This window comes from Haliotis rufescens, unplaced genomic scaffold (genome assembly GCF_023055435.1).
Source record: "Haliotis rufescens isolate VD_foot unplaced genomic scaffold, xgHalRufe1.0.p SCAF_6, whole genome shotgun sequence".
Lineage (NCBI taxonomy): Eukaryota > Metazoa > Mollusca > Gastropoda > Lepetellida > Haliotidae > Haliotis > Haliotis rufescens.
This window is the reverse complement of record NW_025964334.1, coordinates 2,807,957-2,927,360: the sequence shown is the minus strand read 5'-3', so window position 1 is coordinate 2,927,360 and position 119,404 is coordinate 2,807,957. Positions and strand designations below refer to the sequence as shown.

At 43.3% G+C, this 119,404-nt stretch overlaps 4 protein-coding genes across 5 annotated transcripts; 1 reads left to right on the top strand and 3 right to left on the bottom strand.

Annotated features, from left to right (window-relative positions):
- Positions 1–5,988: 5,988 nt before the first annotated feature.
- On the bottom strand, positions 5,989–8,759 carry LOC124149775 (histidine-rich protein PFHRP-II-like). The gene is made up of 2 exons (XM_046521547.2): positions 8,709–8,759; positions 5,989–7,338 (listed from the first exon to the last, which is right to left on the bottom strand). The coding sequence occupies exons 1-2, from the start codon at positions 8,757–8,759 to the stop codon at positions 5,989–5,991; spliced, it is 1,401 nt and encodes a 466-aa protein (XP_046377503.2).
- Positions 8,760–34,186: 25,427 nt separating this feature from the next.
- LOC124149762 (acetylcholine receptor subunit alpha-L1-like) lies at positions 34,187–40,229 on the bottom strand. Its single transcript, XM_046521536.2, has 4 exons — positions 40,072–40,229; positions 39,189–39,322; positions 35,319–35,473; positions 34,187–34,793 (listed from the first exon to the last, which is right to left on the bottom strand). The coding sequence occupies exons 1-4, from the start codon at positions 40,115–40,117 to the stop codon at positions 34,430–34,432; spliced, it is 699 nt and encodes a 232-aa protein (XP_046377492.2). The 5' UTR covers positions 40,118–40,229; the 3' UTR covers positions 34,187–34,429.
- Positions 40,230–42,886: 2,657 nt separating this feature from the next.
- Positions 42,887–57,242, bottom strand: LOC124149801 (para-nitrobenzyl esterase-like). Of its 2 annotated transcripts, none has more exons than XM_046521588.2 (5): positions 57,034–57,242; positions 48,174–48,975; positions 46,491–46,809; positions 45,787–45,858; positions 42,887–43,092 (listed from the first exon to the last, which is right to left on the bottom strand). In XM_046521588.2, the coding sequence occupies exons 2-5, from the start codon at positions 48,957–48,959 to the stop codon at positions 43,025–43,027; spliced, it is 1,245 nt and encodes a 414-aa protein (XP_046377544.2). In that variant the 5' UTR covers positions 48,960–48,975; positions 57,034–57,242; the 3' UTR covers positions 42,887–43,024. The 2 variants fall into 2 exon arrangements, with proteins under 2 accessions (XP_046377544.2, XP_046377543.2); XM_046521587.2 differs by lacking the exon at positions 57,034–57,242 and adding an exon at positions 56,472–56,626.
- Positions 57,243–71,577: 14,335 nt separating this feature from the next.
- LOC125374671 (mucin-2-like) lies at positions 71,578–77,094 on the top strand. The gene is made up of 5 exons (XM_048385878.1): positions 71,578–71,694; positions 72,421–72,810; positions 72,951–74,282; positions 74,425–75,484; positions 75,578–77,094. Exons 1-5 carry the CDS (start codon positions 71,578–71,580, stop codon positions 77,092–77,094), a joined length of 4,416 nt encoding a protein of 1,471 aa, XP_048241835.1.
- The last annotated feature ends 42,310 nt before the right edge of the window (positions 77,095–119,404 follow it).

Below are 119,404 nucleotides of genomic sequence, written 5' to 3'. Positions count from 1 at the left end.
GGACAGTCTCGCTGACTTGATTGATGCATGTCATCATATCCCAATTGCTCATGGTGTCAATCACTGGATTGTCTGGTCCAGACTCGATAATTTACAGACCGCCGTCACATGGCTGGACTATTGTTGTGTGCGGCGTCAAACAACAAACAAACAGACAAACAAATAATTGACCAGACAATCCAGTAATCAATATTATGAGCATCGTCGGGGTACGATGAGACTCAATCAACCAACTGCAAGCCTCATCACCCGATTCAATCTCACCGAGCCTCATCACCAGATTCACTTAGACCCTCTTACGACCAGTATAGGTTGTTGGAACCAATTCGTGCCCGAATCCGCATAAATACACGTAGTTTGAATCGTATATCATGATTTATCGCCATCTCAGATATATATATATATATATATAGGATTACATTACGTGTGTAATGCTAGTTTAAACTAGTATCGTTTACGTACATCCTGTACATTGTATAATTACATGCACGTGTATAATTTAAGACAGAACGTGTTGTAACGAAGTGATTTCCAACCCAGCAAACGGTACGTACACAACAATATTATGAAATTAGAAAATGACAACAAAAGATCAATGAATAATCAACAAATTACATTCAAACATACAGTTTCAGGTTTATAATATACTCAGTATCTCGAGAATTAATGTTAGTGCTGATGTTGCTTGTCTTGAAAGAGGCCTGTTTCTGAGCTTGATCCGAGAATTGTTTAACCTTGGCAGAAATTCGATGTTTACAAATAGGTATCCAAACTGCAGGTAGATTAAAAGTAAGTCAAATAGAAAAGGAATCGAATCGCCCTCTTGTCGCTCTGTGGATGAAGCCAGCCTTCTAGACACTGTCCCATGCAGAAACTTCTCGGATGATCAAGTCAGCCATGACTATGTAAACAACAACGGCAGATAACTCTAATTCTATTACAAAACCATCCCGGACAGCTAAACTCGCTGCTGTCGACGGCACTTGATATTTTCCGCTTGCATCTCAAGACTCGCTGCCACTGACAACTACATGAACCTCAAACTCACAGCAGTCCCTAGCGCAACCAGCTACACCTACACTTAACATCACCCGAATATAACAACACCCACACATAACATCACCTGAATATAACATCACCCACACATAACATCACCTGAATATAACAACACCCACACATATCATCACTCGAATATAACAACATAACAACACCCACACATAACATCACTCGAATATAACAACACCCACACATATCATCACTCGAATATAACAACACCCACACATAACATCACTCGAATATAACATCACCCACACATAACATCACCTGAATATAACAACGACCACACATACCATCGCCCGAATAAAACAACACCCACACATAACATCACCCGAATATAACATCACACACACATTTCTGATGATGGTTTGAATTCCGAAACTGACAGCTTGGCTTTATACTTATTCACGACAGCTCCCACATTGGGCTCACTTTCATATGTTCAATATTTGAATAATTGTCTGAACCTGCTTAACGGTTCTGCACAATTGTCTCCTCCCTGACACAATCACTCTTCCACTTACTGTTCTATCTTAGCATCCTCGGAAATCCTAGAAATTTCAAGATCGTAAGTTGAAATGTCAAGTTGAAATCTCAAAATTTCAACTACTTATTATCTTGAAATTTCAAAATCATTACATTGAAATTTCAGCTTAGTATGTAATTTGGAATTCCAGCTTTATATCTTTAACTTTCAAAAAATAACATCTTGAACTTAGTATCTTGAAGTTTCCAGAAAGAAAAAAAAATAATCCCAAAACAAATAGCCCTTAAAGGCTTCCGTAATATTGGCATATTTCCTCCTCATACGCAATACTTAGGTTTCTCCTGGGGCACAGGTCAAGAAAAGACATATCACAGAGTTCTCTGTTTTGCCATTCAGGCTTAAATCGGCTTATGTTTTCACCAAGGTAACCCGGCATCTGGTTAAGTATTGGCGTTACAAAGGATATACAATTGTTACTTTTCTTGAGGATGGTATTTTGTCCAGTGTTTCTATGGCTAATACTACAATTTTTGGAAATACTGTCATGCAAGGCCTCCAAATACTGTCATGCAAGGCCTCCAAATACTGTCAAGCAAGGCTTCCAAATACTGTCATGCAAGGCCTCCAAATACTGTCATGCAAGGCCTCCTCATACTGTCAAGCAAGGCCTCCAAATACTGTCATGCAAGGCCTCCAAATACTGTCATGCAAGGCCATTAAATACTGTCATACAAGGCCTCCACATACTGTCAAGCAAGGCCTCCAAATACTGTCATGCAAGGCCTCTAAAAGTCCGGTTTTGTCCCAAAAGGCGAGCAATCCCCGCGGACTCTATGTCAGGTTATGGAACGGCTAGGCGTAATAAGTGAGTGAGTGAGTGAGTATGGTTTTACGCCGCTTTTGGCGAAACCGCATTATCGGTGGTTCGAGAAGGGAGCTAACTCCGTTTGCCTAATCGAATGTTCGAGGTGGGCCCACATTCGAAACTAAACGCACTTGTTGTTGAGAATATATACTACGTAAACAAACCCGCATAACGAACTCATAATTTGTCTATTTAAAATAAGTATTATGACTTATAATTGGATTAAAATGTACAAATAAGATGGTAATACAGCAGAACTCACTTCTACGAACATCGCCAAACTAGGTCGTGGGGTTATTAATATTCATGAGTTATTCCTTTTATGGAACAAGTTCTCGGAAACGTCTGAGGCTTGTATCATGTCCGAGATCAATTCAAGTGTAGACATATGTTCAGGCTTATATCGCCACCAATACTTATGATTAGATTGATGTGTTATACTGGAAAAGGTAGAATGAGTGGTATTGCCTCTGTAATTTTAATTTGAAGTAGATTTATGTTTCTTGCTTGGTAGCTATTTTTGTAAAACTAGTGTGGTCAGCTATGACGCAGTTATTCAAACTTCAAAGACTTTTGTGCCTTTTATGGAATTAATGTCACACGAAATGATTTATAAAGATATTTCCCATCAATATTACAAAATATGAATAATATAAAATGTCACATAATGACAAACGTGAGCCCAATAGCCTAAATGACTTCGTCAACCTTAAGAAACCCAGCGATTTAAAAATGTGGGCCCACCTGTTTCGATCACTATGAGACGGGAACAATGTGGGCCCACATTTTAGAAAATGGTTATAAGTAAGCAAAGCTAATGAAGCTAGCGATTTTTTTAATGTGGTCCCTCCTTTTGCAATCACTATGACGGAAGAACGTCTACCCACTAGGCGATATACAAATGTGGGCCCACTTGTTTCGATCACCATATATGACGGGAACAATGTGGGCCCACATTTGAGAAAATGATTATCAATATTTAAGTAGAATTTCGCGATTAATAAATGTGGTCCCTCCTGTTGCAATCAATATGACGGAAGAACGTCTGCCAACATTTAGGGATTGATTATCAGAACTAACGAAACAACCTAACGAAGCTAGGCGAAATACAAATGTGGGCCCACTTGTTTCGATCACCATAGATGACGGGAAAAATGTGGGCCCACATTTTGGAAAATGGTTATCACCACTAAACCAATCTTAGAAGATGTACTGATGGAAACATAAATATATAATGCATTCAAACATTTAATTACCTTACGTTTTAATAAGCTGGGCATTTAATAGCTGGACCAACAACGTGCAGCGTGGGTGACGCCATTTCTCGCAAATACGAAAACAACGGAGATAGCTCCCGTTTGAAATTAGAGTGACCTCCCTTTTCCAATATGAACCACTGATAATGCGGTTTCGCCCCGCTTTTAGCAATATTCCAGCAATATCACGGCGGGGGACACCAGAAATGGGCTTCACACATTGTACCCATGTCGGGAATCGAACCCGGGTCTTCGGCGTTACGAGCGAACGCTTTAACCACTAGGCTACCCGACCGCCCCCGTAATAAGTGAGGCGAGGCGTATGACATCAATTCCTCGTAGGAGGGCGGATATGTTACATTAGAGAATCATCTCGTTATTGAAAGGTATATGGTTTGTCCCGGTTAGAAAAGTGACTTCAGTCGTGGGACAGATGATAAGCATATGTCTGGTTGTAGGATCCGTCGCTCAGTTCATGACCAGGGTGCCGTTGTACGAAACCGCTTAGCCCTACGACTGTCGTACGTCTGTGGTAAGGTGTGAGAGTTACGATCACCTTAGCGCTAAGATCGCTTTGTGCAACGGCACCCAGGTCGTTGTCTATGCAGACGTTGAGTATAACAGCATGGAACGAGTCTGTCGTGTTGCCACAGTACAGCATACATCAACTCGAGTTTTGATTACATGAGATATACAGATATACAGAGAGTACATTGTGTGATCAGTCCATAGTAACGAGAGTGGCATACAGTGACGCCACTAGGGTAGTGTGTACAGTTTGGCGAGGAGCAGTCTCATGGGCAGTGGTCGGTGGAGCAAGCTTCGTTGAGTTCTACACACAGGGAAGGCACTGTACAAACAATTGTAAAGTATAAAACCAAAATGAATATAATTTGAGAACTGCTGAGTTGCTTAATATTAAGCATGGTGTTTTTATGTTTACATGATTGTATTTATAGAAAGGTCGCAGATGAATGTATACAGAGATGGAACTGGGTTAGTTATTGGTAGAACAGGGAAAAAGATGTGTCTTGTGAAGAGTATGGAATGTTTCTTGAAAGGTCTGGTGTGAACGAAGAAACGAATTCTGATTTTTGAAAATAATTTATGCAAGACCAAGGATGACGATATATTTAGAGCTTAGAAAAAGAAATGTCCTGTACTCGATTAGGGAGTTATTTATTAAAGTTTTGTACCTGCTATCAAGCCATAAAGATACGTTGTGAAATGTATCGGTATCCATAGTTAAAATCTCTAACAGTCTAGTTGTGAGAGCAAGAATTTGGGATATACTCTGATGAGTTTGCGCTGACGAGTCATTAAAAGACGTGATTTGGCGTCGATACATATATACGTTTGAAATGTGAAGCATTTAGTTTTTATTCATCTTAATGACGCTGTGGTGATGATGATGCTGATGTAGGTGATGCTGACGATGTTGATGATGATGTGGATGAGTGTTCATGCGCCGTACAGTATCCCAGTATGTTGTAGTTGTGTATTTTGTTGAGTTTCTTGTGCGGAGAACATATCCCTATCGTTACCACTCGCTCCTTTCCGTAACTTTCCCCTATCGACCAATGTTATATACTATGCAAAAAAAGTAGGGGATATCTTGTTTTGAAGTTGAACTACAGGAAAATACAACAATGGTTGGCAATGAAAGTAGGTGATTCATGTGGCAAGAACATTCAGCCATATCCAGATATTAATGGACGAAGGACACTCGTGCATGTTTTCGCATTAATGTCATGATTTACAACAGTCTCTGAAACACGTGCCATTTCCTCTAGGCCACAACCACATGTTAAACTGCAGAAATTGACATACGCAATAAAGTTGAAGCGTCAGTAAAATAACAACTCATCACCGTGTATGTATACATTAATTAACGGAACTATTTTTGAAATCAACATGGAGGAACAGATGGAAACTTTCTCGGACTTCCACATCGGAGATTTCGATGATATATTGAGCGACTGGGACGACGACACATTTTCTGAGATAATTCCAGACATTGAAGATAAATGAAATTTACCCTTTTCAATCAGTAAATAATCATAATCATGATCGATGTAATTTGGTTGGGCTTGACCAAAGGACAAAAAGAAACAAAAAAACAAACAAAGACCCTAAGGCGATAGTTTGTTTGTTTGTTTTCAGTATTACATCCAATACCAATGTTTACTTGTTTGGACAAGTGATGTGATATTTTGAAAACAGAACTGGTTTCAGCTGTAATAAGCCCCAATCCGCGTACACATTTGTTATTACATGATCAAGTATTAATATTTCTGACATTCATTTTCCTGAAGCCAATTCTGTCAGCCTTCATTCTTCAACTTCAGGATTTGGAAAGTTCGAAATGGTGGACGTGTCTCATTTGTCTTTGCGTACATGGTGGTACTGTGGTAGGCGTGGTGGTACTGTGGTGGACGTGGTGGTACTGTGAGGCGTGGTGGTACTGTGAGGCATGGTGGTACCGCGAGACGTGGTGGTACTGTGGTAGACGTGGTGGTACTGGGAGACGTGGTGGTACTGTGAGACGTGGTGGTTGTGTGAGGCGTGGTGGTGCTGTGAGACGTGGTGGTACTGTTAGGCGTGGTGGTGCTGTGAGGCGTGGTGGTACTGTGAGACGTGATGGTACTGTGAGACGTGGTGGTACTGTGAGACGTGGTGGTTGTGTGAGGCGTGGTGGTGCTGTGAGACGTGGTGGTACTGTCAGGCACGGTGGTACTGTGAGGCGTGGTGGTGCTGTGAGGCATGGTGGTACTGTGAGACGTGGTGGTACTGTGAGACGTGGTGGTACTGTGAGACGTGGTGGTACTGTGAGGAGTGATGGTACTGTGAGGCACGGTGGTACTGTGAGGCGTGGTGGTACTGTGAGACGTGGCGGTACTGTGAGGCGTGGTGGTACTGTGAGGCGTGGTGGTACTGTGAGGCACGGCGGTACTGTGAGGCGTGGTGGTACTGTGAGACGTGGTGGTACTGTGAGACGTGGTGGTACTGTGAGGCGTGGTGGTACTGTGAGGCATGGTGGTACTGTGAGACGTGGTGGTACTGCGAGACGTGGTGGTACTGTGAGTCGTTGTGGTACTGTTAGGCGTGGTGGTACTGTCAGGCACGGTGGTACTGTGAGGCGTGGTGGTGCTGTGAGGCATGGTGGTACTGTGGTAGACGTGGTGGTACTGTAAGACGTGGTGGTACTGTGAGACGTGATGGTACTGTGAGACATGGTGGTACTGTGAGACGTGGTGGTACTGTGAGACATGGTGGTAATGTGAGACGTGGTGGTACTGTGAGACGTGGTGGTACCGCGAGACGTGGTGGTACTGTGAGACGTGGTGGTACTGTGAGGCGTGGTGGTACTGTGAGACGTGGTGGTACTGTGAGGCATGGTGGTACTGCGAGACGTGGTGGTACTGTGAGGCGTGGTGGTACTGTGAGACGTGGTGGTACTGTGAGACGTGGTGGTACTGTGAGACGTGGTGGTACTGTGAGACGTGGTGGTAGTGTGAGGAGTGGTGGTACTGTGAGACATGGTGGTACTGTGAGACGTGGTGGTACTGCGAGACGTGGTGGTACTGCGAGGCGTGGTGGTACTGCGAGACGTGGTTGTTGTCTGAGGCGTGGTTGTTGTGTGAGACGTGGTGGTACTGCGAGGCGTGGTGGTACTGTGAGAACTTTTCGGAGAATGTGAAGACGCCCCAACACTGCAGCCTTCTGCATAACCCAGATTGTCAGAAGGGCTGTATTCCTGGTTGCAAACCCGGGTACTCTCCCGATGTCAGTCGACAGATTGGGAGGAACTAAACCTAAGGCACCGAGAACAATAGGGAGTCGGACAACTTGGTACTTGGGATGCAAGCGTGACATTTCGAAAGCGAGGTCTGCATATTTGCCACGTTTTTCCTCAAGCTTGTCAATCACATTACTGTCGAAAGGGACAGAAAATTCGATGATATAAACGATTTCATTGGATTTTTCAAAAAGAACACGATCAGGTTTGTTGGCCTGTATACGGGCCTATTCAAAAGGATTTTGTATTTATCATTTTCCATGACGCCCTCTTAATATTCCGGGTCGTACCATGGATGGGCCTCGGTGTCAAAACCACAAGCATGGCGAAGACGGTAATAACATGAACATAGCCACCCAATCATGTCGCTTAAGATACTGTGACTGTGCCAAAGCTGGGCATCCACTGACAAAGTGTTGGACAGTCTCATTAAATTCATTGCATAATCTACATTTCATATTTATAGTTTGATGCAAAATCACACATTGGCGGTTTCAATTGGAAGTGACTGGTCCTGAGCAGCAAACAGCAAGCCTTCTGTTTCACCTTACAGGCCAGACGACTTCACCCAAGTGAAGGACTCTGCAGGATTGCTGATCTTCTCAACACACTGCACATAAACTCGATCAGTGGTCTGGGCCGACTTGATATGTCACTAAGTTTGGTTGACACTCATTTCTGTACCGTCCAGCAGTACAGAACCATCAACAAAATCAACACCGACATTGAGATTATGTCCCACATCCTTGGCTCCTTTTAGAAACTGTGGAATGCCTTGTTTTCATCATGAGTCCTGACATGCTTCGAAAGAGGATCATCAGACAAATAAATGTGTGCATAAGTGCACAATACAATTCTGCCATGAAAATCCTCCACATTAATCAAACCACGCCCTCCCAGCATAATTGGTAAATATAAGCGATTGAGGGAAGAGCGAGGGGGGTGGGATCTACTGTCTGACATGATTCTTCGTGTGAGGCTGTCAATACCCTGAATTTCTTGTTTCGTCAAATCAACAACACCAAAAGAATACGAAAGGACGGGCACAGCATTGGTGTTTGTGGCTTTGACTATATTGCGAGCGTTCAGCTCTGAACTTTAGTCTACATTTGTACTCTGCCCAAAGTGTGCCCTTGATATGGGCATTCTGGAGTTTGTCCCTTGCCTGCATCCCCAAAGTATGTGTAGGCCTGACCTTCCAAAAACTCCTTCTCCAAGTAAACTGACTGATCCTCTTTCTTTTACCTTGCCAGGTGAAGAATGAAGAATGTTGCATTTGTTGAGTCCAAAGGACATGCCGAAATCATGAGAAAAAGACTCGACAAGCAGAATCTATTTTTTGAGTGTAGATCCTTCATTGGCAATAGGTTCAAGGTCATCCATGTAAAGGAGGTGAGTAAGGGGTGTTGGGGATCTGTGCTGAGGAGGTCCAGGGTGATAACCTTCCTCTTTGCTGAGCAAAAAGCTTAAAGGATTTAATTACAAACAGAAAAGCAAAGAACTGAAAGAATCGCCCCGAAATATTCCTCTTCTAATAGAAATGGGTTCCGAAGTCACCACCTGCCCATGCGAATACATCTCAAGTTTAGTTGACCAGCAACTCATTGAAGACTTTAGTAAAACAAGTAGCCGCTCGGGGAGGTCTATACATTCCAGTGACTTCAAAATCCTCTCGTGAAGTACAGAATCATAAGCTTTTCTGTAGTCTGTAGTCATTGAGAGGTTACGGTGGTAAGTTTTAGCCTCTTCAAGAATCATTTTCTGAACCAGCAATTGATCCTTACAACCCCAACATCCCTTTCTGGCTCCTTTCTGCTCCATGTAGATAATGTCATTCGGAGCGCAGTACGATGACATGAGATCTGTAAGACACCCTGTAAATCGTTTGTACTGTGTGTTCAAACAAGTAATTGGGCAGAGGTTTTTAGGGTCAGTCAGGTCACCTTTCTTCTTCTTCTTGTTCTTCTTATAATTATTATACAGATACCTTCACCCAAAACCCTCAAATTGTCTCAGGCCGATTCCAATGGGCGTAAAAAACAAAATAGCGGTGAACATTATATGAATGGATCACTGAAAATCAGTGGTGGCATCAGGCAGCCACTCACACAATTTACATAAAAAGTGAGTGTTTGTTACCTAATACAGCAATACTGCTGTCATACGACGGTGGCTTGTAAACAATCGTGTTTGGACCAGACAATCAAGTGATCAGTTTCCGTCTGCATAAAGCATCACCTCGTCAGCCATGGGTGCATCATGTGCAGGTTGACTCCATGTTAAAGCCAGCTGATGATGTTCCAGATGTTCCCGGTCAGAACACAGCCGCTGATACCTCCGTGAGTGCTCTTGTACCAACGTTGTAAGTTTGTTTTGTTTGTTTGTTGTTTAACGCCGCACTCAGCAATATTCCAGCTATATGACGGCAGTCGGTAAAATATCAGTCTGAACCAGACAATCCAGGGATTTACATCATGAACATCGATCCACGCAATTGGGATACGATGACATGCATCAACCAAGTCAGCGAGCCTGACCACCCGATCCCGTTAGACGCCTCTTACGACGACAAGCAACATATCGGCTATGGCCACAGTACGTTTGTTCTCACTTACAAAGTTCGTTAACTGGTTCGTGTGCTGTTTATCACGGGCAGGTTCATTGCCCTTTTCGTGGAGACATAGTCTAGAGGAGACGTCACAGAATGAGGACAACTCTGTTATCACGTTGTATGGTGTACTGTCGATAAGATATCGATAAGAAGCGAAACGTAGTGTGGCAGTCCTTAACATCCCAAGGCCTCGAGTTCTGTCAATAGTCTTCTTAGGCGCCGCGATTCGCTGTGTATAGTTGCGTCCCTTGGGCAGGGTTCGAATCCCGGTTCGCCCCGATTATGTTTCTAGGTTTGTCAGCGTTCGTGGGTTTCACCAAAGTGGTATCACCTGCATCGAGTGTGTGAGTTTGATTTATGCTGCGTTTAGCAATATCACGACGAGAGACACCAGAAATGGGCTTCACACAATGTACCAATACAGGGAATCAAACCCGCAGCGCTTTCGCGTGACGCCCACTTTTACCACTAAGCTACCCACCCCCCCATCCATCTTTCTTCTGAGCGAAGAGGGCGGTCGGGTAGCATAGCAGTTAAAGCGTTCGCTCATCAGGGAGAAGACTCAGTTCGATTCCCGACATTGGTACAATGAGTGAAGCCCATTTCTGGTGTTCCCCGCCGTGATTTTGTTGGAATATTGCTAACAGCGGCGTAAAACCATACTCACTCACTCAGAACGAAATTTCAGTGAACGTTGTTTAACGCTACAGTCAGGAAGATGTCACCTACCTGTGTCGCAGCTGCAGGTATATATTTGAGAATGGACCAAGCAAACTAGTGACTGAAAACATGAGCTACTATTAACATAGCCGGGGTGCGGTGATTGAAAGTTAGAAATAAGTTGTGCTAGGTTTATTGCTAGTCAGGTTGTGTATTGAATTCACAGTTCAGTGTATTCTGGTTATGATTATTTTATATGATAGAGTTTTATAAAGCAGTTTCTTTAATTGATAAATAGCTAATTTATCCTAGGCTATTATCATCTTAACTTGAACATTAACTAAGTAAAACTAAACACTAAATAAACTCAAGTAATTCTATACCTCATATCACATTAAGGTAATTGTGTTAATTGTGTATAAGAATATATGCATATGTGTGAAAGTGCATTATTTAAGTAATTTGATAAATCCTTGTTTCAAATACCTATTTTACTTTCGTGTTGTGTATAGTTATAGTGTAAATAGTATCTGCAATAGTTAATACTTTGTCAATGCCGATGTAACTGGCACTATCTTAGAAGCCTTGGTGACACGGCACAGGTTTCACCAATCTGGTATGTATTGTTTATGTGTTATTCATGAATGTATAAATGTGTGTATCTATATATATACTGACGTCATATATCTTTGTAATTATCGTGCAGTATTGTACTTGTCTAGTGTTATGACAGTAGACAGGGTTTATGTTTATTTTAAATTGATTATAGCATCATAAGCATATATGTTACTGTATCATTGTGCAGGTTACTTACTACATGAGTAACATAGGTTTCTCGCTATTTCTCGCTATTTTAAGTTCATATAATTGAATGTCCATTAGATTTAAGGTCACTATGTATATTATAACAATGTCAATGTTCTATGTCTTTTGTGAAGTATGTCTTATTATTTATACATCGTTTCAGGCCGCATTTCCTCGCCTTTCACATTTCTCTTCTAAGAGAATAAACAGCCATCAGCTCACAACCTGTAGCCGTTTGTTGTGTTTACCACCCCGACAACTAGGTGCTACTACACTGGAGCCCCCAGGGAGGATTTGATGGGACCATGAGGAAACTGATGTACACATGAGATCAACCACGGCTTTATGTGACGTCACACTTGAGGATCGATCCGCCATTATGACGTCATGTGATCTGCCATTATGACGTCATGTGATCTGCGCAGTGTGTTGACACAAGACCAGTAGATATGTGATTACACGTGACTTGAGTATTGATGAGACATTGAACATTATTATTATTGTAATCATATATACTCTTAGTCAACGTTGAGTATTTGTGAATTGATCATGATCATGACTCTCTACGCTTGTGATAATTGTGACACTTAGTGTGTATCCAGTTGTGAAAGTAATTGACAATTTATTTTCATAAACTTTTTACACGCAGCCAAGTTGAACTGATAACTGCGAGTGTGTGAAATTGTGTAATCACAGAAGGAAACTTCTTGATATTGCCTCGCTTGTCTCTCTTGTGAATAGCATGTCGTATTTCTTTTTTTGTATATCGTAGTGATGGCACTGCTATGCTGTACTTGTCATGTGACATATTTGACAAGTTGTCTTCAGAAATGACTTCTCACTTACATGTTTTGCCATGCAATGAATTATATCATGATTCATGCTACATTTGTGTTGGATGTGTATGATTAAAATCTGTCCTATAATCTGTGTATTTATGCATATGTTGTTTGCTATATACATGTATTATTCTATGGCCATTTTCAGGAGCGCTCCGACCATACCTATTATTCATGCCAGTCTTATGCTTCATGTATTTTTGTTTAGTATCTAAGCACTGTATGATTGGTCTGTGTGTGTTTGTGGCTAGGAAGTTAGTAAAATCAACCCCTTAACTAACATAAACCATATAGCTCTTACTTAAATCCTAAATAGAGTGATAGGTTAATTGTGAGGTTAGCTCACTACATGTAGTTCATTAGCAGTTGTTGTCTTGCTAGTTTGCTACATTCAGGGAATTGTTGCTTGCTTTTCTAGTGTTGTCTTTGGTGTTGGTTTGCAATTGGTGTTCACTTAGTTTTTGTACTGGGTTACATTCAGTGTTCTACATCGTGCAGCTAAGGTTCACTGTCTTTGCTTAATCATGTAGGATCAGTTGCTTATACGTGGTCCACTATCTGCGCGCGCCATAGTACACTCTACACTGATGCACATTGCATTCTAATACTTAGATAGTATTACGTGACGTGCTAAGTCATCATTAGCATGTACTGAAGACAAGCTTTAGTAAGTAGCTTGTGTGGTACCTGTTCACTACATATCTTCTGCATACTTAGGTTACATAGCAATTCCATTGACCTTGCCAATTACTTCTTATAATACACACGTAATGGGTATATTACCGTAGTAATCCTACACTGTGTGACACTGTAAAACTGTGTAGTTTCATTTCTGTGTGATTACATCGCACACCAGTATCACACAGTCTCAATTTCTTTTGGTTGGTTTATTTAAGTCTCTTTCAGCCTTTTGTTGTTGTTTTTTTACTTTGCATTTTCGGCTACACGTCACAACGGCAGAAGGAGGACTTTCTGAGGACGAGGTGAAGAAATTACTTTATTCTTTTCAAAAACTAAAACTTCACCCGAAAGCTGACACACCAGAAGACTTGCTGAAGTGGATGTCCAAAGTCGGTCAGGTAAAGCAGGAACATGTCAAGCACAAGCAGGTTCAGAGGGTTCTTTCGTGCCTACTACTGTCACCCTGGCCCATACTCCACAGCTTCCATTCTTTCAATACTTTTCTGGTGACAGGAAAGGGGATGCCGATTTCGATCAATTGAGACACGAGTATACTTGTATGTCTACTCGTTACTCTTCAAAGATCGTTGCAGAAGCTGTTCGGCGGTCGTTACGTGGTAGGCCTGCTTGAGTGGCTATGCATGTAGACAAGGATGTCCCATCATCTCCAAGCTTGCTAGCGTGTTTGGTAATGTTCACTCGGAACACAACATTATGTCAAAGTTTTACACAGCCAAGCAAGGGGATGAAGAAAGTGTAGCAGAGTGGTCATGCCGACTAGAGGATATTTTGAGCCAAGGAGTCACACTTGGAAAAGTACAGCCTGGACAAACAGAACATTTACTTAGGACTACCTTGTGGACTGGACTTAGATCACAACTTAGGGACCTCAAGTCACAAGTTTGATCAAGGGGGCTCATTTGAAGACTTCCATCGTTACCACAGGCAGGTGGAAGCCATAAAGGAGAGGAACCCAGTGTCTAAAAAGAAGCCTGATGCCACAAGTAAGGCCACATTCACTCATGATTCAGAGCTTAAAGAGATCCGGGGAATCCTGAAGTCCATGTCAACAGAGATTGCTGCTCTCAAGAAACAGAATAAGGTTGCCAAGGAATCAGACTCCACACAGGCAAACACAGGCGCAGCAAGGTATAACCAAGGTCAAGGTCAGCAATGGCAGATGTCCCCTCGACAGTGCAGACAGAGAAAATCCGCAGTTTGGACGTGGTGGCCAACTTAGATTTCAAGGACCATAGACCTTTTCTGATATTCCGGTTTGTTACCGGTGCAGACAACCTGGACACATTAGGAGGGGATGTAGAGCCAGGATAGTCGATGGTCCTTTAAACTTCAATCGGCCTATGGGGAGGGGCGGACCATGGCATGTCAGCACTCAACAGCAGTTGGTTGCAGAGTTAGTTGGTAAGCCTACTGAGACTAATATCACGGTCAATAGTGTTAGTTCCAGGGCTTTACTTGACACAGGAGCGACCATTTCTTCTATTTCCGAGTCTTACTACCAACAGAATTTCAGTGAGATTCCTATTGAACCACTTAAACACATCCTTAACATCGAGTGTGCCGATGGAGAGTTTTAACAGTATAGTGGGTACATATCTTAAGTCCAATGTTTACTTCTTGTGGTTACTGACACTTGTAACAACCAGACTGTTCCAAATACTCTAGGTACCAACGTTCTCTCTGTCGCCATGCTCCAGTGCAAGGAGGAGTTGGGGAAAAGATATTCCTTCAGAAAGCAGACCTCCATACTCCTTGGCATTTGGCCCTTCGTTCTATGTCCCTTCAGGAGAGAGCACTTGTCAAGAACAACTACTCCATTGGACGAATTAGAAGTTCAGAGTCAGGTCGTAAGATCATTCCAGTTAATTCTGAACCCAAGTGATGGCAGAAAGTTCCTCGGTTTCACCGGATATTACCGCAAGTTTCTTAAGGACTTTGCCAAGATCGCTAAGCCTCTGTCATCACTGATGCCCCATGGTAAATCTGGAAAGTCTGGGAAGAAGGTAATGGAACAGCCTTGAACTTTTTGGAGCTGAACAGGAACACGCCTTTGAGAAACTGAAGACACTGCTAGCTTCACCACCCATCCTTGGATATCCAAACTAATGAACACCATTTGAGCTCCACACCGATGGTAGCGGTCAAGGACTTGGTGCAGTATTATATCAGGAACAGGATGGTGTGAAGAGAGTCATTATCTATGCCAGTAGAGCAAGCACCAATTCAGAAGCGAACTATTCAGCTCATCGTTTGGAATTCCTGGCACTCAAGTGGGCGGTTTGTGAGAAATTCCATGACTACCTGTATGGAGCAAAGTTTACAGTTCTCACAGACAACAACCCCTTGACATACGTGCTCACCAGTGCAAAGTTGGATGCCACAGGTCACAGGTGGTTGGCAGCCCTTGCAGCATATGACTTTGATGTTCAGTACCGGCCGGGATTGAAGAATAAAACGCAGACACCTTGTCAAGGCTTCCGGGACTTAGTAGCAACGCCCCTACGGAACAACTTTCCGTGGAATCTGTGAAAGCCATTTGTGGAGTTCCACACACTCAGTCTTACGTAGAGTCTTTGTGCCTTTCTGCAGCTGCAGTTGATGAGGAATTGCACCAAGAAGGGAAAGATCTGCAAGGAATGACAGACCGGGATTGGCGTATGACACAGGCTGCTGATGCAACACTGTACCCATGGATCCAGGCAGTAAGAGCCAAGAGGAAACCCAGGAGACAAGACTATCCGCAAACCCCAGCTGACACATGATTACATCGATGCTTTGACAACCCCACTCCCCAGAACGGGATTCTATATCACCAGATCAAGTCTGAAGCATGATGAATTACAAGGCTTGCACAATGAGATTGGACACCCAGGACGTGACCGAACGCTATCACTCCTACGTGACAGGTTCTATTGGCCAGGGATGCAAGCTGACACAGAAGACTGGATCAGGAATTACAACAGATGTTTAAAAAAAAAGACACCAACAAAAGCACGTGCTCCTCTCCTTAGTATCATCAGTACCCAACCTTTGGAATTAGTCTGTATGGACTTCCTTACTCTGGAGACTTCAAAGGCAGGATACCAACATCTGCTTGTGATAACTGACCACTTCACACGATGCGCCCAGGCAATACCCATATCTAAGTCAAGGACTACACCGTACCATCCAATGGGGAATGGCATGACAAAAAGGTTTAACCGGACACTACTTGACATGCTTGGTACTCTACAGCCAGAAGAAGGATTGGAAATCCCATGTGAGATCATTAGTCCATGCCTACAATGCTACCAGGCACGAGTCGACTGGCTACACTCCTTTCTACTTGATGTATGGAAGAGAGCCTCGCCTACCTTGCATTTGAAATTGAAACCACCAGGGACAAGCACACTGTAACATCTTATGCTGGAGCCCTTAGACAGCGAGTGGAACAGTCCTACAAGATTGCTTCTAAAGCATCAAGAACAGCCCAAGGTCAACAGAAAGCAGGCTATGACTTGAAGATCAGAGGTGCTATTGTGCAACCCGGAGAGAGAGAGAGTCCTTGTCAAGATTCTAGCCTTTGAAGGCAAGCACAAGCTTTTGGACAAATGGGTGGAGGACTCTTACATCGTTATTTCTCAGCAAAACATGGGCATTTCAGTGTTTGTTGTGCAGAAGGAAAACGGAAAAGGCAGAACACGTACACTGCACAGGAATCACCTCCTTCCTATAGGATCTTTGCCAAGGACAGATGAGCCAGACCAGCCAGCCAGACCAGCCAGGCCAATTCCAACTCCTAGATCACGTCGCAGGAAAGGACAAACATAGCCTGCCAAGGAGACAACAGAAGTGTCGGACCAGGATGAAGTCAAGTATGTTAGTACAGAGAGCTTGACTGTTGGAGTACCTATAGTGACTGATGACATCATAATCATCAGTGAAGAATCTATGGAAGATGGCGCTACCTCACAGTCTGAAGGTGACGACCTGAGACTGGAGGGGTAGACAGTGCAACTGATGGTGACGGCCATACACTGCAGGACAGAGATCCCCCCAGTACAGAAGCTGATGCTGGAGATGTAAGAACTGAAGAACTGGATCAGAAACCAGACTTACCAAGAGGAACTCCCATCTCTTTGACACCTGATGTCCGACCAGAATCAAAGCCACCACCACGAACCTCTACTTGACAGAGAAGACCACCGGAATGGCAGCGCTCAGGGGACTATGCTATGCACCAGACAATTGCAGAGGATTGGAGACGAAAGGCTAAACTCCTTGAGCAACTGGCGGAGGTTGGAGTCTTTGAGCAACTTGGTGGAGCCATGTCACAGATGATAGTATCCGTACTGGATAAATTGGGCAAATGACGAGGAGTTCATTTGTGTGGAGGGGGAAGTATGTGGCAGAGTGATATTTACACATACAAGTTAGGTTTTAATTCTATTTTAGCCATAGTGTTATACACATTCTATTTCAGATTCGAATTAAGTACATAGTTTATTTACTATGTCTTACTTTTGCCATATAATTTTATTTCAACTTAAACATTAATACCATAGCTTATCTGCTATATTCAGTCTAGTATTTATCCAGTCTTGACTAACCGTACCACTGCATGCTTTTCACCCACAACACAAAATATCCCACCCGCGCTTAGACTACTCTCCTGTTCTCTGTGGTCACTCACAGCTGACCACAGGTATACCTTCGTTTTCTAGTGATCTGAGACAGATGCCAGATTACACTTGACGTGTGTACATCATAGTCATTTTGTGTATATTTTGAATGGATCTTGTGTTCAGAATTTTATTCATGGATCCAATGGATGTGTTAATTTCGTGGATTTGAAGGTTAGTTGTAGTATATTTCTTGTGTGATGCTGTATATGTATTTGTGTATTTCTAATTCTTAAAGTTAGAAATAGGTTGTGCTAGGTTTATTGCTAGTCAGGTTGTGTATTGAATTCACAGTTACAGTGCCTTCCTACATCACCGTCGTCAACACTTCACGGCTTGTCTCCATTACGTTCCTACATCACCATCGTCAACACTTCACGGCTTGTCTACAGTACGTTCCTACATCACCATCGTCGACACTTCACGGCTTGTCTACAGTACGTTCCTACATTACCATCGTCAACACTTCACGGCTTGTCTACAGTGCCTTCCTACATCACCGTCGTCAACACTTCACGGCTTGTCTACAGTACGTTCCTACATCACCATCGTCAACACTTCACGGCTTGTCTACAGTGCCTTCCTACATCACCGTCGTCAACACTTCACGGCTTGTCTCCATTACGTTCCTACATCACCATCGTCAACACTTCACGGCTTGTCTACAGTACATTCCTACATCACCGTCGTCAACACTTCACGGCTTGTCTACAGTACGTTCCTACATCACCATCGTCAACACTTCACGGCTTGTCTACAGTGCCTTCCTACATCACCGTCGTCAACACTTCACGGCTTGTCTACAGTACGTTCCTACATCACCATCGTCAACACTTCACGGCTTGTCTACAGTGCCTTCCTACATCACCGTCGTCAACACTTCACGGCTTGTCTCCATTACGTTCCTACATCACCATCGTCAACACTTCACGGCTTGTCTACAGTACGTTCCTACATCACCGTCGTCAACACTTCACGGCTTGTCTACAGTACGTTCCTACATCACCGTCGTCAACACTTCACGGCTTGTCTCCATTACGTTCCTACATCACCATCGTCAACACTTCACGGCTTGTCTACAGTACGTTCCTACATCACCATCGTCAACACTTCACGGCTTGTCTACAGTACCTTCCTACACTACTGCCTAAAAGTTCATTCCCCTAACACGCGTTGAGAACGCGTGTAACACGCATGTGACACGGGTGCTCAACGGGTTGCACACGGGGTGAGCACCCGTTGGACACGGGTGTGCAACGGGTGTGCATCGCGTGTGCAACCCGTTGCACACGCGTGTAACACGGGACCGGGTTCCAGTTGAAGTTGACAAATTTATCAAATGAATAGTGAGATAAAACAAAACAGTGAGATGTGAAATTTGAGTTAATGAGCGGCCGTGTTCACCAGACCGTAAATACAAGGTCGGCCCATCTTAATTAGTGTTCGGTTGCTAGACTTTTATGGCATGAACCATTCCAATAGGGTCCAGTCTAGCCATTGTGGCTAGCCGACAGTAGAACAGTAGTGAATTTAGATGCGAGTTTATTGCTAAGGGAACCCCCGTGTTGACACGATTGTCGCGGGTTGGTAAATGTTCGCCATTAATCAAATAATTGTTTGTGGATTGCGAACATATTCATTTGCCCACACGAGTCATTCCATTTGATTGCAAATATAACGTTTTTCGTTCGCCAAATTTATGCTTTAGACAGTTCAATTATGACATAGCCGTCACCACTACTAATGTCTCATTATTTCACGTAGGAATATGTCCCATTTCCCCACACCCCACTTTCTGTGTTGTATTTTGAAAAATAAATAAAAGAAGGTTTTGTGTGGGACACTTTTATATTAATTATAAGAGGATGTTGTAAATGAATATGAACAGCCATGCTGTCTGACAGTTGATAAAATTTGAGATCTTCACAATCACCGGGTGTGACCATGTAGACAGAATCTCGTTAGGGTTTGTGATTTTTACATTTGCCCAATGACCATAATGAGTATTGCTGGGGATACCAAACGTAACAGTTTATTATTAGAGGTTGTGAGTACCTATACCACGTAGATAGGATATCTTTAGAATTTTAATCCTTCTTTGAGAGGCATTTAGAAGTTGGAGTACTACGTTAGGATAAGATTTATGGGTGACTTTAATCCTTTCTTTCTCTGTGGGTAATCCTTTCACGTTGATTTGAGGAAGTCACTCAACCAGGTCATGACAGGTCGTGAGTTTACTTACTAACTACTGTGAGCGTTTTTGGCAAGACATCTTTTCTTGTATAAACATAGAAACGATGCTCACTCACTCACTGTTAATCTTCTGCAGTTTGCTGGCAAAGTGGGGATAAACCTCAGTGTCAAAGACGATCAAACTTAGTTCGAATCCTTGTTTATATGTGACATCTCCCAAATGGGGACATTTTCATAAACTTGGCAAGTGATGATGAATTTTAATATTAATATTATTATAGTTTATGAAATTGTTAATAAAACTTTAATAAAATTGTGCTTCACTCTCACGAAAAATATATTGTCTGTGAGTAAATTTATTTGTCACGTTACATCGGCATTTTTCAGTGATATTGGGACTACATGAAACATGGCTGGTTTTACATTTCTGATACAGGTGCTTGACTGACTGAGTAGTTCATGATCAATAAGATATGTTTAAATCAGTCAAGTTTGCAACAATAGATGAATAAGTTGATACATTTGGACCGCAGTTACCGATTAACAACTTAAGACATAGAGACAGGGAGGAGATATATAACCAAACCTATGATCCTGTTGAGACAGTTGACAGTTAGAACGTTGGATTAAATGACAGTAACTAATTTGAACATTCCCCAGTTATATCATAAAATACATCATAACTCATAACAGACCGAGAGACAGCTTCCAGACATATACTAGTATTGAAGGGACAATCGCTTTTGACAGTTTAAAAATAAACTCACCTTAAGGTGCTTGGCAAGTCAAAACTGACCTCCCTGAATATGTTTTTTAGGTTTGACAGCAACTATGCTTGTGGATTTCAGAGATAGACATGATTGGTTAGCTAGATGTTATTACAATAAGCGAAAATGTCTTAAAAGTCCACAGTTGGTTTAATAGTACAAAAAGTGTGTTATAGATCTATCAACGTTTTCTTTTATTGAACATAATATTTGCACTATATTGCTGTAAGCTGTAAATAATCTAGCCTCCCCATGTACGTAACTTACATATATTTATGTATGGCCAGAACAGCAAATAGAGTTCTGGTAGATAGGTACCTCGGAGATTTAACGTGCGCTTTCCGACTTAAGCCTATCTCGCACACGGGGAAGCACTTGTACTATTAGGGTAAAAAAGCGTAATGATTAAATAAAGAAGTGCAAACCCCCCCACCCCCCACCCAGCCACCCAAAATTTATTTTTTTTAAATTAAGTCTAGTCCTTGTAGTAGTCTTCTCATCCTGGGGGTCGGGATTCTGGTAGAGACTCTTGGCAAGGAGGGCGGCGGTATTGGCGACGAAGTGGTTTGAGGTCGGTACGCCACTACTCTGGAAGAAGTGGTACAAGTCTGTGTAGTTTGTGATGTCGTACTCGATGTCCTGTCCACCCTTCTTGTGCACCATGACGAAAGGGACTCCTTGTTTGGCGTAGAGATATTCCTTTGGGGTGTTGATCTGGTCAACCTTGAGATCCGGCCGGGGCCTGTAGTGGTTGATCGGAATGTCTGATTTTTCCACTAGTAAATAAAGTTCTTTGGTATGACCTCTTTTATCCCTGCTGACGTTATCCTAATGTTCAATTTCAGTCTGCCTCACCAAGCGTAAGAAAGCATTGTACATGTTCTGATAAACCACACTGATGCAATTAAGCAAATGAATATTTGCTGTTGGCAAATATCTATTTTCTATATATATTTGTAGATATGAAGCATTCTAGTTAATTGTGGATGCACTGGGCAGACAGAATTGTGTTTATTTCCAGGCCATCCTGATCGTCGTTTACTACTATAAGGTGTATGGTTGGAGACAAGATCAAAGGCGCCGCACAGCATTTATTAGATAACAGACGGGGTCATCCGTTTCGCTTTGAACAACCACCCCACCTGTCTGTAGGAGTTATATAATCGGTGCGCAAATAATTGTGTCAAGGACAGTTGTGTCACAGGTCCCGTACTGTACACAACCCTCCGCGCCTACCAAGCTCGGTTTGCTCACCAGCTTAAACTGCACGGCTGTCAATCACCCAGGCCCCTGGGACTGACAAATATGAACTTGGAAATGGAGATGGCGGACTTATGTCCAGAAATTACAATTGTTGAGAGTTCGCCCAACTCTCAAGAGAACCAGCCCAGTTCTCGAAAGGGTCAGCCCAACCCAAATGAAGGGAATCCCTTCACTCTGGTCACGAGAAAAACTGCCAAAAAAACAGCCAACTTGACTTATAGTCAAGCCGCGCTAAATGTCCCTGACCGTTTTCAGGATAGATTCACGTTCTCAGGAACTAAAAACAAAGAAAATATTGATTATAGTGCCCTATGGGCTCAAGGCATGTTTAAACGCAAACAGCCTCAATCTAGCCCACCTAAGGCTAAAATGGTACAGAAACGACAAAAAATGGTCTCATCAGAATCAAAGACACAACAAAATAGAAGACCACAAACCAAATGGGAAAAAGTAGTCTTTAGCGCAGACTTCTCCCAAGATCTTAATAAGATCCTAACAGCTCAAGATATTGCCAAAGAGCTGAAGCACAAAAATATTATTCGAATAAATAAGTGTGGAAGAGGGTATGTTGTTGTCGGGGACAACCTCACAGAGTCAATTGATATGCCCAAAAGCATAAACGGGATCAAACTAAAATGGGATACCCCAAAGTGGCTTAGCAATGTCAGATGTGCGGTACATCTAGACAAAAAAATTAATGACGACGAGCTTTATCAAATTGTCTGTCAAGCCCAAAAGAAAGTCACTCAACCTACAATCCTGTCGGCATTCAGGATCAAATCAATGGGCACAAACAACACACGAGTAGTAATACTCACATTACTTGGACAGTCAGTCCCCGGCCACCTTAATCTAGGTGGCAAGGACATAGAAACCATGCCATACAGGAAAAGGCCAACCCAGTGCACAAACTGTATGCTCTATGGACATACAAAAACATCATGTAACCAGCCACCCAAGTGCAAAAACTGTTCCCGAGTTTCTTGCAAAGAAAACTGCAACACATGGTGCACAAACTGCAGGAAAGAGGGTCACTCATCCTTGGCGCCGAAATGTCCTAAACGCTTGCTCATCAGCAAACGTATAAATAAAATACCTACTCAGCAATCTGAATCCAAATCTATTCAACCCACTGAGGTCGAAAAAACCCAAGCGACTACTGATCACTCTACTGAGCAAACAATGGAATCTGTGAGCACTGAGCAAACAATCGAAACTGTGAGCACTGATCCGCCTACTCACAGGCACAAAGCCACTGCAAAACGCAAGGGAAAAAAGACCCAAGCTTCCCAATCAAACCCCATGCCTTCTAATCCTCAAACTGAGGAACACAGCAAACGAATCAGTCAGGCAAAGAAAACACCAGCTCATGGTACACAAAAGGCTCAGAACACAAACAAAGTTGTAGAGTTCATTGCCACGGCATTGATCCAAATTACAAGCAGAAAAATGAGTGTCAAAGCCAAAGCCACCTGCATCCTCAAACTGGCTTCCAAAATAATGAAATACAAAGGAACAAAGAAACAGTTCCTAAATAGGGTATGCCCTAAAACTCAATAAGCGCTCATCTATAAATTATAATGGACTTGCTTTTACTACAGTGGAACGCAAATGGCCTTAAGAGCCACGGCAATGAACTGACTGCACTCGTCAAAAAAAAGGTGATCAAGCCTCATGTCATTCTAATACAGGAGACTAAACTCAGTGAAAAAGCCAAATTCACACTACCTGGGTATACCCAATATAGAAAAGACAGAAAAAGACTTATGCCAGGCAATAAGGGAGGAGGACTAATCACCCTTGTCCACGACAGCTGTACCTCCAAAAAAATTGAAGCAAATGTAGGGAACCTTGAAACCCAAGTAATCTCCCTAAAACTGGCAAATGGCAACGAATTACGCATAGCTAACATATATCACAGGGTTACCCATGAAACGAACATGGAAGAGCTAACAAGACTAGCTCAAATAGTAGGCAAAAATGGGATAATCCTTGGTGACTTTAATGCCCACAGCCCTCTTTGGGAAGACAGGAATGATTCATGCAAATATGGCAAAATGGTAGAGAAATGGGTTGAGGACGACAATCTCATAACTCTGAACAACGGCAGTCACACGCGTTATGACCAAGTCCACAACACGTGGAGTTCAATTGATCTCACAATTGCCACCAAAAACCTCGCCTCACATTGCCAATGGCAAGTCCATGACGACACTTGGGGAAGCGATCACCTTCCTATACTCACCTACATAGGTAGCCCACCACAATTAGAGGAACAGCCCAATCCTCAGCCCACATGGGACTATGCAAAGGCTGACTGGCCTAAATTCAGGAAGGAATGTGTATCATTCAAGTCCTCAGAAATTGCCTCGGATGATCCTGATCTTTTTTGCCAAAATCTCACCTCAGCAATTATTGCCGCAGCTGAAAAATCAATTCCAAAAAAAGACCACAAAACTGGCAAAACGCCGGTACCATGGTGGAACAGGGAAATAGCAAAAGCTAGGAGAGTGAGAAAGAAAGCCCTAAATAGGTCAAAAAGGGATAAATCAGCCTTTGCCCAAGTCCGAGCAGCCAGGACGAAAGTAAGACAACTCATAGACGATTCTAAAAAAGAGTCATGGCAGACCTTCTGCAAATCCCTTAATGAGAAAACAAATGCTAAAACAGTCTGGAGCAAAATACACGCAATCAGGGGTAAGCGTAAACCCACAAAAATTCCCAAGTTAGCCAACGCCCATACAGTCAAAGAAAAGGCCAACATTCTAGCTGAGCACTTCTCATCTGTCAGCAGCAACACAAATTGCAGCGAAGAATTCAAACAGGCAAAAATGCTTATGCCTAAGATCTCAAAACGGCCGCAAAGCAAGCATCTGGTATACAATATACCATTTACTGTGACAGAGTTTGATGATGCGATACAACATAGAAAAGGCACAGCACCTGGTCTTGACACAACCAGCTACGAGATATTGAAAAACCTACCTGATCAAACCAAAGGCTTACTCACTGAGTTGTATAACACGATATGGTCCAAAGGAGAAGTCCCAAAAGCATGGAAACATGCTGCGGTTATCCCGCTGCTAAAGCAAGGGAAAGACGAAGCCCTACCAAACTCTTATCGACCGATCTCACTCACCTCAAACATGTGCAAAGCCATGGAAGCCATGGTTACAAAAAGGCTCATGCATCATCTTGAAACTGGCAACCACATAAAACCTGACCAAAGTGGCTTCAGGAAGGGACACTCGTGTCTAGATCATATTCTAAGACTGGAAAATGAAATAAAAAAAGCCCAATTAAACAGACAATACCTAGCCGCAGTATTTCTGGACTTCAGCAAAGCCTTCGACATGGTATGGCATGACGGACTCCTCTCAAAACTATCACAAAATGGAGTTGAAGGGAACATGGCAAACTTCATAGACAGCTTCCTGCAAGACAGGTCGCTTTCAGTTAAAATAGGGAACAATCGATCGGATCCTATGGCACTGGACAATGGCACGCCACAAGGCAGCATTATAAGCCCAACCCTGTTTAATATCATGATCAATGATCTTTTTGACCATGTCAACTCTCCTACCCAAACTTCTAAGTTCGCTGATGACGGAGCAATATGGGTAAAGCACAGAGATATCTCACAAATCAGAAAAAAACTCCAGTCAGCCCTGGACGGAGTAGATCAATGGTGCAATAAATGGGGATTCACCCTTTCAAGTGAAAAAACTGTTGGAGTTCTATTCAAACGCCGGGGGAAAGATGCTATGATACCCCGTGTCTCCATAAAAGGCAAACCTATCAAATTCGAAAAATCTGCAATATTTCTTGGAGTTATCCTTGATCAACACCTCACTTGGCGCAAGCATATCGAATATGTGGAAAACAGATGTCAAAAAGACCTGAACGTATTACGGGCAATTTCAGGCACATCTTGGGGCACATCAAGGGACACTCAGCTGGACCTCTACAAAGCTCTTATCAGATCAAAAATTGACTATGGTTGTGAGGCTTTTCACTCAGCATCAAATACTGTCTTGAGGCGACTAGACAGAATACAATACAAAGCCCTAATACTGGCCACAGGCGCAGCGACAGGCACCTCACTAGAAGCACTACAAGTAGAAACGGGAGAACTCCCATTGAAACTAAGACGAGAGCAGGCAATATTATCGTTCTGGGGACGAACATCAAACCCTTTGGTTAAAAAGATATGGCAAGACAAAAACGCTCGAGATGAGGCCCTAGCTCGAAAAAATCCCTCACTAAAGCCATCTGGGATATTAGTACGTGAACTCATTCGAAGTCACAATTGCGATGACATTCAGCCTCCAGAAAGTCACTACAAAGGGTTACACCCTCCCTGGACTTTACAAACTCCCAAAGTTGACACTGCTTTAACATCAGAAGTCACTAAAAGAGAAAACCCAACCCTACTACGTTCAGTAGCTATCACTAAAATTCAAACTACCTGGGACAGCTGGGCCCATATATACACTGATGGATCCAAGAATCCTATCAACAACAGTGCTGGTTACGGGATCCATATCCACAGCTCCAAACCCCAAGCACATTCAGTTCGCTTGCCCGATGGTCAGTCAGTATTCACGGCTGAATTGGAGGCAATTCATCATGCACTCAAACTCATACCGGAACTCCCGGAAGCAAAGGCAGTCGTCCTATCAGACTCGCTAAGTGCACTTCAGGCCATCAGTGGAAGAAACTCAAACTCCAGGCCAAACACAGTCAACAATATTCTATACGAATATACAAAACTATCGGACCAAGGGCAACAGGTGGAGCTGTGTTGGATCCCCTCTCACATAGATATTCATGGAAATGAAAAAGCAGACTCACTGGCGAAGCTAGCTCTAGACAAAGCGGATATACAGCCTATTCCCTTTAGTAAACTAGAGATAAAAAGCAAAATCAAAGCCTCCATAGCAAAAAGATGGCAAACCCAATGGGACGCAAGTAAGATCGGCAGATGGCTATACAAAATTCAACCCAAGGTCCAACAAAAGCCAAACTCATACTCAAATGAAAGGAAAATTGAAACTGCTATCTCACGCCTCAGACTTGGTCACAAAAAGCACTATGACAAGGTTTGTTCATCTTGCAATCAGGCTGAAACCATTGACCACCTGTTACTAGAATGTCAAGACCATGCCCCGGCCCGGGCTAGGTTAAAACAAGAATTGCAGTTAGATCCGCTATCTGTCATAGATCTCCTAAAGCCAAGAGATGCAATAGCGAAGGCCAAACTAACTCTATTTCTGAGAGATGGACAGCTGCTCGAACGTATATAAACAGAGCAGCCAAGGATAAAAATGAAATCATATCAATATAAGAAAATAGAAATCATATCAATGCAAAAACAGAAATTATGTGAACACCGAACTCACAATAGATATGTGAACCCTTCTCACACAAAGGAGTCCCAAAGAGGGACAGGTCAGCCGAAATTGCCTAGGCAGAAGGCGACCTCTTAAACACCTAATGCAACAACATTGTGTCAAGTCCACTGCCGGGCTGATGCGGTTTCAGTGTCAGCGATGAACATGAATGCTCAAATTATAGACTTGTAGCACTCACAAGTTGCTTAGCCAAAATATTTGAAAAGTGTATATTCAATTCTCTGATAACAGCAAATATAACCTTAGAAAAAGATTCAACATACAAACAATCAAATGTAGAACACAGTCCTATGCTTATTATCATTTCTTCTGGATATGATCAACCTGCGGAACCCTCTATCCGATGAAGTAACTAATGCTCGCTCATTAAAAGAAATCAAATCCTTAATTAATCGTTCTGATGCAATTATTAATAATTTTGACTTCAAATATTTTCATAGATCATGCCAAATTGTCCACTGTCGCCTTAGGCTCGGCTGCAGTGACTTAAACGCTGATAAGTTTAGACGACATGTATCAGACATACCAGACTGCACTTGTGGATATCACCTTGAAGATGCAATTCACTTTTTCTATAACTGTTAAAAAATACGATAATATCAGAAACACTGTGTATTTCTACACACATGGGTATGGTCTAAAAATGATATTACATGGCAGTAGTTAAGCAGTTCTACAAACATGACTCTTCTTAAATCAGTTCATGACATCATTGTCAAAAGCAAAAGGTTTGAGTAGCTTAATTTTATGCATGTAGTAAAGGAAAACTGCATTACCTTATTTCACAGACACCACTTGCTTCAGTGTATTGGCTTCGTGTATTTCATTTGTGCATTTTGTATGTTTATGTTCATCACTCTCTTATATATATCCAGCTGTTGTTAAGTTGTTACCTGGAGAGGTATTACATAAGCAAGTTTTGCTTGTTTACCGATCCAGATTTCTTTTGAAATTAAAATACGTTTAAGCCAACACAGCTAACCGTAAAACACATGATTGTAAACTATTCAAAAAGGGGCACTAATCTCTGGCTTCTTCTCGGGTGTCGGACTCAAACTCATTTATTCTTAGAATAACATGACATACAATTATCTACAATTTTTATTATGTACAATTTAATAAAAATAGGATACGTGGATACTAATACAATTTACCAATTGTATTGTACACATTGTTAAGGAATTTAGATAGGCCTTTTAGATTTCTTACACTGTTAGTGGTCATAATTTTCTTAAATGTTTGGAAACTTAAGATATTGCTTATTTAAGAGTTCATATCGCCGTTGGTGAAAAGCTTCACATCGGAATATATAATGCAATTCATCTCCCACAGCTATAGAATCACAGTGGACACTGGTTGTCTTCCCTGGGAATGTTCAGCCATCGACCAGTTTCAACTGGTACTCCTTGGTTAGAAAGTTCTGACTTTTAGTATTGGGAGAAATATTGATTTTGAGAGCAGTAGATATTTCGCAAATGAAGGTTGATTCTTCAGGTAACACGACCTTTGGATTTCCGCTTAGGCTTACTAGCTGCCGTGAGTCAATTTGCTCGTTAACGCAACCGAGCGTGACAAGAGACTGGGCTACCAGTCTGCAAGGACAGCTAAATAAACTTACGTATTTTTGAAAACTGATTGGTTACCCCTGATCTATGAAGATTTCAACAAAGGGCGCATGGTAATTAATTTCTTCAGCCTAAACAAACAGACAAATAACGGCGAAAGCTCATCGGATGTCGTCTTTTGGAAATACCCCTGATTGTTACAGTTTGATAATAAAAAAGTATCCCTGAGTGAAAGCATTTGCGGATTTCGGATTGCGTGGATGATACAATTACTACTCCCTTGTTGTCATCCACATTTTCTGGTATAACCCTACACTTCTGTATTTGTCGTAATTCACTTGCTGCTCAGTTAATGAATTTATAACATGTATACTTAGTTGTAGCACCACTCAGATTACCCGATAAAGGTTCAAATTTGGTCTTTCTTGTACCTATTTAATCTAAATCCAGGTTTGAAGTGAGGTGGAATGTGAGTTATGCACGTCGCAGCCCAGCAAGTGATGTATGATCAGTTGCTTTACTTTTTTTGTAAATCAACTGATCATTCCCAGACATCAAAGGATCAACAGGAAATACGTTGATTGATTAATTACTGTTATCTTGCACAGTGGATATGTCAAAAGTAAGTGTTTACATGTGAAGGTAGGGTTACTAAACCTAGGGAATACTCATATCATGGCGTGAAGTACAGATGTAAAAACAACATACTTTGTTCAAAGGGTAACCGATAATACACTGACTGGTTGTTCATTGTTATCTAACTCAATGTATGTTTTTAAGAACCGTGGACATTATAAAAATAGTTGTCACGTGGGCTTTCTCAGCTAACTTGGCACCTATGTGAAACAATTGAAACAAAATAAGTGATCAGTTAAGAAACAAACACGGGTTATACTATTCGATACATTTAAATAACGTTTAAAAACGATATATTTAAATATTTTAATATATTTCATATATATTCCAAATATTGTTTCCAAATAATTATTATTAAAGTATTTGATTCTCACATAGACATTTTACATCGAATAAGTATTTTTGTACAGTTGCAGACGCAATGGATATTGTTCCTGTATGTTGATATTCCCGGATACATTATAACTTTGGTAGGTTGTTATAATGATATTTGCATTTTGTTTTCATTCATTCGCTGCAGCTTTGAACAGAATCATTCTTGTTCCTTTCCGTTTGGTTGGGAAGTTTTTTCGGTGCGCGATAGACGGTGTTTTCACAAGTATTTTCTTTTGTAAGCGTGTATTTGTTACAGTCAATGTGTAAAATATGATTCACTCAGGCAATTTATTAAATATCTAAATATTTCAGTCATTTTACAAATTGACTGAATAATCCATTCATTTATTTAACCGACTGACTAAAAATGATAACGACAACCAAGAGAGCTTAAACACATCACAATATATTAATTATGCTAAGAAAAGAAGCCAAACAATACAGAACTGTACTTGGTGATGATATTAAGCATAAACAAATATTTGGAATTCGTTATCATATTAATAAAGATGGATATATTTTTCAGTTAATTTGTAAAATAAACTGAATATTTAGGCGTTTAATACATTTCCTTAGTGAAGTCTGTTTACATTTTGAATGTAAACATATACACACGGTAAAATAAGCAATGTTCAGTGAAATATTTACTCTGTGTTGCAAGTCAAAATAGTGTACACGAAGATCGCACAATTACCAAGCAAGTGACTTATCAAAACTGCATCACCATTACCGATGCTCCCCACAAATATACCTACATTTCCAAAACTGTATTCCATACGTCCTTCTACTTTCAATTAAAATTCGCTTACGAATGGCGAGCACAGGTCGCGAACAAGTCTAGATTTCTGCTATATCATCCGGGTACTCACTGGGTAAATACAGTAATGCACAGGTAACAACTACTCCCGCAGAATTGCTTTAGATCAGTGCTCCTTTAATTTGTACGTTGAAATACTATATATTGTGAATGCCAAAATGATGTATCAAGGATCAAGTAGAAGATACATTGACCGTTGCGCTGGAAGTTTATTCAACAGACCGTGAAAATAACACTGCTGTATCTTATTATTTATTTCAGATGACGCAGGCAAAGCTCACTTCTCCTGGCGGCCATTATCAAACGGCCAGCTAAAACACAACCCCGCGCTTGCGTCTACAGGTCTCTTCCTGTAGTACGGTAATTAATATTCTCTCCCTCAAGTGTATCCTCAATGATATAACCCACCCTCATTAATAACATGCTGCTCTTTTCCAGCCTCACGGCTATGGAGCTGTGATAAAGAGTCCAAGTCATCATAAAGTAATTAGGGTCCAATAAAAACAATGCGCCGCCAAACCTCATACATATTATCACTGAAAGTCGTACTACAGACGGTTAATGTCAAATCACAATAAAAGCATTTCAATTGCAATAACATGTTCCAGGACCATGTATTCTCTTAACACCATCGGATTTAGAAGCAATGGTCGTATAAAACAAAACAGATCTATTTAATCGCAACAGTATTCATGTTATTCCCACAAAATCACATAAAGAAAGGAGACATTAGGAAATACATGTGTATTATCATTTTTCGTCAGGATGACACAATTTTCTCTCCTTGTTACCACCTCCAGGTTCAGCTTAACACGGGTCCTCCTTTGGTCAAAAGTTTGTTCCCCCTCTAATGAGTGTGTCACGCGTTGCACACGAGTGGCGGACGGGGTGCACACGGGTCTCACACGCGTGACCAACCCGATGCACACTGGTTGCGTAACGCGTTGCCCATGCGTGTAAGGGGAATGAACTTCTAGGCAGTAGTGTACATCACCGTCGTCAACAATTCACGGCTTGTCTACAGTGCCTTCCTACATCACCGTCGTCAACACTTCACGGCTTGTCTCCATTACGTTCCTACATCACCATCGGCAACACTTCACGGCTTGTCTACAGTACGTTCCTACATCACCATCGTCAACACTTCACGGCTTGTCTACAGTACGTTCCTACATCACCATCGTCAACACTTCACGGCTTGTCTACAGTACGTTCCTACATCACCATCGTCAACACTTCACGGCTTGTCTACAGTACCTTCCTACATCACCATCGTCAACACTTCACGGCTTGTCTACAGTGCCTTCCTACATCATCGTCGTCAACACTTCACGGCTTGTCTACAGTACGTTCCTACATCACCATCGTCAACACTTCACGGCTTGTCTACAGTACATTCCTACATCACCATCGTCAACACTTCACGGCTTGTCTACAGTACCTTCCTACATTACCATCGTCAACACTTCACGGCTTGTCTACAGTACATTCCTACATCACCATCGTCAACACTTCACGGCTTGTCTACAGTTCATTCCTACATCACCATCGTCAACACTTCACGGTTTGTCAATAGTACCTTCCTACATGACCATCGTCAACACTTCACGGCTTGTCTACAGTACGTTCCTACATCACCGTCGTCAACACTTCACGGCTTGTCAATAGTACATTCCTACATCACCATCGTCAACACTTCACGGCTTGTATACAGTACGTTCCTACATTACCATCGTCAACACTTCACGGCTTGTCTACAGTGCCTTCCTACATCACCATCGTCAACACTTCACGGCTTGTCTACAGTACCTTCCTACATTACCATCGTCAACACTTCACGGCTTGTCTACAGTGCCTTCCTACATCACCATCGTCAACACTTCACGGCTTGTCTACAGTACATTCCTACATCACCATCGTCAACACTTCACGGCTTGTCTACAGTACATTCCTACATGACCATCGTCAAAACTTCACGGCTTGTCTACAGTACCTTCCTACATCACCATGGTCAACACTTCACGGCTTGTGAACAGTACCTTCCTTCATTACCATCGTCAACACTTCACGGCTTGTGAACAGTACGTTCCTACATCACAATCGTCAACATTTATGGCTTGTCAACAGCACGTTCGTACATCACCGTGGTCAACACTTCACGGCTTGTATACAGTACGTTCCTACATCACCGTCCTCAACACTTCACGGCTTGTCTACCGTTCGTTCCTAACATCAACAAGGTCAACACTTCACGGTTTGGATACATTTTGTTCCTACATCACTATCGTCAACATTTCACGGCTTGTTTAGAGTAAATTCCTAAAATTACTATCATCAACACTTCATGGTTTGTATACATTACGTTCCTACACTACCATCCTCAACACTTTACGGCTTGTCTACAGCACGTTCCTAAACCGTTTAAGAACAGCAGGTCCACGAGCAGGACGTTGTGTTCGACACGTCATATTGAGTCAAAAACATCATCAACAACGACCGCATTGGTGTCGTGAACACATTATGGTCTCATCCGTCGAGGGGATGGAAGAGCACGGGTCTACAGACGTCGGGGAGAACGTCACGCCAGAATCTGCGTATAGGAAGTGGACAGGTTTGTCGGGGTAGCGTTATGATGTGGGCGTCTATCTCTCATCATGACAGGACAGGTTTGGTCCATATCCCGGGAAATCTTACAGCTCAGCGATACATCAACTAAATTTTCCTACAACACATCCTCGACGGCATAAAGCACGGATCACAAGAGCTGCACAGTCTACACAACAACAACGTTGAGGTTCTCCCTTGGCCCTCCAGATCCCCGGATTTGAACCCGATAGAGCACATGTGGGTGAAATGGATAGACGGCTACGCCGACGTCAACCACAACCCCAGACGTTGCAGGCCGAGTGGGCTACCATTCCCCAGGATGTGATTCGCATACTCGTCACTTCCATGGGCAGGAGATGTCAGGCCGCTCGCGATTCCAACGGGGGACATACGCGTTATTGATGGTAGCTGACCTTCACCTTGGACTTTTCCTATGTACCGATAACTAAGATGACTACATTCACCAAGTGTTCTCTCTACGACATTTTGGCTCAATACCGTGTATAGTTCCTCGTATAAATGTATTTTACTACCTCACACAAACCTCGCTTTGCGTTTCATTTCTTGAAGAGTATATTTTTAGTTTTGGTCTTTTATGAAAGACATACTTCTGGTTGTATGTGATGTTGTAGGTGTTCAGTTGACGCTCAGTAGTGTATGCCCCCCGTTGGAATCGTAGGATCTACACCGAAACGCCGCACTAATTGTAATAAAGAAGTGGTTCATCCATAGAAATTGTCTTTCTTCATCACACCAACTTTTAAATGCCACTAAAAGAAGCTCAGTAGTGTGGACAATCAGACACGATATCCATGCAAATGACTTTATTATTGTTTCTTTAATCTGCTGATTGTACACTATTATTAATAACTTACTTATTCATGTAAGTGGGAATTACGTTAATCGTAATATAACATCAAAGTCCAGTCAGATTCACCTTGTTAAACCTTATTCTCCTATAAACTCCAAAAACGGTTCGAGTACGTATAATTTGAAATGGTATCAGGTTTCTAATCTGATTCATGTCTTCTTTATAAACTACTACAACCTTTTCAATGAAACAAACTCCAGCCCAACAGACCATGTCTTTTAGCTTTCAATGTCACTGAAGCAGTGATAGCAGGGTATGGGTCGGGGCAGCATTCGTAATAGTAAACACGTTTTTGCATCGAATGCTCGATAATGTCCCACTGGTCATCGTGGTAGTACTCCGAGACGTCGATCTCCGGGCCTTTGTTCTGAATGTCCAAAACGTTGCCACTATACGTCCACGATCCAATCTTCAGGCTACACGTCACAGTGCCGTCGGTGGTGTAGTTCGATACGTCACATCGTGTCTTGATGATGGTTGGGGGTATGTAGTACACAAGTCCGCTATGGTGTACAACCGCGGGCACATCAGTGACGACTGTATGTCTGAAACAAACCAGAAGAACCCACTCATCATAGTTGTATTGGGCAAGGTTTTATTACTGTGAACAAATATTGGTTTGCCGGATCCAGATCCAGAAACTTACATCCTGCAATAACCAGAAATGTTCAATTTCATGCTAGAAGGAACATAATTATATACGTTTTTCATTAATCGGGTTGATAGGGTAATATAGTGGTAAAAGTATTCGCGTCCGCCTCCTTGGTCTAGTGGTAGAGCGTCCGCCCGGAGAGAAGAAGGTCCTGGGTTCCCCGGGCGCGTCATACGAAATGACGCTAACAGATGTTACTTGTTGTTACCCTGTCTGGCGCTCGGCATTAAGGGGCTAAAACAAGCGCTGGTCGACTCGTAGTCAGTATACTGTGTCTGAGTTGGGTATTCACGTCGCACACACACGTCGCATGCACGTCGCTATATAAGTGCAAATATCTTGGACACGACGTTAAACCCCATTTCACCTCACCTTTATTAAGTATTCGCTGGGGTTTTTTCTCGATTAAAGTACTCACCCCCGGTAGGGTACAATGTCAGGGGTCCATATATTGGAATGAGGAAGGTTCATCAGGGTAATTCCCTTGTAGTCCGAGGTGTCCCATGCCAGCCTGCTGTCCTCCCACTCATAGTGGACCCACGTGTCCAGCACAGCGTCCCCTGTCCTCAGATTCTGAAGACAAGGACGGAAGTAGAGAATAACCTACACCAAGGATGTAATATTCTGAATGATGTATGTTAGGATCCTGGCAAGCCTAATGGACGCAACTCACAATGAATTGTAGCGCCCTAGACGACCGTGCCCCCTTATCCAAAGAGTTGTTGAATTTCTTAATTTGTTTCACTGGACACATTTATTCTTATTTGAATTGAAACTCGGTTTGTTAAAATCAGGACCTGTTTTATCCAGCATACAACACGACCCAATCCGCCCTTGCAGCTTGTGTAGACATTCAGAGTATTATAGAAACACAGACTTGACCTCTGTGTTGCAAGTTTAGTTTCGATGTTTTTACAGGAGAATAACGATTGCTGCGGCAGTGTACTTGGTCATCAGGAGAACCTACAGAACTGCTAACCCTCGAGAACTTGTAATTACAAGTGTTCATGTGCGTGTGTCCTTGTATGTATCTGTGTGCGTGTGTGTACCAGCGTGTGCGTCCTTGTATGTATCTGTGTGCGTGTGTGCGTGTGTGTACCAGCGTGTGCGTCCTTGTATGTATCTGTGTGCGTGTGTGCGCGTGTGTACCAGCATGTGTCCTTGTATGTATCTGTGTGCGTGTGTGTACCAGCGTGTGTGTCCTTGTATGTATCTGTGTGCGTGTGTGTACCAGCATGTGTGTCCTTGTATGTATCTGTGTGCGTGTGTGCGTGTGTGTACCAGCGTGTGCGTCCTTGTATGTATCTGTGTGCGTGTGTGTACCAGCGTGTGTGTCCTTGTATGTATCTGTGTGCGTGTGTGCGCGTGTGTACCAGCCTGTGTGTCCTTGTATGTATCTGTGTGCGTGTGTGTGTACCAGCGTGTGTGTCCTTGTATGTATCTGTGTGCGTGTGTGTACCAGCGTGTGTGTCCTTGTATGTATCTGTGTGCGTGTGTGCGTGTGTGTACCAGCATGTGTGTCCTTGTATGTATCTGTGTGCGTGTGTGTACCAGCATGTGTGTCCTTGTATGTATCTGTGTGCGTGTGTGTACCAGCGTGTGCGTCCTTGTATGTATCTGTGTGCGTGTGTGCGTGTGTGTACCAGCATTTGTGTGCTTGTATGTATCTGTGTGCGTGTGTGCGTGTGTGTACCAGCGTGTGTGTCCTTGTATGTATCTGTGTGCGCGTGTGTACCAGTATGTGTGTCCTTGTATGTATCTGTGTGCGCGTGTGTACCAGCATGTGTGTCCTTGTATGTATCTGTGTGCGCGTGTGTACCAGCATTTGTGTCCTTGTATGTATCTGTGTGCGTGTGTGCGTGTGTGTACCAGCGTGTGTGTCCTTGTATGTATCTGTGTGCGTGTGTGTACCAGCGTGTGTGTCCTTGTATGTATCTCTGTGCGCGTGTGTACCAGTATGTGTGTCCTTGTATGTATCTGTGTGCGCGTGTGTACCAGCATGTGTGTCGTTGTATGTATCTGTGTGCGTGTGTGTACCAGCATGTGTGTCCTTGTATGTATCTGTGTGCGTGTGTGTACCAGCGTGTGTTTCCTTGTATGTATCTGTGTGCGTGTGTGCGTGTGTGTACCAGCATGTGTGTCCTTGTATGTATCTGTGTGCGTGTGTGTACCAGCATGTGTGTCCTTGTATGTATCTGTGTGCGTGTGTGTACCAGCGTGTGTGTCCTTGTATGTATCTGTGTGCGTGTGTGCGTGTGTGTACCAGCGTGTGTGTCCTTGTATGTATCTGCGTGCGTGTGTGTACCAGCGTGTGTGTCCTTGTATGTATCTGTGTGCGTGTGTGCGTGTGTGTGCCAGCGTGTGTGTCCTTGTATGTATCTGTGTGCGTGTGTGTACCAGTGTGTGCGTCCAAGTATGTATCTGTGTGCGTGCGTGTACCAGCATGTGTGTCCTTGTATGTATCTGTGTGCGTGTGTGTACCAGCGTGTGCGTCCTTGTATGTATCTGTGTGCGTGTGTGTACCAGCGTGTGCGTCCTTGTATGTATCTGTGTGCGTGTGTGCGTGTGTGTACCAGCATGTGTGTCCTTGTATGTATCTGTGTGCGTGTGTGTACCAGCGTGTGTGTCCTTGTATGTATCTGTGTGCGTGTGTGTACCAGCGTGTGTGTCCTTGTATGTATCTGTGTGTGTGTGTGTGCGCGTGTGTACCAGCGTGTGTGTCCTTGTATGTATCTGTGTGCGTGTGTGTACCAGCGTGTGCGTCCTTGTATGTATCTGTGTGTGTGTGTTCGTGTGTGTACCAGCGTGTGTGTCCTTGTATGTATCTGTGTGCGTGTGTGTACCAGCGTGTGTGTCCTTGTATGTATCTGTGTGCGTGTGTGTACCAGCGTGTGTGTCCTTGTATGTATCTGTGTGGGTGTGTGAGTGTGTGTACCATCGTGTGTGTCCTTGCATGTATCTGTGTGGGTGTGTGCGTGGGTGTCCTTGTATGTATCTGTGTGCGTGTGTGCGTGTGTGTACCAGCGTGTGTGTCCTTGTATGTATCTGTGTGGGTGGGTGCGTGGGTGTCCTTGTATGTATCTGTGTGGGTGTGTGAGTGTGTGTACCATCGTGTGTGTCCTTGCATGTATCTGTGTGGGTGTGTGCGTGGGTGTCCTTGTATGTATCTGTGTGCGTGTGTGCGTGTGTGTACCAGCGTGTGTGTCCTTGTATGTATCTGTGTGGGTGGGTGCGTGTGTGTCCTTGTATGTATCTGTGTGGGTGTGTGCGTGTGTGTACCAGCGTGTGTGTCCTTGTATGTATCTGTGTGTGTGTGTGTGCGTGTGTGTACCAGCATCAGTGTCCTTGTATGTATCTGTGTGTGTGTGTGCGTGTGCGTGTGTGTACCAGCGTGTGTGTTCTTGTATGTATCTGTGTGCGTGTGTGCGTGTGTGTACCAGCGTGTGCGTCCTTGTATGTATCTGTGTGGGTGTGTGCATGTGTGTACTAGCGTGTGTGTCCTTGTATGTATCTGTGTGGGTGTGTGCTTGTGTGTACCAGCGTGTGTGTCCTTGTATGCATCTGTGTGCGTGTGTGTACCAGCGTGTGCGTCCTTGTATGTATCTGTGTGCGTGTGTGTACCAGCATGTGTGTCCTTGTATGTATCTGTGTGCGTGTGTGTACCAGCGTGTGTGTACCAGCGCGTGTGTCCTTGTATGTATCTCTGTGCGTGTGTGCGTGTGCGTACCAACGTGTGCGTCCTTGTATGTATCTGTGTGTTTGTGTGCGTGCGTGTACCAGAGCGTGCGCTAACAAGTGTTCATACGTCTCTGCTTGTGTGTGCATGTGTGTGTATGTGCGTGTAAATGCTATGTGTACTGTACGTGTATGGGCGTGTAAATGTTATGTGTACTGTACGTGTATATGCGTGTAAATGCTATGTGTACTGCACGTGTATGTGCGTGTAAATGCTATGTGTACTGTACGTGTATGTGCGTGTAAATGCTATGTGTACTGTACGTGTATGTGCGTGTAAATGCTATGTGTACTGTACGTGTATGTGCGTGTAAATGCTATGTGTACTGTACGTGTATGTGCGTGTAAATGCTATGTGTACTGTACGTGTATGTGCGTGTAAATGTTATGTGTACTGTACGTGTATGGGCGTGTAAATGCTATGTGTACTGTACGTGTATGGGCGTGTAAATGCTATGTGTGCTGTACGTGTATGTGCGTGTAAATGCTATGTGTACTGTACGTGTATGTGCGTGTAAATGCTATGTGTACTGTACGTGTATGGGCGACTCACCAGCGAGGTTAACTTCAGCAGGGTCAAGTTTATTGTCACGTTCAGTGTTTCGTCCTTGCCGTCGACAGGGATGGTGTGTTGTGCCTCTCGTGACATCAACTCTTTGTACAGAGGATCGTACCGCTGACATTGGACTGTAACACATATGTTAGATCATCAGGTTTTGGAGAATAGTTGAGTGGTCAAATTACACAACGTCATGAAGTAGTACCTCGCGGATTGATAATAAACATACTTTATATCTGTACTTGGAATTGCTGAATAGTAACAGGTTTATGTAACAATCAACAAAAAGGCTTTCGTTTGAACACTTTTCTTTCTATCTCGCCCTTGAATTACGTCATTTCCAAAACAATACTAACTTTTCACAACTTTTTGTGCAATCTTACACAATTGACAATTGGAAACAATCTTCGTAAAGAAAACATCCGTCTTATGAAATATCATTGTACTAAATAATCCTAGTTTTGTCATGTCCAGATTCGATTATTTACAGGACGCTGTCGTATGTGTTGCTGGAATACTGAGGAGTGCTGCTTGCTTACAACAAACAATATATATAACGAACTCGCAATGCCCCGCGCTGAATGTTGGAGTTGACACTGAACAGAGAGTGAGTGCTGTTTTATCAATAGTCCACCAATACCATGACTGGGGGCACCAGAAATCGACTTCGCACATAGACACCGTTACTACTCTATAACAACTATAACAGAACTACTATATATAGCTATATACTATATTCCAGCGAACTATGTCGCTGTGTTCTATTCAAATTTGAGTCTGGACTTGACAAACCAGTGACCGAAAAAATGAGCATCCTAATGCAGCCAATATATTGAACAGACCAACGACCTGATGCATTTGCTTCTTGTGATCTTACCTGCTGCTAGACACGCCACAAACAGCACAGCCGTTCCTAACGCCATGTTGCCTTGCTTGGATAACTACTCCAGACTGATGCAGGTAGTTGATGATACGAGACAAAGTCACGTTATCGTTATAACAGCAGACAACGTGCCAAAGTACTAAAGTCCGGTGTCTAGTGATGGTAATAGCCTTGTTAACAACCTATCACGTCCCTGGATCGCAGTGGTTATCGGATAACTGTGTCACAACGATCGCGTGGTGGAGAGTGTGTTGTCAAAGCTACTTCAAAATTTAGCTTCTTGGTATGTTGATAGCCCTTGCATTGTCAAAGCTGGGGCATCCATTGCTTCAGCTTCCAAGGCATGTAAGTGACGTACAACAATTTTAAAAGGGGATCTCTTTCTTATGACGGACTGCTTACAAAGTGCATGACCCTGTGACCCCCAGTAACCCTGTAGCTGACCTTTCCAGCGAAAAGATCTTTGCACTTGTACGATACTCTAAATAGCTCTAATACTTCTTGACTGAAGAGGCTGAAATTGAGCATGCATGTTCCTTCCGATCAAGACATGTTATTTTGTTTAAATCATTGTGATTATATATTTATATTTTGTTATGAAAAATATTTGAAAGAAACTCACAGAAGTCTTAAGTTGTTTTTTCATGAACCACAAGGCATAGACGGCTGATTAATACAAGACGACAAAAGAGAAAATTAAAAAGAAAATTCTTGATTCTCTGACGGCAAATTTAAAAGCTTGGACAGAAATTTTGAAAGTTTTGAAAACTAATTTCAAAAAGCAAAATAAACTGTTCACATCTAATGAAAAACATTTTAATGCAACTAATGGCAATGATGAGAAAGACCCACGGCACCTGGGCCTGATGGTATTCTAAACCGGTTTTGGAAACTGTTTCCTTGCGTCCAAACACTGTTACTTCACTGTTTAAATTCTCTTGTGGATACAGGGGATGTTCCGCCTTGGTTGTGCAAAGGTCGACCAATACTTCCTCCAAAGAAAGGTGATTTGACTGTCCTTACAAACTTTCGCCCTATTACTTGTCTGGGTACACAGTACGAAATATTCACAGGGTGTCTTACAGATCTTGTGTCATCACACTGCACTGCCAATGACATTATTTACATGGAGCAAAAAGGGGCCAGAAAGGGATGTTGCGGATGTAGGGATCAATTGCTATTTAGATAAATGATTCGTGAAAAGATTAAAACTTAACACTTTAACCACTCAATGTGTTGGATGCACTACACGAAAGCGTATGATTCTGTATCTCAGGAATGGATGTTGATATCACTGGAATGTATCCCCGAGCGGCTACTTGTTTTACTAAAGTCTTCAATGAGTTGCTGGTCAACTCAACTTGAGATGTATTTGCAGGGGCAGGTGGTGACTTCGGAACCCATTTCTTTTCGAAGAGGAATATTTCAGGGCGATTCTTTTAGTCCTTTGCTTTTCTGTTTGTCACTAAATCCTTTAAGCTTTTTGCTCAGCAAAGAGGAAGGTTATCACCCTGGACCTCCTCAGCACAGATCCCCAACACCCTTTACTCACCTCCTTTACATGGATGACCTTGAACCTATTGCCAATGAAGGATCTACACTCAAAAAATAGAGGTCCATCCATGGTACGACCAAGAATATGTAGAGGGCATCATGGAAAATGATAAATACAAAATTCTTACAGCCTCAGCCCGTATACAGCCTCAGACGTATCCATGTCAACAAACCTGATCTTGTTCTTTTTGATAAATCCAATGAAATCATTGATATTGTTGAATTTTCTGTCCCTTTTGACACTAATGTGATTGACAAGATTCATGAAAAACATGGCAAATATGCGGACGTCGCTTTCGAAATGTCACGCTTGCAACCCATGTACCAAGTTGTTCGACTCCCCATTGTTTTCGATGCCTTAGGTTTGGTACCTCCCATTCTGTTGATTGACATTGGGAGAGTACCCGGGTTTGCTACCAGGAATACAGCCCTTCTGACAATCTGGGTAATGCAGAAGGCTGCAGTTTTTGGGAGTCTTCACATTCTCAGATAAAATTCTGGCTGGGTTTGACTAGACAGCGCTTTCTATGAGAAGTCCCATTCGCTGTCTGGGCTGCGCGTAGAGGGGGCAAGGGCCCTGAGCTGATGATGAGCCTAACCAGCCTGACTGTGCCAGGATCACCCAAACCCTCTTTGCTGCATTTTTTATTTTAATCTGTACATCATCATCATCATCATCATCATCATCATAATAATAATAATAATAATAATAAAAGAGAATGAATTCAAAGTGCTGTGTGCTCTGTGCGCATTTTACGCTTCAAACATTTAAGCTATGCAATTATTTGATATCAGATGACAACTCATTCTGAGTAACGTCGGATACATATTGAACTGTACCCTTTCTCTAATGGTCTAGTTAATCCACCCATAAGAGAAGAAGCCCTTATCAGTCCAATATTGACATTCCTGTGAGTGATACGCCTGCACTGTATTAACATCATGAGATAGCAATGCTGTTGTGTTGGGGTAGGGGTGCCAATTCAGAGAATATGGAAACCCATTTCGGGCAAAAAATACCATTTCGGTTTGTTGGTTTCTCTTAAAATCAAGATTTTTCTTAGATGGCTCTGGAAAGTATGTTTTGAGGCCGCCAAAGAATACAATCCCATCCCAGGAGTGAAAGGCATAGGCGGATGCAAACAAGTTACCATACGCATGGATAGGTCGTGCCGGATGTGACGTAACGATGTAGCGATACACCCGCATGTTAGACGAAACAGCCATGGCATTGGCTAAAACATGATTTGGACATGTAACCCGGATGTCAGAAATGAGACTTGTGAGTTGATACTCTGCAGTGACGTTCTGCAGCGGGGGATACAATTCCACGGCCTTGTTGGCGATGTCGCTGCCGAACAATGTCAGTTTGTCCATAACATAGTCGGTGTAATCATTCCACGCCCACGTTCTGACGTCTGTGACAGGGGGGGGGTAAGTCCGTCTCCTGGGCTGTAGTGCCTGTTGATAAACAATTCTTCGCTCAGTGAAGAGGTACGAGACTTCCTCTTACAAGGTAAATATCATATATACATCAGGCGGGCATATAAACTTAAGTGTTGAGTTTTATTCTCAACTGTACGAAAAATGACAAAGAGACACGATTCCGAAGACTGTAAATAAGCTAGATTTGGGACATCAAAATAGAATCAAGACTGTCGAAATATCATCAGATACACTATAAAACTAGTCGGTACAACTTGTTGTATGCGATTGGTTGTGCGAACTGAAGTCGTGTGCAATTTGGCATTCACGGGACTTTGAGGTTCATACAGCTTGGGTCTCGCGAGATCTCGGACTATAGCTGAAAAATATGGTTGTTATATCGTAACTCATTGATCAATTGCTGCCGAGATAGTTTTCTGACACACATTTTGAAGTTTTGAAAATTGAACTTGTGGCGAGAATTGCAATCGCGCTGCACAAGGCCTTACATGAAAATGTGAGAAACGAAAATTTGTTACCGAGTCGTTCTAAGCACCTACTGTTCATAGGTTCTTAATGGAATATTGAGACATTGAAAGACAGAAGTGACCGACGCGAGTAGGAGCCGCCATGATTGTTTAAAACTATGTGTAAATATACATGATTTTGTATAAATAGTGAGTGAGTGAGTGAGTATGGTTTAACGCCGCTTTTAGCAATATTCCAGCAATATCACGGCGGGGGACACCAGAAATGTGCTTCACACATTGTACCCATGTCGGGAATCGAACCCGGGTCTTCTGCGTGACGAGCGAACGCTTTAACCACTAGGCTACCCGACCGACCTTGTATCAATAGAGTATGTATATGTCCAATATGTCCTTGATTTAAATTTGTTTCTTTAGGACGAAGGAAGCAATCTACGGGTACCTGGCAGCTGTACATCACCCACGCCGCCGTCTAGCAGTTTCCGGGAAATATCTGTGCATGATTACAATGCAAAAACCCATTTCTGGTGTCCCCCGCCTTGATATTGCTGGAATATTGCTTAAAGCGGCGTAAATCCAAACTCACTCACTATGCAACACATTTGCAGTTAATTATCACAGGCTACAAAGGCTTGCCGTACCAATAGTTAATACGTTTACTAAATAGCCTTGAATAGTTTTATCATTTTAGCTGTTAATCTAGCAGTTAATATATAAAGGTATGTATTACTCGCCCGTGAAGAGATCACCTGTTTTAATAAACACACAGCTTTATTATGTACATTAGTGTGAAAGACGAATAATATGAAGTTGAGAAAAGTGATATTTTCATTGCAGTGAACAAAACACATAATATTTTACTGCGCCAGCAAAGTGAACATAACACTTTGACGGAACTTTGGCCATTCAAGAGTTACCTCCCCTCATAAGTGTCTAGCCCGTACACAAACTGTTGACGTCATTTTTACGTTAGTTCCACAATGACAAGGCAAATTAATGACAGATGATCATTTATGGAGTTAATATCGCTTCTTGTCGTTTGTTATTTATCTCTTGAATATGTTTCGTTATAAACTGTAAATTTCTCATTTAACTCGTCAATCGAGACTGTTCGTTTCGCAAGCGCCATTTTTGTAACATGTACTTGTCCAGCGTGTTTTCGATCGCTGCCAACAGCGGTCTCGTAGTTGTCAAAAATATTTTTTTGTGTGAATGTTCCAGGACAGTTTCCAGCAGCCAAAATATTCGACACTAAATCATTTCATCCTTTTTTTTTCTCGACGTGTTTGTGTGAAGAATATTAGGAACAGCTATAGAATCAATAATAACCACTAAACGGATACCTAACCCTAGGACCCGTGAAGATCCGGGGTAGAATAGGTCTTCAGCAACCCATGTTTGCCGTAAAACGCGACTATGCTTCTCGTAAAAGGCGACTAACGGGATCGGGTGATCAGGCTCGCTGACTTGGTTGAAGCATGGAATCGTATCCCAATTGCGTGGATCGACGCTCATGATGTAAATCCCTGGATTGTCTGGTCCAGACTCGAGTATTTACAAACCGCTGTCATATAGCTGGAATATTGCTGAGTGCGGCGTAAAACAACAAACCAAACCAAACCTAACCCTAGTGATCGCAAACACATGCCCTAACATATGCGACATTGGGATGTGTTCAGCGCCAATTTAATATTACCAAATAAACTGCATTCTTGTGCATAATAAAAAAAAATAATGAATGGAAAAAATAATCGATGACCCCTGACGTCACAGGGCATTGTTCTGCAGGTGTGACTAGCAACAAAATACTACAAATTACGTCATAGGGTATTGTCACGTGTTTGGAAAGTTTGTGGTACTCTATTCTAAAGATAGGCCCAAGTAATAAACAAAATACTAAACGAGATCCCGTGTAATACCAGTTTTATGAGACCCGTGATTAGTTCTGGTATCTGCATGACTCGCTTTCGCTCGTCAGTTACCAGTACTTTTGTCCCTTTTCATAAAATTGCTATTACACGAGACCTCGTTCACAGGAACTCGATCATAGCGTGTATAACACAATATATTCGTATAGAGAAAAAACATCTCTATGTATATACAGGGGTGTGATGTTTTTTCCTCTATACGAATATATTATGTTATACACGCTATCATCGAGTTCCTGTGACCTCGTTTAGTATTCTATATATTTCCTAAATCGGTTTCCGAATCGTGTCCTATTTTTAAAGGAAATGCTGACCTATGATAACAGGCACGTTCATCCCTCTGCCGGTCCGGAGTATCACCAGGGGCTCCTCCTCCAGAACATAGCCTGCAATGTCAAGGTCGACGTGTTAGGATTATCGGGTAAATGGGATAAAATTGTTCCAATTGTGATGTTAACTGAAGCAGTCACAATACACACCCCGGAATTGTTACCATGCCTGATCCGCACTACCCAATTTCATGGAATACCGATCAGCTACACCCAAAATCGGCTTAAAATATTTCAATTATCAGAAGTAAAACGTGTTTCATCAAATAAATGAATATACATATGGCTTCAAGCATACTGACCCGTGTTATAAGATCTGGGTAAGAACGGGTCTTCAGCAACCCATGCTTGCCGTAAAAGGCGACTGTGCTTGTCGCGAGAGGCGACTAACGGGATCGGGTGGTCAGGCTCCCTGTCTTGGTTGATGCATTTCATAGTACCCCAATTGCGAGGACTGATGCGCATGATATCAATCACTGGATTGTCTGAACTAGGCTCGATTATTTACAGACCGTCGTCATATTACAGGAATATTGCTGAGTGCGGTGTTTAACAACAGGCAGTCAAGCATAATATTGTCACCATCACATTGTAAATATATACTTTCATCATGTTTGAATCAGCGTGGATATTGATAGCCATCGGCTTTAGTACGTAGATTGATTTATATCACGTGGCAATTATACTACCATCAATTATAGCCAAAGCTCCGTTGAACTGTCCTCTCGTCGGGATTTCCATCAGGTCCGCCATGCTCCACCGCGGCCACTCGTCCCACGTGATGGACAAGGCCAGATCTTCTGCTGACTGGTTATACAGACAGTCGATGTCAAGGCAGCCGGTGTTGTTGAGGAAGGCGAGGTTGTCGGTGGATGCCTCGGACAGTGTCCTGTTTAACACCGGACTGGCACTCATCATCCACGCCCTGTGAAACAGGCCGGCTGACAGGGGGGACGCCAGCAGAGCTAGGATACTGGTACCCCCAGAACTCTGGCCAAACACTGTCACCTGGTTAGAACAGAAGGTCAGGTGGTAGACTTGCAAAACGGCATGGACTTTTAAAAAAAATATTTATTGCATCGTCGTATCCTGAAGAATGCTGTGTTTCTGTTCGTCATTCGATCTCAGTGCAATTATAAATCAGATCATTATGCATATAGTATCGGCATATTAACACATGCAATGGTAAAAGCAAAGAAGGGGAAAACGAAACAAACCCTGCATTGTCGGTTACTATGTCCTACATACGTTTAGTGATTGTCGTTTTCGATTCAGAACGACCATTGCTGCTGACACTAGGTTCTTCGCAGCCATGGCTATAGACAGAACACAACCCCTTTGCAGCCATGGTTATAGACAGAACACAACCCCTTCGCAGCCATGGCTATAGACAGAACACAACTTCTTTGCAGCCATTGCTATAGACAGAACACAACCCCTTTGCAGCCATGGTTATAGACAGAACACAACCCCTTCGCAGCCATGGCTATAGACAGAACACAACTTCTTTGCAGCCATGGCTATAGACAGAACACAACTTCTTTGCAGCCATGGCTATAGACAGAACACAACCCCTTCGCAGCCATGGCTATAGACAGAACACAACTTCTTTGCAGCCATGGCTATAGACAGAACACAACTTCTTTGCAGCCATGGCTATAGACAGAACACAACCCCTTCGCAGCCATGGCTATAGACAGAACACAACTTCTTTGCAGCCATGGCTTTAGACAGAACACAACCATTGGGAAATGAATACAATAACACGTGACCAATTCAGTTTATCAGAATGCAGGAATTTCAATGAACACAACGAAAATTTAATTATAATGATATGACAACCATGGATGTAGACGAAACAAAATCAAGTTTTTTTTGTTTTTGGTCTAAAATTGGTTTGAAGTTGATAAAATGAAATAACTGACAAGATGTACAGGTTGTCCATGGTGTACATTAACTTAACCCAGTAATCGGCACGCCGATTTATCGTGATCCACTTCGACATCACATACCATATAATTTTACGGCATATTAAATGACGGAGGCGATCCATGAAGATCCGGGGTTGAATAGGTCTTCAGCAACCCATGCTTGCCGTGAAAGGTGACATTGCTTGTCGTAAGAGGCGACTATCAGGATTGGCAGGTCAGACATGCACGCTGACTTGGTTGATGCATGTCATCGTATCCAAATTGCATGGATCGATTCTCATAATGTTAATCACTGGATTGTCTGGTCCAGATTCCATTATTTACAGATCGCCGTCATATAGCTGGGATATTGTTGTATGCGGCGTTAAACAACAAACAAACAAACATGACGGACACGCCTCGAAACTAACTATACAATGTCTGTGTAGTTGCTATAGTTACCAGCGCTGGGTTGCCCCCGAAGTGCCTGATGTTCTCCTGTACCCATCTGAGCGCCAGCAGTTGGTCCATGAAGCCGTAGTTGCCGGACGTGCCGGTCGCACTCGCACTCGTCAGGATGTCGAGAGCTAGGAACCCAAACACATTGAGGCGGTAGTTCACGCTGACGTACACGGCCTGCGTCTCTGCCGCCAATGTTGGCGTCGGGCTGGTGTCGGGGTCATTTCCGCTCAGGTACTCCAGACTTCCACCATGAATCATTACCAGTACCGGAAGTTGCGCAAACTTGTCCAAGCTTGGAGTCCATACATTTAGATACAGACAGTCTTCATCGCCCCTGAATCTCCTCCGGCTTTCAAATGTGGTTTGGAAGCATGAATTACCAAATGAATCGGCATTTAATGTGCCCTCCCAGCAGTTGGTGTGTTCAGGGGACAGAGGGACTGGGGGCTTCCATCTCAGACGGCCAGTGGGCGGAATTGCATATGGAATACCTTTAAACACGTGTACGCCATCGTGGCGCTCCCCCTTCACATGGCCACAGTTTATGTGTACTAACGTTTCCGCCAAATGTGATGACGTCGCGGGAACATGTGTGGACGTCACTGGTGTGTGAGTGGACGCCACATTCACGCCATCGTGTATATCGGAACTCCTGTTGCTGTGAAAGATTGGAACAGCAATAGCGACACAGAGCCCTGCTGTTATGATTATAACGCAAACGACGGTTATTACAAACTTTCTGACGCTGATTCCACGCGACGTAGCATGCTGTTCTGTAATCTCCATCTCGCTACTGGGTTACCTGAAACAAAGAGTGAGTGAGTGAGTGAGTGAGTGAGTGATACAGTCTGTAAAACACATGTAGTAACTTGTAGTTACTTTCTTTTTTAAGATATACTTCATGACACACATACAGTAACTTTATTTTTTTTAATATATGGTTCATGACACACATGTGCTCACCAATTTGTATACGAGTACAGCTATTTTTCAAGGCATTATCATTTCCAGCAGCCCGAGGTCTTCCATTAACTGCCCGAGGGCTTCAGCAAATGATCATGACTTGAAAAATAGCGTTACCGTTGTCATAGCTGAAATGGATAGAATTTGTTATCCAATAAAAATAAACAACAATATCATTATGGGTTATGAAACATTTTCGCATTCAACACACAAAGAATGACACTGGCCTACTTTTACAAATATGGAAACGTCATAGAACCAACCAGAAGGCCGACCTTGGACTTTGTTAACAACACTAGCCGCCATGTTTAGCTCGACAACGTTAGTTATCTGTTGATGTTTTCACTGCTGCATGTAGTTTATGGTACAGTTGTTAAGATTGGCACTGGCAAGAAAGTTCATACTGCCCCCGAAAACACCAGGACCTTTTGTGGGAACTGAGTCAGAAATGTCCATAGTAAACCCAGGTTCAAACGATCCGTAGGACATGCCGACATGTTGACGATGTGGGACATGATGTTCAGCTACAGGTTCACGGGAGTGAATATTTAAATCAGTCGCAGGAATCTTTGGTACATGAACATCATGTAGTGCCTCTCTGGGGCCCCGCTTCTGCGCACTGCTGGATCCAGAGATGTGTTTCAAGGATTCCTCAGACTTGTTTGTGATGTTGCACTGCTAGATCCAGAGATGTGTTTCAAGGATTCCTCAGACTTTTTTTGTGATGTTTCACTGCTAGATCCAGAGATGTGTTTCGAGGATTCTCCAGACTTGTTTGTGATGTTGCACTGCTAGATCCAGAGATTTGTTTCAAGGATTCCTCAGACATGTTTGTGATGTTGCACTGCTAGATCCAGAGATGTGTTTCAAGGATTCCTCAGACTTGTTTGTGATGTTGCACTGCTAGATCCAGAGATGTGTTTTAAGGATTCCTCAGACTTGTTTGTGATGTTGCACTGCTGGATCCAGAGATGTGTTTCAAGGATTCCTCAGACATGTTTGTGATGTTGCACTGCTGGATCCAGAGATGTGTTTCAAGGATTCCTCAGACTTGTTTGTGATGTTGCACTGCTAGATCCAGAGATTTGTTTCAAGGATTCCTCAGACATGTTTGTGATGTTGCACTGCTAGATCAAGAGATGTGTTTCAAGGATTCCTCAGACTTGTTTGTGATGTTGCACTGCTAGATCCAGAGATGTGTTTCAAGGATTCCTCAGGCTTGTTTGTGATGTTGCACATCTGCTTGGAGTCATCACCAGCATGGTGGGGGTATGTGATTGTGGATGCTCGGACAGAGTGACAAGTGCACACCCGGGACAAACACGCAATTCTCGATATTTTCTGCATTATGGTACTCACGGTATTTATACCTATAGGGGCATTATTGTACCAAATCCCGTTTTTATCGAAGCATTTGCGTGGGCCTTGTTATAATACGTCACAATCTAACAATCTGGATGTAGTTTTGACAGGTAGAAGAGATAGACGTTTACTGTATTTGTTGCTGACTCGTTCTCATACATCTGGACTTCCTGGTCGGAATTGCTACCTCCCTGCCGGTTTTTGGTCTCCTCAGCCGATGCAAAGGTAAGATAGTGATTGTTGTTATCATCACATTTTAGTTGAAGTGTAGTTTTAGTAAAACTTCTCCAACCTTCGCGTCTCCGACTCCCCGAATGGAAACATAGGTTGAACTAGATGTCCAAAGTCATCAGTTATTTCATCCATATCTCCTTTCTCATTTAATGGTTTATGTTGTAGTGATCTTCCCCTCATCTCAAAGTACACTTTACAGCGAGAGTCAAACATGCTGTTGGCACTCACTAATCGGCCTTAATATTGCAACAATTGGGAGGGTCTCTCACTGTTCTGTGAACTGCAGCTCTAAGTGATCTCAGGGTGCTGGGAGTTGGCGGTTCTGCTTTCTTTGTTCGATATTCGGCATAAAACTTTCGCAGAGTTTTGTCAGTGGAATTGATTGTTTGAAAATCTACCATGATTTTACAACGATTAGCCCAGTCCAAAATGAAAGAAAAGATCCATAAGTGATCTATTTAGCTTACTTTGAGGAGAACATTCTGATAAATGTTTAAAAAAATAGATGTCGTAATTTTTACGGAATTATTTGTGAATCATTTATGTTTTATTATCTCGGATAAATAAGTATTTAGCAGGGCCCAAATTTACCGGTAAAGGCTTTGGCATCCCACACAGTCAGCTTTGTTGTAATTCTGATTTCCCCTTCATCTGTATGTTAACGAGTTCTTCTTCAACTAAATCACTGTCGTTTTCAAATATATCGCTAACTTCAACCTGTTCAACCCATAACGAGGCATTAGGTTCGTGAAGCGCTCGTTCAATCTCACGAAGGGTCTCGGTCGTATCAATACTATCGGACGCCACCTTCCTTTGTTCGCATTCGGCATATCAAAAGCTGAACAGCCTATGACGTCACGTAACCACGAGCTCGATAATGACCCGTCGTCAAGCAATATGAGGGCATTGTCAATATATACAATAGCTACTCGATAATCGCAATGAACAATGATAAATGGTTTATTTCACGATAAAACATTGTTCTGTCATAACGTCAGTTCTGGAGACTTATACATGCGCTGGCAACTTGATGACGTCATATATTAGACGATGTTATTTTTTAGATAAACGACTGCGCCCCTGTTTTATTCTCTCTGCAGTGTGTTATTGTACAATAAACAACTCCCACTCGTCAATCATTTCTTAGATAAAACACTGCAGGGTGAAAAAACCAATCAAGGCTGCGCTCCTCGTGGTTTATTCTTCAACAGTCGCCCGCTCATTTCTGATAACATGCGGGCGGTTGAATGATAATTACATCCATTTTACCTATAATTCATGATAAACATTAGGCAACGTTCGGTTTCTAATAAAACAACAATTTTATTATTTAGGACTCAAGGCTTCAGTCGAAATGGCAAATCTACAAACATACACAAATTACTAAGTTAGAAGTCTAGTTCAAAATCCTTAAGTTGTAAAATAAATTTAAGAGTGCAGGGGAAAATGGAAACACTAAAAGCAAAAGTATAGTTTCCAGAGTTGGACACGACCAAAGAATAATCCAAATTAGAGTTAAACTTTGATATCTAAAATGTTTTACTTTTTCCAAATTGTAATATGTTTCCAGATTGAATACACTGCTATTATGCAAGCATTATTAAAGATTAATCTAGATCTGCAGCAACCAGTAAACAACCTAAAACATGTTGGTTGTGGTTTGGTTTGTTTGTTTATTTGTTGTCAAACAGCAATAAATAATCGAGTCTGGACCAAAAAATACAGTGATTGGCATCATGAGCATGGACCTAGGCAATTGGGATACGATGACAAGTATCAACCAAATCAGCGAGCCTGACCACCCGATCCCGTTAGTCGCCTCTTACGACAAGCATAGTCGCCTTTTACAGCAAGCATGGGTTGCTGAAGACCTATTCTTATCTCCATGGCAGACGGAGACCTTCACCAGCTTTGATATTACAAAGTAGATACAATTTATGGATAACAACTTCTCTGTTATACTGTAATATATTACCGTTAGTCGCCTCTTACGACAAGCATAGTGGCCTTTTACGGTCCTCCACATAACACACCCATAACATGGCCACACAGACAGGGTAACAATGACACACAGTCCTCCACATAACACACCCATAACATGGCCACACAGACAGGGTAACAATGACACACAGTCCTCCACATAACACACCCATAACATGGCCACACAGACAGGGTAACAATGACACACAGTCCTCCACGTAACACACCCATAACATGGCCACACAGACAGGGTAACAATGAGACACAGTCCTCCACGTCACACTTTAATAACATGGCCACACAGTACAGTGTAACAATGACACACAGTCCTCAACGTAACACACCCATAACATGGCCACACCGACAGGGTAACAATGACACACAGTCTTCCACGTAACACACCCATAACATGTCCACACAGTACAGGGTAACAATGACACACAGTCCTCCAGATAATACCCATAACATGGCCACACAGACAGGGTAACAATGACACACAGTCCTCCACATAACACACCCATAACATGGCCACACAGACAGGGTAACAATGACACACAGTCCTCCACATAACACACCCATAACATGGCCACACAGACAAGGTAACAATGACACACAGTCCTCCACGTAACACATCCATAACATGGCCACACAGACAGGGTAACAATGACACACAGTCCTCCACATAACACACACATAACATGGCCACACAGACAGGGCAACAGTGACACACAGTCCTCCACGTAACACACACATAACATGGCCACACAGCACAGGGTAACAATGACACACAGTCCTCCACGTCACACTCTAATAACATGGCCACACAGACAGGGTAACAATGACACACAGTCCTCCACGTCACACTCTAATAACATGGCCACACAGACAGGGTAACAATGGCACACAGTCCTCCACGTAACACACCCATAACATGTCCACACAGACAGGGTAACAATGACACACAGTCCTCCACATAACACACCCATAACATGGCCACAAAGATAGGGAAACAATGACACACAGTCCTCCACATAACACACCCATAACATGTCCACATAGTACAGGGTAACAATGGCACACAGTCCTCCACATAACACACCCATAACATGTCCACATAGTACAGGGTAACAATGGCACACAGTCCTCTACGTGACACACCCATAACATGTCCACACAGTACAGGGTAACAATGACACACAGTCCTCCACATAACACACCCATAACATGTCCACACAGTACAGAGCAACAATGACACACAGTCCTCCACATAACACACTCATAACATGGCCACACTGTACAGGGTCACAATGACACACAGTCCTCCACATAACACACCCATAACATGTCCACATAGTACAGGGTCACAATGACACACAGTCCTCCACATAACACACCCATAACATGGCCACAAAGATAGGGAAACAATGACACACAGTCCTCCACATAACACACCCATAACATGTCCACATAGTACAGGGTAACAATGGCACACAGTCCTCCACATAACACACCCATAACATGTCCACATAGTACAGGGTAACAATGGCACACAGTCCTCTACGTGACACACCCATAACATGTCCACACAGTACAGGGTAACAATGACACACAGTCCTCCACATAACACACCCATAACATGTCCACACAGTACAGAGCAACAATGACACACAGTCCTCCACATAACACACTCATAACATGGCCACACTGTACAGGGTCACAATGACACACAGTCCTCCACATAACACACCCATAACATGTCCACATAGTACAGGGTCACAATGACACACAGTCCTCCACATAACACACCCATAACATGTCCACATAGTACAGGGAAACAATGACACACAGTCCTCCACGTAACACACCCATAACATGTCCACACAGTACAGGGTCACAATGACACACAGTCCTCCACGTAACACACCCATAACATGGCCACACAGACAGGGTAACAATGACACACAGTCCTCCACATAACACACTCATAACATGGCCACACTGTACATGGTCACAATGACACACAGTCCTCCACGTCACACTCTAATAACATGGCCACACAGTACAGGGAAACAATGACACACAGTCATCCACATAACACACCCATAACATGGCCACACAGACAGGGAAACAATGACACACAGTCCTCCACATAACACACCCATCACATGGCCACACAGACAGGGTAACAATGACACACAGTCCTCCACATAACACACTCATAACATGGCCACACAGACAGGGTCACAATGACACACAGTCCTCCACATAACACACCCATAACATGGCCACACAGACAGGGAAACAATGACACACAGTCCTCCACATAACACACCCATCACATGGCCACACAGACAGGGTAACAATGACACACAGTCCTCCACATAACACACTCATAACATGGCCACACTGTACATGGTCACAATGACACACAGTCCTCCACGTCACACTCTAATAACATGGCCACACAGTACAGGGAAACAATGACACACAGTCATCCACATAACACACCCATAACATGGCCACACAGACAGGGAAACAATGACACACAGTCCTCCACATAACACACCCATCACATGGCCACACAGACAGGGTAACAATGACACACAGTCCTCCACATAACACACTCATAACATGGCCACACTGTACAGGGTAACAATGACACACAGTCCTCGACATAACACACCCATAACATGTCCACATAGTACAGGGTCACAATGACACACAGTCCTCCACATAACACACCCATAACATGGCCACACAGACAGGGTAACAATGACACACAGTCCTCCACGTCACACTCCAATAACATGGCCACACAGTACAGGGAAACAATGACACACAGTCCTCCACGTAACACACCCATAACATGTCCACACAATACAGGGTCACAATGACACACAGTCCTCCACATAACACACCCATAACATGTCCACACAGACAGGGTAACAATGACACACAGTCCTCCACGTAACACACCCATAACATGGCCACACAGTACAGGGAAACAATGACACACAGTCCTCCACGTAACACACTCATAACATGGCCACACAGACAGGGTAACAATGGCACACAGTCCTCCACGTCACACTCTAATAACATGGCCACACAGACAGGGTAACAATGACACACAGTCCTCCACGTCACACTCTAATAACATGGCCACACAGACAGGGTAACAATGACACACAGTTCTCCACGTCACACTCTAATAACATGGCCACACAGACAGGGTAACAATGACACACAGTCCTCCACGTCACACTCTAACAACATGGCCACACAGACAGGGTAACAATGACACACAGTCCTCCACGTCACACTCTAATAACATGGCCACACAGACAGGGTAACAATGACACACAGTCCTCCAAGTCACACTCTAATAACATGGCCACACAGACAGGGTAACAATGACACACAGTCCTCCACGTAACACACCCATAACATGGCCACACAGACAGGGTAACAATGACACACAGTCCTCCACGTCACACTCTAATAACATGGCCACACAGACAGGGTAACAATGACACACAGTCCTCCACGTCACACTCTAATAACATGGCCACACAGACAGGGTAACAATGACACACAGTCCTCCACGTCACACTCTAATAACATGGCCACACAGTACAGGGTAACAATGACACACAGTCCTCCACGTCACACTCTAATAACATGGCCACACAGACAGGGTAACAATGGTCCATGCCAACACAGTCATATTTACCCTGTACAGTTATTCCCGTAACATACCCACACAGCCTGATGATGAATTCCCATGGTTCATCTGATACAGACAGCGTGTGTGTGTTAGCCCACTGATATACCATGCCGCAGTTTAACTTGAATACCCTACTCCGACGCAGTATACTGACTCCGAGGCGACCAGTCTTCGTTTCAACAACAAGTACAATCTTTTAACGTCCTCCTCCCCCCCCCCCCCCCCCCCAGAACTTCCGCTCTCCGAACAGAAGTTGTATCCACCTAGACCACAGAGGCATTGGACAGTGACGTTTGTTTAATAATACCGACAACATGACACTACTGTGGTAACGTTTGATGTACAATACAGGGTGTATGATACACGCGTAGTGTCGCCCTGTCTGGCGTAGTTCGATTCCGACAGTGATAGAACTGTCTGTAATAAAACACCAGGTCGAGGCATAACGCCACCATTCAGTCCGCGGGTACGTCGTGATATTAAGAATATACTACCAGTATTTATATCAATGTCATAGACGTTTCAGCATTCAACATCTAGCACATATATTCCGCACTCCTTGAAGAGTAACATGCACTTTCTCTTAGTACTTACACGCATTTAAGTCGACAGCCTTTGCGATGCCTTCCGTCTTACGATGTACGCATTCAGAAGTTCCCGAGTAGTGTCGGAATCTTACATGATAACATCATACACATACAAGATTTGTGAAATAGCACAGGTAAGGTCTTTAAGAAGAAACATTATATGTCAAGCAAATATTGACCTAGAAATTGTGTAACACCGTGAGCGCCACAGCAGAGAGCGTTGCGGCATTCAAGCAGTGAGCTTCATAATGCTAAGAACTGCATTTCAGTTATGCCACAGTGGATCAGCTTTATGTAGGTGAAATGGGGTTTAACGTAGCGTTCGGCAAGCGTTCAAGATTATTGCACTTACATAGCCACGTACATGCAGGCGCGCGCGTGCGTGCGTGCGTGCGTGTGTGTGTGACTGATGCCGATTTTATAGTGCTGGTCCACTGAGATACCATACCCCATTTTTAGCTTTGTCTTTAAAACCACACTTAAACACACTATAATGACTCCGAGCCCATATTGAACAGTCCATATTAAACCAATAAATAACAGGCAGGGTAACAACAAGTACCATCATTTAACGTAGTTTGGCATGACACGGCCAAGGCATCTTGATCCCGTCCAGACACCGTCAAATCAGATATGGTGATTATGATACAGACGGAATCATACAATGGACTCTGCTTTTAACAGAGTTTTTTTTTATATTGTTGACAGGGTTTTGTCGCTTTACCTTACCCTAGCCAAAGGTCACAACAACGGCGTTTCCGTCGACAGCAGATCTTGAAACATAAGGGACGCAACTCTGCAAAATTTTGCACAACGTTTGTATGGTGACAGGCTGGGACAAACTGGAAGCCTTCGTCGTTCCACCGCCACCTTCCAACTTTCCGAGTAGACACTGAACCCGTGAACATCCGGTTAGAATCGGTCTCTAGCAACCCATGCTTTTAGTAAGAGGCGACTAACGGGATCGGGTGGTTGGACTTGGTGGATGCATGTCATCGCATCCTAAATTATATAGCCGGTCGTCTTTGCCTAATCGTGCGGTATCGCCTAAATGGTTTAGTGTCCAGAGCGTCTGCCCAAAAGGTCAGTGGTTCGATCGCCTGTCGCGGACGTCATACCCAAAACATTAACAGCTGGTGCATGTTGCTCCCCATTCTGGCGCTCGGCATTTTGAAAAAAAAGCAAGGACTGGTCGTTTTGGAGCCTGCATACTGTCTCTGACTGCTTCAGTCCGGACTAGCAGAAGCAGCCACCCACGCACACACGCATGCATGCACGCACGCACGCACGCACGCACGCACGCACGCACGTGCACGTGCCGCTTTATAAGTGCAATATTCTTGAACGCGACGTTAATCACCTACTTCACCGCACGTCACCTTATCCTGGGGCTACGACCTGGGTGAACACTTCCATTGGTCGCCCGGAACACGTCCCTTGCCCCAGCAGATACCAAGTGGGTTAGTCCTGTCACCACTTGGGATGTCAACGTTGCACCTGTCTCGGAATTGTTATTATCTTTCGGAATATTTTATCTGATGTTGTGACAACACCAGGGACAGGAGCAGTTTGTGGTACCCGCGGATGCTATCGTTTTACGTCAAACGTATACTTTGTGACTGTATTTTGCCGATTTATGCTCGTTCCTGTCCATTTACGCATTCGATATAAGAGGTGGGGTGAGGTGAAATTTGGTTTCACGTCGCTTCCAAGATTATTCCACTTATATAGCGACGTGCATGAACGTGTGTGTGTTGCTACTTGTACAAGTCCGGACTGATGCCGATTTATAGTGCTAGCACACTAATATACCATGCCGCAGTTTATCATAAATACCCCACTCAGACACAGTATACTGACTCCGAGCCGACCAGTCCTTGTTTTAACCCTTTAGTGCCGAGCGCCAGACAGGGTAACAACAAGTACCATCTTTTAACGTCTTTTGGTATAACGCGGCCGGGGATCAAACCCCGGACCTCCCCTCTCCGGGCGGACGCTCTACCACTTGACCGCGGAGGCGGTCCTTCGATATAAGATAATTGTCGAGTCTGCACCTGTAAATAAACCTAACAATACAAAAGTAACAATACATCTCCCAAAATATTTCCAGTGTAATGTTTTTTGTGATGCATATGCGTCTTTACATCACATGAAACCTCTCAAGGGATGTCCTGTTAACACGATATAAAACCGATACCCGACCTTAACGCCCTGTAATAAATCTGACCAAAATATATACGACCTCAATAATAGACGACTCGGATTATAGACGTATGTTTTGTTTGTTAAGAGTTGGCGAGTTGCCACTAATGGTAATTTTAGGTAGAAGATGCGGTACAGAGTACTGTAATAGGCAGTGCAGATTTTGTAATTTACAGGAAATTGAAGATGAGTTTCATTTTATGCTTGTCTGCCCATGTTACAGATATTTAAGAAATAAGTATTTACCTATTTATTACTCTTCCAATCCTACTTTATTTAAATATAATACACTATTATCTTGTAACCGCACTAGTATTGTAACTAATTGTGTTAAGTATATACTGGACGCACTTGCAATCCGAAATACTGTCACTTAATACCCTCTGTCATCTGCCTCATACTGTATTTTTCAATGAGTATTTGTACGTGGGTCTATGGCCTTTATACTGAAATAAAGAATTGAAAAAAAAATTGAACACGGATTTAAAAACAAAACTTGGATGTTTTTTGCTGGAGAGGTAAAAAACACACTTTTCTCAAATATTAAGGGGGCGGTCGGGTAGCCTGGTGGTTAAAGCGTTCGCTCGTCACGCTGAAGACCCGGGTTCGATTCCCGACATGGGTACAATGTGTGAAGCCCATTTCTGGTCTCCCACGCCGTGATATTGCTGGAATATTGCTAAAAGCGGCGTAAAACCATACTCACTCACTCACTCAAATATTAAGCGATTTTAGTGCACGGCGGCTCGTTCGTTAGCCCTCCAAATTCTAAGACTTTTGATAACAAATTCGATACACCTATAAAGGGTCGTTAGGGAAATACAACCGTTTGAGCATGCTACCACACGAGCATGCGTGACACCATGGTGGTTATTTTAACATAGCTGGATAGCCAATGTAACTCTTTCAGTGTTTTCAAAAGACTTCAAGAGATTTGGTCACTGCAAAGTGCTTCAAAAGACCTGCACATTTACGCCAAAAACGAAAGTTGGCACATTTCTCAAACACACAATGTAGAGCAATGTCTTTTCCGCAAAGGACTTGTATAGGTGTATGAAGGAGCCTTCTATTGCAAACCAAACGAAAGAGGGAGCAAATCCGGTCCAATTCCAACACTTACACGACTGAAAACCGCAGTTGCTTCACTTTATCAAACAGACCAATCACCTTTTAATGCTCGATAGTACCTCGGACGTTGTGAAAAGTAGACGCCGAAGGCTGGAACTGCTTAAATATTGCTCGAAATAAAGTTGATAATCGGAAAGTGGAAGTCACCTTTCTTGCCATAGAGTCTCGTGAAGAGTTTTTTGTCACTTGTTATGCGTCCCTTGGGCACGCCAGAAACCTATGATTGTGGGTTCGAATCCCGGTTCACCCCGATTATGTTACTATGTTTGTCAGCACCATACCCGTGCTCGTGGGTTTCAACGAGGTGGTAAACGTCTGAGACCTGCATCACTTCGGGCTTTCCTCCCACATTAAGCTGACACGCCGCGATATAACTGGAATACTGTTAAAAGCGGCGTTAAACCCAACTCACTCACTCACTTTGTTTTTGGCTTTGTCAATCCGAGCAGAAATTCCAAATCGAATGCTTAAAGAAAGAGATCAGCAGGAAGGGGGGCACAAATTCATGCCTGAACGTCTTACCCCAAATTTCACTCTCACATATTGTTTTCTCGGTAAACTTCAGATGACATTTGCGTTCATTTTTGCAAATTGCTCCGAACCTCTGAACACGTATACAAATATGTAACTTAAACTGTGGTCACAACGCTCAGTGACAAATGCCGGAATGAAGTTTTTCTTTAAGTTTGTTGTGAGGTATAGTGGTGTACAAAGAAAAAAATCAAATGTTTTGACAGAAACTGAATTTGCCCGTCTCTGAAATTTCAAAATTCCAAGCAAGCCCTTTGAGTTTTGAAGATTCCACATGGTTTTTATTCCGCTTGTTTCAAATACTTTTTGTGAACGTAAAGAAAGTCCTTCATTGATTGTTTTAAGTATAATAGTTACTCTTTGAGACAGGGATTTGGTGGTACATTTGCTGGACCGGAAATACACCTACCTTTGTACGGATTTCGATGGAGCTTTGGAATCCAGTACCAAAGAAAAATGGACACGTCTTCAGGTTTTAGAGCCAAGCCTGTACTGATGCGTGGTTTGGGGCAGATGTCATCATCACTTAACATACTGGCCTTATGTGAGTCCTTTATTTTATGTCACTTATACCAAGTTCTTTGATCAAACAATTTACGCAGTGATGCTTACAAGAATGTTTTTTATTTAAAGCCTTGCCAGTTGGAACAACTATAAACAATGGATGACAGCTGGCTGGGACCTACTTTCAGTGAAACGGGCGGCAGCGGATAAATTGGGACATATATAGGAATGTGCAGGTACCGATTACGTGGTCCCGTGACACGACGCAAGTTAATCTCCGCTCAGTCGGCATCAGTTTTCAATTTGTTTTAGTTTATACAGTGGCAGATTGAAGCATAGTGTCAAAGTAGACACAATTTAGGGAAAACAACTTGTGCATGTACTGTGTAGGCGGCGTTTCGGTAAGGTCCTTATACCATTGTCAAGCAAGCCTAGCTGCAACTTCCTGCTGACTGATCACTGTCTAAACACAATGTAATTAGCGTCTACCGAATCCCTACAAAAACAATGCAACACAGCTACAATCACTGTTAAACAGTACCATTCACTGACAAACAACAGTGATTATTTCTAATATCAATAAATTATTATCGCTTAGCATCCATGTTGACATTTTCGGTATCTCGGCCAGGATGATTCTTCTGCCATCGCGGTTCGTAGTTATGTCAGCACACTATCCAAACCACAAATAACAGTACTGTTGTCGCTATAAATTTGTACAAAAATATACTTTGCTACCATGCTGCGGATGTACTTTGTTACTTACTTGTTTACATATTGAATAAGACGTTTGAACTCAACGATATATTTGACCTATCCGAGGAGGTTCATTGTGACCAAATGTTATAATCAATACTGAAGTAAGTAAAACATTTGTACATCGGCGAAAGATCTTGTGTTTTGATATATGTTTTTTTTGTATATATATCGTTGTGTTCAAATGTTTTATTCAATAAGTAAGTAAGTAAGTAAGTACTTTTCGCTGCATGGTAGCAAGGTATATCAGAGTTTTATTACCCATATTGTCACGGCTAGAATCACGATAAACACGTAAACACGTAATGATGACAGTGAGCCCTAATCAGATCTGATCCCCCCGACAAAGACTCATATTCCACGTGATTATTGACACAGCGATAACTGCGTGTTTTTATAGGAGAAATGCACATGCACTTTTCTTTTTCACGTGACCTGAGTAAATCCAAAATAGACAGCACAATTAACACGGAAAACTCTTAAATGTGTATTTTGTTTGTTCAACATTGTATAAATATTAACGCATGAGGATGATATACAACCAATAAATTGATAAATATAACGATCATTACTACACCGGTGAAATTGGAATTGACTAGAATCTTCGACCGACGCCAAAATAACATCGTTTGACCTGGATTGTTGACCTGGATTGCAAGCGGCCAACATCACATCAAATTTGATCAATTTGGTTATGTTGTTTGTTTATTTGTTGTTTAACGCCGCACTCAGCAATATTCCAGCTATATGACGGCGGTCTGTAAAACAATCGAGTCTGGACCAGACAATCCAGTGATTGACATCATGAGCATCGATCCACGCAGTTGGGATCGATGACATGTATCCACCAAGTCAGCGAGCCTAACCACCCGATCCCGTTAGTCGCCTTTTGCGACAAGTATAGTCGCCTTTTACGGCAAGTATGGGTTGCTGAAGACCTATACTACCCCGGGAATCTTCACGGGTCAATTTAATTATGTGTAAACACCAAAAAAATGCGATCAATAATGCACAGATTCGTTTGCGGTTTAATAGATCCACTGTTGCCTCTGGTGACGCAAGGGCGTGACAGAGTAATACTGTCAGGTCTAGTGCAGCAGGGTCGGGAGGGAGAAATGATTGACAGGTGTAGTGCAAGAAGGCGAGGGGGAGAAATGATTGACAGGTCTAGTGCAGCAACGTAAGGAGGGAGAACAGATTGACAGGTGTAGTGAAGCAAGGTCAGGAGGGAGAAATGATTGACAGGTGTAGTGAAGCAAGGTCAGGCGGGAGAAATGATTGACAGGTGTAGTGAAGCAAGGTCAGGAGGGAGAAATGATTGACAGGTGTAGTGAAGCAAGGTCAGGAGGGAGAACAGGTTGACAGGTGTAGTGAAGCAAGGTCAGGAGGGAGAAATGATTGACAGGTGTAGTGAAGCAAGGTCAGGAGGGACAAATGCTTGACAGGTGTAGTGCAGCAAGGTCAGGAGGGAAAATGATTGACAGGTGTAGTGAAGCAAGTTCAGGAGGGAGAAATGATTGACATGAGTAGTGAAGCAAGGTCATGAGGGAGAAATGATTGACATGTGTAGTGAAGCAAGTTCAGGAGGGAGAAATGATTGACAGGTGTAGTGAAGCAAGGTCAGGAGGGAGAAATGATTGACATGTGTAGTGAAGCAAGGTCATGAGGGAGAAATGATTGACAGGTGTAGTGAAGCAAGGTCAGGAGGAAGAAATGATTGACAGGTGTAGGGAAGCAAGGTCAGGAGGGAGAAATGATTGACATGTGTAGTGAAGCAAGGTCAGGAGGGAGAAATGATTGACAGGTGTAGTGAAGCAAGGTCAGGAGGGAGAAATGATTGACAGGTGTAGTGCAGCAACGTCAGGAGGGAGAACAGGTTGACAGGTGTAGTGAAGCAAGGTCAGGAGGGAGAATGATTGACAGGTGTAGTGAAGAAAGGTCAGGAGGGAGAAATGATTGACATGTATAGTGAAGCAAGGTCAGGAGGGAGAAATGATTGACATTAGTAGTGAAGCAAGGTCAGGAGGGAGAAATGATTGACAGGTGTAGTGTAGCAAGGTCAGGAGGGAGAAATGATTGACAGGTGTAGTGCAGCAACGTCAGGAGGGAGAAATGATTCAGAGATCTAGTGCAGCAAGGTCAGAAGGGAGAAATGATTGACAGGTCTAGTGCAGCAACGTCAGGAGGGAAAAATAATTGACAGGTGTAGTGCAAGAAGGCAAGGGAGAGAAATGATTGACAGGACTATTGCAGCAACGTCAGGTAGGAAAAATGATTGACATGTCTAGTGCAACAAGATCATGAGGGAGAAATGATTGACAGGTCTAATGCAGCAAGGTCAGGAGGGAGCAATGATTGACAGGTCTAGTGCAACGAGGTCTGAAGAGAGAAATGATTGACAGGTCTAGTGCAACAAGGTCAGGAGGGATAAATTATTGACAGGTCTCGTGCAGCAAGGCCAGGAAGGAGCAATGATTGACAGGTGTAGTGCAACAAGGCCAGGAGGGAGAAATGATTGACATGTCTAGTGCAGCAAGGTAAGGAGGGAGAAATGATTGACAGTTCAGTGCAGCAAGGCCAGGAAGGAGAAATGATTGACAGGTGTAGTGCATGGAGGAGGTGGGATGGGGTGAGTGATTGCAAGGTATATTGCAGTAAGTGTCGGACGGGGAAATGATTAAAAGATCTAATGCAGCAAATGGCAGAACGGAGAAATGACTGACAGGCCTAGTGCAGCTAAGAATGGAGGGAGAAATGATTGACATATGTAGTGCAGCATGGGTAAAGAGGTGAGTTGATTGACACTGTGAAGCCAACAAGCAGCGTCCCAGGAAACGCAGATCTTTGTTCAAAGGCTTAGGGAAACGACTGCCCCGACGGCAGGGTTGCGCCGGCGACACACACAGCGGCAACAAATGCCCCGATCACCTGTCTAATTGGAAAACACAGCTCACTTAGAGTAGTATCCTCGACTGATCAAACCGCTGCAACAGGACCACACAACTAATATATATATATGGCCACGCCGTACTGGTGTTGCAATCTGACGAGCACGGCTGACAAATATACATTCTTTGGGCTCGGTTAGGAGAGAAATGAGCCCCGAATCTGTATGACTATTTGTAATAGGTAATCTGCAGTGTAAACAGTCGAGGCCAGCTGACGACACACACAGCTCAACCTATCGTCATCCCGCCAGGTGCCGGACAAAACATATTGACGCACAGTCAGCACCCCGGCTTTCTTGAGGTCCTCAAACCACACGCCATTTTATATCTTTATCCCTTGGTGATTCGATTTAATTCAATTACTGGAGCTACATGTTGATCCATGTCATATTTTGACATGGCAGAAGATGTTCACAAGTAGGTTTCCCGCTGAATTTTAATTTCCATCTGTTCGAGGCCTTTATTGGCTATAATCGCTTGCAGAACAGTTCTTGAATAAAACGGGGTTTTTTAAACCTTTTTTTTCATTTGGAATCATCTAACAATTTATGCTCTTACCTGTTTTAAATATTAATTACTTTAGTGTTTGATGTGATACTGAATTCTGTTCTCGTGTCTGATTTGTCTTCTATACTATTACTACAGGTGATATTTTGATAGGTATGCAATAATGTGTCGACTAACCCTCAACCTTGTCCTTTCACATAGCCTTTACCGTAGTCATACATTTACACTTAGCTTACACTGACACCTAGGAGGCGCGGGTGCCCAGTCGTCAAATGCGCCGCGATTCGCTGTGCAGATTTGCGTCCTTTGGGCACGCCAGAAACCTATGATGGTGGGTTCGAATCCCGGTTAGCCCCGATTATGTTTCTAGGTTTGCCAGCACCATACTCGTGCTCGTGGGTTTCACCAAAGTGGTAAACGTCTGAGACCTGCATCACTTCGGGCTTTCCTCCCACATTAAGCTGACACTCCGTGATATAACTGGAATACTGGTTTAAAGCGGCGTTAAACCCATTCAATCACATAGACTGACACTCAGCTTTACACTGACACTCAGCTTTACACTAACCCTCAACCTTACACTAACCCTCAATCTTACACTGACACTTAGCCTTACACTGACACTTAGCTTACACTGGCACTCAACCTTACACTGACACTCAGCTTTACACTGACACTTAGCCTTACACTAACCCTCAAACTTACACTGACACTTAGCCTTACACTGACACTTAGCCTTACACTGACACTTAGCCTTACACTGACCCTTAGCCTTACACTGACACTTAGCCTTACACTAACACTTAGCCTTACACTGACCCTTAGCCTTACACTGACTCTCAGCCTTACACTGACACTTAGCCTTACACTGACCCTTAGCCTTACACTGACTCTTAGCCTTACACTGACACTCAGCCTTAAACTGACCCTTAGCCTTACACTGACTCTTAGCCTTACACTGACCCTCAGCCTTACACTGACTCTTAGCCTTACACTGACTCTCAGCCTTACACTGACACTTAGCCTTACACTGACACTCAGCCTTACACTGACACTTAGCCTTACACTGACACTTAGCCTTACACTGACACTTAGCCTTACACTGACACTTAGCCTTACACTGACACTTAGCCTTACACTAACACTTAGCCTTACACTGACACTTAGCCTTACACTGACTCTCAGCCTTACACTGACACTTAGCCTTACACTGACCCTTAGCCTTACACTAACACTTAGCCTTACACTGACTCTCAGCCTTACACTGAAACTCAGCCTTACACTGACACTTAGCCTTACACTGACACTTAGCCTTACACTAACACTTAGCCTTACACTGACACTTAGCCTTACACTGACTCTCAGCCTTACACTGACACTCAACCTTACACTGACCCTCAACCTTACACTGACACTCAGCCTTACACTAACACTTAGACTTACACTGACCCTCAACCTTACACTGACACTCAGCCTTACACTAACACTTAGCCTGACAATAACACATAGCCTTACACTAACACCTAGCCTCACACTTGCGCTTAGACTTACACTGACACTCAGCCTTGCACTGACACTTAGCCTTACACTGACACTTAGCCTTACACTGACACTTAGCCTTACACTGACACTAAGCCTTACACTGACACTTAGCCTTACACTAACACTTAGCCTTACACTGACCCTTAGCCTTACACTGACTCTCAGCCTTACACTGACACTTAGCCTTACACTGACCCTTAGCCTTACACTGACTCTTAGCCTTACACTGACACTCAGCCTTACACTGACCCTTAGCCTTACACTGACTCTTAGCCTTACACTGACCCTCAGCCTTACACTGACTCTTAGCCTTACACTGACTCTCAGCCTTACACTGACACTTAGCCTTACACTGACACTCAGCCTTACACTGACACTCAGCCTTACACTGACACTTAGCCTTACACTGACACTTAGCCTTACACTGACACTTAGCCTTACACTGACACTTAGCCTTACACTAACACTTAGCCTTACACTGACACTTAGCCTTACACTGACTCTCAGCCTTACACTGACACTTAGCCTTACACTGACCCTTAGCCTTACACTAACACTTAGCCTTACACTGACTCTCAGCCTTACACTGAAACTCAGCCTTACACTGACACTTAGCCTTACACTAACACTTAGCCTTACACTGACACTTAGCCTTACACTGACTCTCAGCCTTACACTGACACTCAACCTTACACTGACCCTCAACCTCACACTGACACTCAGCCTTACACTAACACTTAGCCTTACACTGACCCTCAACCTTACACTGACACTCAGCCTTACACTAACACTTAGCCTTACAATAACACATAGCCTTACACTAACACCTAGCCTCACACTTGCGCTTAGACTTACACTGACACTCAGCCTTGCACTAACACCTAGCCTTACGCTGACACTCAGCCTTGACACTGGGTTTCCTAGATACGTAAAAGTTTAACTGTCATGTTTAATAAAATTGAAAGATGTCTAGGGAATCTCCTGTTGTGTTCTGCATCTCTCCTCCCTTGAGCAAACGACATTTAATTACAGAATAAGATTTCCTTGCATGGCACGTTGAAAATAATTAGATATTTTGACAAGAAGTGGGGAAAAGTAACGTAATCCTATCTGCTGTCACGCCTTAATGTAATTTTCTTTGCATTTTGCCAAAATATATATCCGTTCTGAAACATAATATAGTTAAATGTCGAGCAGCATTAAGTGAGAATGACATATGCTTAAACAAGATATCGGAGGCAATCGTAAAAAAACCATCAAGGACAACTGATGGACAATCGCATTATTTTCTCTCAACTGCACCCACAAGGCATATCTCTATATTTCTATCCCTCTATATGTTTCCGTTGCTTATCTTCTCTAAGATACATACATAAGATATATTTCCATGTATCTTCATGGTTTATATTCTCAAAGCTGCTTACATGAAACGCATTTTCTATATCCCTCTATATTTCGCCATTGCTTATCTTCTCTAAGATGCATACATGAGATATATCACTGTATGCCTTCCGTGCTTATTTTCTCTAAGCTAAATGCATAAGATATGTCACTATTTTCATCGTTTATCTTTTCTGAGCTAAATACACAATATGTGCCTCTATAGTTCTTCATTCCGCCTGTATTAACTTCGTTAAAGACAAGGCGAGTGTTACACTTGATTAACTACAATGTGTCGACATCCAGCGTGATGTATTGGCAGGTATCATTACTGAAGCTTTACGACAAACGATGCTATTTTGTCTGTCCGTTGCTTTAACATTAAAAGTATTTCTGACTCGCTAAGTACCGTGATAAGTCGTTAAGTAGAGATACTATGAGATTCATCAGTTACATCTCCATTGATTTCTGTCAATGATTTTGTTAATAAATATATTTATAAACATAGGATTAACATGTGTTCCGACAGATAGCTGCCATGTAATGTTGACGCATCAAGTACTGTATTAATATATTATTTACTTTGACTCAAAGGTTTTTGCATTTTAAAGAAATACGTTCTCCGCATGTCTTACTTACACAAACGTTTAACACCCTTGCGTTTAGAATGAGACATGACTAATCCCCACTGTCAGTTATGAGTACACGTGTACTTTACCTTCTCCTCTGTCAAACGTAAAATTCAAAATATCCACGTTCGCCCACCAGTCAATGTGAAAACTGCAAAATCAATACAAAATCTACTTTTCTGTCAAATGAGACTGCAAAGATTTCATACACGCAACTCCCAAATGTGATACTAGAAATACTTAACACAACCCTTTGTCAAATGCGAAACTTCAAACACTTCACACAACCCCGTGTCAAATGTGAAACTTCGAATATTTCTCAGAACCTTCTGTCAAATGTGAACTTTCGAATACTTCACACAAACCTCTTTCAAATGTGGAACTTCAAATAATTCACACGACCCTCTCTAAAATGTGAAACTTCAATTCTTTACAAAAACCCTCTCTCAAATGTGAAACTTCAAATGCTTCACACAACCCTCTGTCAAATGTAAAACTTCAAATACTTTACAAAAAACCTCTCTCAATGTGAAATAACAAATACTTCACACAACCCTCTCTTAAATATGAAACTTCAAATCCTTCACACAACTCTCTGTCTAATGTGACACTTCAAATACTTCACACAATCCTCTCCCAAATGTGAAACCACAAAACCTTCACACTACCCTCTCTCAAATGTTAAACTTCAAATACTTCATACAACCCTCTCTCAAATGTGAAACTACAAATACTTCACACAACTCTCTCTTAAATATGAAACTTCAAATACTTCACACAACCTTCTGTCAAATGTGACACTACAAATACTTCACATAACCCTTTGTCAAATATGAAACTTCAAATACTTCACAAAACCCTCTGTCAAATGTGAAACTTCAAATACTTCACACAACTCTCTGTCTAATGTGAAACTTCAAATACTTCACACAACCCTCTCTCAAATGTGAAACTTCAAATACTTCACACAACCCTCTGTCAAATGTGACACTACAAATACTTCACATAACCCTTTGTCAAATATGAAACTTCAAATACTTCACACAACCTTCTGTTAAATGTGAAACTTCAAATACTTCACACAACCCTCTCTCAAATGTGAAACCACAAAACCTTCACACAACCCTCTCTCAAATGTGAAACTTCAAATACTTCACCAGCCCTCTCTCAAATGTGAAACTTCAAATATACACTATTCTTCACACAACCCTCTCTTAAATGTGAAACTTCAAATACTTCGCACAACCCTCTGTCAAATGTGAAACTTCAAATACTTGACACAACCCTCTGTCAAATGTGAAACTTCAAATGCTTGACACAACCCTCTGTCAAATGTGAAACTTCAAATGTTTTACAAAACCCTCTATCAAATGTAAAAATTCAATATCACTGTCTGCCGATGGCTTCATCCAGATGAACGTTGTTTTAGCCGATGCATCTAGACCATGAAACAAGAATTAGTTTGAAATGTCACAATTCGGTGAACCATTTTTAGGCTGCATTTGCGTCTCTGCTATAGATACAACGCACTTCCGATTGTGTACTGTAAACTGAATTCGTCAGCCACAGCGGGAGGATAAACGCTGAGCAAGACATAGCAGGTATTTAACCAGTCAGTATTTGCAGGAAACCACGACGATCTTTTGCACACCATGTGGCGATGATTTAAACATCATATGTGCTTTGTTTAATTGCGGTGCAGACAAGGATGGTACTCCTAATCTGAAACTAATACAGGGGACATCCATTGCAGGTTATTTTATTTTGCAAACCAAATGTACTTACTTTGAAATGACGGAGCGCCAAGTTACAGTGTATAAATTTCAGTATTCGTGCGCCAGGAACTAACTACTCTGACACTCTCAATGTACACTATGTAATTCCTTCTCTTGGATGCTGTTCTGTAGTAACAGAATTCAAGCAGTACACGCGCTTTCAGGTCGTGAGAAGAAAAGAAGACCAAACTGTGTTTGTTACTTCGTTAAATACTCTGCAAAAAAAGAAACGCAAAGACAGTCAAGTCGTAAATATCTGAGTGTTGCTGACATCCTTACAATATTAATATCAGCAATGGCCATTTCTGCATCGATTGGGATTGAATTGTATGGAAAGAATGAAGTACTGCAGAGGGGCGGTCGGGTAGCCTAGTGGTTAAAGCGTTCGCTCGTCACGCCGAAGACCCGGGTTCGATTCCCGACATGGGTAAAATGTGTGAAGCCCATTTCTGGTGTCCCCCGCCGTGATATTGCTGGAATATTGCTAAAAGTGGCGTAAAACCATACTCACTCACACTGCAGAAATATTTGAAAAGATGGAAAACTCGCAAAAACAGAGCTACGTCAGAGCCGGACGCCGAAACACACGCGCTAGACGACCAGCTCGAGGTGTTATTTTGATGCACCTGCATCATCGGCTGCAACGGCAATGGAGCTTGGCCACAATTGCGATGGAGACAAGTTTGGTTTAGTGACGAGTCACGTCTTATGCTTCGCCTTGAGGATGTTCGACGTCGTGTGTCCAGGCGTCGCGGTGAACGTCGCGGTGAACGAAACAGGAAGTGGACAGTTTTGGTGATGGTAGTGTGATGATGTGGGTAGCCACCTCCTTCACTGGTAGAACTGACATAGTGCAACGTCTTGGGAATGTAACGACACAACGTTACTCGGATGAGATTCTTCGACCACACGTCTATTATGAAACAAGCGAACGTCATTTGTGCAACAATACAACGCCCGACCTCACACGACCAGACGGCAAGGTCCAGCCATGGCCCTCCAGGTCTCCAGATTTAAACCGAACTGAACAAGTATGGTATACACTAGATCAACGATTGCGAGCACGCCAGCAAAAAACACGGAACCACCAAAAGTTGGCCTTAGCACTGCAGGCTGAGTGGGTGAACATTCCCCAGGCCACAATTCGGGACCTGATTACTTCCACGGTACGTCGATGCCAGTGCCCACACTAATGCTGGCCATACAAGATATTCAGAACAGGTGACCTTCACCTTAAAACTCCACAGTTCCAAGAGTGCCATATGAAACCTGGGTCACTGACAATGATGTGTGCCAATTGTGAACAATTGATTACCATCTGTTGATTATTTATATGATACATAAATTATAAATCTAAAATCACTTTTGCATTTGAAAAGTATATATAATTAACCTGTATAGTATTTACAAGGCTAATTTACTCACCACTGACCTTCCAGTTTTCCATTGATTTCTACTTGACCCACTGAGAGATAGTTTTGTATTACCGAAGGCCGACACGACCTCCAAGTACACCATCGACACACTCCCCCTGTACACCATCGACACACTCCCCCTGTACACCATCGACACACACATCCGGTACACCACCCCACACTCTCCCAGTACACCACCCCACACTCTCCCAGTACACCACCCCACACTCTCCCAGTACACCATCGACACACTCTCCCAGTACATCAACGATACTCTCTCCAGTACACCACCCAACACTCTCCCAGTACACCACCCCACACTCTCCCAGTACACCACCCCACACTCTCCCAATACACCACCCCACACTCTCCCAGTACACCACCCCACACTCTCCCAGTACACCATCGACACACTCTCCCAGTACATCAACGATACTCTCTCCAGTACACCACCCAACACTCTCCCAGTACACCACCCCACACTCTCTCCAGTACACCACCCAACACTCTCCCAGTACACCACCCCACACTCTCCCAGTACACCACCCCACGCTCTCCCAATACACCACCCCACACTCTCCCAGTACACCACCCCACACTCTCCCAGTACACCATCGACACACTCTCCCAGTACATCAACGATACTCTCTCCAGTACACCACCCAACACTCTCCCAGTACACCACCCCACACTCTCCCAGTACACCACCCCACACTCTCCCAATACACCACCCCACACTCTCCCAGTACACCACCCCACACTCTCCCAGTACACCATCGACACACTCTCCCAGTACATCAACGATACTCTCTCCAGTACACCACCCAACACTCTCCCAGTACACCATCCCACACTCTCCCAGTACACCAACGACACACTCTCCCAGTACACCATCGACACACTCTCCCAGTACACCATCGACACACTCTCCCAGTACACCACCCAACACTCGCCCAGTACACCACCCAACACTCGCCCAGTACACCACCCCACACTCTCCCAGTACACCATCGACACACTCTCCCAGTACACCACCCAACACTCGCCCAGTACACCACCCCACACTCTCCCAGTACACCATCGACACACTCTCCCAGTACACCAACGATACTCTCTCCAGTACACCACCCAATACTCTCTCCAGTACACCATCGACACACTCTCCCAGTACACCATCGATGCACTCCCCCAGTACACCAACGATACTCTCTCCGGTACACCACCCAATACTCTCGCAGTACACCACCCAACACTCGCCCAGTACACCACCCCACACTCTCCCAGTACACCATCGACACACTCTCCCAGTACACCACCCAACACTCGCCCAGTACACCACCCCACACTCTCCCAGTACACCATCGACACACTCTCCCAGTACACCACCCCACACTCTCCCAGTACACCATCGACACACTCTCCCAGTACACCAACGATACTCTCTCCAGTACACCACCCAATACTCTCTCCAGTACACCATCGACACACTCTCCCAGTACACCATCGACGCACTCCCCCAGTACACCAACGATACTCTCTCCGGTACACCACCCAATACTCTCTCCAGTACACAACCCAATACTCTCCCAGTACACCACCCAACACTCGCCCAGTACACCATCGACTTACTCTCCCAGTACACCAACGATACTCTCTCCAGTACACCAACGATACTCTCTCCAGTACACCATCGACACACTCTCCCAGTACACCAACGATACTCTCTCCAGTACACCACCCAATACTCTCCCAGTACACCATCGACACACTCTCCCAGTACACCATCGACGCACTCCCCCAGTACACCAACGATACTCTCTCCGGTACACCACCCAATACTCTCGCAGTACACCACCCAACACTCGCCCAGTACACCACCCCACACTCTCCCAGTACACCATCGACACACTCTCCCAGTACACCACCCAACACTCGCCCAGTACACCACCCCACACTCTCCCAGTACACCATCGACACACTCTCCCAGTACACCACCCCACACTCTCCCAGTACACCATCGACACACTCTCCCAGTACACCAACGATACTCTCTCCAGTACACCACCCAATACTCTCTCCAGTACACCATCGACACACTCTCCCAGTACACCATCGACGCACTCCCCCAGTACACCAACGATACTCTCTCCGGTACACCACCCAATACTCTCTCCAGTACACAACCCAATACTCTCCCAGTACACCACCCAACACTCGCCCAGTACACCATCGACTTACTCTCCCAGTACACCAACGATACTCTCTCCAGTACACCACCACACACTCTCCCAGTACACCAACGATACTCTCTCCAGTACACCACCCAACGCTCTCCCAGTACACCATCGACACACTCTCCCATAACACCACCCTACACTCGCCCAGTACACCATCGACACACTCTCCCAGTACACCAACGATACTCTCTCCAGTACACCACCCAGCACTCTCCCAGTACACCACCCAACACTCTCCCAGTACACCACCCCACACTCTCCCAGTACACCATCGACACACTCTCCCAGTACACCAACGATACTCTCACCAACGCTCTCCCAGTACACCATCGACACACTCGCCCAGTACACCACCCCACACTCTCTCAGTACACCATCGACACACTCTCCCAGTACACCAACGACACGCTCCCCCAGTACACCAACGATACTCTCTCCAGTACACCACCCAATACTCTCGCAGTACACCACTCCACACTCTCCCAGTACACCACCCCACACTCTCCCAGTACACCATCGACACACTCTCCCAGTACACCACTCCACACTCGCCCAGTACACCACCCCACACTCTCCCAGTACACCATCGACACACTCGCCCAGTACACCACCCCACACTCTCCCAGTACACCACCCCACACTCTCCCAGTACACCATCGACACACTCTCCCAGTTCACCACCCCACACTCTCCCAGTACACCATCGACACACTCGCCCAGTACACCACCCCACACTCGCCCAGTACACCACCCCACACTCGCCCAGTACACCACCCCACACTCGCCCAGTACACCACGCAACATTCTCGCAGTACAGCATCGACACACTCTCCCAGTACACCACCCCACACTCGCCCAGTGCACCACCCCACACTCGCCCAGTACACCACCCCACACTCGCCCAGTACACCACCCCACACTCGCCCTGTACACCACCCAACATTCTCCTAGTACACCACCTAACACTCGCCCAGTACACCACCCCACAATCTCCCAGTACACCACCCCACACTCTCCCAGTACACCATCGACACACTCTCCCAGTACACCAACGATACTCTCTCCAGTACACCACCCAATACTCTCTCCAGTACACCATCGACACACTCTCCCAGTACACCCTCGACGCACTCCCCCAGTACACCAACGATACTCTCTCCGGTACACCACCCAATACTCTCTCCAGTACACAACCCAATACTCTCCCAGTACACCACCCCACACTCGCCCAGTACACCATCGACTTACTCTCCCAGTACACCAACGATACTCTCTCCAGTACACCACCCAGCACTCTCCCAGTACACCACCCAACACTCTCCCAGTACACCACCCACACTCTCCCAGTACATCATCGACACACTCTCCCAGTACACCAACGATACTCTCACCAACGCTCTCCCAGTACATCATCGACACACTCTCCCAGTACACCAACGATACTCTCTCCAGTACACCACCCAACGCTCTCCCAGTACACCATCGACACACTCGCCCAGTACACCACCCCACACTCTCCCAGTACACCATCGACACACTCTCCCAGTACACCAACGATACTCTCTCCAGTACACCACCCAATACTCTCTCCAGTACACCATCGACACACTCTCCCAGTACACCATCGACGCACACCCCCAGTACACCAACGATACTCTCTCCGGTACACCACCCAATACTCTCTCCAGTACACAACCCAATACTCTCCCAGTACACAACCCCACACTCGCCCAGTACACCATCGACTTACTCTCCCAGTACACCAACGATACTCTCTCCAGTACACCACCCAGCACTCTCCCAGTACACCACCCAACACTCTCCCAGTACACCACCCCACACTCTCCCAGTACATCATCGACACACTCTCCCAGTACACCAACGATACTCTCACCAACGCTCTCCCAGTACATCATCGACACACTCTCCCAGTACACCAACGATACTCTCTCCAGTACACCACCCAACGCTCTCCCAGTACACCATCGACACACTCGCCCAGTACACCACCCCACACTCTCTCAGTACACCATCGACACACTCTCCCAGTACACCAACGACACACTCCCCCAGTACACCAACGATACTCTCTCCAGTACACCACCCAATACTCTCGCAGTACACCACTCCACACTCGCCCAGTACACCACCCCACACTCTCCCAGTACACCATCGACACACTCTCCCAGTACACCACTCCACACTCGCCCAGTACACCACCCGACACTCTCCCAGTACACCATCGACACACTCTCCCAGTTCACCACCCCACACTCTCCCAGTACACCATCGACACACTCGCCCAGTACACCACCCCACACTCGCCCAGTACACCACCCCACACTCGCCCAGTACACCACGCAACATTCTCGCAGTACAGCATCGACACACTCTCCCAGTACACCACCCAACACTCGCCCAGTGCACCACCCCACACTCGCCCAGTACACCACCCCACACTCGCCCAGTACACCACCCCACACTCGCCCTGTACACCACCCAACATTCTCCTAGTACACCACCTAACACTCGCCCAGTACACCACCCCACAATCTCCCAGTACACCATCGACACACTCTCCCAGTACCCCATCGACACACTCTCCCAGTACAGCATCGCACACTCTCCCAGAACACCAACAGTACTCTCTCCCAGTACACCACCCCACACTCTCCCAGTACACCTCCACACTCCCTCCCAGTACAACAGCGACACACTATCCCAGTACACACACCCACACTCTCCTCGTACACCACCGACACACTCTCCTAGTAGATCTCCACACACTCTCCCAGTACACCACCCCAAAACAATCTCCCAGTACACTACCGACGCATTCTCCCAGGACACCTCCACACTCTCCCAGTACAGCATTGCACACTCTCCCAGTACAGCATTGCACACTCTCCCAGAACACCAACAGTACTCTCTCCCAGTACACACACCCACACTCTCCTCGTACACCTCCACACTCTCTCCCAATAGATCTCCACACACTCTCCCAGTACACCACCCCAAAACAATCTCCCAGTACACTACCGACGCATTCTCCCAGGACACCTCCACACTCTCCCAGTACAGCATTGCACACTCTCCCAGTACAGCATTGCACACTCTCCCAGAACACCAACAGTACTCTCTCCCAGTACACACACCCACACTCTCCTCGTACACCTCCACACTCTCTCCCAATAGATCTCCACACACTCTCCCAGTACACCACCCCAAAACAATCTCCCAGTACACTACCGACGCATTCTCCCAGGACACCTCCACACTCTCCCAGTACAGCACCCAACGAGACTTGTCCCTGCATTGACACAGGGTCTTCTTCTTGCTGTGTGTACCAGAGAGGCAGAGATGTGTAGCCTCTGCCACAGTCAATGTAACCATTCAGGAATAGAGACAGAGATGAATTACTTCTGTTAAAGTCACTGTATTTCCTAATTTCATCATTTAATCTAGTTTACTGAGCAATCGATCGTCATACAAGTCAATCAGCTGGCACTGACTGATAAACCGCATTGATCCGGCGTCCTAAGAAGGTGACATTAAACTAAGGGAACGTTAAACTTAGATATGTTACAACATAGAAACGATTCCACGTTTCTATTCTAGGACAATGAAAGGTAGTTTCATGTCGCTCCAGTGTAACTGGTTTTGGTGTGAGCGATCCAGTCACTTCACTCAGAAAGCTGTCCAACACGGTGAACGGCTCGAGAAGCCTGGCTAACTCGATAACGCTCACCTTCACACAACACGTGGCGCGGGGGTGAGGATGGGACGCGCTGGGAGACAATAGCAGAGCTCGCCAACTGTCTTTACAACGTTATCCATTTGTGTTTGCAGAACTTAAAGCAGATATGGAAACGGTCGTGGGTGTGAGGTTCCCTATTGGTCAGAATTGTCTTTGAAAGTCAGGCCGAGCTAGTGAAACTTGGCAGACCTTCACGACAGTTGAAGACGCGGCAGCTTGATTCATCCTTTGTAAGGTAAGTGATGCTATTGTTTCAGATGCTGAAGAGAGGTGGAGTTGTCATCTCACACTTTTGTGCGAAAGTAAATGCAACTTGGTCACACAATAATATAGGATTTATACACGTAGCGTCGAAAACACAAATTGGAAAAACAAGTGTTCCATAGTTCAAAATAAGTGTAAAGAACTAGACTTATTGACTATTCTAATTAGAACTCATTCGTTGATTATGACGGGGAAACTAATCGTTTTCCGAAAGTTTAGATAGATGAACCACCGTATTGTATCGGGTGTACTTCTAACGTCATACGGGTGGGATAGCCTAGTGGTTGAAGCGTTCGTTCATCACACCGAAGACCCGGGTTCGATACCCCACATGTGTGAATGCACTGTAGTATTTACTTCCTTCACAATCTTTAGACAATTGCCATGTTTATCGAAAACAATGAATGAATAGGTTGTAAATACCCATCTTGCATCAGAACAATTAACGACATTCCATGGAAATGATTTACCAAAACATTCTTATCCTTATTATTACATCTGTATGCCGTGTAAAGGTAAAGGAAGCAGAATAATATGGTATCGAGGACTTCATACAAAGTGTCAAATACTGCATACATAGTATCAAGTACTGCACACATAGCATCAGTTACTGTTATCATGTGAAGTACTGCCAAAAAGTATCAAAAACATCGTTCATAGTATCAATGCAAATTTTAATTCAAACAGACCGATTCAGACAGAAGAGTAAACTGTACACTGCAGGGTCATATCACAAATAAATGCATATGATTTATTGAAGTACATTTCTGCACGTGAAGGCATACTTGAAATATAACATTACAGATTTAGTATCTTGATATTTTATGATCGTCATGAGGTGACTAATTTGTGGAAAGAAGGTCGAAAAATATATTTATTTGGTATGTATTGTTTTCGAATGTCTTTGAACATATAAAGGTGAAATGATACAGATCTTCGATATTGTTCAGGTCACAATATGTACAATTTCATATTTCGGAATTCTTTGGTGTCCCCCGGTATCAATATTAAACCTTGCACATCCATCTCTAGCACAGCAAAATCGCTGGCAAATTTACACAAGGTCGCGTCTGTTAAATATGTCTCTGCTTCTATCTTAAAATAGTGTATAACACTCATAAGAAGCACTAGATGATACAACATTAGTCCATTCCTGGCTGTACCTATACAGTAAACCCGCCGTCATATAGCTGGAATATTGCTGAGTGCGGCGTTAAACAACAAAGCAACCAACTATACAGTAAACTACGGTTATAACGAACTCAAACTTTAGTTCGTTATAACCGTAGTTCGTTATAAGCTCATATACAGCAAATAAACAACTAATGGCCGGGACTAAAAATAAGTTCGTTATATCAGTCAGTTCGTTATAAGCGTGTTCGTTATAACCGTAGTTTACTGTATTTCAGTCTGGATAAGAAAACTAACTACACATGCAACATCTTAGTAAATTCACCATGGCCTGAACTGAATAGAATGTGTAACATTCCTTTCCTATTTATGTCTACCTACTGAATCAAGATAAAATAACGTTTCGTATGCCGTATGGGGTCTGTCAGTTGGCATACGAAGTAGGTTTAGCCAGTATTTAATGCGTGTCACCGATCTGTTTATAAACAATGGTTGCAGTCCATATTCACCTCAAGTCATTACATTGGGAGTGTTCATACATGTGTCATGAAGGATTAACATATTTTCTTAATCATATATTTTGAAAATTGTTCCAAGATGGATTTATCCATATGTCCAAACCAACTATAAAACATCGGGCAGTGACTTTTCCCCATGTGGTACTGCTGCTGAAGTTAAGGATAGATTCATCAATTGGTCCAAGGTATTTGTATTCTGAAACAACTTCTACAGTTTCATTACGAGGATACCATTTCTCCAACAGTTGAAAAATTCCACCTTTACGGACAAAAAACAATTATCTTAGTTTTTGATAGGTTGACATTTATCTTCCTTGCTCAACAGTACTAAAATAGAATATTCAGTTATAAAAATAACGTCAGCAGCAAACATCTATAGAATCAAATCTTGTAAAACAGGGAATAACTTGATGTACTCTTCTTCGACTTATATAAGCCAACGCATTATTAAAAAGTTAAAATAAGATAGGGCTTAATATATAGCCCTGGTTAAGTCCAATAGAGCAATCAAAACATTCACTGAAGCAACCTTCACGCTGTGCACATGCTAAAATATAGACACACAAAGATACACATGGAACCACGGACTGAATCATATTCATCATTTTAACATGAAGACAACATTTTTGGAGAACATACGTCAGTGGGTTTTTTTCTATATGCAGAATCAAAGTCCTCAAAGACAACATAGACTCTACCTTTACATTCTTTCATTATATTTATATACAGGCAGAAGGTGTGAAAAAGTTATCCGTTGTCGCGTATCCGGGCCGATCACCCGCTTGTTCTTCATCACAATTTGGTATTATTTTTGGCATATAATTTAACTTACAATTAATTACGGTTGCAAATATCTTTCCGAATACAATATCTAAATTTATACTCCTGTGATTATTAGGATCATCTCAGGGGCCATTTTTAAATTGGCACTATTATACCTTTACCCCAAGAACGTGGGAACTGGCCTGCTAAGTAAATCCAGCGGTGGGGCAGGATACGTTCACTTGGTAACATTACTATTTGATAGTGATACTTAAACACATCCTCATGATACAGTCGGAATAGTACAATCGAGATTTCTATTGGATATGAAAAGGGTTTTGTGACCGCTTTATCATTATTGTTATTATTTACAGATTAAAATGTAAAAATGCAGCAAAGAGGGTTTGGGTGATCCTGGCACAGTCAGGCTGGTTAGGCTCATCATCAGCTCAGGGCCGGTGCCCCCTCAACACGCAGGCCAGACAGCGAATGGGACTTCTCCCAGGAAGCGCTGCCTAGTCAAACCCACCCAGACATTTTCGGAGAATGTGAAGACTCCCCAACATTTCAGCCTTCTGCATTATCAAGATTGTCAGAAGGGTTGTATTCCTGGTAGCAAACCCGGGTACTCTCCCAATGTCAGTCAACAGATTGGGGGTACCAAACCTATGGTACCAAGAACAATGGGGAGTCGGACAACTTGGTGCTTGGGTTGAAAGCGTGACATTTCGAAATATTTGCCATGGTTTTCCTGAATCTTGTCAATCACATTAGCCCAAAAAATGGACGGAAAATTCAATGATATGAATGATTTCATTGGATTTATGAAAAGGACAAGATCAGGTTTGTTGGCCTGGATACGACTGACGCTGTAAACGGGCCTATTCCCAAAAAATTGTATTTATCATTTTCCATGATGCCCTCTACATGTTCTGGATCGTACCATGGATGGGCCTCTTTGTCAAAACAACAAGCACTGCGAAGACGGTAATAAAATGATCGAGCTACACCATCATGTCGTTTAAGATACTGTGCTTGTGGCAAAGCTGGGCATCCACTGACAATTTGTTGGACAATCCAATTAAATTCATTACATAATTTGCTTTTCATATTTACATTTTGATGCAAACTCACACATTGAGGGTTTCGAGTGGGAAGTGACTGGTCCTGAGCAGCAAACAGAAAGGTTTCTGTTTCAATTTCGGGCCACCTGACTTCATCCAAGCAAAGGACTCTGCAGGGTTGCTGATGTTCTCAACACACGACACGTAAACCGGATACAGTGGTCGTTCATATAGCCTCTCCTTGAACAATTGAGTCTGGGCCGATATGAGATAGCACTTCGCTTGGTTTACACTCATTTCTGTATCGTCCAGCAGTACAGAACCATCAACAAAATCAACACTGACATTGAGATTATGTCCCACATCCTTGGCTCGTTTACGAAAACTGTGGAATGCCTTGTTTTCATGATGAGTCTTAAACTGCTTCACAAGAGGATCATCAGACAAATAAATGTGTGCAAAAGTGCACCAAACTACCAGTAGCAGTATTGACTACTGTCATGGCACATACTGAGGGGTTGTTTAATCACTAACATCATAACCATTCAGTGTAGGAACAAATCGTCTTCGTTAAAACTAGAAACAAATGTTAAGAATATTCGTACAAAATATCTGCACTAATGAATATTTGACAAGGACTGTTACAACCTTTTAACTCATAAATTATTTCTTAAAAGAACTACACACACACACACACACACACACACACACACACACACACACACACACACACACACACACACACACAAATTAAAAACTTCACATTTTAAAAAATAATCCCATATATGATATACAACGGACAAATGTATCAGAGAAGGTAATTTTTAATCATTAATGTCCAAAGAAGGATTTTAATTAACGTTGGTAACCATAATTTGTTCCAAGCACCAACGGTATTCGGTAATAACATCAACAGTTTAAATCATAAGTCCCAAGCACGAGAATCTGATGGCACACAAGTATAATAGCGTGTATGGCCACCATGTGCGTTGACAACTGCCACACAACGCCTCCGCATGGACCTTGTGATGCTTGTTAACACATGATTAGGAAGACGACGCCATTGTTGCTGCAAAATGGTGCCATGATCTTGCAAATCCTGTGGTTGGTTCTTGAGAGAGAGCAGACTTCTGCCAAGAGCATCCCAGACGTGTTCGATGGGATTGAGGTCGGGAGACCTTGACGGCCAGTCCATGACGTTGACTCCCGCATTCTCAAGGAAATTCCTTGTCAAAATTGCTGTGTGGGGCCTGGCATTGTCGTGTTGGAAGATCAAACCGGGTCCATGTGCTGCCATAAAAGGCAGACGTTCTGGTGCCAGTACCTGGTCGCGGTAAGCAGCAGCGTTGAGGTTGCCACGGATGACAAGAAGCCTGGAACGTGCATTGCCACACTGTACACAACACTTGGCGTAACGTTCATGACGGCGCCTCCACACCCTCGCCCTACCATCAGCAAATCGAAGATTAAATCGGGATTCATCACTGAAGACGACTTGATTCCAATTCCTCTGAGTCCATCGTAAGTGTCGCTGTGCCCATAATTGACGTTGTCGTCTTTGTAATTGAGTCCGAATCGGCCCGCAGTATGGCCGTCGTGCTTGAAGGTGAGCAGTTCTCAGACGGTTTCGAACAGTTTGCGCACTCAGTCTACCCCTAAACAGTTAATTTCTGGTTGATGTAGCCGTCAAAAATCGGTTACGGACGATTCTCTGCATGTGACGTCACACGTGGTCGACCTGGCCGAGGGCGATCAGCGGTGGTACCCGTTTGCTGTAGACGCGTCTGTAAATCATAAACAGTCCGTCGACTACAACCCATCGTCTTTGCGACTTCAGCTACTGACGTTCCCGTCTGCAACATGCCGATGGCACGTTCACGTTGCACATTTGCACAAGGCGTGGCATGACAAATGGCCGTACAGACTTTTGTTTTCTTGTGTTTTTCTTTTTTTGTTAATGACTGCTAACAAGTATGGCTGAAAACACGTGCGGTATTATGGCCACGTGACCAGTTGCACGTGAAAAACCACTTTTGCCACTATTGTGCTGAGTACTGCTGTTTATCAGTAGCACATATTAGTTCTTGTTTGCAGATGTCAGGATGCAATGTAGTACAGAGCTCCTTACACCGACACTTGTCCCACCTACAGTGCTGAATCATGTTAATGACAATTAGAAACTGTTTGTTTAGATTGCACAGATTGTACAGGTCATGACAAGTACAGAGGCAGGTGGTCCGATTCTGCTCTGCTGTGAATTTGAAATGATTTATTACACGAGAAAGGGTTTGCAGATAACAGATAATAATCTATCAATCTTGGCCCATTGTGAGAAATAAGTGTTTATTCACCAGTGTTCGTCATGTGGATATCTGAGGAAACACATACGTCAATGAAACAGTGTCTTTTGCTTTTACGAGGAGTATAAAAAATCGTTATTTTCTACTACAATGTTATCACTCAAATACTTTGACAAATTACCAGTTCGATCATTCGAGTCTTCTAAAGTGATGTGATGTAGTGATGCCATGATTGATCCTACAGTTCGGCAATGCGTCTGTAATGATAGTTTCTAAAAGATTGTTACCGGTTCTACCTGTTTGTTTATGACAAGAACCACATACATAGCATCAAATACTGATTACACAGTATCAAGTAGAGATTACATAGTATCCAGTATTGATTACATAGCATCCAGTATTGATTACATAGTATCAAGTACCGATCGCATGGGTATCAAGTACCGATTGCATGGTACTTAGTGCTGCATACATAGTATCAAGTACTGTTTATATTGTACCAAGTATTGCATACATATCATCAAGTACTGATTACATAGTATCAGGTATTGATTGCACAGTGTCAAGCACTGATTACACTGTTTCAAGTATTGGTTGTATAGTATCAAAACTGCATACATAGTATCAAGAACCGCAAACATGATATCAAGTACTGTTTATATTGTACCAAGTATTGCATACATAGCATCAAGTACTGATTACATAGTATCAGGTATTGATTGCACAGTGTCAAGCACTGATTACACTGTTTCAAGTATTGGTTGTATAGTACCAATACTGCATAAATAGTATCAATAACCGCATACATGATATCAAGTGTTGATTGCCTAGTTTTAAGTATTGATTACATATTATTAAGGACAGAATACACAGTAGCAATTACTGATTACATAGTATCAAGAAATTCAAATGTAATATCAGGTACTGCATATATAGTATCAAGAACTTCAAATATAGTATCACGTACTACATTTTCAGTGTCATCAATACATTCATAAATGTAATGCGTACATGGTGTCACGTACGTCATAAATAGCATGCATCGAATAGCTCAAAGACATTTTGCACATTGACAAGTCCTTCTTTGAACCACATTTGATGTGCATATAACTGTAGATCGCACGATCTCGCATTCTTATGTTGAATTCATTGTATAATTCTTTTACCAGAATGCGACATTTGAACATTATGTAAAATCTTGCAATCCCGCAATATCGACATGTAAAATTATGCATAAGAAACTACTTAACATGGAAATAATTCCCAACAATTTATTGTGGGGGATGCAAATGGGGAGAGAAAAAGAACTGAAGGTGTTATTAATTTTCCAGAGTCGGTGAGAGCGCGAGAATGTCAGAACGAGAGAATAAAAACGCTGCCTTCTAGCTCTCTCGATTTTCTGTTTTTGTGGCCTGATTTGACAAGTCGATATTGGAAGATTTGATATAATGTGACGAATTGGATTATATTCTGTTTATTGCGAGTTTTGTCACTCAGAGTTTCAAATCAATGTCAATGTTGTGTTATTCAGGCGTTCCACACATCGAGGTTGCGATGCTAAGATGCTAAGTTATAATTGCAAACCTCTCTCCTCCGATCGCCAATACCCGGCTGAGCCTATCCATTGCTTTTCAGGCATGTTTGCGTCTCCCGCTATACGTATCTATCCCTCATTGTACGTGACTATGCCTCATTACACGTGACTAGTTAATAATCTTTAACAAGCATTGGTCTGGCCAACATACTTCCTGGCCAGACCACGGCTTCTTTGCCGCCTATAGCTATATCATTGTCAGTGCGGGCACAATAACACCTGGGAGTGTTTAGCTGTCAAATGTCGAATGAGTACTGTCAAGTATGTGCGCTTTTGAATAATTCATCCGGTGAGTCGTTATCTGCGTTGGAATGGAGTACTTGCTTTGAATCCTATCGCTCGCTTGTCTCAAGAACAATTTGTTGTTGTTAAAAGGGAAACTATTGCCAAAGTTTCGCATTTCCATTATGTGCCTTCGCGTACCATAATCTAAGTATAGCGACATAATGGCCTTTCAACACCAGAGCTGTGGGATGACGAACGTATACGATCCATCTGTTTCACACTTCGTGCCATGCAGAGTGCGACAATAACGCAGAAGCCTATTTGGCATTCGGATCTAGTCGACAATGTTCGTGGCTGAATACACTAACTGTTCAGCCGCAGGACACAACACATATTGTAACAGACCCTCCGATTGCAGTGATATGTCATTGGTTAATCAGCTCGCGGAAGTGTTATGAAAAAGTCCAGAGCAAAATGTGTAAGTCCATTCGGAAAAAACGATAACGTGATTTCATCTTGTAACAATTGTTTAATCTGAAATCACCACCGACGGAAGAGCGTATTTATTATTTATAACATTATTTCTATAACAATGTGGAAGAGTAACATGATTGAACTGGCGGTTACTTTTTACATGCAATACATGTAGTTTTTATAGTACGATGTACATTTGCAATACATGCAGTTTTTATAGTACGATGTACATTTGCAATACATGCAGTTTTAATGCAGTTTTAACGGTACGATGTACATTTGCAATACATGTAGTTTTTATAGTACGATGTACATTTGCAATACATGTAGTTTTAATGTAGTTTTAACGGTACGATGTACATTTGCAATACATGCAGTTTTAATGCAGTTTTAACGGTACGATGTACATTTGCAATACATGTAGTTTTTATAGTACGATGTACATTTGCAATACATGTAGTTTTAATGTAGTTTTAACGGTACGATGTACATTTGCAATACATGCAGTTTTAATGCAGTTTTAACGGTACGATGTACATTTGCAATACATGTAGTTTTTATAGTACGATGTACATTTGCAATACATGTAGTTTTAATAGTACGATGTACATTTGCAATACATGCAGTTTTAATGCAGTTTTAACGGTACGATGTACATTTGCAATACATGTAGTTTTTATAGTACGATGTACATTTGCAATACATGTAGTTTTAATGTAGTTTTAATAGTACGATGTACATTTGCAATACATGTAGTTTTAATGTAGTTTTAATAGTACGATGTACATTTGCAATACATGTAGTTTTAATGTAGTTTTAATAGTACGATGTACATTTGCAATACATGTAGTTTTAATGTAGTTTTAATAGTACGATGTACATTTGCAATACATGTAGTTTTAATGTAGTTTTAATAGTACGATGTACATTTGCAATACATGTAGTTTTAATGTAGTTTTAATAGTACGATGTACATTTGCAATACATGTAATTTTAATGTAGTTTTAATAGTCGTATGACGATCTTTGAACTCTTCATAGAAAGAGCATGCTCGATTGTACCTCAAAAGTTGTGAAATGTAGATACCAAATTATGGAACTGCTGAAATATTGCTCGACTATTCGAAAGTTGAAGTCATCGCTCTTGTCGTACAGTCTTGTGGAAAATGTTCTGTCACTCTCAATCTTTATGCATACATTTACATATGAAACAGATGTGGCGATCTCACTGGTCTCTTTTATTTACAGTTCAGAATGGTAAATCAGTCGAAAGGAATTGGCTATTTGATGCTTATTAAAAGATATCCCTTCGTCGATATACCTGAAGCTGAAGTTAAACTTCTTGGCCAAATTAACTTGTTTTGACGTGGCCAATCCGAGCAGAAATTCCCACTGATATGCATAACGAAACAGATCAGCAAAAAGGGGAGAACAACTGGTGCCCATGGGATGCCTACTTCTTGCCTAAATGTCTTACCTCCATATTTCACATAGATGTTATTGGGGCGGTGGGGTAGCCTAGTGGTTAAAGCGTTCTCACGTCACACCGAAGGCCCGTGTTCTATTTCCCACATGGGTACAATGTGTGAAGCCCGTTTCCGGTGTCCCCCGCCGTGATATTGCTGGAATATTGCTAAACGCGGCGTAAAACCACACTCACTCACTCACATAGATGTTATCAATGAGCAAGTCCAGCATTTCACTTATTCTCTTCTTAGTAAACTTCAGATGACATTTGCTTTTATTTCAGACAAATTGTCCTGGACCTCTGAAGATAGGTATATAACTATATCTATGGTCACTGCGTTTAGTAGCAAATATCCCATGGATCAAGGATCCTTACGTTTGTTATGTGGCATAGTAGTGTACAAAGTTGACAAGTAAATGACAGACATGAACTTAGTTCTTTTCTAAGACTGCCAAATTTCAAGCAAGTCCTTTAAGTTTTTGAGGAGCCACATAGTATTAAATCTACTTGTCTCAAATACTTTCTGTGATATAAAGTCCTCCCTTGATTGTATTAAGGTTTATGGTTAATCTTTGAGACAGGGATTTGGTGGTATATTTGCTGAATAGGCAATATCATCACACATATATATGAATGTAGGGACAAACCGATCTTATGGGATCTTTCAAGAAGAACATAGACAGCTTTGATTGCACTATGTGTTAGAACCATAACTGAAGTAAACAGTTTTCTTTTCTATGGAAAACAAATCCAAGATACCTTCGATTTTTAAATTTACCATTCCAAAACGAAAGCTTAGTGTTTGGGGCTTACGCCACCTTCCAAAATAATAGCATTTGTTTTTTAGTCAATTAGTACAATCGGCAATCGATATTTCTTGTAAATTTCGTTTTCTTGACTATCTGCCAGGACGACAGCATCATCTGCTTAAAGTAACGTAAGAAATAATCAAACATATTTTTCATGCCCACATTTCGAGTTAACACCCTCACAGTCTTTGTTGCAAAGAAACTTCTCTAAGTCATTGAGACAGATAGAAAATAGAAGAGGAGGCTTATTTTATTCTTTGGCAGTCGTGACTTACACATGAAGAGGTTTGCTATTGTATCATTAGTAGTTATATCTGATTGTGTGAACACCTGGGTCATCACTGACTTTCAGTGATCCATTCATATAAGTGTCCCTCTATTTAGCCTTTGACGACCAGTCGAAACAGTAGAAGATCGAAACTGGTTATTCTCTTATATTATATTTATATCATGACACACATGTTTCACTAATCTGAAGACGTTACTGTCTATATTGTACGTAGGTAACTTAATACCTACTCTCAATACATCATCTAAAGCTTTGGAAAGACCTATGAATACGCCAATAAACCTTGCATTTAGTATGTTACTGGTTTCAAGTAAAAGTGCCATATTTCCCATTGAGAATATCACTAAACGTTTAAAGCAACTTAGTAGTGGCATAGGTCTGTAAGAATGGGGCTCAAAAAGGTTATCTTATTATGTAAGGTTGTATGATACCTGTTAGCCGTGATTCTGCAACAACCCCTGACGTGTGCACTAAATTTATAAAAGGTACTTAAAGGGGACACGTTCTGTCAACAGTGGCAATCAAATAATTATTTCCCAAAGGGTCGATTTCGGATGACACATTGTTTGATAGCACCACATAGTTCTGCTGCCTTGATATCCGCATTCAGAATCGAGCAGTCCTATTTATAAGATCAACCCATTTCTGATCAATCACTAACCAAGGCACAGGTTTGATTCAAGTCTCGTTTCAAATCGTTTCCAACATCCTTTAGGCGTGTATTTTTTTATTGTGTTTCAGCATTCACTTGTGTGTTCATGCATTTCTAACTGGTTCTGTTATTGTTTTCTTATGTATCGACATTCGCAGTTAAACCACGCTCTTGCTGTCTCCTCATTCGTGCTGATGCATACTTCGTCCTTTCCTGCGAAACAAATATGATTCTAATATATATTATAATTCTTGGTTTAGTCTTTCTTTTGGGTGTATTCAACTCTTTTTTACAAGATTATTGAATGGAAATTATATAACAAATGTGCTTTTGGGGATGACACTTTCTCAGTAGAGTATTGGTTCTCGTACTTTTGTAGGTTGAGTCCCGTCCGGGATTCGAACCTACACTGCTAGAGTGAGACACCTAATCGCCAACACAGAAAGTCAGCGCTCTAACCCACTCAGCCACCAAGGCTTCCACAAAATGAAAGTCCGACAACTGGTAGTCTAGATCACGTACTTTGTGTACCCCTCTGACAAGTGTAAATTGGGACGGCTCCTATGGCCGACAGCTATGAACACACAATGCCATTTACAATATAGAGGACACTAATGACATACTCTGTTTGACTCTTATTGTAACATGTAGTTCCGACAACACATTGACCTTTTTCTAATCGTCCATTACTTGTAATCGGATTTAAGTTTCTACAAGTTTTGCCTTCATCCTTAGTGCAGTTATGTTTTGATAGATCAAAATCATATATGTTCTTGTCTCAGGATGTACAGCACCGTGCTCGTGCTCGTAGACTGAACAGCCTGGGACTGTACTTAACAGCATGTGACTGTACTGAACAGCCTGTGACTGTACTGAACAGCTTGTGACGACACCGAACCGCCTGGGACTGTACTTAACAGCATGTGACTGTACTGAACAGCCTGTGACTGTACTGAACAGCTTGTGACGACACCGAACCGCCTGTGACTGTACTGAACAGCCTGTGACGACACCGAACCGCCTGTGACTGTACTGAACAGCATGTGACTGTACTGAACAGCATGTGACTGTACTGAACAGCATGTGAAGATACTGAGCAGCCTGTGACGATACTGAACAGCCTGTGACGATACTGAACAGCCTGTGACTATACTTAACAGCCTGTGACGATACTGAACAGCCTCTGACGATACTGAACAGCCTGTGACGATACAGAACAGCCTGTGACGATATAGAACAGCCTGTGACGACACCGAACCGCCTGTGACTGTACTGAACAGCATGTGACTGTACTGAACAGCATGTGACTGTACTGAACAGCATGTGACTGTACTGAACAGCATGTGACGACACCGAACCGCCTCTGACTGTACTGAACAGCATGTGACTGTACTGAACAGCATGTGACGACACCGAACCGCCTGTGACTGTACTGAACAGCATGTGACGATACTGAACAGCATGTGACTGTACTGAACAGCATGTGACGACACCGAACCGCCTGTGACGTTACCGAACAGCCTGGGACGATATTGAACAGCATGTGACGATATTGAACAGCCTGTGATCATACTGATACTGAACAACCTGTGACGATACTGAACAACCTGTGACGATACTGAACAGCCTGGGACGATACTGAACAACCTGGGACGATATTGAACAGCCTGTGATCATACTAATACTGAACAGCCTGTGACGATATTGAACAGCCTGAGACGATACTGAACAGCCGTGACGATACTGACCAGTCTGTGACGATACAGAACAGCCTGTGGCGATACCGAACAGCCTGTGACGATACAGAACAGCCTGTGATTATTCTGAACTGCCTGTGATGATACTGAACAGCCTGTGACGATACAGAACAGCCTGTGATTATACTGAACAGCCTGTGACGATACTGAACAGCCGTGACGATACAGAACAGCCTGTGACGATACAGAACAGCCTGTGGCGATACAGAACAGCCTGTGACGATACAGAACAGCCTGTGATTATTCTGAACTGCCTGTGATGATACTGAACAGCCTGTGACGATACTGAACAGCCTATGACGATACTGACTAGCCTGTGACGATACTGAACAGCCGTGACGATACTGAACAGCCTGTGACTGTACTGAACAGCATGTGACTGTACTGAACAGCATGTGACTGTACTGAACAACATGTGACGATACTGAACAGTCTGTGACGATACAGAACAGTCTGAGACGATACTGAACAGCCTGTGACGATACTGACCAGTTTGTGATTATAGTGATACAGAACAGCCTGCGATTATACTGAACAGCCTGTGACGATACTGAACAGCCTGTGACGATACAGAACAGCCTGTGATTATACTGAACAGCCTGTGACGATACAGAACAGCCTGTGACGATACAGAACAGCCTGTGATTATACTGAACAGCCTGTGACGATACAGAACAGCCTGTGATTATACAGAACAGCCTGTGACGATACTGAACAGCCTGTGACTGTACTGAACAGTCTGAGACGATACAGAACAGCCTGTGAGGATACTGAACAGCATGTGACTATTTTGAACAGCCTGTGACTGTACTGAACAGTCTGTGACTAGACTGAACAGCCTGTGACGATACAGAACAGTCTGTGACGATACTGAACAGTCTGTGACGATACAGAACAGCCTGTGACGATACAGAACAGCCTGTGACGATACCGAACAGCCTGTGATTATACTGAACAGTCTGTGACGATACTGAACAGTCTGTGACAATACAGAACAGTCTGAGACGATACTGAACAGCCTGCGATGATACTGAACAGCCTGTGACGATACTGAACAGCCTGCGACTATACTGAACAGCCTGTGAATATACTGAACAGCCTGTGACGACATTGAACAGCCTTCGATGGTACTGAACAGCCTGTGACGATACAGAACAGCCTGTGACGATACTGAACAGCCTTTGACTATATTGAACAGCCTGTGACGACACTGAACAGTCTGTGACGATACTGACCAGTCTGTGATTATAGTGATACTGAACAGCCTGTGACGACACTGAACATCCTGCGATGATACTGAACACCCTGTGACGACACCGAACAGCCTGTGACTATACTGAACAGCCTGTGACGACACTGAACAGTCTGTGACGATACAGAACAGTCTGTGACGATACTGACCAGTCTGTGATTATAGTGATGCAGAACAGCCTGTGACGATACTGACCAGTCTGTGACGATACTGAACAGCCTGTGACGATACCGAACAGCCTGTGACGATACTGACCAGTCTGTGATTATAGTGGCACAGAACAGCCTGTGACGATACTGAACAGCCTGTGACGACACCGAACAGCCTGTGACAATACTGAACAGCCTGTGACGACACTGAACAGTCTGTGACGATACAGAACAGTCTGTGACGATACTGACCAGTCTGTGATTATAGTGACACAGAACAGCCTGTGACGATACTGACCAGTCTGTGACGATACCGAACAGCCTGTGACGATACTGAACAGCCTGTGACGATACTGAACAGCCTGTGACGATACTGAACAGCATGTGACGACACTGAACAGTCTGTGACGATACAGAACAGCCTGTGACGATACTGACCAGTCTGTGATTATAGTGATACAGAACAGCCTGTGATTATACTGAACAGCCTGTGATGACACTGAACAGCCTGTGACGATACAGAACAGCCTGTGACGACATTGAACAGCCTGCGATGATACTGAACAGCCTGTGACGATACTGAACAGCCTGTGATGATACAGAACAGCCTGTGACTATACTGAACAGCCTGTGAATATACTGAACAGCCTGTGACGACATTGAACAGCCTGCGATGATACTGAACAGCCAGTGACGACACTGAACAGCCTGTGACTATACTGAACAGCCTGTGAATATACTGAACAGCCTGTGACATTGAACAGCCTGCGATGATACTGAACAGCCTGTGACGATACTGAACGGCCTGTGACGATACTGAACAGCATGTGACTATATTTAACAGCCTGTGACGACACTGAACAGTCTGTGACGATACTGACCAGTCTGTGATTATAGTGATACTGAACAGCCTGTGACGACACCGAACAGCCTGTGACTATACTGAGCAGCCTGTGACGACACTGAACAGTCTGTGACGATACAGAACAGTCTGTGACGATACTGACCAGTCTGTGATTATAGTGATACAGAACAGCCTGTGATTATACTGACCAGTCTGTGACGATACTGAACAGCCTGTGACGATACTGAACAGCCTGTGACTACATTGAACAGCCTGTGACGATACTGAACAGTCTGAGACTATATTAAGCAACCTGTGACTATACTGAACAGCCTGTAGCTACATTGAAGAGCCTGTGACGACATTGAAGAGCCTGTGACGACATTGAACAGCCTGTGACGACATTGAACAGCCTGTGACGACACTAAACATCCTGCGATGATACTGAACAGCCTGTGACGACACCGAACAGCCTGTGACTATACTGAACAGCCTGTGACGACATTGAAGAGCCTGTGACGACTGTGAACAGCCTGTGACGACATTGAACAGCCTGTGACGACATTGAACAGCCTGTGACGACATTGAACAGCCTGTGACGACATTGAACAGCCTGTGACGACACTAAACATCCTGCGATGATACTGAACAGCCTGTGACGACACCGAACAGCCTGTGACTATACTGAACAGCCTGTGACGACACTGAACAGCCTGTGACGACATTGAACAGCCTGTGACGACATTGAACAGCCTGCGATGATACTGAACAGTCTGTGACAATGTTCTACCACACTTACAACAGACAATAAGCGACTGGATTTTTATAACAATATAAAAATTATTACAACTATATCACAACCGATCTATCCGAAAACGTAGGGGATCATGAAACATAAAATGTTATGAAAGATCACCTTTGAAAGATTTGAAAGACTGCAAGAAATAGAACGGTTGCGGATCCAAAGCCAAGCACACAACAAACCGTTAACACAACACGCGAATCATGCAGTCCCTCCCTGCACGTGGGCTGGGGGTCATTCCTGCTTTTCACTCAAATCGCTCTGAGCCATAAGGCTTGTTGATTCATTATCCACTGTAACACATACTCTCTCAACTGTGGGCTTGGTAATTCCTCCAACAAGACCATATATGGAGCCTCTGTATATAAAAGCTCCACCCCCGCTGTGTTTTCGTTTCAGTCTTTGAAATTGATAGAGAATCAGAGAATAAATGATGTCCGATGCATTTCCTAGGTTTGACGTGTGCCCTATGTTCCTATTTTGTTTCATTTTTAAACCTGACTTGCCTTTGCATGTGTTTGTTGCGGTGCGGCTCAACTTCTCGCAAACACCTGGTATCAACATTATTTGATAGTGATTCACAATGTACAAAACCATGTCCATTGTTCGATTCCGAGTATATCGAGAGCACGTGTCTTAAATAACTATCAAAGCAACACATGCTCGTGATACAATCGGAATCAGACAATGACTCTGCCTTTAGTATTTGTTTGTTTGTTTGTTTATTTGTTGCTTAGCGCCGCACTCAGCAATATTCCAGCTATATGACGGCCTTCTGTAAATAGTCGAATCTGGACCAGACGATCCAGTGCTTGACATCATGAGCATCGACCCACGCAAATGAGATACGATGACATGCTTCAACCAAGTCAGCGAGCCTGACCACCCGATCCAGTTAGTCGCCTTTTACGACAAGCATAGTCGCCTTTTACGGCAAGTATGGGTTGCTGAAGACATGATGGCATGTGATGTAGTGTCCGTGACGGCATGTTGAATATATATATCTCAGGTAATAGGGATTACATTTGTCCCTAGAGGGTTGAATGAGATTTCAGGATTATGCTCTCTTGTACACCTCGACCGAAGACGTTAATGCTGCCATGTTGTCACAGGTTCACAGACTGGTGCTACAGGGAGGATGAGTCAGGGAATGTACTGGGTGGCGGTCATGTTGGGAGTTGCTGTCCTAGCCCAGACTCTGGCAGTTCACAGTCCAGTAAGTAGAACACTTGTAAATACAGACACATCCTTGTAATAAAGTAGAACACTTGTATATACAGGCACATCCTTGTATTAAGGTAGAACACTTGTATATACAGACACATACGTGTATTACAGTAGAACACTTGTATATATACAGGGACATCCTTGTATTAAAATAGAACACTTGTATATACAGACACATCCTTGTATTAAAATAGAACACTTGTATTTACACATACTTGTACTAAAATAGAACACTTGTATTTACAGACACATCCTCGTATTAAAGTAGAACACTTGTATATACAGACACATTCTTGTATTACTGCAGAACACTTGTATATACAGACACATCCTTGTATTAAAAAAGAACACTTGTATATACAGACATATCCTTGTATTAAAATAGAACACTTGTATATACAGACGCATCCTTGTATTACTGCAGAACACTTGTATATACAGACACATACTTGTATTAAAATAGAACCCTTGTATATACTGATACCCGATTGTATAAAATTGAAGACTAGTATATACAGGCACATCCTTGTATTGAAGTAGGACACTTGTATATACAGACACATCCTTGTATTAAAGTAGAACACTTGTATATACAGACACATCCTTGTGTTACAGTAGAACACTTGTATATACAGACACATATTCGTGTTGAAATAGAACACTTGTATATACAGGCACATCCTTGTATTGAATAGAACACTTGTGCATGTGTATACGGGCACATCGTTGTATTTAAATAGAACACTTGTATATACAGACATATTCTTGTGCTACAGTAGAACACTTGTATATACAGACACATACTTGTATTACAGTAGAACATTTGTATATACAGACATATACTTGCATTAAACCATAACACTTGCATATACAGACACAAACGTGTATTAAAACAGAAAATTTGTATGTACAGACATATTCTTGTATTACAGTAGAACACTTGTATTTACAGACACATATTTGTATCAAAATAGAAGACTTGTATACAGACACATACTTGTATTAAAATAGGAGACTTGTATATACAGATCCATACTTGTATTAAAGTAGAACACTGGAAAATACAGACATAGATCATCATTATTAATAGTATGTACAGATTAAAATAAATAAATGCTGCAAAGAGAGTTTTGGTGATCCTGGCACAGTCAGGCTGGTTAGGCTCATCATCAGCTCAGGGCCCTTGCCCCCTCTACACGCAGCCCAGACAGCGAATTGGACTTCTCCCAGGAAGCGCTGCCAAGTCAATTTTCGGAATGTAAAGCCTTCCGCATTACCAGGATTGTCAGAAGGGCTGTATTCCTGGCAGCAAACACGGGTACCAATATCTGTCAACAGTCAAACCTAACGCACCGAGAACAATGAGGACTCGGACAACTTTACGGACATGTTCATTATTGTACAAATGTAGTCTTTGTTTCAGAGCTATGCAGCCCGGGTAAAGGCACAGTACCTTCGAGGTGGGTTGTACACGTGTTGGGTGGGTTGTACATGTGTTGAGTGGGTTGTACATGTGTTGGATGGGTTGTACATGTGTTGGGTGGGTTGTACATGTGTTGGGTGGGTTGTACATGTGTTGGGTGGGTTGTACATGTGTTGGGTGGGTTGTACATGTGTTGGGTGGGTTGTACATGTGTTGGGAGGGTTGTACATGTGTTGGATGGGTTGTACATGTGTTGAGTGGGTTGTACATGTGTTGGGTGGGTTGTACATGTGTTGGGAGGGTTGTACATGTGCTGTACATGTGTTGGGTGGTTTGTACATGTGTTGGGTGGGTTGTACATGTGTTGGGAGGGTTGTACATGTGCTGTACATGTGTTGGGTGGATTGTACATGTGTTGGATGGGTTGTACATGTGTTGTACATGTGTTGGGTGGGTTGTACATGTGTTGTACATGTGTTGGGTGGGTTGTACATGTGTTGGGTGGGTTGTACATGTGTTGTACATGTGTTGGGTGGGTTGTACATGTGTTGGATGGGTTGTACATGTGTTGTACATGTGTTGGGTGGGTTGTACATGTGCTGTACATGTGTTGGGTGGATTGTACATGTGTTGGATGGGTTGTACATGTGTTGTACATGTGTTGGGCGGGTTGTACATGTGTTGTACATGTGTTGGGTGGGTTGTACATGTGTTGTACATGTGTTGGGTGGGTTGTACATGTGTTGTACATGTGTTGGATGGGTTGTACATGTGTTGGATGGGTTGTACATGTGTTGGGTGGGTTGTACATGTGTTGGGAGGGTTGTACATGTGCTGTACATGTGTTGGGTGGTTTGTACATGTGTTGGGTGGGTTGTACATGTGTTGGGAGGGTTGTACATGTGTTGGATGGGTTGTACATGTGTTGGATGGGTTGTACATGTGTTGGGTGGGTTGTACATGTGTTGGGAGGGTTGTACATGTGCTGTACATGTGTTGGGTGGTTTGTACATGTGTTGGGTGGGTTGTACATGTGTTGGGAGGGTTGTACATGTGTTGGGCGGTTTGTACATGTGTTGGGTGGTTTGTACATGTGTTGGGTGGGTTGTACATGTGTTGGGTGGGTTGTACATGTGTTGGGAGGGTTGTACATGTGCTGTACATGTGTTGGGTGGTTTGTACATGTGTTGGGTGGGTTGTACATGTGTTGGGTGGATTGTACATGTGTTGGATGGGTTGTACATGTGTTGTACATGTGTTGTACATGTGCTGTACATGTGTTGGATGGGTTGTACATGTGTTGTACATGTGTTGGGTGGGTTGTACATGTGTTGTACATGTGTTGGGTGGGTTGTACATGTGTTGGATGGGTTGTACATGTGTCTTGGTCGTGTATGGTTACAAACGTGTATATGAACCTGATATATGTAAATTCGTGGCTGTGAACAGTCGAGTATGTCAACAGTCGAGTATGTGAACAGTCGAGTATGTGATCAGTCGATTATGTGAACAGTCGAGTTTGTGAACAGTCGTGTACGTGAACAGTCGAGTGTGTGAACAGTCGATTATGTGAACAGTCGTCTATGTCGACAGTCGAGTATGTGAACAGTCGAGTATGTAAACAGTCGTGCATGTCAACAGTTGAGTATGTCAACAGTTGTGTATGTCAACAGTCGTGTGTGTCAACAGTCGTGTGTGTCAACAGTCGAGTATGTGAACAGTCAAGTATATCAACAGTCGTGCCTGTCAACAGTCGAGTATGTCAACAGTCGAGTATGTCAACAGTCGAGTATGTGATCAGTCGATTATGTGAACAGTCGAGTTTGTGAACAGTCGTGTACGTGAACAGTCGAGTGTGTGAACAGTCGATTATGTGAACAGTCGTCTATGTCGACAGTCGAGTATGTGAACAGTCGAGTATGTAAACAGTCGTGCATGTCAACAGTCGAGTATGTCAACAGTTGTGTATGTCAACAGTCGTGTGTGTCAACAGTCGTGTGTGTCAACAGTCGAGTATGTGAACAGTCGAGTATGTCAACAGTCGTGCATGTCAACAGTCGAGTATGTCAACAGTCGAGTATGTCAACAGTCGAGTATGTGATCAGTCGATTATGTGAACAGTCAAGTTTGTGAACAGTCGTGTACGTGAACAGTCGAGTGTGTGAACAGTCGATTATGTGAACAGTCGTCTATGTCGACAGTCGAGTATGTGAACAGTCGAGTATGTCAACAATCGTGCATGTCAACAGTCGAGTATGTCAACAGTCGTGTATGTCAACAGTCGAGTATGTCAACAGTTGTGTACGTGAACAGTCGTGTGTGTCAACAGTCGAGTATGTCAACAGTCGAGTATCTGAACAGTCGAGTATGTCAACAGTCGAGTATGTCAACAGTCGTGTGTGTCAACAGACGTGTATGTGAACAGACGTGTGTGTCAACAGACGTGTATGTGAACAGACGTGTATGTGAACAGTCGTATATGTCAACAGTCGTGTGTGTCAACAGACGTGTATGTGAACAGTCGTGTGTGTCAACAGTCGTGTGTGTCAACAGTCGATTATGTGAACATTCGTGTATGTGAACAGTCGTGTATGTCAACAGTCGAGTATGTGAACAGTCGTGTGTGTGAACAGCCAAGTATGTCAACAGTCGTGTGTGTGAACAGTCGATCATGTGAACAGTCGTGTGTGTCAACAGTCGTGTATGTCAACAGTCGTGTGTGTGAACAGTCGATTATGTGAACAGTCGTGTGTGTGAACAGTCGTGTATGTGAACAGTCGTGTGTGTGAACAGTCAAGTATGTCAACAGTCGTGTGTGTGAACAGTCGATTATGTGAACATTCGTGTATGTGAACAGTCGTGTATGTCAACAGTCGAGTATGTGAACAGTCGTGTGTGTGAACAGTCGTGTGTGTGAACAGTCAAGTATGTCAACAGTCGTGTGTGTCAACAGTCGTGTGTGTGAACAGTCGTGTATGTGAACAGTCGTGTATGTGAACAGTCGTGTATGTCAACAGTCGTGTATGTGAACAGTCGTGTGTGTGAACAGTCAAGTATGTCAACAGTCGTGTGTGTCAACAGTCGTGTGTGTCAACAGTCGTGTGTGTCAACAGTCGTGTGTGTGAACAGTCGTGTGTGTGAACAGTCGTGTGTGTGAACAGTCGTGTGTGTGAACAGTCGTGTGTGTGAACAGTCGATTATGTGAACATTCGTGTATGTGAACAGTCGTGTATGTCAACAGTCGAGTATGTGAACAGTCGTGTATGTGAACAGTCGTGTGTGTCAACAGTCGTGTATGTGAACAGTCGTGTATGTCAACAGTCGTGTGTGTCAACAGTCGTGTATGTGAACAGTCGTGTATGTCAACAGTCGTGTGTGTCAACAGTCGTGTATGTCAACAGTCGTGTATGTGAACAGTCGTGTGTGTGAACAGTCGATTATGTGAACATTCGTGTGTGTCAACAGTCGTGTGTGTGAACAGTCGTGTATGTGAACAGTCGTGTATGTGAACAGTCGTGTGTGTGAACAGTCGATTATGTGAACATTCGTGTGTGTCAACAGTCGTGTGTGTCAACAGTCGTGTATGTGAACAGTCGTGTATGTGAACAGTCGTGTGTGTGAACAGTCGATTATGTGAACATTCGTGTGTGTCAACAGTCGTGTGTGTCAACAGTCGTGTATGTGAACAGACGTGTATGTGAACAGACGTGTATGTGAACAGTCGTGTATGTGAACAGTCGTGTGTGTCAACAGTCGTGTGTGTCAACAGTCGTGTGTGTCAACAGTCGTGTATGTGAACAGACGTGTATGTGAACAGTCGTGTATGTGAACAGTCGTGTATGTGAACAGTCGTATATGTGAACAGTCGTATATGTGAACAGTCGAGTATGTGAACAGTCGTGTGATTGAACAGTCGTATATGTCAACAGACGTGTATGTGAACATTCGTGTGTGTGAACAGTCGAGTATGTGAACAGTCGTGCATGTAAACAGTCGAGTATGTGAACAGTCGAGTATGTGAACAGTCGAGTATGTGAACAGTCGAGTATGTGAACAGTCGAGTATGTGAACAGTCGAGTATGTGAACATTCGAGTATGTAAACAGTCATGTGTGTGAACAGTCGAGTGACCTGGAAGTGTCCCCATTTGACTACCCCTGTGTGCGCCAGTAGTGCCGTGACTGCGAACTGTCGTGTTTGTGAACTCTTCGTGATCAACGCCTTCTGTTTGTGTTACCCGTAGGGAGGAGATCCGACCTCAACAACGCCATCAATGCCTTGCCGGAACAGGATCCTCTGGAGACCCCCCAGGGAAGCGACCCCAACATCGGCGACCAGTTGATGGAGGAGTTCCTTACGTTCCTCACGCTGAAAGGTGAACCTACAGTTGTATTTAGTGAAATGAGTGCCTGACCCCGCCTGCTGAAACAGGGCATGCTAACCTACGGTTGTATTTAGTGAAATGAGTGCCTGACCCCGCCTGCTGAAACAGGGCATGCTAACCTACAGTTTTATTTAGTGAAATGTGTGCCTGACCCCGCCTGCTGAAGAAGGGCATGCTAACCTAGTTGTATTTAGTGAAAAAAGTGCCTGACCCCGCCTGCTGAAGAAGGGCATGCTAACCTACAGTTGTATTTAGTGAAATGAGTGCCTGACCCCGCCTGCTGAAACAGGGCATGCTAACCTACAGTTGTATTTAGTGAAATGAGTGCCTGACCCCGCCTGCTGAAACAGGGCATGCTAACCTACAGTTGTATTTAGTGAAATGTGTGCCTGACCCCGCCTGCTGAAACAGGGCATGCTCACCTACAGTTGTATTTAGTGAAATGAGTGCCTGACCCCGCCTGCTGAAACAGGGCATGCTACCCCAACTGAACTTATGTTAGCTCTGTGCTATAATACACCCGTCATGTTTCCCAACACAACACTCCATTACACACTACTGTGTATGTTAATACGCTCCTTCATTTACATATAATGTCAATACAGGAGATGAAACAGTCTTGATTATCCACCGAGACAGACACCATTTGGCGTAAAGGACAAAACAGCTATTGAAATGAAAACAAGTGATGAGTCCAGGTGTTTCATTTCATTCGCACAAGCTACTTTGACATTCTTCAGATATGTTTTCAGCACGTTTGTCAAGTGCTATATTTAAATATATCACGGCTGCCAAATATTAAGTAACTGATACCAGATGCGTCTTTGTAGTTTGAATCAGACACCTTGGTATGTTCAAAGACAAATCATGTACTAAAAACCATTATCATGACGATGTCAAGATATTGATAGACGACGAACCTTTTACGTAAATAGTTCACATACTTTGTTGATTTGTTTGCTGCTTGATACTGTATTCGCCAACAGGTAATCTGATGATTGATATCCCTTTCAGAAACGGGCTTACTGGATCTCTGTCTGCACATGAAACGCTGACAGAAGGCAAAGCTGAACCTATAGTGCTGAGCAAACTGTTTCTCCATCTCAAAACAAATAAAAGCGTTTTTAGAAAATCAAATATTTTTAGAAGTAGATTGTAGTTTGAATAAACATGGTTGTGTTATGTTACTGATTGGTTTATTAATCTTTAGTGCAATAGAAGGACGACAGGATCAAAGTCTTGTGTCACTACGGCTCGCATTGGTAGGAAATCTAGCACCTGAAGAATGGAACGACTCTTTTCGCATGAGTGAGTGAGTGAGTTGGGTTTGACGCCGCTTTTTTCCAGTTATATCACGGCGTGTCAGCTAAATGTGGGAGGAAAGGCCAAAGTGATGCAGGTCTCAGACGTTTACAACTGCGGTGAAATCTACGAGCACGGGTATGGTGCTGACAAACCTAGAAACATAATCGGGGCGAACCGGGATTCGAACCCACAATTATAGCTTTCTGGCGTGCCCAAGGGACGTAACTCTGCACAGCGAATCGCGGCGACTTAGACGACAGGGCCACCCGTGACCCCTTTTCTTATGAACCTTAGTATCCTGATATATGAATAATTCAGACAGTCAAGCGATAGCAAATATCTAAGAGAAGGTATAGATAAGCACAGGTACGTCATCAGATCGTGTCGTACATGGGGCACACCCACATAACGCTGTACAATGAGTGAGTGAGTATGTTTTTACGCCGCTTTTAGCAATATTCCTGCAATGTCGCATCATGGAACATAAGAAAGGGGCTTCACACATGTTAAACATGTGGGCAATCGAACCCGGGTCTTCGGCGTGAGGAGCGAACGCTTTAACCACTAACCCACCCAACCGCCCTCAGAGGAGCACACGTACATCATCAGATCGTGTCATACAATAGGTACATACCTGCATCAGTCTGCACATCGGAGCTCACGTACGTCATCAGATCGTGTCATACATGGGGCACATATCTGCATCACTCTACACATCGGAGCTTACGTAGGTCATCAGATCGTGTCATACATGGGGCACATATCTGCATCACTCTGCACATCGGAGCTCACGTACGTCATCAGATCGTGTCATACATGGGGCACATACCTGCATCACTCTGTACAGAGGAACTCACGTAGGCCATCAGATCGTGTCATACATGGGGCACATACCTGCATCACTCTATACAGAGGAGCTCACGTACGTCATCAGATCGTGTACTATATGGGGCACATACCTGCATCACTCTATACAGAGGAACTCACGTACGTCATCAGATCGTGTACTATATGGGGCACATACCTGCATAACTCTGTACAGAGGAACACACGTACGTCATCAGATCGTGTCATACATGGGGCACATACATCCATCACTCTGTACCGAGGAACTCACGTAGGTCATCAGATCGTGTCATACATGGGGCACATACCTGCATCACTCTGTACAGAGGAGCACACGTACGTCATCAGATCGTGTCATACGATGGGCACATACCTGCATCACTCTATACAGAGGAACTCACGTACGTCATCAGATCGTGTCATACATGGGGCACATACCTGCATCACTCTGTACAGAGGAGCACACGTACGTCATCAGATCGTGTCATACATGGGGCACATACCTGCATCACTCTGTACAGAGGAGCTCGCGTACGTCATCAGATCGTGTCATACATGGGGCACATACCTGCATCACTCTGTACAGGGGAGTACACGTACGTCATCAGATCGTGTCATACATGGGGCACATATCTGCATCACTCTGTACCGAGGAGCACATGTACGTCATCAGATCGTGTCATACAATAGGTACATATTGGAACATCATAATGTACGGAGGAGCACACGTACGTCATCAGATCGTGTCATAAGATAGGTACATATCTGCATCACACTGCACATCGGAGCTCACGTACGTCATCAGGTCGTGTCCTATATGGGGCACATACCCGCATCACACTGTACAGAGGAGCACACGTACGTCATCAGATCGTGTCCTATATGGGGCACATACCTGCATTACTCTGTACAGGGGACCACACGTACGTCATCAGATCGTGTCATACATGGGACACATACATGCATCACTTTGTACAGAGGAACTCACGTACGTCATCAGATCGTGTCATACATGGGGCACATACCTGCATCACTCTGTACAGAGGAGCACACGTACGTCATCAGATCTTGTCATACAATAGGTACATATCTGCATCACACTGCACATCGGAGCTCACGTACGTCATCAGGTCGTGTCCTATATGGGGCACATATCTGCATCACACTGTACCGAGGAGCACACGTACGTCATCAGATCGTGTCATACAATAGGTAGATATTGGAACATCATAATGTACAGAGGAGCACACGTACGTCATCAGATCGTGTCATTGGAACATCATAATGTACAGAGGAGCACACGTACGTCATCAGATCGTGTCATACGATAGGTACATATCTGCATCACACTGCACATCGGAGCTCACGTACGTCATCAGGTCGTGTCCTACATGGGGCACATACCTGCATGACACTGTACAGAGGAGCACACGTACGTCATCAGATCATGTCCTTTATGGGGCACATACCTGCATCACTCTATACAGAGGAGCACAGGTACGTCATCAGATCGTGTCATTCAATAGGTACATATCTGCATCACACTGCACATCGGAGCTCACGTAGGTCATCAGATCGTGTCATACATGGGGCACATACCTGCATCACTCTGTACAGGGGAGCACACGTACATCATCAGATCGTGTCATACATGGGGCACATCACTGCATCACTCTGTACAGAGGAACTCACGTACGTCATCAGATCGTGTCCTACATGGGGCACATACCTGCATCACTCTACACATCGGAGCTCACGTAGGTCATCAGATCGTGTCATACATGGGGCACATATCTGCATCACTCTGCACATCGGAGCTCACGTACGTCATCAGATCGTGTCATACATGGGGCACATATCTGCATCACACTGCACATCGGAGCTCACGTACGTCATCAGATCGTGTCATACATGGGGCACATACCTGCATCACTCTGTACAGAGGAGCACACGTGCGTCATCAGATCGTGTACTATATGGGGCACATACCTGCTTCACTATGTACAGAGGAGCACACGTACGTCATCAGATCGTGTCATACATGGGGCACATCACTGCATCACTCTGTACAGAGGAACTCACGTACGTCATCAGATCGTGTCATACATGGGGCACATACCTGCATTACTCTGTACAGAGGAACTCACGTACGTCATCAGATCGTGTCATACATGGGGCACATACCTGCATCACTTTGTACAGAGGAGCACACGTACGTCATCAGATCGTGTCATACATGGGGCACATACCTGCATTACTCTGTACAGGGGAGCACACGTACGTCATCAGATCGTGTCATACATGGGACACATACATGCATCACTCTGTACAGAGGAACTCACGTACGTCATCAGATCGTGTCATACATGGGGCACATACCTGCATCACTCTATACAGAGGAGCACACGTACGTCATCAGATCTTGTCATACAATAGGTACATATCTGCATCACACTGCACATCGGAGCTCACGTACGTCATCAGGTCGTGTCCTACATGGGGGACATACCTGCATCACACTGTACAGAGGAGCACACGTACGTCATCAGATCGTGTCATACAATAGGTACATATTGGAACATCATAATGTACAGAGGAGCACACGTACGTCATCAGATCGTGTCATACGATAGGTACATATCTGCATCACACTGCAGATCGGAGCTCACGTACGTCATCAGGTCGTGTCCTACATGGGGCACATACCTGCATCACACTGTACAGAGGAGCACACGTACGTCATCAGATCGTGTCCTTTATGGGGCTAATACCTGCATCACTCTGTACAGAGGAACACACGTGCGTCATCAGATCGTGTACTATATGGGGCACATACCTGCATCACTCTGTACAGAGGAACACACGTGCGTCATCAGATCGTGTACTATATGGGGCACATACCTGCTTCACTATGTACAGAGGAGCACACGTACGTCATCAGATCGTGTCCTTTATGGGGCACATACCTGCATCACTCTGTACAGAGGAACACACGTACGTCGTCAGGTCGTGTCCTACATGGGGCACATACCTGCATCACACTGTACAGAGGAGCACACGTACGTCATCAGGTCGTGTCCTACATGGGGCACATACCTGCATCACACTGTACAGAGGAGCACACGTACGTCATCAGATCGTGTCATATATTGGGCACATACCTGCATCACTCTGTACAGAGGAGCACACGTACGTCATCAGATCGTGTCATATATGGGGCACATACCTGCATCACTCTGTACAGAGGAACACACGTACGTCATCAGGTCGTGTCCTACATGGGGCACATACCTGCATCACTCTGTACAGAGGAGCACACGTACGTCATCAGATCGTGTCATATATGGGGCACATACCTGCATCACTCTGTACAGAGGAGCACACGTACGTCATCAGATCGTGTCATATATGGGGCACATACCTGCATCACTCTGTACAGAGGAACACACGTACGTCATCAGATCGTGTCATACATTGGGCACATACCTGCATCACTCTGTACAGAGGAACACACGTACGTCATCAGATCGTGTCATACATGGGGCACATACCTGCATCACTCTGTACAGAGGAGCACACGTACGTCATCAGATCGTGTCATACATGGGGCACATACCTGCATCACTATGTACAGGGGAGCACACGTACGTCATCAGATCGTGTCATACATGGGGCACATACCTGCATCACTCTGTACAGAGGAGCTCACGTACGTCATCAGATCGTGTCATACATGGGGCACATACCTGCATTACTCTGTACAGGGGAGTACACGTACGTCATCAGATCGTGTCATACATGGGGCACATCACTGCATCACTCTGTACAGAGGAACTCACGTACGTCATCAGATCGTGTCATACATGGGACACATACCTGCATTACTCTGTACAGAGGAACTCACGTACGTCATCAGATCGTGTCATACATGGGGCACATACCTGCATCACTCTGTACAGAGGAGCACACGTACGTCATCAGATCGTGTCATACATGGGGCACATACCTGCATTACTCTGTACAGGGGAGCACACGTACGTCATCAGATCGTGTCATACATGGGGCACATACCTGCATCACTCTGTACAGGGGAGCACACGTACGTCATCAGATCGTGTCCTACATACTGCAAACACCTGTTTCACGTTGTACAGAGTAGAGTATGTATATATCAGAGCTTTAATACAGGTGTAGACAGATACAGACAGGGCAGATAGACGTAGTTTTTCGGCATAAAGACCTCATGGCCCACAATACATATACTTGTACAGTACTAACTTCAGTGGTATAGGGAGCCATGCAACTCTGAGGCTTACATAAAAATAAACTTAGAGATAGTGTTTGTTTTTAAGTAATTGAAAATTGAAAGGACGTATGTTAAATTTGATAATGTCTATTTAACCGTCACTCATTCCTGCAAGAATTTGTAAAAAGCAATCTGTGGCAGGGTAATTTGCGTAAATTTTAATTGGTTCATTGATGACTGGGGTAAGACATTATCTTGCAACCACATAACCCCTTCATTATTTAAATTGTGAGCGTGTGCCGGTAAATACAGAAGCCTTTTAGGGCCATTTGTTTTTTTTGTTTTTTTCGATAATATCTTGAAATTTCAACTTAGTATCTTGAAATTTCAAGATAGTATCGAAAAAATTACAAAAACAAATGGCCCTAAAAGGCTTCCGTAGATAAAGCAACATTATTGGTTTTCAAAGATAAGTTGCTAGCATACCCATAAGCAGCTGTGTTTTATGCGAAATCTTTTTTTGAATTTTTAAAGTTCGAAAACAAATTATATTTTAAAATATATAATCATGTAGAAGTAATTATTCATTGAGAATGCTGACTAAGCGCCAGCTCAGTTCTTGTTTTGGATATAATATCGCCAACGAAATATATTTTCAATTGAAAATAAAACACATGATAAAATAAACTGAGAGGTATAGTTTCTTTTGTCCTCAGTTTAACTTCAAAGGTACATAACATAGTTTCAAAGGGAGACATAACATTCCTTAGCAACATTGATTGAGCATTCATAAAATATTCCAGTGAATGTTACATATATTGTTGAAGTAGGCAACAGCTTGTATTGTACACAGATGCGTTGACTGTATATATTATATTTTTAACAAGTTCTTGTAAACCGAAAAAGAGGAAACAGAATTGGAATACAATTAAGCGCCAACGATTTTTTAAATGTGACATTAAAAAATAACAGGTATGATCCATTGTTGGAAACATGACAAAAGAACAGTAAACATTCACTGACCAGCAGAACGCCTGGCACCACCATCACACAGATGATGATGCTGACACTAGCAATAGGCAAGATCAGGCAGACTAAGCGTGCCGATGTCCCAGGATCACCGATACTTGAGCACTTTGAATTTGCGCAACAGGTTCGTCACAGCGTCCAAACGGGAGTCGACGAACTGTCTCCATGTGGCAGTTAACTGCGCCCACCGACCCTTATCTGGTATGGCCTTGACCACCGTCGATGATGCCAATGGTCAAGGACAGGACAACGCTGACAGATCCGTGGCTGGAAGTGGGTGTTTCTTACATGTAATGGTGGTCGTTCTCTGGTGTATCGTCGCGAGGGGATACGATAGGTACATGTAGGAATTCCATCCACGTGGTGGCGGCGGGTGATGGCTTGGGCGGGAGTTTCAGGCAACCACGTACAGGACGTGTCATCATCCGTGGCCATCTTAACGACAGGGATCTTGTTTGTTTAAGTTTTAGCTACCATCATACGTATATATATATGGGAGTATAATATGCTTCGACAGTCAGTTTTACCCAACAAAGCACGGATAAACAATATTGACAGAAGCACTCGTAAAATCCACCGGAATGCAGTATAAGATAGTGTTAATGTTGATATGCTCAAGATGGTGGTGGTATACGTTGCAAGTTGCTCTATAAGCCAAGCGCTCTTCTAACGAGTGCATGTTTCAATGTTGGATGTGTGACTAGCGCTCCACCAACGACTGCATGTTTCAATGTTGGAAGTGACGGACGTTTCACTAACTAATGCATGTTTCAATGTTGGAAGTGACTGACGCTCTTCTAACGAGTGCATGTTCTTTATGCTGGGGTTTATGCAAATACATCTGTTTCACGTAATGATTCAGCATCGCGACATGAAGCCAGTTTGAAATATTTGCAGCTTTATTTAGTCGTACTACATAGCTGGCAGTTTGTGACTGACTGCCACTGTTTATGCGTGTATATACATGGACGTGATCACTCAAATTTGGCAAAGAAATTAAATGAACATTCCGTGAAAACAGTTTGTCTTGCTGAATTCAAATCTTCTGGCACAAAACACCCGCAATGCGAACATCAACATTCCGTATGATCTCCAGCATAACAGGGCCGTGTGTTTCACCTGACAATTACATCTCCGCTTGGTCTGATGGTGACGATGTCATTGTTTGGAAGCCGACGCTAAGACTATGTGCAATGTTGTTGTTGTTGTTTATTCAGCAAGGATACCTAGGCCATCATCCGTGTCTTGTCTTATTGATATGACATGCCCATGTCACAGCAGCTGTACAGCAGCCATTGTTGTCATTGAAATTTACATCAACAGTTTTGTCCTTTATTGCATAGACTTATAAATATTCATAGCCGAATGTCTTATTGATATACATAGCCAAATTTCGTACGATGTTACATTTATCAATTGACATCAAGACATTGAATATATGTAATATGGGAAAAACATAGTAGTTTCTTGGAATGTACTGTTCACGCAATTCGGCATACACCGATGATACTCATTGTCAACAAAACCATTTTTACAAACAAACCTTTCGTTTCTCGGAACATATGCATATCTGCCAGTCTCAAATTTTAGTTAGTGAGAACTATACTCACACGCAAAAGAAACGCAAGTGGTTTTAAGCAAATAGGTAACAAACACGGAACCATAAATTGATACGAGTTTTAGCATGTAGTGAAGCCTGATGGTGTTATCAATATTTTTGGTTAAATTTTGGAAGCCCCGAGTTAAAACGCAACATAAAAAACGAATCGCGAAAACGCACTATTTCAATGAATATGTGGGTATCATGCACCCATTCCTCGCGAAATCGAAAATGCACGAACTGTCACGAACTGTGGTGGGTATAAAACTGTGGCCGATTCTTAGACCTGCCACCCCTTGGTCAACAATGCCACGCCGAACTCAAATTTAGAGAAACCAGGCTATCGGACGTTTGGAAGCTGGAGCGTCTGTCCAAGATGTTGCCCGTCATTTCAACGTTAACATAACCACAATTTACCGTCTCCTGCATCGATACAATGCTACAATGACCACAGATGACATTCCTCGGAGCGGTCGTCCTAGGGTCACCACACCTCGATAAGATCGGCAGATTACCCGTCAACACCAGCGACATCCGTTCCTTACTGCAAGTGTTAGTGCTCGACAGACCATAGGAACATATCATCGACACATTAGCCGGGACACTGTGATCCGACGTCTCCGTTCCAACAACCTCAGATGTCGCCGACAAGCACGTCGTCCTGTTCTACAACCACGGCATCGACAAGCACGACTTCAGTGGGAAGAGGGTCATCGCAATTGGCGTCATCGTGAGTGGAGGCGTGTCATCTTCTCTGATGAAAGTCGCTTTTGTGTCTCCCATGCAGACGGAAGAGTCAGAATTTGGCGGCGTAGAGGTGATCGTTTCGCTGACAGAAATGTTGTGGAAAGGGATCCATGGGGTGGACCTAGCGTCATGATATGGGCAGGGATTGGACTTAATGCGAGACTTGGACCCATGTGCTTTCTGAATGTTGGTCAAGGTCGGGGACACGGCGTCACTGCTCAGCGGTATATCGACCAAGTGATCAGACCCCACGTTGTTCCATTTTTTGCACAACATCAAGAACACATTTTCCAGCAGGACAACGCTCGTCCCCATGTTGCCAGAGCTACCATGGCCTTTCTGCAACAACACAACATCCGTGTTCTACCGTGGCCAGCCCTCAGCCCTGATCTGAACCCCATCGAACACTTGTGGGATGAGGTTCAAAGGCGTCTGCACAATGTGCGCCCAGTACCTACAACTGCCGATGAACTTCGCACAGCTGCTCTGGATGTGTGCAGGAGGATCCCTAGGGCCTTCAAAAATCGTCTGCTCCACTCAATGTACAGGAGATGTGTGGCAGTGATCAATGCTAATGGTGGTCACACCAGGTTTTGACTGACATTTTGGGTATTGACCCGAAACGGTGTAAGCTCTTAACATTTGAAAAAAAAACAGTCAACAAATTATGTCATCTGCCTTTTAATCCATTAAACTGCCTTCAGTCAAATTTTTGTCAATCTTGCCCTATTAGTATTTCTTGTCTTTACTGTTGAAAATACATAACATGTATACTGCGTACTCGACTTGCGTTTCTTTTGCGTGTGAGTATACATCTAAACTTAGCTAAAGCTACACGAAATATATAGATAGAAATATACTTAATTTAATACTCTTGACACTACAGATTTATACTTAGAATAACTGAATGTTTTTGTACTATGTTTCAACGACACATGCGAGTCTTGCTGATAAATACATTTTGCTCTTACCATAAATTCAGATTAAAATGATTGAATACTACCAATGCATTGAATATTCCAAACGTAGCCAAATCCCATTTTTAATAATTCATTTCTTAACGTTGAAGCCCAAATGTTTCTTTGGTCGTCGTGAGTCTGACATGGATAATAATTTATACCAATATTTATACAACGCTTATAGCCATAGATATATACAGGGTACCGCCCACACTCACCACGTACAACATGGTTTAGAGTTGACGACTTCACACCAAGAAAATATTTGCATTCCTGAAGAGATAGTCATGCTTTCTGATTTGAGCGGGTTCCAGCTCGGACTATTTGAAAGAATACGGGGAGAAATAGTTTATTTATGTGTCACGCGTTACATAAGCTGTGTATATACACCAATTGGACATATAATTCAAACGTAGACGCAATAAAACAATAAATGCATGTGTGTTTAAAACATAAGAAGGATACTGTTCGTCTCCTGTACAAAACATTCTTATACATGGTAATATCCTTAGTTCACATCATGTTCATGCATTAAATATTTATTTCCGTTTATACATTTTATAAAGTGTGCTTGCTAATAGGACTTGTACATTTTCTGACTTTAAAATAAAATAAATATGTTTAAATCAGTCATATTTGTACATGAAGGATTTACTAACATGCAATATATTAAAAAATCTTGTCTTAAATCTTCATGAAGAGAACATGTTATTAAGAAATGTAATTCATCTTTAATAATTCTCTAATTAAACTCTAGAAGAGGGGTTGGTGGTTTGTTAAAAGTTTCTATGGCAAGAGGTGAAGATCCGTATCTGAACAAACCTAAAATTCTACGGTGGTCTCTGTATGTTATATTTAAACATGCGAATCAACGACGTTTTGCGTCTTAAATTGCATGTAAGCCTAAGCGTATTGCCATTTACATTATCGTCGTCGATAAGAAGAGCTCGTTGTCTTATACATGAGACATACCATCGTTAAACGTTACAACCACGAGCTATTGTGTCCAGTCGTGAGCTTCACGTCCTGCTCCAGAACCCACGGATTATATAAGACCCCATGGGGTACGACTCGTCCTTCATTTTCTGCAGTTATATAACCTCAACGTTTTGCCCTGGCCACCTCTCCCTGAACGTGTTGCAAGTTGTCTTTTCTGCTGTTGCTTCACGTATCCGAATAATCCAAGTTCATTTACCTCAAGTGTGTATATATATATATATATATATATATATATATATATATATATATATATATATATATATATATATATATATATATATATATATGTTGAAGAAAACCAAAGTGCCCTGCCCTGATGAAGTAACAGTGGCAGTTTTAAAAATGCAGCATGTTTGCCATTTCGACATAAACGTTTCAAGATGTGCTTTCTTTCCTCTGGGCAAGATTCCCTTGGAGTGCGATAAAGGAATTATCAATCACATAGCTCAATCATAATTATCCCCGAGGTCCATTGTCATACCCAGGGGCCTCTCTGACGGGCTGTGCGTTCAAACTGTACAGCCGCATACTGAACTAGAGACAGTTACCATGGTGACCTTCAAGGCTGACGAACAGAATGGTTTCAGGACCAAGAGATCAGCTACTGAGCTCATATGCACTTACGTACATCAATAGGGGCGGTGGGGTAGCCTTATGGTTAAAACGTTCAATAGTCACGCTGAAGGCCCGAGTTCGATTCCTCACATGGTACAATGGTGTCCCCCGCCATGATATTAGTAATGTTGCTAAAAGCGGCGTAAAACCATACTCACTCACTCACTCTAATAATTGAATCGAGAAAGAGCATGAGGAAGCAAACCTTTTGGCATTTATAGATTTTAGGAAGGCTTATGACTGTACAGACAGAGGTATACTGACTGGGGTCGGTATGGCCGGCTGTATGTAAGAGCCATTGTTCCTCTGTACGAGTCAGTCAACAGCTGTGTCAGATTACATGCTGTCACTACTCATTGGTATGAGGTGTAGTGTGGACTGAGACAAGCTTGTCTCTACTTTTTAATCTGTTTAAAACTCATCTGTTCTAAACGACTTAGTCAAGAGTAGCAATGACCTTTTCATCGGCGTCCCAGTTGACGACAAGTGCATTTACGTTGTAGCCTACACAGGTGATATATTCATCCTTGCTGACAATGAAAATGATGTCACCTTTTGTTGGACTGTCTTACCTCTTGGTGCAGATGACCGTGAACCCAGCAAAGTCAAAGGTTATCCACTTCCGAAATCAATCTATTGCTAGATGTAGCCTTGCTCCAAGGCTGTACTGAGTGATAAGTCCATGGGTTTAAAGTAATTATATCCTTATAATGGTCAAGTCTAGATACGCGGGCAGTATACCAGCCTCTTATAGGGACAACATGTCCTTACTATTTATATAATCTCCATATTATGATTTAAACTAATATTTTTTGCCTTAGAGACTTGTGCAAGTCACGTTAGGACGAGCATAGCGTTTAAGTGTGGCGATATTACACTTGAAGCGGTGACGAGTTAAACATATCGAGGACTTTACATCACAGAATTTTAAACTACACGCGGATTGGTACAGCAGCGGCTAGTTCACAAAGCTGAACTTTAATTAGGTCAAGCTACTGGAAGGGATGCACTACCAGACTTTCGCCAAACTCCAAGACACTATGGCCTGGTTTGTCTGTCATACAGACCCTGAAACAAATATATCTAATACAGCCCATGCAAGTCTATAGTGTTTAACAAGCCTAGATTACTGCAGTATCAAATAAAGTACGTCTCTGGGCTCCTTTTTATTATTTTTTATAACAATAATTTAACAACTTTTTTTTCTGTAAAATATGTTCATTTCAGAGACTAGATGTTAGTCTATGGTCTGGTCTATCATCGATTATTGAGCGGCAATCTGGGGACAATTTACTCAACCGAGCTATGTGCTTCTACCGTGGTCTGTATACGCCGAGTACCGCTGTTGGAGGAGACATCTGTTGGACCCCGCCGTCTGTACGACAATTGAGAAGCATTATGAACTTTTACAAACGCCTCTGTAAAGTCGGACAGAATTTTATTTGTAATATTTACCCGGGCCAATACACAAGCGGATCGGCAGACGCTCTACCACTGAACCTCGTAGGTGGTTCACCTGTCAAGACGAGAACAGGGGCGGTCGGGTAGCCTAGTGCTTAAAGCGTTCGCTCGTCACGCTGAAGACCCGGGTTCGAATCCCGACATGGGTACAATGTGTGGAGCCCATTTCTGGTGTCCCCCGCCGTGATATTGCTGGAATATTGCTGAAAGCGGCGTAAAACCATACTCACTTACTCAGTCACTCAAGACGAGAACATGTTTTAGTTGTCAAATGTATGTCTTTTTGTACCTGGGTGATTTTCATGTAAATGTTACTTCGACGTTATATTTTTAGTCTCTCATATCCTCCTGAAATGGGTTGCTCCTGTTATACCTGCAGTATCTCAATGAATGTGTACAGATTCGGATGCCACCGGGATGGTTTGTTGTCGTCGACCTACAGCTCAGTGAGGTATTATTGTGCTTCGTGACAAAGTCATCTTTGGTGCTGATGGTGGTCGGGAATCCTCTACGGGAACATTTCCAATGAATGGAAGTTTGACGTCCGGTCTTAATCATTAACTTGTATCCGGCAAGAGCCAAGTGCCGATCCCTCTTCGAATTGGAAATAATCGGTATATCAACCTGCGCATTTTCCACTGTGGAAGAGTGATTCTTGTCTGCAATTATTTTACAGCCCAAATCGTGCTAAATGATCAATATGTTAATCTGCACATTGATATATTTTTTAAACCTTTCACGGGGTACATTGTATTTAAATATAGTTCACCAATTAGTTATGTCGATATATCTTGAGAGAATTTACAATTGGATGTGTCATATGTGAGATGCCCCCCTTTACCCCCTATTGTCTTACCAATCGGGCGAATCAGTACCAATGACAACAGATGCTGGTCAAGTAGGAACACCCCAATAAACCACCAGGCAGACTGGGCGCCGGCCCGATCGTTGAAATGCGCGGCGCGTCAAGCAACGGGAACCCGTTTTAACTCCACCAAGGGGAATCTCCTCACTAGGGGGATTTTCGTTTGGGGAACGATTCCGCGTGTCGTTTATATCGTCTTTTACGATTTTTCCTATTTTCAAATTTAATTTTTGTCAAGCATGTGCAATTAAGTATGCCCTAAAGTATAAAAAATTGCCCTTTAAACTGCGCCAAGGCATCTCGGTGAGCGCACTAAAACAACGGCATTAGTCCGGACTAGCACAAACACACACACACACACACACACACGTACACACGTACACACACACACACACACACACACACACACACACACGTCACAAAATAGGTGCCACAGTCATGTACACAACGATGAACCCCTTCTCACCTCTAACCAGCGGGGCGGTCGGGTAGCCTAGTTGTTAAAGCGTTCGCTTGTGATATTGCTGGAATAATGCTTAAAGCGGCGTAAAACCAAACTCACTCACTCACTCACTCTAACCAGCGATTTATTGTAACGTCAAGAGAAGAAGAATCTCGACATTGAAGCATGTTTGTGATGGAATGTCCCATCAATCTTCTTCAGCCCATGCAATGGTGCAATGTTTGAAGCCCATTTCTAGTGTACCCTGCCGTAATTTTGCAGGAATATTGCTAAGATACTCACTCACTCACTCACTCACTCAATCTTCTCTCCTATCCATCGACATGGATAGTCCCCTCCTCCCCATCCCAACCAGGATTCCCGGAGGAGGACATAGGGACATTCACCCCCACAACCAGTCTATCAACATGGTGGCGCCCCCACACGCACGCTCTCCCACATGCACGCGTCCCCACATGCACGCTCTCCCACATCCTTGAGCGAGTTCGCCAAGGGCGGTGCATTTTAACGTGGAGTCATCCATCCCACTGATGACGTGAAACATTCATTCACATTCCCCACTTTGCGTGCCCATGTACATGTAACACAAATCTTCATCGGGCAACAGATCCGGTGAAATGATATAGCAAGGACCCCTAAACTACACACATCAGCGCAAGAAACGCACTTCTTTCGCGAAGGTCAGAAAGTCAATTTACAGTGGCCTTGTCAACTCAATGGTTTAAGATTGAGAAGTCAAATTCTTCATCTACTTTTAATCTTGTGCCAACCTCAAGGCCGCGATGCCTGATCTTGTCACTCTAGCCCCTGATAACGCCACATCCATTGATTTTGTTTCACAATGGACATTAATAACGCATCACGAAGAAAGCAATACGTTAGAGAGTGGAGTGGGAGGGTCCTACTTCGGCACACTAGGGTCACGCACGTGGACTGCTGTAATCATACATCCATGTATATATCATCAACAACTACGGTTAGAACTGATCCTGTATCAAATGTTGCAAGGGTATTTCCTGCTAAGAATCATGGATCACTAGAGATGGAATTAGGGATATAAGATAACATCCTTCAATTGCATATAGATAATGACGATAAGAACACACGTTCACGTTGAGGGGCGGTCGGGTAGCCTAGTGGTTAAAGCGTTCGCTCGTCACGCCAAAGACCCGTGTTCGATTCCCGACGAGGGTACAATGTGTGGAGCCCATTTCTGGTGTCCCCCGCCGTGATATTGCTGGAATATTGCTAAAAGCGGCGTAAAACCATACTCACTCACTTATGCTACATGAAGAAGAATGTAACTGTTTTCATGCGTGGTCCTGATTTCATGAGTTTAGGGATTAAATGTTATGTGTTCAGAGGGGTAGAATTGTCATTCAAAGCAAAAGAAACATATGTATGTATTAACCTCAATATGAAAATAATTTTTTTCACAGATTAATCGTTTGTCTCACGAAGAAGAAGTACATCACTTGTTTACGATGATTTCTAATGCCAAGCCGTTGTTTTGGATTAGTCGTCATAAACGCGGGTGTGTATTCTGAAATAAGACACTTCTTGTGACGCATGCTCTGTAATTGCTTCCCGATCACGTGACCTCCACCCAGGTGTTTTGCGTCTGATCATGGAGAATGTATTTATTCCGGCGGTGCTTGCTATCAGGAAACATCGATATCAATGAGCGGAGGGTATCGCCTGCTCACGCAGCAGCAGAGAGTTGGAAGGTAAACATTGTTGTTGATGTCGTGTGGCGGGCTGACACACCTGGCCATTACACCCCACGTGTGTCTACGCGCAGATGTCGTCAGTCGGACAACAGAGCACCATGTGGACTGCCAACAAACCTGCATCAGAATTACAAGATTTGTCAACATTCACTGAAATTAGAAATTTGAAAATATAATTAAATAACATCTATACAGCAAAAGAGAGAAAGATGCATTCAACACATTGGGGTTGGCTTATCATCAGATACCAGAGGCCCGTTTCACAAAGCGATCGTAGCGCTACGACTACCGTAACGCCTATACTTTAACATAGACTTACGACCGTCTTAGCGCTACGATATCTTTGTGAAAGTCGTAGTCGGTCGGCCAAGAACCATGGACCGGGACGTTTTTGAATTACGAAATGATTACATGTTATTTGAACTACAGTCTCCTACTTGCGAGATGCCTTCCCGAACGGATGTGCATGATTCCAACACCCTTACCTAAGTATATCGATGTATTGAGAAAGTAGCCACTAACAAACAAGTGTATCGATCAATTTAGAAAAGTAGACACCGGCAAACAAGCATATCAAAGAATGGAGAATGGAGTCACAACAAACAAGTATTAAATGTATGGTGAAAGTAGTTACCAACCAACATCTATATCGATGTATCGATATATTAGTCACCGAGAAATACGTGTATGGATGTATTGAGAAAGTAGTCACCGACATATCAATGTATTGACTAAGTCATAAGTAGTCTCAACAAACAAGTATATTGATGTATTGACTAAGTAGTCACAAACAAACACGTATATCAATATGTTTTC

Coding starts and splice junctions, on each gene's coding strand:
- LOC124149775 (XM_046521547.2), bottom strand. CDS start 8,759: ATGTCCTTTGGACTCAACAAATGCAACATTCTTCATTCTTCACCTGGC. Junction 7,339..8,708: donor TTCATTCTTCACCTGGCAAG/GTAAAAGAAAGA, acceptor AAGTTCTCACAG/TACCACCACGCCTCGCAGTA.
- LOC124149762 (XM_046521536.2), bottom strand. CDS start 40,117: ATGGCGTTAGGAACGGCTGTGCTGTTTGTGGCGTGTCTAGCAGCAG. Junction 39,323..40,071: donor TGTGGCGTGTCTAGCAGCAG/GTAAGATCACAA, acceptor TATGTGTTACAG/TCCAATGTCAGCGGTACGAT. Junction 34,794..35,318: donor GACATTGTACCCTACCGGGG/GTGAGTACTTTA, acceptor GGTTTGTTTCAG/ACATACAGTCGTCACTGATG.
- LOC124149801 (XM_046521588.2), bottom strand. CDS start 48,959: ATGGAGATTACAGAACAGCATGCTACGTCGCGTGGAATCAGCGTCAGA. Junction 45,859..46,490: donor AGCTTTGGCTATAATTGATG/GTAGTATAATTG, acceptor TTGACATTGCAG/GCTATGTTCTGGAGGAGGAG. Junction 43,093..45,786: donor GAACGTGCCTGTTATCATAG/GTCAGCATTTCC, acceptor GTTTATCAACAG/GCACTACAGCCCAGGAGACG.
- LOC125374671 (XM_048385878.1), top strand. CDS start 71,578: ATGGAGCTTGGCCACAATTGCGATGGAGACAAGTTTGGTTTAGTGACG. Junction 74,283..74,424: donor CACCACCCAACACTCGCCCA/GTACACCACCCC, acceptor TACTCTCTCCAG/TACACCATCGACACACTCTC. Junction 75,485..75,577: donor CACCACCCCACACTCGCCCA/GTACACCACCCC, acceptor ACAATCTCCCAG/TACACCACCCCACACTCTCC.